The following is a 101098-nucleotide window of genomic DNA, read 5'->3' on the forward strand; positions in this document are numbered from 1 at the left end:
GTCCTGTCAATAACATGGGCTGAAAGGCCACTCGGAAAGGAAGAATTCATTCCCCATTAAAAACATCTTTAAAAAGCCCGATTACAGTTTGCATCCACACTCTGAGACAATGAGCAGTATTTGAGACATTGTTTATAGTCCTACGGTGTGAAGAAACTAAAATTAAAGTCTGACAATAATTACCATTTCATTTGAAGGAAAAGGTGAGAAGCTGGCATCCTTCAAAAAAAAGCATTATAAAAAGGTAATGGCAGCATTATGCTGTGTAGCTGTTTTGTCTCCTCGGGACGGTCTGAGGCACTTCACAAAATAAACGGCATCATGATGAAAAGTTAGGTGGGAATAAAACATCTCATGATGGTCAGACGTTGAAACTTGGGCTCAAATTGTCCGTCCAAATGGATAAGGACCTTAAAAGCGTACTGCCCCTTTAGCTACAAAGTGGGCAATAACAATAAAGTCAGCGTTTCTGATTGGCCATCACAAAGTACCGATGTCAGATGTTTAAAGTGTAATTTACAAAGCATAACCCCGCCCCCAGACAGCTTTTGGAAAATGCCACTAAAGTGGACGGTTGCAAGAGACACTGCTAACTGTGAGGGTAAAGCTGTGGTCAGGACGAGGGAAAGTGACATTTTTTTTTTTTTTTTTGAGGTGGCTGTTTTCTCACCCTCATCACCACCGGGGGGGTTGTGGGAAGCTTTGTGGAGCCCAATGTGGCCGAGCGTTACCAGTTCAAGGCGCTGACTCAGCAGTGCCCAAAGCACGTGACACCTTTTTTTTGGGGGGGGGGGTGTCATGAGATAATTTTTGATGCCGATGTGATAAAAAGATTTAACATTTCCTTATTTGTGGTACCAATATCAAAGTATCACTTTACAAGATAGTCCATGTTGGCTTCACTTTTTTCTAGTACTTACTAGAAAAACTTTATTCTCATACCCATTATATTCTAGATTACTTTAATTCTGTGTATTTTCAAGTCAACAAACTGTCCAAAACACAGCAGTTCACCTTCGAACAGCTTTGAGGATCAACTAGAAGCCTCCCTCCTTTGGCTTCTAGTGATTTCTGGATCCAGTTTAAAACTTTTAGCTCTTATTTAAGAGTCTGGATGGTATGGCGTCACCTTGCTTGTCTGAACATTTACACCAACATGCTTACTCTTGGTAGAGCGATAAGATTCAGAAATCAGCTACTTCTAGACATTCCCAGGTCCAGACTTGATATCAGAAGTAAACGAGTCGTCTGTATGGTGGTCTCAAAGCCGTGGACCAGCCAGTCAATCATTTTAAATCCCTGCTTAAAACCCAAATGTTTTCACTCCCTTTTAATTCCAGCCCTGCAGCCACCATTTTTTTTTTTATCTGATCTGATTTTAGCTGTATTTTAATGTATTTTATTTGTTTCTTCATTACTAAAGCTATGCACATTAGTCCTCATAAAGCACCTTGGTCAATGAAACATTGCTTTTTAAATGTGTTCCTTGAATAAACATTGATTGATCAAAGGCATTTTGTTTTTTGTTCTGAGGTTGATTTTTTTTTGCACCAACACACGTCCCTCTCTGGAAAAGAAGACCCATCTCCTTCCTGAACAATACGATGTCTGGACATTACCGTGATGTTTATGCTGTTTACAATGGTGTGACCAGATGAACGTGATGCAATCTGGCATCTGCAAAAAGGGTGTAAACGTCCAAAAGTCTCTTCCTCAGAGCTTTGGAAATGTATTTTCGTTTTTTCATGACGTCATCCTCTGAGATGTTGGTCATCATAGCGTCGGATCGGCTCAAATCCACGATGTGAGTCTCCCGTTCCACCAGATCCCAAAGGCGAACTATTGGATTGAGATCTGGAGACCATTGGAGGTTCATTGGAGTACAGTGTACTGATTTTCCTGTTCAGGAAACCATTTTGAGGTTATTTCACCTTTGTGATGTGCATTATTTTCCTGTTGGAAGTAGCCGTCAGAAGACGGGTACACTGTGGGTATTCGGTGATCAACATTACTCAATTTAGTTCAGTTATATAACAAACATTTAAAGGTACTTAACTAAACAAACAGGTCCAATTTATGTAGGAGTACAATATAGTCAATTCAATCAGTTGTTATTCAATAAATTCCGATTCTAGCTATAAGAGATTGGAGTCAAGTTCAGTTTATTATGCCAGATGGTGAAAAATGTTCTTTCTAAGGAGCCTCACCATGTTGCATCAAGGCATTGACCTTTCAGCAATCCCTCCTCCTGAATGAACAGTGAGCGACTACCAATCGGTACTTTTGCACTAAATTAATAAGGTATATATTTTTCACAACCCATTTGCAACATCGTTCTTGTTTACCAGTGTGATCTGGCATCATCGCTTCGGTCTCATGAGAGGAAAGCAAAGGGGGTGGGGGGGGGAATATCACTCTGACTGAAGACCACATGGATGTGCCTCATTGTATCCACAGAACAGACACACAGAGGCTGATGAATCTTTCCCCTGAAGAGAACCACCCCCCCACCCCACCAGCACCTAATCACGAGGGAACCGAGGAGGCACTCCGGGGGTCAGGGTGTGGAGTGCAGGGTGGGAACATGGCTCAGGATTCCTCTGGGAACACCAAAGTGCAACAAGTCCATAGCATGCAGTACTGATCCGATAGAGGGCTGTGAGAAAATCAAAGGATTTACAGTATCATTAGAGAAAGCTTACATTAGAGTTGACTGAAGTGATGCCAGGAAAGTGGTTTATTTGGACGGTTATGTTTTAAAAAGCTACTACTGCTGGCACTGGTCTGACTCTGGGACTGCTTAGATCATTGAAGGAATAGACAAATGTCTTTTAGCTTTTGTAAATATGAAGGAAATAACGTGTTTTATGCATAAATTAGGTGTTTTGGGATAAATAAAAAAACACTCATTTCATGGAAAAGGTCTGTGCTAAATGTAGCTAAGTTGTCACAGCTGAATAGCTATGTCCTTTTCTCCATATAAAACTAGTGTACTATAAAATAGTAAGCACAGATTTTTAAATTGTTGCTGTAGTGCTTTTAGTTCTGCTACACTTTTAAAGCATTCTGGCATTAGCGTATACCTCTAATAGAAACATTTTGCGATCTTTAAACTGCATATAATGTGTCTGCCTTCTTGTATGTACAGATCTTTGGTCTTAAAGTGGTAAACAAGGCTTGGTTGCTGTTTTTTCTGTTATTTACTCCTTTTTTTGAAGGGCACTTTTTCAAAAAACTATGCTTGAGGTGAAATACTCCCTCATGTTCAGTTGCTCTGATGTTTCCAATGTCATAAGACCGGAGAAATTCCTGAAACATCCACTCTGTCCAGATTGATGAGAAACTGTGCACCGAAGGGGACGAATAAATGAAAAGTTCACAACTGCATCCCCCTTTGGATACCCCACTTCATAGTTAGAGTGGAAATTTCACCAATAAAAAATTGTATTGTAGCATGTTCAAACAATGTGCAATCTCTTGCAAAAGTATTCAACCCCCTTTCTTTTTACCTGTTATGTTACATTCTAACCTGTAATTTAGTTTGTTTTTTTCGTCTTATTTTATGTGATGGATCTGCACAAAATAATCTAAATTGGTGAAGTGAAATAAGAAAAATGCATATTAAAAAAAAGATTGTAAAACATTTTTTAAAATGCAAACTGACATGTTTCATATGCATCCAACACCTTTTCTATGACGCCGCTAAATATTTTCAGTGCAACAGTAACCAACTACCTTCAAAAGTCCCGTAATCAGTGAAATGAAGTCCACCGGTGTGCGTTCTAAGCGTTACATGAGCTCTTAGTATAAACACAACCTTTTTTTTTTTTTTTTTTTTTTAAAGGCTCCAGAGGCTGAAGCACCACTAAGCAGGAGTCATCACACCATGAGGACCACGGAGCTCTACTGGCAAGTCAGGGACAAAGTTGTTGAGAAGTACAAGTCAGGGCGGGGTTAAAAAAAAATATCAAAATTGTTTTATTTTCCTGGAGCACCATCAAATTCATCATTTTCAAATGGAAAGCACATGACAGGACAACCAGCCTGCTAAGAGAGGTGTGGTCTGGAAAAAAAAACTTTCACCAGCAGGGACTAGGAAACTGGTCTGAGTCGAAGGAAAGACGGATGGAGCTAAATTCAGGGATAATCGTGAGCAAAACCTGTCAGTCTCCCTGTGATTTGAGACTGGGACGGAGCTTCACCTTTCAGTAGGACAATGAACCCAAAGCATACTGCTAAAACAACACTGCAGTAGTTTAAGAGGAAACATTTGAACGTGTTGGAATGGTCTAGTCAAAGTCCAGACCTCAATTCAATTGAGAACCTGTGGCTAGACTGGAAGATGGCTGTTCACAAGTGAAAGACACCAACATGAAGGAGCTGGAGCAGTTTAGCCTTGAGGAACGGACAAAATGTACTGACTTTACCGCCGGGGGGGTGAACAGTTATGCAAGCTGAAGTTTGATGGGGTTTTGTCCTATTTGTTGTTTGCTTTAGAATAAAAAACATAATACATCTTTTTTTTTGGGCTTGGCCATGCCTCAGGAATGTGCTGGCACGCTGGTGGAAGAGTGGGGATTTATCTGTAGTGTCAGCCCGTATCTGGCCTGTTGATCCACAACCCAGTGGACTGAAACAAACACTGGACCGAGGACTGACCGGGGAAGGAGCGTGTTCACAAAACCTCACACAGCCACAGCGGTCGACTGTCTACCCAGACAGAGATTAACTCTGTGCGCTGAAGCAATTTTTTTTGTTAAATTATGTTTTCATTGTAAAAGTTTTGGCCAATTTACAGATTTTCTTATGTTTTTTTTTTTTTTTTTTGTCATATTAACAACCAAAGAACTATTTGTATCGCACGAGGATAACCTGAGTAAATACATTATACTGTCTTCTAATAATGATTCCTTTGTTAAAAGTTATCCAGACCAACTCAGCCTTCTGAAAATGAATTGCCCTCTAAACCTAGAACGGCCTCAGTGGCAACAAATGCTACCAAACGTTTGCAAAACCTGAAAACTAGTACGAGAATTTTCAATCAGATTTAAATCCAATCTTTTTACTTCAGCACTGCAAAACCTTTATTAGTTTATTTGTTTTCTAAGCTATTAGTTGGTGGACTTGCTGGTATAGTTCAGATCATTATCTGACTGCCTAACTCAAGCACGCTTAGACATTGGGGTCAAAAGCAGATAGTTTGAGGTTCTCCGATTCTCTGGTAGAGTCCAGGATTCACGGGTCCACCAATTATTACCAGTCATCCTGGTGGTGAAGCAACAAAGCATCTCCAGACCATCACACTACCGCCGCCATGTCTGGCTGTACAGGCTTCGTCCTTTTTCGTAGCCTAAATGCAATGCGACACGCATCTATCAAAAGGTTTGTTCATCATCTTGTCAGTCCCTAGAATATTTTCACAAAAGTATTGATGTTAAGCAGCCTGTGTTTGGTTAATGTAAGAAGGGCATTTGTGGGTTTTTTTTTTTTCTTAGCAGGGGTTTTTACCTTTGATCTCTCCCATGAATCACATTTTTATTGGGTCTCTCTCATGATGCATCGAGAGGACTGGAAAACCTTATGAAAGCGAGGCCTTCAAGGATTTAGATGGTCTGACCTATTTATTTGAGGGAAGGCTCATCATTGTCCCATGTTTTCTCTTTTAGTTTACCTTGATTCTAACTACCCGGAGCCTTAGAAAATGCTTTGAAACAACTTGTAGACTGACTCTGCTTCTAATCTGCTCTTGAATTTCTTCAGATCAAGACAGGATGTGTTGCTTTTTGAGATGTTTTAGTCTGCTGCGCGCTGTCAGACAGGTTTATTTAATTGATTTCTTGATTACAAACGTCTGGCAGGTAGTCAAGGCTGTGTGAGGCTTGTAAAACTGAACACCTCTTGTCATGGTTATGTTTTAACAAGAGACAATTGATTTTTAGCTTAGAGCCTAGTTGTTTTGGACAGCTATAATAAAAAAAAACATGCATTTTGTGTTTATTCAGATTAACAGGCATTTGTCTGATGATCTGAAACATTTAAGTGTGGCTAAGAATCAAAGACAGGAAGAAAAAAAAATGTAAGGGGGAAAAATAATGTGTTCCTTCTCCAAGGCTTCTATAATGCAACTCTGGATGCTTCAGAGCTAAAAAGATCTTTCGTCCTGATATGATCTGTTCAGTTTTTAACCCTCTCAGCTGAATGAGGATTTAATGAGTGCAAAAAGGCTTGTATGGAGTGTGGGCCTGGCTGTGTGCGCGCTCCATTGTGTCCCACCAATATACTGAGGAGCAGAACGACAGCGCCCACCCTCCTCTCCTGCTCACATGACTGTGATTAGAGCCAAGAAGGTGGAGGAAGAGGAGGACGGTAGAAGAGACAGGGGCCAACTGGGAGCTACATCCATGAATCGCTCAGATTCTATCCTGGAGTCAACCTTGCTTTGCCACATCCGCCTCTTTGGGGTAACTACACTTTACATTTCTTGTTATGTTCACCTTTTAGAAACTAGCTCTGCACCGAGCGCTGGTTAGTTGACGGACGACCTCAATCAGGAGTATCATTTCCTAACTTTTCCTTATTAGAAAGAATAGTTAATATCTTTAGGAATCCTATTAAGCTAAAGCGTTTAGTGGCTCTTAAGAGCATAAGTGTGTCGTTCAGAGATGATTTGTATTAAACCTGCGCTGTTGCAGCTATTGCCTTTACGCCTTGCATATTCCAAAATATTAAATAAATACAAAAGAATACTATTAATGAAATAATCTAGGTATATAAAATCCTACAGCCAGGGCAGGAGGGATGGATGAACGAGAAATTCGAATTTTTAAAATGATTTTCATTCAACAAAGATGTTTATTTCTGGTGGGAATTTGACTGGCTTCTCTCGATAGATCGTTAAACCGTCTAGAAGGAGTATTCGTTTGGAAACAATGTTTTTCTATTTACATTTTATTTTTAAAAATAGAATCTCATGAACTTTACCCTTACTTACCATTTAAAAAAGGCTTCATTGCCCTCACAGCAATCAAAGCCGTCTTATAACTGCCCAACAGGTTTTTTTTCACAGTTTATTTTTATATATATATAATTTACCTTTGATGATGAGCTCCAAGTCTTTTCAGCCGGACCACTTCCTTGCCGTCACCTTTATCTTTAGCTCCCTCCACAGATCAGATCAGATTCACTTTGGTACTCCGGCTGTGCCACTCCTGTTAATATGAGCATCAAGGCTTTAATATTACTTCCAGTCAGAAGAACAAAACTTCTGCCAGGGGTGTGGATAATTTGGGGGCTTCGTAGTATGAACTAAAACGGCATTCCATTCTTAATCCATAGGGTTTAATGTGATCAGCCCACCCTTTGCCGCTATGATTTTCACCTCTTCTAGGAAGATGAAGAAGTGTGTTCACTGGAATCTTTGACCATTCTTTTAAAAGCGCCTCTGTGAGGTCAGACGCTGATGTTGGATGGGAAGTCCTGGCTCTCAGTTTCCACTGTAATTAATCACAAAGGCGGTCTGAAGGGTTGAGGCCAGAACACTGTGTAGGCTGGTTGTTCTTCCACACCAAACTCACCTAACCATGTGTTACGGACATTGCTTTATCCATTGGATAAGATTCAGGAGCTTGAAGTGGTATAAAGCATCTTTATACGCCTAAGCATTACGAGTTCCTCATCCACTGGATTGTAAGACAGAGAATAATGGGCCTTTCAGACAGGACGTGGCATGGGCTGTGCAACGGCACCAAAGCACAAAGCTTTGCGAGCTCCGCACACGCCGCGCTCAAAGTTCAACTATCTTCCACTTTGACCTTGACGTAAACACGCTCGGCCAATAGAAACTGGGCCATGCGACTGTCAGCCGGAAAGACCAGGAAGCAAAATGGGGAAGAGTTCCCTGAATTGTATGAAATAAGTTTGAGATCGTATATCTGTGGAAACGCAGCACTGCAAAAACAGAACTAAAAATAAGTCTAAAATCTTCTTGAAATTGGTGCATTTATCCTTGATTTTAGCAGGTAAATAAGATAATTTGCCAATGGAATGAGATTTTTACACTTAAAATAGGAACAACTCATCTCTGTCATCTTATTTCAAATGCAGTATATCTAATTATCTTATTTTAGGGGTGAAAATACTCACTTCATTGGCAGATCATCTTATTTACCTGCTAAAATCAAGGATAAATGCATTATTTCAAGAAAATTTGACTTATTTTTAGTTCTGTTTTTGCAGTGAGCTCTATAAGAAGCTCCCTGGACCTGAGGGTTTTGTGCACCAACAGCCTCCTCTTCCATGCTGCTCTTTTTCTCCTAACTAGCAGAGCTTGCTTCTTAGCATGGGACAAATGCATATTTGCTGCTGACAACAAAACAAATGAGCGGCAACCCAGCGGCGACTAGCCAGCACAGAGGTAGTGCAGCAGTGAGCAAGCATGGTGCTATACTGTACCCAGCAGCAATTGCAGCTCACACCACGTCCTTTTTGTTTCTGGAAGGCCCATAAGTCTCTACTGCTACAGAGTCCAGTGGCCGTGTGCTTTAAACTACTGCATGTGACACTTTGCATTGCACTTGTAAGGTTTAGATATTAAAACACATCTCTTTGCACAATTCTCGAGTAACTTTGGTCCAATTTTCCTTAATTCTATAATTTTTTAAACTCTGCTGGATGGGTAAAAAACACCATTCCTTTGCTGAATCACCTTTCCCTTTAGTTACAGTCTTTTGACATATTTCTCTTCTAGCTTTTCACATCTAGTAACCGAACCTTTTGCCCATTTTCTTTACAAATGACTTGGACTAAGACAACTTTATTGTGATTTTGTATGCACAAAGTGCGTCCAGAACGAAATTTCGTTTGCATACAGCTTGAAAGATCACAGTAAATTGCAGTAAATTTCAGGATAAAGATCCAGCAGCGGTTTATGTAAACAATGTAAAAAAAAATGAGCTCAGCCAGATTGGATGGAGAGCATCTGTGAGCATTAATGTTTAACTGTTGTCAGAGATTCATAATTAGATTTAGGTCTAAGCCATTCCAACACACAAACATGCTTTGATCTAAACCATTCTATCTTAGCTCTGGCTGTAAGTCTGAGGTCATTGTCTTGCTGAAACAGGTTTTTCTGTCAGGAGCAGCCTTTATTCACCTCCATCCATCTCCTGGTCAACTCTGACCAGCTCTCTTGATCTCTCTCCCTGCAGCATTATGCTGCCGCCACCATAGTCACTGTTGGGATGGTGTTTTCAGGATGATAAGCAGTGTTAGTTTCCTACCAAACATGTTGTGTCTGTCCGTCACGTTATATCCCGATAAAGTACAATGGTGGTTGTAACATGACAAGAAAAGAACAATGTATGTGATTTTTGAAATTTATGCCAGTTTTTTTAATTTTTCTCCCAGTATCAGGTATGAGGCCGCAACAGTGGTGCATGCTGGGAGTGACGGTACTGCTGCTGCTGTGTGAGATAGCCGTCAGTCAGCTGTGCAAGTCTCTCATCACCATGGTGGACGGCTTCCACACACTTTTCATCCTCATGCACATGGCTCTCCCTCAGACTGAGGACATCATAAGACCTCGCATCTCCTCGCTGGATTCTTCTCCATCCTCTCCACGCGACTCCTTCTCTTTAGGGGGATTTTCTCGTTCTTTACATTCAGAACCACCGGCTGAGCTTCCAGATCAATCTGACGCCAAGCAGCCCGACCACGATCCAGCTTCAGTGGTTAACTCGCATCACAAAGGTTTCTCCTCAGTAACTCCGAGCTGCAGTTTGTCCTTCCCCAAAAGCAGGATCCATGTCGTGGGTGTTTTCATTTCCTCCCTCCTCCTGGTGTCTCTGTGTGTCTCCTACTTCTTGGAAATCATTGGTTTCATAGTGAAGCCCCACCCGGTTCAGCACCCCCTGCTGCCAGTGGTGGTCGGAGCTGGGAGTCTGCTCCATAAGATGCTCCTGTTTGTTCTGGACTGGGATGAGATGCTGGATAAAAAGGCAGAAAGCTGCAGGCATGCTGAGACTGAACCTCCCCTTGAAATAAACCACAAAGGTAAACACCAGCACGCATTATGAAAGTTAAACAACATAAAAACGACATAGATTAAAATGTGGGCTTTTTCATTAAACAAAGAATAAAGTAAGAATCCTTAGAACCACGAACTTTAAAGTAATCCATTGGGCTTTTGTGCTTGAAGGTTTTATACTTTTTCTCAAATAAAAAAACTGAATAGTTTAGAAAGCATAATGTGTGTATTAAGCCCTCTGCAGTGCCCCTACTTGCTGCATTTATAGCTGCAAGTGTTTTCAGGGTATGTTTCTACCAGCTTTGCACATCTAGAAAATTTACATTTTATCCATGTCTTCATATTCAGTCAAACTGGATGGACATAATTTTTCACGTTTTGCCACAGGAGTATTGTTTTATCTATGAGATTCTTTTGAAGTCCTGGCTGTACGTTTAAGGTTGTTGATGGGAGGAGACCCTCTGTCCCAGCTTCAAGTGTCCGGCAGCCTCTAACAGGTTTTCCTCCCTGGATTTCCCCTGTTTTTTCCTGTTCCCCATCCTAGAGAAAGCGTCCCCACAGTATGATGCTGCCAACACCATGTTCCACTATTGTCATTGTTCATTTAGGACGATGTGCAGTTTTAGTGTTCTGCCACATGTAGACCAAAATATTTAATTTCTGTGTCATCTAACCAGACTGCTTCTTTCACATGCCTGCTGTGTTCACTATACAAGGACGATGGCAAACTGGAAACTGGACTTCTTAATGTCTCTCTTTCAACATTGTCTCTGTTTTTTTTTTTTTTTTTGTTGCAACTCTTTCATAAAAGCCAGGTTTGTTTCCATCTAAAAGCTGCTTAGACAGACCATCCCATCGGATCTGCTTCTCTGCAGCTCCTCCAGAGTTACCATCAACTCTTGGTCGTTTCTCTGATTTACATATTCCAGGCGTGGCCTGTCCGTTTAGCTGGATGACCACGTGTTGGTAGGTTTGTAGTTGTGCCGCACTCTGCTTTTAGGGGAGGGACCCTGTGAGATATATAAAACTCATTTTATAAACCCCGCTTTAAATTTCTAAACACACAGTTGTGCTCTACTTCAATGACTTTGGACTTGTTGTTGGTTTCACTGGATATTATGTCAAGTTATAACCACCATTGTATTTTATGTAGAGAGCCAAAGTAAAGGGGGAAGGATAAATGTAGACTCCACTTTATTTATTTATTATTATTATTTTAATAATCCTTTCCCTTTGTATGTAAATAGGGCACAAAATTGTACAAAATTTGCACAAAATTTGTATGTAAATAGGGCACAAAATTGTGCCCTATTTATTTTTTATTTTTTTGGTCTATTTCATAAAATCCCATTAAAACACATTTGATTTTATGGTTGTGTAGCTGGGGCATGTGCTGGTTTTATTTAGATTAAATTAAAGAGACTAGTGGGAGGAGAGTTTTTCTTTTGTTACATTCACCAGGGTTTGTGGAGTGTGTGTTTTTGTTGGGAGGCACCAAGGTGTATTCTTTAGCAGTTCTTCCCCAATGCAGTCTAATTAATTTAATTGGGTTTTTAATTATTCTCCCAGCTATCAGGATTCCAGACCAGCATAGGTTCCTACTTTTAAAGCAAGTCCTTTTTGTGCAATAAGAGAAATTGAGCTTGGTTCCCTGGACACTGTAAACTTAATAAATTGTATTTAATTTGCATCCGTGCCTCTGTTAGTCCTCACAAATTATTTTGTGATCTGAAACAAAAGGGTTGAAGGTTTAGAGACCGTAACTGAGGTCACAATCGCAATGGGACAAAGTGCAGACATAAATAAACGGGTATTAATACGTTTGCTACGCACTGATTAAAGTTCATACTAGCAATTTGAAATAAACATCACACAATTATCATGCAAAAATAACATTTATTTTATTATGTAATTAAAAATCTTACCCCAAAGGACAAAGAGAGTTTCCTGATGGCGCTTATCTGTGTGTATTCAGCTGCAACACAGATAAGACCCCAGCTTGTTTTTCATTCCTCTGCTCCGATCCCACAGTCTGCGCTGAAGAGGAGTCTCGAAGCCAGGAGGAAGAGGAGCTCTCTGTCCGATCCAAAGGTCAGATTGCAGCACACAACTGTCTCCACAGTGGGGCGCTTGTCCTCTGCAATCCAGGATCTCCCAACCTCCCTGAACATGGGTGTGAAACTGAGCTACAGCTGCTGGAAATCGGTGAAGAGAGCAGTGGCGCACATTTAAAGAGAGAGAGTCCAAGGCGCCACCCCTGCATCCGACATCCTGGTAACAGCGCTTAGCCAATTAAAGTTTCCATCCAAAATGCTCATGGACATTCTTATTTGCCATTTCTGTATGCTCCAGTTTCAGACATTCAAAACACTTCTGAGCCCTCTTCAGTGAGCAGGTCATCGTCTGGATGGGGCTGCCGCTGGTCCCTCTGCCTCCTGTCCTTCGTCTTTGTCATTCAGGGACTCTTCACTTCCCTCCTGGCTCTGATCAACAGCCTGGTGACGGTGCTGGTCGTGCCCCAGCTGCTGCACAGCTCTGAAGCCTGCCGCGTCCTGGTTTATCTGGACCCTGGCCTGTCCCTGCTGGCTGTCGCTATGCTGATTGCAACATCTCTACCGCAGGTCACTCTATGAGTTTTTACTTCCTCCTTATCAACAGTGCCGGCCACGTTTGTTAAAAATGTTTATTTCTTAACTTGGGATTGTTTCTCCACTACTTTTGGAGCTGCTTTATCTTCACTTGTTCAATAACAGGAGAGTCCCTTATTTATATGAAGGAAATCTTTAATGAAGGTAAAGTACTTGTTTTCAATATTTCTCAATATTGGGCACTGCAGGATTCTGGCTCCTCTTTCATGCTCTCCTCTCCCTCAGCTCAGTCCACAGGATTTTTGCAGGATTGTAGTTTAGAGGGCTGTGATTTCCATAGAAAAGGCTTAATTTTTTGTCTTCTGAACCAGTTGAATTGATGAGACTCTTCATAGACACAATAATAACCCATTATCAGTTTACTGGTCGAGATCAAGAGATTTTTGTTTAAAACGTCCCAGCATTTCAAACAGTTCACGATCCCATTCTTCTTTAAAGCAGCACCTTGTAAAATATGACCCAAGTATTTGCTTACTTTTAGACATATTAAGTAATATTTCGGGTCCATGTACAGCATTTGGTGCATATCAACGCTCTGCGCGGCTTGCTCTTCTAAAAAAAAAACTTGCCTATGTAACCGAATGGCAGCCGAATGGCTCCCAATCTAAGCTCCTCTTAAACACTAGGACTAACCTTATATGCTTGTGCTTTTCTCATCCTTTCTCAGTCAACGTTTGTCATGGCCATGGTTATTATTACAAAATACAGCATATATTGTCCACAAACCTGTATGTCAGCTCTTCTCTGTTGAAGTTCCTGCAGCCTTTCATAATTAGACGACTGAGCCTGTGGTCTGCTCAGTGTTCCTCTTCCATGGCTCCTGGAGCTCCCCCTCCCTCTCCCTCTCCCCCTGGCTCTGCCTTGTCCTCTCCCTGTTTCAATGGAAGACTCGGATAATCCAGAGTGGTTGAATGCAGCGTTGTCTTTACAAGTAACTTGCTGACTTCTTAATCTGCTATCAGATTCCACAACACGGAGGGGGACTGTTTCTTTTTGCGACAGTGCAGTGTTTCCGGTGGCCACCAGGGGAGCTAAACCTGGTCTAGCACCCCTGGGTGCTAAAAGATACACAGTCCTGCTTTAACAATGTTCCCCGAACCTGCAGGCCCACAAAATCACGAAAAATGAATCGTGGTCTGGTCAGCCTCTCCCGATAGTGATTTCTGCAGTGTATTTGCACTCCAGCATCTTTAGGCTTCTCCAGAAAAGGACACACCTTTCCTGAGACTTCCTTGTACAGATCTTAGCTAAAAAGAAGAAAAAAAACTCAGGGTTAACCCAGACAACCCTGCCACCGAGCAGAGTTGTTTCAAAGAGTAATTTGTTGTCATAATTTGACTCAGGATAACAGCTTCCAAGCTTTCTGAAACGGAAAAGCCAACATATGCAGGAATTTACCCCAGAACTTATTCTGGATATCCACTAAACCAGCTTTGTGAAATGGGGCCCAGGGAAACAGAGTCTGAAAGAAACTGATCATGTTAAAAATGATAACCTATTGCTCTCTTTATTTTAAAAGAATTGTTCGGGGTGCCAATAACCGTGCCATCTTTTTTTGTTAAAAACTAATATTTACTGACATTTTCCAAATTAATGTCGATTTTAATACAGAATATAGATTATAGAAAACTGATATTTCAAATGGATATATTTGAATAAAGGTTGGATTTTGCCAAATCTATTAATGTTAGAGTACGCTGCAGCAATAAAAAAAAGTTTACTTTTAATGCTTTTTTTTTTCATCTTTATCAGGGCGCCAACAAATGAGGCCGGCACTGTTGAAATCACATCACTTGTCTGTTGTAGTCCTGTAACTAATTACACCTTCTGCACTAGCTGTTGCTGGTGTTTCTGTAATGCATCCCTGCAGGTGTACAGATACGGCATGCTGCTTCTTCAGGCCTCGCCTCCACACATGCGTGTCTCTGATGTTGGGAGGAGGATTGCCAGTGTCCCAGGGGTGCAGGCCGTGCACGACCTCCACATCTGGCAGTTGACTGAATCGCTCACAGTGGCCTCCGTCCATGTGCACTGCCACGCTGGGTTTCCACTAAGCAGGTGAAGTCAGGTCCTGCTTTGATATTCTCCACCGCCGACGTATGTATGAAGCAATATGAACAGGCTGGGCTTTGTTTCCTTCATTAAATATTGATGAGTTGAGATCTAAAACGTTTTTAGGCCGGTTCAAGACCGTAAAGATCCTGGCTTGGTGTATTTCACTGCAAAAACAGATCTAAAAACAAGTAAAATGTTCTTAAAGTTGGTCTATTTGTCCTTGATTTGAGCCAGTAAATAAGATTATCTGCCAATGGAAAGAGTATCTTTGCCCCTAAAATAAGATAATTAGACATCCTGCACTTGAAATAAGATGATGGAGATGAATTGTTCCTATTTTAAGTGGAAAAATCTCATTCCATTGACAAATCATCTTATTTACCTGCTCAAATCAAGGACTAATGCACTCATTTCAAGATTTGACTTATTTTTAGTTCTGTTTTTGCAGTGTTCTAGATATGTTTTTTATTAATTTTGTTACAACTATAAAATAGCTCATGATAGTGAGATTTTTTTAATGGGAGACATGCCTCTAAAACAACAGGGTGATTGTTTGAAAAGCAATGGTTCTTGTCTTCCATTGATTGTAATTATCCACTGCTCTATAAAAGAGCAAGCAACCATTAACCAGTCCAAAACAAAGCAAATGTGAAGGATTTAACAGACTGCAAGACGATATTTAGAGGAAGAAGCAACTGCTGGACGTTCATAGCTTTACTTTTCTTGCTGCATTGTGTATATCTAATATATTTTCTGTCCAGGTGTGCTGATCTGATGTCAGGTGTCACCAAGGTGCTGCAGAGTGTGGGTGTGAGCTGCTCCACTGTTCAGCCAGAGTTTATATCCTCCTCTTCCTCGTTTAGAGGAGATGGAGCCTCCACCTTCATCCAGAAGGAGGACCCCTCCTCTCTTCCTCTCCCACCCTGCAGCCTGGCCTGTGCGAAGGCCTGTGCTTCCAAGATGTGCTGCTCCCTTCTGGAGGAGAAGGAGGAGGAGACCCGTAGCACTCAGAAACCACCAGGAGAAGAAACAAATGAGGAACCTCCGACTCTGATCATCGAGAACACGTTCCTCTAACTCTGTTTTTAACTGATGTGAAGGTGGAGACAGCAAAACAGTGCCAAATAAATCCCTCTATGAAGTTCATTATATTAACAGATACTTTCCCAAAGAATTTTTATGTTTTTTGTTTCTTGTTTCAGTATTTGGACTGGAAAAGTTTTATTTTTCTAAATGCATACATCAATGTTTAATAAATAACAGTATTTATTAGTTAATGTTAATTTGATGCATGTTGCGTGAGACAAACTAAATAATTGGAAAGGATAGGACGGGTCTCCAGATAAAATTAACAATCATTGAATTCATTTTAGTTTCTTTGAACGAACTACAGAAATGCCTGTGGAAATTCTCAGTTATCCGGGTTTTCGCAACAGCAAACAAGCCTCCATGTCCTTAAAAACGGCAGCGCACCAACTGCAGGTTGCTCAAGTGCAAGTCATCGAAACTGACAAAGACTCCTGGATAGATGTTGAAACGTTTTCAGAAAGAACTGAAAGAAAGTCCGGTTGCCTCCGATTTAAGCCTGTTTCTGTTATGTGCAGACATGTGTTTGAATAAAATTAACCCCCCCACCTGTTTTATTTTATTTTATAAACATTATTGCCAACCTCCTCATCAAAATATTGTCAGTTTTAAACTTTTTCTTTGAGTAAATTACATGTGATCAAAATGACAGAAATCCTGTTGCTTGTGCAGGAATTCTACAAACACAGACAAGAATGGCTGCTTTACATGCAGAGCAATGGTCTCTTAACAATAATAATAATACATTTTATTTATAATATAGCACTCTGAGAAGGTTGAGAAAGTATCCAGTTCTGATCCCCACAGACTGCCACTGTTGGTACCTGAGCAAGACCCTCAGCCCCAGATTAGAATAGCTGCCCACTACTCCCTAAAGCAGGGGTCGGGAACGTATGGCTCGCGAGCCAGTTATGGCTCTTTTGATAATTTCATCTGGCTCGCAGATAAAACAAAATATCACCGCTATTGTTTTCATCCGTGTTTTTCGCGCATGCGTGCCGGACTGGAAGACAGAAGGCGGGCGCAAACAAAGTTTCTCGACGTATTTTTCTTCTTTAGATAACGTATCACAAGATCGTTTTAAGAGTAAGTTGATGGTTGATATCGCGACATTGGCACCAGAAACCCCCGCAACCCCATGAGGGATTAAGCGGGTCAGAAAATGGATGGATGTTCACGGACACAGACCGCTCATCAGCAGAGAGGAAGACCCGCCCGGTAGGTTAAAAAAAATTGTTCACAAAGGATTATTTAGGTGTTTTTGTCTTATTAAAATGGGTGAAGGTGTCGGCAACGTTGCAGCGGAAACACAGAAGTACTAGCGCGTGTGAACCAGGGCGTAATGCAGCCGCCGGGAGAAGCAGAGCCGCAGACTGCAGCAGGCTGCTGCAGTCTGCGGCTCCGCTTCTCCCGGCCCCGTGTAGCGATCGCCACCTCCCCTCCGCCGCTATTTCAGTAGAACAATGACCAGTGCAAAATGAAGTTGTATTTACCGGAGATGAAGTGTAGACTGCACATTCTGTCAGGGTGTGATGGCTCCCCCAGTCGACTGGGATCGTGTGCCTGGGTCCTTCTTCATTGAAAATATCCATTTCTTTTGTCTTTCTTCGTCCTTCGGTAAACGAAAGAAACGTACATCCAACGAATTGGAATGCCTCTGTGTGCAACCGGGAGCACAACAAGTCGTAGGCACTGTTTACATTTCGAAAATAAACTAACTAAAAGCACGCTCTAATTCACCCGTTTTGTAATGATAGAATGCGAGAACAGTCCTGTGTTTGCTTACAAGCGGGACCCGGAAGTAGCGCGGACATCGTGACGCGTGACGTCACATGTGACGTCACGCGTGAACTACCCTATTGGCTCTCACTGAAATAAATTTCCAGATTTTTTGCTTTCATGGCTCTCTGAGTCAAAAAGGTTCCCGACCCCTGCCCTAAAGGATGGCTTAAATGCAGAAGACAAATTTTGTTGGAATATACAACTGCAATGAGAAAGATTTCTTTCTTAGATAGATGGACTATATTGATAAAGGTATTGGTTCATCCCTTCATGCTATTGATTTTAGATGTTCCAGTGAAAGGAACTTAATGCTTCAGCAGACCAAGGCCATTTCATGGTCTCAACATTTTAGGAACAGTTTGGGAACTGGATTAAAATTATTCGGGTCCAACATCAGTGTCTGACCCCATAAATACACTTCTGGAAGAATGGTCAAAGATTCTCCAAAACATAATCTTTAACCTTGTACATTAAATTATCAAGCATCGCCTATGTTTGTTAATGTAACATTGATTGATTGTTTCATTGAGAGATTCATTGATTAATCCATTAATTGATGAAGTAATTAGGCTCTGTATGTTAAAAGTTAATACTGACCAACATTAAAAGTCTTATACAGCCGGCGGAGCTTGTTCTGTTTTCAGATCTTGTCAACTATCTGATGGTGTAGCATCTCCTTGGAAAAGAACGTCTCAAAAGCTTTGACCCTCTTCGATAAAGACCAAATTAAGATTTTTAAACTAAATTTGGCATCTTAAAAGCAAGATATAAATAAATTGTGGTCAACTTAAACATTTCATGTAAAAGGGTAATTAACAGAGTTGGGTAGAGTAGCCAAAGAATTTTTACTCAAGTAAAAGTAAAAAGTTATCAGCCAAGAAATTTCTCAACAGTAAAAAAAAAAGCATTCAGTAAGAATGCTACTCAAGTACTGAGTATCTAATCATAGCAGCTGATTAAATCATATTTAAAAAATTATGTAATGGACAGACAAAAGTATAATGTTATGTGCAAATTCTGTTATTTTAAAGACAAAAGAAACACTTTTCTAAATAATTTTTTTCAACATTAAACTTGAAAGCAATACTTACAGCAGTTAATGTATATGCAGTATGTTAGAACAGTGCAAAGTACCACCATTTACAATATCTACTGTTTACAGATGAAGGATAGCATTAAAATAACAAAGCTTGTGTACAAATAAGAAGTCTCACTTTAACATAAACTCTAGGTTTCTTCTCTCTGGTGCAATTTTGGTTAACAAAAAAGAAAGTTTGTTCTTCATTCATGAAGTTACTCACAGTAGGTAGAGTCGCCAGAAATTTTACTCAAGTAAGAGTATTAACATAACTCAAGAAAAAGGTACAGTGCAATAAAACTACTCCTAAAAGTACATTTTGCTCAAAAAGTTACTCAAGTAAATGTAACTGAGTAAATGTAACTAGTTACTATCCACCTCTGGTCATTAAATTAACTTCCTCCATCTTATTGGTTAAGTGGTGGTCAGGACCTCATGAAGGGATCATGAAGGAGCAGGCGTGGGGTCCTCAGAGTAGTCTTTAGAAATTAAATAAAGTTCAAGGTTAAACGTGTATTTCTGCTTTATAAACAAATAAAAACTACTTGGTTGATGATGCTGTTTGTGTTTTCATCATACTGCTGTTTATTTGACTTAGTTGTAGTGCTGGTATTCTCAATTGATAGTCGGCATGATGGGGGTCTTCCAGTGTTATTGTGTTATTATATGAAACAAACACACCATCTCTTATCCCTACAGATCTCTGCCATTCATGAAAGGGCAACCCATGGCCCCCTTTCATTTCAGATTCCCAAACACATATGGGCAAAGTTTTCTGGCAATGTTGGATAAACAAGGCACCTGTTCATACTCCGAGGAACCTTATCTGGGCGCCTTGCTGTTAATAACACCTGTCTCCTCTCAACGTTACATGGAGATGGCTCCAATGAGTTAGTGGGTTTTACCAACACCTGTATATGCTCAATTCTGTTCAATTTGCAGCATTTCTTGTTCTTGTTTAAAAAAAAGATTCATATATCACTGACATAACAACCCTCGAATCAAAGGGGGCTTCATTCTCCCATTGGACTTTCTTCGTTTTCCTAAAACAGTCATGAAGGCTGGCATCAAAAGAGCCTGTTTCCAGTTCCCCAACGAGATTTTAGAAACTTCTCCTGCTACTTCTCTCAAGGTATAAAGCTCATTTTAAAGGTAATCTTGAGCTGATGTCTGATTAAGCGTTTGACTTCCAGAAGAGGAACAGACTATACATACGAGTTAAATTAGAGATAGGGCCACACACCAAAAGAGGGTCGAGGATTTGGGAATGTGAAGATCAACAACGACTCATTAGACAGTAAATTGTGCAATTAAATGCTTAAAATTTTACATGTTCATATTAAACAAGAAGGTGGTTGAGCCTGAATTTATGCTGGATTTTCTTGACTCAACGAGTCAAAATTGTACATGGAAGCTCAAATACAGTTTGTTGAACACCTATTAAGTTGCAATGGATCCACACAATCTTTGTAGCCTTAAACAAGCTCCTGGTATAAATCTGAGGGATACTTGACCAAGTCACATTGCAAAAGCAGGAAGAGTTTATCTAAATTGTTTGTTTTGATGGTATGGCTCTTGCCTTTCAAGCAACATTTAGGTCTGAATGTGCAGATTCTTAATCATCCAAATCATGGCAACTACAATGGGTTTAAATCATCCCGATTTAAAACACTTATTGGTCTTAAATTGCAATAGTCAAACCAATCTTTACCCTTCTTTGGAAACGAGGAAATGACCTCTTTTCTCCAGGAGGGGGCTATCTTGTTCTTCATAAGTACCCAGTTAAAAGTGTGTTGCAAAATTGTAGATTCTTCATCCCTTTATAAAATCATGAAGGAAACCCATGGTTTAAGATGTTGTATGGTTGGTTTCTTCAATTTGTTTAATGGAGATCTACTTTAAAAGTTGTTTGCTTTGGGTAAATCAATCTTTCTAAAAAAAACAAATCCTCAATTTTCACCTGATAGCTGGTAAAATTAATTTTGATGATATAGTTCAACGCATTTTTTTGAATCGCTACTCTATGTCTAATCTTATTAATTAATTTCTATGATGTTCGCTGTTGTTGAAATCCCTTGAAAGTTTTACTTCATATTGTTTTCCACCTACTGAAGATATTATATTCTGATCAACAGGTATTTGGTTGAAACTCATGTCCAGCTGTCTGCTCAAAAGAAACACTGATTGCATAGAGTACATCAACATTGGGTTGAAATCCATAAAGCAGGCTAACAACAGAATTCTATAATGGCCCCCGACCTCAGCTCTTTTGAAAAGTAATGGAGTATGCTTAAAATTCAGAGCCATCACATTGAATAAACCACTTTAAATCAGCTCTACCATTTCTGCTGAGAGGATTTATCAAATTTCCTGTCAGAATTATAGCAGAGTGGCTACAAAATACATGTACTTTTTCTGTAACTTTCTAAAAAAAAAAAGAAAAAAGCATTAGTGTTGCGGTATGTATAATATTGATCCCATCTGGATTTAAATATACATATTCAAAACAATAAATTTAAACTTGTGTTACCAAAGACCTTCACTGATACTGCATGTGTAATCATCGAGATTCAGATATTGATGTATTAAAGCATATTTTGCTTACATTATCTAATTTTGACCTAATACTTTTAGTCTGTTTGTACATTTGTTTTATTCATATTTGTTTTAACTTTGTTAATGACAATGCTTTTTGGTTGTTAACAGCAAAGTAAGGAATCTTATATAATGTAATATATACATCTCATAGTCTAGAAGGAAAACATCAGTGTGAAAAACGCTGTTCTGTCTCCTGTCCCTGGATCTTGCTTACGTCTATCTAATCAGCATTATGCACCTTTTGGTACAAGGCAAGACAACCTATGAGTTTTTAAAGTACAAATTTCAATCTGTTTCTGCATGTAAAGCGTAGATAAATCTAACAAACACTGGTTTCCGGGTTTGTCTTTGCTAAAAATGTAATTACATCCATCTCTGACAAAACACAGCCACCACGGTTCTTGTTTTCGCTTAGATTCAACAACATTTCACCTGTGAGGAGCTGAGGCTCCACCCCGTAATGTCGGCCAACCAATCACAGGGCGGCTGCTTTCCATGACACAGAAAAGAGCCGAAAACATTGCCTTTTTCAGGTTTATTAGACAGGAATGCGATCTAAGATGTACAGCATGTCGTCGTATTAAGTGTGGATTATTAGTCAAGCGCTTAAAAGAAATGTAGATGAATCTTCTGGCGAAACCGTGACCGAAACATCTGTATGAACTGAGCAGTATTAATACAACTGATGACGCAAGTAAGAAGTGCCCGGATGAGCCTCGGTGGTCCGGGGTGCGGGCTTCAAACCCGTAGCTGCTTAGCGGCAGAGTGGTTCAATTCCACCTTTCGGGCGGACACTGCAGGAAAAGTTGTCCGTCCTGTGTCTATTCTTGTCAGGAAATACACATTTATGTAACAACTATGGTTTGCGCTTCAGAATAAAAGCTCAATTTGATTTTATGGTTGTTCCACTACTTCCTGTTTTCAGACGGCAGCAAGTTTTGCTATGTTGATGATAAGTAATATTAAGGTTGCACACTTGGGAGTAAAAGTTAATTTCCCTGAATGTTTTACCTTCATATTTTTCATCAACCTTTCACTCCTAAGCTTTCTGTCTCCATGTATTAACTCATTTTCCAAGTGCATTGGTGGAAACACCGGTCTAGTTTTAACCCTTCAACCCTAGCCTTTTAACAATCCCTTCAGAAGATATACTATCATGTTCTAAAAGGTTATGATTTCCATAATGTAAATTACCCAATTTGAGCATTTACGACGAGGGAAAATAATTTTGGTGTTGTTTTGCTTCACTAAAAAATAAGGGGAGAGAAACACACATTCAGGATGTAACAGGTAAAGGAATATCAATGATATTTGCTATTTCAGGATTGGAGTTTATAATCACATAAAATTTTATAAAAACAATTATCAGTCTTGTGATTCCAACAGTAATTTGTTTATTAAGCTATACCTATTAATCTAGTTGTTTTTAAAAAGTATTTTTGTTGTCACATGGACATGGGGCGAGAAAACAGCTTGGGATAACAACTGATCAGTCAGTGTTTCTGCTATTCTTGACATCTTTATTCTTTTTATGTTATACGTGATATTTAAATATCGATCTCCAAGAATATTTTTGTGTGGAGGACACAAAATAAAGTGGACCACAGCAGTTCATTAACTGAACACGTTTATAATAAAAAGCAAAAGTATACATTTTTTTCTCTTGCTCTTTTACTGTATAATTTTGTCAAACTGCTCTGCTTTACCTTCATCTGTTATACAGGATATAAACTACATCCTTTACCCATTTGTATAGATTATTATTGGATATTATTATTTAGATATTTGAAGAAAAAAAACTTTACTACTATTTTCACATTATATCATTTCAGGTTACATGGCTTGAATAAAGTGCTTAATTGAAATTGTAGATGAGTCTTCTCGCGAAACCGTGACCGAAACATCTGCATGAACTGAGTCCTATTAATACAACTGATGAGGCAGGTAAGAAGTGCCCGGATGAGCCTCGGTGGTCCGGGGTGCGGGCTTCAAACCCGTAGCTGCTTAGCGGCAGAGTGGCTCAATTCCACCTTTCGGGCGAACATTGCAGGAAAAGTTGTTCGTCCTGTGTCTATTCTTGTCAGGAAATTCTCATTTATGTCACAACCATGGTTTGCGCTTCAGAATAAAAGCTCAATTTCATTTTATTATCGTTGTTCTACTACTTCCTGTTTTCAGACGGCAGTAAGTTTTGCTATGTTGATGATAAGTAATATTAAGGTTGCAGACTTGGGAGTAAAAGTTAATTTCCCTGAATATTTTACCTTCATATTTTACATAAATCTTTCACACCTAAGCTTTCTGTCTCCATGTATTAACTCATGTTCCAAGTTTATTGGTGGAAACACCGGCCTAGTTTTAACCCTTCAACCCTAGCCTTTTAACAATCCCTTCAGAAGATATGCTATCATGTTCTAAAAGTATATGATGTCCATAATGTAAATTACCCAATTTGAGCATTTACAACGAGGGAAAATAATTTTTGTCATGTTTTCCTTCACTAAAAATAAGGAGAGAGAAACACACATTCAGGATGTAACAGGTAAAGGAATATCAATGACATTTGCTATTTCAGGATTGCCGTTTATAATCACATAAAATTTAACAAAAACAATTATCATTCTTATGATTCCAATGGTATTTTTTAAGCTATACCTATTCATTTAGTTGTTTTTAAAAAGTGTTTTTATGTCACATAGACATGGGGGGAGAAAACAGCTTGGAATAAGAATTATTTCTGTTTCTGCTATTCATGACATCTTTATTCTTTTTATGTAATACACGATGTTTAAATATTGATCTTTAAGAATATTTTTGTGTGGTGGACACAAAATAAAGTGGACCACAACAGTTAATTAACTGAAGACATTTATAATTAATAGCAAAAGTATACATTTTTTTCTCTTGCTCCTTTACTGTATAATTTTGTCAAACTGCTCTGCTTCACCTTCACCTGTTATACAGGATATAAACTACATCCTTTACCCATTTGTATAGATTATTATTGGATATTATTGTTTAGATATTTGAAGAAAAAAATCTTTACTACTATTTTCACATTACATCATTTCAGGTTATGTGGGTTGAATAAAAGTGCTTAATTGAAATTGTAGATGAGTCTTCTTGCGAAACCGTGTCCGAAACATCTGCATGAACTGAGCCCTATTAATACAACTGATGACACAGGTAAGAAGTGCCCGGATGAACCTCGGTGGTCCGGGGTGCGGGCTTCAAACCCGTAGCTGCTTAGCGGCAGAGTGGTTCAATTCCACCTTTCGGGCGGACACTGCAGGAAAAGTTGTCCGTCCTGTGTCTATTCTTGTCAGGAAATACACATTTATGTAACAACTATGGTTTGCGCTTCAGAATAAAAGCTCAATTTGATTTTATGGTTGTTCCACTACTTCCTGTTTTCAGACGGCAGCAAGTTTTGCTATGTTGATGATAAGTAATATTAAGGTTGCACACTTGGGAGTAAAAGTTAATTTCCCTGAATGTTTTACCTTCATATTTTTCATCAACCTTTCACTCCTAAGCTTTCTGTCTCCATGTATTAACTCATTTTCCAAGTGCATTGGTGGAAACACCGGTCTAGTTTTAACCCTTCAACCCTAGCCTTTTAACAATCCCTTCAGAAGATATACTATCATGTTCTAAAAGGTTATGATTTCCATAATGTAAATTACCCAATTTGAGCATTTACGACGAGGGAAAATAATTTTGGTGTTGTTTTGCTTCACTAAAAAATAAGGGGAGAGAAACACACATTCAGGATGTAACAGGTAAAGGAATATCAATGATATTTGCTATTTCAGGATTGGAGTTTATAATCACATAAAATTTTATAAAAACAATTATCAGTCTTGTGATTCCAACAGTAATTTGTTTATTAAGCTATACCTATTAATCTAGTTGTTTTTAAAAAGTATTTTTGTTGTCACATGGACATGGGGCGAGAAAACAGCTTGGGATAACAACTGATCAGTCAGTGTTTCTGCTATTCTTGACATCTTTATTCTTTTTATGTTATACGTGATATTTAAATATCGATCTCCAAGAATATTTTTGTGTGGAGGACACAAAATAAAGTGGACCACAGCAGTTCATTAACTGAACACGTTTATAATAAAAAGCAAAAGTATACATTTTTTTCTCTTGCTCTTTTACTGTATAATTTTGTCAAACTGCTCTGCTTTACCTTCATCTGTTATACAGGATATAAACTACATCCTTTACCCATTTGTATAGATTATTATTGGATATTATTATTTAGATATTTGAAGAAAAAAAACTTTACTACTATTTTCACATTATATCATTTCAGGTTACATGGCTTGAATAAAGTGCTTAATTGAAATTGTAGATGAGTCTTCTCGCGAAACCGTGACCGAAACATCTGCATGAACTGAGTCCTATTAATACAACTGATGAGGCAGGTAAGAAGTGCCCGGATGAGCCTCGGTGGTCCGGGGTGCGGGCTTCAAACCCTGTAGCTGCTTAGCGGCAGAGTGGCTCAATTCCACCTTTCGGGCGAACATTGCAGGAAAAGTTGTTCGTCCTGTGTCTATTCTTGTCAGGAAATTCACATTTATGTCACAACCATGGTTTGCGCTTCAGAATAAAAGCTCAATTTCATTTTATTATCGTTGTTCTACTACTTCCTGTTTTCAGACGGCAGTAAGTTTTGCTATGTTGATGATAAGTAATATTAAGGTTGCAGACTTGGGAGTAAAAGTTAATTTCCCTGAATATTTTACCTTCATATTTTACATAAATCTTTCACACCTAAGCTTTCTGTCTCCATGTATTAACTCATGTTCCAAGTTTATTGGTGGAAACACCGGCCTAGTTTTAACCCTTCAACCCTAGCCTTTTAACAATCCCTTCAGAAGATATGCTATCATGTTCTAAAAGTATATGATGTCCATAATGTAAATTACCCAATTTGAGCATTTACAACGAGGGAAAATAATTTTTGTCATGTTTTCCTTCACTAAAAATAAGGAGAGAGAAACACACATTCAGGATGTAACAGGTAAAGGAATATCAATGACATTTGCTATTTCAGGATTGCCGTTTATAATCACATAAAATTTAACAAAAACAATTATCATTCTTATGATTCCAATGGTATTTTTTAAGCTATACCTATTCATTTAGTTGTTTTTAAAAAGTGTTTTTATGTCACATAGACATGGGGGGAGAAAACAGCTTGGAATAAGAATTATTTCTGTTTCTGCTATTCATGACATCTTTATTCTTTTTATGTAATACACGATGTTTAAATATTGATCTTTAAGAATATTTTTGTGTGGTGGACACAAAATAAAGTGGACCACAACAGTTAATTAACTGAAGACATTTATAATTAATAGCAAAAGTATACATTTTTTTCTCTTGCTCCTTTACTGTATAATTTTGTCAAACTGCTCTGCTTCACCTTCACCTGTTATACAGGATATAAACTACATCCTTTACCCATTTGTATAGATTATTATTGGATATTATTGTTTAGATATTTGAAGAAAAAAATCTTTACTACTATTTTCACATTACATCATTTCAGGTTATGTGGGTTGAATAAAAGTGCTTAATTGAAATTGTAGATGAGTCTTCTTGCGAAACCGTGTCCGAAACATCTGCATGAACTGAGCCCTATTAATACAACTGATGACACAGGTAAAAAGTGCCCGGATGAACCTCGGTGGTCCGGGGTGCGGGCTTCAAACCCGTAGCTGCTTAGCGGCAGAGTGGTTCAATTCCACCTTTCGGGCGGACACTGCAGGAAAAGTTGTCCGTCCTGTGTCTATTCTTGTCAGGAAATACACATTTATGTAACAACTATGGTTTGCGCTTCAGAATAAAAGCTCAATTTGATTTTATGGTTGTTCCACTACTTCCTGTTTTCAGACGGCAGCAAGTTTTGCTATGTTGATGATAAGTAATATTAAGGTTGCACACTTGGGAGTAAAAGTTAATTTCCCTGAATGTTTTACCTTCATATTTTTCATCAACCTTTCACTCCTAAGCTTTCTGTCTCCATGTATTAACTCATTTTCCAAGTGCATTGGTGGAAACACCGGTCTAGTTTTAACCCTTCAACCCTAGCCTTTTAACAATCCCTTCAGAAGATATACTATCATGTTCTAAAAGGTTATGATTTCCATAATGTAAATTACCCAATTTGAGCATTTACGACGAGGGAAAATAATTTTGGTGTTGTTTTGCTTCACTAAAAAATAAGGGGAGAGAAACACACATTCAGGATGTAACAGGTAAAGGAATATCAATGATATTTGCTATTTCAGGATTGGAGTTTATAATCACATAAAATTTTATAAAAACAATTATCAGTCTTGTGATTCCAACAGTAATTTGTTTATTAAGCTATACCTATTAATCTAGTTGTTTTTAAAAAGTATTTTTGTTGTCACATGGACATGGGGCGAGAAAACAGCTTGGGATAACAACTGATCAGTCAGTGTTTCTGCTATTCTTGACATCTTTATTCTTTTTATGTTATACGTGATATTTAAATATCGATCTCCAAGAATATTTTTGTGTGGAGGACACAAAATAAAGTGGACCACAGCAGTTCATTAACTGAACACGTTTATAATAAAAAGCAAAAGTATACATTTTTTTCTCTTGCTCTTTTACTGTATAATTTTGTCAAACTGCTCTGCTTTACCTTCATCTGTTATACAGGATATAAACTACATCCTTTACCCATTTGTATAGATTATTATTGGATATTATTATTTAGATATTTGAAGAAAAAAAACTTTACTACTATTTTCACATTATATCATTTCAGGTTACATGGCTTGAATAAAGTGCTTAATTGAAATTGTAGATGAGTCTTCTCGCGAAACCGTGACCGAAACATCTGCATGAACTGAGTCCTATTAATACAACTGATGAGGCAGGTAAGAAGTGCCCGGATGAGCCTCGGTGGTCCGGGGTGCGGGCTTCAAACCCGTAGCTGCTTAGCGGCAGAGTGGCTCAATTCCACCTTTCGGGCGAACATTGCAGGAAAAGTTGTTCGTCCTGTGTCTATTCTTGTCAGGAAATTCACATTTATGTCACAACCATGGTTTGCGCTTCAGAATAAAAGCTCAATTTCATTTTATTATCGTTGTTCTACTACTTCCTGTTTTCAGACGGCAGTAAGTTTTGCTATGTTGATGATAAGTAATATTAAGGTTGCAGACTTGGGAGTAAAAGTTAATTTCCCTGAATATTTTACCTTCATATTTTACATAAATCTTTCACACCTAAGCTTTCTGTCTCCATGTATTAACTCATGTTCCAAGTTTATTGGTGGAAACACCGGCCTAGTTTTAACCCTTCAACCCTAGCCTTTTAACAATCCCTTCAGAAGATATGCTATCATGTTCTAAAAGTATATGATGTCCATAATGTAAATTACCCAATTTGAGCATTTACAACGAGGGAAAATAATTTTTGTCATGTTTTCCTTCACTAAAAATAAGGAGAGAGAAACACACATTCAGGATGTAACAGGTAAAGGAATATCAATGACATTTGCTATTTCAGGATTGCCGTTTATAATCACATAAAATTTAACAAAAACAATTATCATTCTTATGATTCCAATGGTATTTTTTAAGCTATACCTATTCATTTAGTTGTTTTTAAAAAGTGTTTTTATGTCACATAGACATGGGGGGAGAAAACAGCTTGGAATAAGAATTATTTCTGTTTCTGCTATTCATGACATCTTTATTCTTTTTATGTAATACACGATGTTTAAATATTGATCTTTAAGAATATTTTTGTGTGGTGGACACAAAATAAAGTGGACCACAACAGTTAATTAACTGAAGACATTTATAATTAATAGCAAAAGTATACATTTTTTTCTCTTGCTCCTTTACTGTATAATTTTGTCAAACTGCTCTGCTTCACCTTCACCTGTTATACAGGATATAAACTACATCCTTTACCCATTTGTATAGATTATTATTGGATATTATTGTTTAGATATTTGAAGAAAAAAATCTTTACTACTATTTTCACATTACATCATTTCAGGTTATGTGGGTTGAATAAAAGTGCTTAATTGAAATTGTAGATGAGTCTTCTTGCGAAACCGTGTCCGAAACATCTGCATGAACTGAGCCCTATTAATACAACTGATGACACAGGTAAAAAGTGCCCGGATGAACCTCGGTGGTCCGGGGTGCGGGCTTCAAACCCGTAGCTGCTTAGCGGCAGAGTGGTTCAATTCCACCTTTCGGGCGGACACTGCAGGAAAAGTTGTCCGTCCTGTGTCTATTCTTGTCAGGAAATACACATTTATGTAACAACTATGGTTTGCGCTTCAGAATAAAAGCTCAATTTGATTTTATGGTTGTTCCACTACTTCCTGTTTTCAGACGGCAGCAAGTTTTGCTATGTTGATGATAAGTAATATTAAGGTTGCACACTTGGGAGTAAAAGTTAATTTCCCTGAATGTTTTACCTTCATATTTTTCATCAACCTTTCACTCCTAAGCTTTCTGTCTCCATGTATTAACTCATTTTCCAAGTGCATTGGTGGAAACACCGGTCTAGTTTTAACCCTTCAACCCTAGCCTTTTAACAATCCCTTCAGAAGATATACTATCATGTTCTAAAAGGTTATGATTTCCATAATGTAAATTACCCAATTTGAGCATTTACGACGAGGGAAAATAATTTTGGTGTTGTTTTGCTTCACTAAAAAATAAGGGGAGAGAAACACACATTCAGGATGTAACAGGTAAAGGAATATCAATGATATTTGCTATTTCAGGATTGGAGTTTATAATCACATAAAATTTTATAAAAACAATTATCAGTCTTGTGATTCCAACAGTAATTTGTTTATTAAGCTATACCTATTAATCTAGTTGTTTTTAAAAAGTATTTTTGTTGTCACATGGACATGGGGCGAGAAAACAGCTTGGGATAACAACTGATCAGTCAGTGTTTCTGCTATTCTTGACATCTTTATTCTTTTTATGTTATACGTGATATTTAAATATCGATCTCCAAGAATATTTTTGTGTGGAGGACACAAAATAAAGTGGACCACAGCAGTTCATTAACTGAACACGTTTATAATAAAAAGCAAAAGTATACATTTTTTTCTCTTGCTCTTTTACTGTATAATTTTGTCAAACTGCTCTGCTTTACCTTCATCTGTTATACAGGATATAAACTACATCCTTTACCCATTTGTATAGATTATTATTGGATATTATTATTTAGATATTTGAAGAAAAAAAACTTTACTACTATTTTCACATTATATCATTTCAGGTTACATGGCTTGAATAAAGTGCTTAATTGAAATTGTAGATGAGTCTTCTCGCGAAACCGTGACCGAAACATCTGCATGAACTGAGTCCTATTAATACAACTGATGAGGCAGGTAAGAAGTGCCCGGATGAGCCTCGGTGGTCCGGGGTGCGGGCTTCAAACCCGTAGCTGCTTAGCGGCAGAGTGGCTCAATTCCACCTTTCGGGCGAACATTGCAGGAAAAGTTGTTCGTCCTGTGTCTATTCTTGTCAGGAAATTCTACATTTATGTCACAACCATGGTTTGCGCTTCAGAATAAAAGCTCAATTTCATTTTATTATCGTTGTTCTACTACTTCCTGTTTTCAGACGGCAGTAAGTTTTGCTATGTTGATGATAAGTAATATTAAGGTTGCAGACTTGGGAGTAAAAGTTAATTTCCCTGAATATTTTACCTTCATATTTTACATAAATCTTTCACACCTAAGCTTTCTGTCTCCATGTATTAACTCATGTTCCAAGTTTATTGGTGGAAACACCGGCCTAGTTTTAACCCTTCAACCCTAGCCTTTTAACAATCCCTTCAGAAGATATGCTATCATGTTCTAAAAGTATATGATGTCCATAATGTAAATTACCCAATTTGAGCATTTACAACGAGGGAAAATAATTTTTGTCATGTTTTCCTTCACTAAAAATAAGGAGAGAGAAACACACATTCAGGATGTAACAGGTAAAGGAATATCAATGACATTTGCTATTTCAGGATTGCCGTTTATAATCACATAAAATTTAACAAAAACAATTATCATTCTTATGATTCCAATGGTATTTTTTAAGCTATACCTATTCATTTAGTTGTTTTTAAAAAGTGTTTTTATGTCACATAGACATGGGGGGAGAAAACAGCTTGGAATAAGAATTATTTCTGTTTCTGCTATTCATGACATCTTTATTCTTTTTATGTAATACACGATGTTTAAATATTGATCTTTAAGAATATTTTTGTGTGGTGGACACAAAATAAAGTGGACCACAACAGTTAATTAACTGAAGACATTTATAATTAATAGCAAAAGTATACATTTTTTTCTCTTGCTCCTTTACTGTATAATTTTGTCAAACTGCTCTGCTTCACCTTCACCTGTTATACAGGATATAAACTACATCCTTTACCCATTTGTATAGATTATTATTGGATATTATTGTTTAGATATTTGAAGAAAAAAATCTTTACTACTATTTTCACATTACATCATTTCAGGTTATGTGGGTTGAATAAAAGTGCTTAATTGAAATTGTAGATGAGTCTTCTTGCGAAACCGTGTCCGAAACATCTGCATGAACTGAGCCCTATTAATACAACTGATGACACAGGTAAAAAGTGCCCGGATGAACCTCGGTGGTCCGGGGTGCGGGCTTCAAACCCGTAGCTGCTTAGCGGCAGAGTGGTTCAATTCCACCTTTCGGGCGGACACTGCAGGAAAAGTTGTCCGTCCTGTGTCTATTCTTGTCAGGAAATACACATTTATGTAACAACTATGGTTTGCGCTTCAGAATAAAAGCTCAATTTGATTTTATGGTTGTTCCACTACTTCCTGTTTTCAGACGGCAGCAAGTTTTGCTATGTTGATGATAAGTAATATTAAGGTTGCACACTTGGGAGTAAAAGTTAATTTCCCTGAATGTTTTACCTTCATATTTTTCATCAACCTTTCACTCCTAAGCTTTCTGTCTCCATGTATTAACTCATTTTCCAAGTGCATTGGTGGAAACACCGGTCTAGTTTTAACCCTTCAACCCTAGCCTTTTAACAATCCCTTCAGAAGATATACTATCATGTTCTAAAAGGTTATGATTTCCATAATGTAAATTACCCAATTTGAGCATTTACGACGAGGGAAAATAATTTTGGTGTTGTTTTGCTTCACTAAAAAATAAGGGGAGAGAAACACACATTCAGGATGTAACAGGTAAAGGAATATCAATGATATTTGCTATTTCAGGATTGGAGTTTATAATCACATAAAATTTTATAAAAACAATTATCAGTCTTGTGATTCCAACAGTAATTTGTTTATTAAGCTATACCTATTAATCTAGTTGTTTTTAAAAAGTATTTTTGTTGTCACATGGACATGGGGCGAGAAAACAGCTTGGGATAACAACTGATCAGTCAGTGTTTCTGCTATTCTTGACATCTTTATTCTTTTTATGTTATACGTGATATTTAAATATCGATCTCCAAGAATATTTTTGTGTGGAGGACACAAAATAAAGTGGACCACAGCAGTTCATTAACTGAACACGTTTATAATAAAAAGCAAAAGTATACATTTTTTTCTCTTGCTCTTTTACTGTATAATTTTGTCAAACTGCTCTGCTTTACCTTCATCTGTTATACAGGATATAAACTACATCCTTTACCCATTTGTATAGATTATTATTGGATATTATTATTTAGATATTTGAAGAAAAAAAACTTTACTACTATTTTCACATTATATCATTTCAGGTTACATGGCTTGAATAAAGTGCTTAATTGAAATTGTAGATGAGTCTTCTCGCGAAACCGTGACCGAAACATCTGCATGAACTGAGTCCTATTAATACAACTGATGAGGCAGGTAAGAAGTGCCCGGATGAGCCTCGGTGGTCCGGGGTGCGGGCTTCAAACCCGTAGCTGCTTAGCGGCAGAGTGGCTCAATTCCACCTTTCGGGCGAACATTGCAGGAAAAGTTGTTCGTCCTGTGTCTATTCTTGTCAGGAAATTCTCATTTATGTCACAACCATGGTTTGCGCTTCAGAATAAAAGCTCAATTTCATTTTATTATCGTTGTTCTACTACTTCCTGTTTTCAGACGGCAGTAAGTTTTGCTATGTTGATGATAAGTAATATTAAGGTTGCAGACTTGGGAGTAAAAGTTAATTTCCCTGAATATTTTACCTTCATATTTTACATAAATCTTTCACACCTAAGCTTTCTGTCTCCATGTATTAACTCATGTTCCAAGTTTATTGGTGGAAACACCGGCCTAGTTTTAACCCTTCAACCCTAGCCTTTTAACAATCCCTTCAGAAGATATGCTATCATGTTCTAAAAGTATATGATGTCCATAATGTAAATTACCCAATTTGAGCATTTACAACGAGGGAAAATAATTTTTGTCATGTTTTCCTTCACTAAAAATAAGGAGAGAGAAACACACATTCAGGATGTAACAGGTAAAGGAATATCAATGACATTTGCTATTTCAGGATTGCCGTTTATAATCACATAAAATTTAACAAAAACAATTATCATTCTTATGATTCCAATGGTATTTTTTAAGCTATACCTATTCATTTAGTTGTTTTTAAAAAGTGTTTTTATGTCACATAGACATGGGGGGAGAAAACAGCTTGGAATAAGAATTATTTCTGTTTCTGCTATTCATGACATCTTTATTCTTTTTATGTAATACACGATGTTTAAATATTGATCTTTAAGAATATTTTTGTGTGGTGGACACAAAATAAAGTGGACCACAACAGTTAATTAACTGAAGACATTTATAATTAATAGCAAAAGTATACATTTTTTTCTCTTGCTCCTTTACTGTATAATTTTGTCAAACTGCTCTGCTTCACCTTCACCTGTTATACAGGATATAAACTACATCCTTTACCCATTTGTATAGATTATTATTGGATATTATTGTTTAGATATTTGAAGAAAAAAATCTTTACTACTATTTTCACATTACATCATTTCAGGTTATGTGGGTTGAATAAAAGTGCTTAATTGAAATTGTAGATGAGTCTTCTTGCGAAACCGTGTCCGAAACATCTGCATGAACTGAGCCCTATTAATACAACTGATGACACAGGTAAAAAGTGCCCGGATGAACCTCGGTGGTCCGGGGTGCGGGCTTCAAACCCGTAGCTGCTTAGCGGCAGAGTGGTTCAATTCCACCTTTCGGGCGGACACTGCAGGAAAAGTTGTCCGTCCTGTGTCTATTCTTGTCAGGAAATACACATTTATGTAACAACTATGGTTTGCGCTTCAGAATAAAAGCTCAATTTGATTTTATGGTTGTTCCACTACTTCCTGTTTTCAGACGGCAGCAAGTTTTGCTATGTTGATGATAAGTAATATTAAGGTTGCACACTTGGGAGTAAAAGTTAATTTCCCTGAATGTTTTACCTTCATATTTTTCATCAACCTTTCACTCCTAAGCTTTCTGTCTCCATGTATTAACTCATTTTCCAAGTGCATTGGTGGAAACACCGGTCTAGTTTTAACCCTTCAACCCTAGCCTTTTAACAATCCCTTCAGAAGATATACTATCATGTTCTAAAAGGTTATGATTTCCATAATGTAAATTACCCAATTTGAGCATTTACGACGAGGGAAAATAATTTTGGTGTTGTTTTGCTTCACTAAAAAATAAGGGGAGAGAAACACACATTCAGGATGTAACAGGTAAAGGAATATCAATGATATTTGCTATTTCAGGATTGGAGTTTATAATCACATAAAATTTTATAAAAACAATTATCAGTCTTGTGATTCCAACAGTAATTTGTTTATTAAGCTATACCTATTAATCTAGTTGTTTTTAAAAAGTATTTTTGTTGTCACATGGACATGGGGCGAGAAAACAGCTTGGGATAACAACTGATCAGTCAGTGTTTCTGCTATTCTTGACATCTTTATTCTTTTTATGTTATACGTGATATTTAAATATCGATCTCCAAGAATATTTTTGTGTGGAGGACACAAAATAAAGTGGACCACAGCAGTTCATTAACTGAACACGTTTATAATAAAAAGCAAAAGTATACATTTTTTTCTCTTGCTCTTTTACTGTATAATTTTGTCAAACTGCTCTGCTTTACCTTCATCTGTTATACAGGATATAAACTACATCCTTTACCCATTTGTATAGATTATTATTGGATATTATTATTTAGATATTTGAAGAAAAAAAACTTTACTACTATTTTCACATTATATCATTTCAGGTTACATGGCTTGAATAAAGTGCTTAATTGAAATTGTAGATGAGTCTTCTCGCGAAACCGTGACCGAAACATCTGCATGAACTGAGTCCTATTAATACAACTGATGAGGCAGGTAAGAAGTGCCCGGATGAGCCTCGGTGGTCCGGGGTGCGGGCTTCAAACCCGTAGCTGCTTAGCGGCAGAGTGGCTCAATTCCACCTTTCGGGCGAACATTGCAGGAAAAGTTGTTCGTCCTGTGTCTATTCTTGTCAGGAAATTCACATTTATGTCACAACCATGGTTTGCGCTTCAGAATAAAAGCTCAATTTCATTTTATTATCGTTGTTCTACTACTTCCTGTTTTCAGACGGCAGTAAGTTTTGCTATGTTGATGATAAGTAATATTAAGGTTGCAGACTTGGGAGTAAAAGTTAATTTCCCTGAATATTTTACCTTCATATTTTACATAAATCTTTCACACCTAAGCTTTCTGTCTCCATGTATTAACTCATGTTCCAAGTTTATTGGTGGAAACACCGGCCTAGTTTTAACCCTTCAACCCTAGCCTTTTAACAATCCCTTCAGAAGATATGCTATCATGTTCTAAAAGTATATGATGTCCATAATGTAAATTACCCAATTTGAGCATTTACAACGAGGGAAAATAATTTTTGTCATGTTTTCCTTCACTAAAAATAAGGAGAGAGAAACACACATTCAGGATGTAACAGGTAAAGGAATATCAATGACATTTGCTATTTCAGGATTGCCGTTTATAATCACATAAAATTTAACAAAAACAATTATCATTCTTATGATTCCAATGGTATTTTTTAAGCTATACCTATTCATTTAGTTGTTTTTAAAAAGTGTTTTTATGTCACATAGACATGGGGGGAGAAAACAGCTTGGAATAAGAATTATTTCTGTTTCTGCTATTCATGACATCTTTATTCTTTTTATGTAATACACGATGTTTAAATATTGATCTTTAAGAATATTTTTGTGTGGTGGACACAAAATAAAGTGGACCACAACAGTTAATTAACTGAAGACATTTATAATTAATAGCAAAAGTATACATTTTTTTCTCTTGCTCCTTTACTGTATAATTTTGTCAAACTGCTCTGCTTCACCTTCACCTGTTATACAGGATATAAACTACATCCTTTACCCATTTGTATAGATTATTATTGGATATTATTGTTTAGATATTTGAAGAAAAAAAATCTTTACTACTATTTTCACATTACATCATTTCAGGTTATGTGGGTTGAATAAAAGTGCTTAATTGAAATTGTAGATGAGTCTTCTTGCGAAACCGTGTCCGAAACATCTGCATGAACTGAGCCCTATTAATACAACTGATGACACAGGTAAAAAGTGCCCGGATGAACCTCGGTGGTCCGGGGTGCGGGCTTCAAACCCGTAGCTGCTTAGCGGCAGAGTGGTTCAATTCCACCTTTCGGGCGGACACTGCAGGAAAAGTTGTCCGTCCTGTGTCTATTCTTGTCAGGAAATACACATTTATGTAACAACTATGGTTTGCGCTTCAGAATAAAAGCTCAATTTGATTTTATGGTTGTTCCACTACTTCCTGTTTTCAGACGGCAGCAAGTTTTGCTATGTTGATGATAAGTAATATTAAGGTTGCACACTTGGGAGTAAAAGTTAATTTCCCTGAATGTTTTACCTTCATATTTTTCATCAACCTTTCACTCCTAAGCTTTCTGTCTCCATGTATTAACTCATTTTCCAAGTGCATTGGTGGAAACACCGGTCTAGTTTTAACCCTTCAACCCTAGCCTTTTAACAATCCCTTCAGAAGATATACTATCATGTTCTAAAAGGTTATGATTTCCATAATGTAAATTACCCAATTTGAGCATTTACGACGAGGGAAAATAATTTTGGTGTTGTTTTGCTTCACTAAAAAATAAGGGGAGAGAAACACACATTCAGGATGTAACAGGTAAAGGAATATCAATGATATTTGCTATTTCAGGATTGGAGTTTATAATCACATAAAATTTTATAAAAACAATTATCAGTCTTGTGATTCCAACAGTAATTTGTTTATTAAGCTATACCTATTAATCTAGTTGTTTTTAAAAAGTATTTTTGTTGTCACATGGACATGGGGCGAGAAAACAGCTTGGGATAACAACTGATCAGTCAGTGTTTCTGCTATTCTTGACATCTTTATTCTTTTTATGTTATACGTGATATTTAAATATCGATCTCCAAGAATATTTTTGTGTGGAGGACACAAAATAAAGTGGACCACAGCAGTTCATTAACTGAACACGTTTATAATAAAAAGCAAAAGTATACATTTTTTTCTCTTGCTCTTTTACTGTATAATTTTGTCAAACTGCTCTGCTTTACCTTCATCTGTTATACAGGATATAAACTACATCCTTTACCCATTTGTATAGATTATTATTGGATATTATTATTTAGATATTTGAAGAAAAAAAACTTTACTACTATTTTCACATTATATCATTTCAGGTTACATGGCTTGAATAAAGTGCTTAATTGAAATTGTAGATGAGTCTTCTCGCGAAACCGTGACCGAAACATCTGCATGAACTGAGTCCTATTAATACAACTGATGAGGCAGGTAAGAAGTGCCCGGATGAGCCTCGGTGGTCCGGGGTGCGGGCTTCAAACCCGTAGCTGCTTAGCGGCAGAGTGGCTCAATTCCACCTTTCGGGCGAACATTGCAGGAAAAGTTGTTCGTCCTGTGTCTATTCTTGTCAGGAAATACACATTTATGTCACAACCATGGTTTGCGCTTCAGAATAAAAGCTCAATTTCATTTTATTATCGTTGTTCTACTACTTCCTGTTTTCAGACGGCAGTAAGTGTTGCTATGTTGATGATAATATTAAGGTTCCAGACTTGAAATTAAAAGTTAATTTCCCTGAATGTTTTACCTTCGTGTTTTTCATAAACCTTTCACATCTAATCTTACTGTCTCCATGTATTAACTCATGTTCCACGTGCAATGGTGGAAACACCGGCCTAGTTTTAACCCTTCAACCCTAGCCTTTTAACAATCCCTTCAGAAGATATACTATCATGTTCTAAAAGTATATGATGTCCATAATGTAAATTACCCAATATGAGCATTTACAACAAGGTAAAAATAATTTTGGTGATGTTTTCCTTCACAAAAAAATAAGGAGAGAGAAACACACATTCAGGACGTAACAGGTAAAGGAATATCAATGACATTTGCTATTTCAGGATTGGAGTTTATAATCACATAAAATTTTATAAAAACAATTATCAGTCTTGTGATTCCAACAGTAATTTGTTTATTAAGCTATACCAATAATCTAGTTGTTTTTAAAAAGTATTTTTGTTGTCACATGGACATGGGGCGAGAAAACAGCTTGAAAAAAGAATTATTTCTGTGTTTCTGCTATTCATGACATCTTTATTCTTTTTATGTTATACGTGATATTTAAATATCGATCTCCAAGAATATTTTTGTGTGGAGGACACAAAATAAAGTGGACAACAGCAGTTCATTAACTGAAGACGTTTATAATAAAAAGCAAAAGTATACATTTTTTTCTCTTGCTCCTTTACTGTATAATTTTGTCAAACTGCTCTGCTTCACCTTCACCTGTTATACAGGATATAAACTACATCCTTTACCCATTTGTATAGATTATTATTGGATATTATTATTTAGATATTTGAAAAAAAAAATCTTTACTACTTTTTTCACATTACATCATTTCAGGTTATATGGCTTGAATAAAAGTGCTTAATTGAATTTGTAGATGAGTCTTCTTGCGAAACCGTGACCGAAACATCTGTGTGAACTGAGCAGTATTAATACAACTGATGACGGAGGTAAAAAGTGCCCGAATGAGCCTCGGTGGTCCGGGGTGCGGGCTTCAAACCCGTAGCTGCTTAGCGGCAGAGTGGTTCAATTCCACCTTTCGGGTGGACATTGCAGGAAAAGTTGTCCGTCCTGTGTCTATTCTTGTCAGGAAATACACATTTATGTAACAACTATGGTTTGCGCTTCAGAATAAAAGCTCAAGTTGATTTTATGGTTGTTCCACTACTTCCTGTTTTCAGACGGCAGTAGTGTTGCTATGTTGATGATAAGTAATATTAAGGTTGCAGACTTGGCAGTAAAAGTTAATTTCCCTGAATGTTTTACCTTCATATTTTTCATAAACCTTTCACTCCTAAGCTTTCTGTCTCCATGTATTAACTCATGTTCCAAGTTTATTGGTGGAAACACCGGCCTAGTTTTAACCCTTCAACCCTAGCCTTTTTACAATATCTTCAGAAGATATACTATCATGTTCTAAAAGGTTATGATTTCCATAATGTAAATTACCCAATTTGAGCATTTACAACGAGGGAAAATCATTTTGGCGATGTTTTCCTTACCTAAAAAATAAGGAGAGAGAAACACACATTCAGGACGTAACAGGTAAAGGAATATCAAGGATATTTGCTATTTCAGGTTTGCCATTTATAATCACATAAAATTGAATAAAAAACAATTATCATTCTTATGATTCCAATGGTATTTTTTTAAGCTATACCTATTCATTTAGTTGTTTTTAAAAGTGTTTTTATGTCACATGGACATGGGGGGGGGGGGAGAAAACAGCTTGGAATAAGAATTATTTCTGTTTCTGCTATTCATGACATCTTTATTCTTTTTATGTAATACACGATGTTTAAATATTGATCTTTAAGAATATTTTTGTGTGGTGGACACAAAATAAAGTGGACCACAACAGTTAATTAACTGAAGACATTTATAATTAATAGCAAAAGTATACATTTTTTTCTCTTGCTCCTTTACTGTATAATTTTGTCAAACTGCTCTGCTTCACCTTCACCTGTTATACAGGATATAAACTACATCCTTTACCCATTTGTATAGATTATTATTGGATATTATTGTTTAGATATTTGAAGAAAAAAATCTTTACTACTATTTTCACATTACATCATTTTAGGTTATGTGGGTTGAATAAAAGTGCTTAATTGAAATTGTAGATGAGTCTTCTTGCGAAACCGTGACCGAAACATCTGCATGAACTGAGCAGTATTAATACAACTGATGACGGAGGTAAAAAGTGCCCGAATGAGCCTCGGTGGTCCGGGGTGCGGGCTTCAAACCCGTAGCTGCTTAGCGGCAGAGTGGTTCAATTCCACCTTTCGGGCGGACATTGCAGGAAAAGTTGTTCGTCCTGTGTCTATTCTTGTCAGGAACTACAAATTTATGTCACAACAATGGTTTGCGCTTCAGAATAAAAGCTCAAGGTTGATTTTATGGTTGTTCTACTACTTACTGTTTTCAGACGGCAGTAAGTGTTGCTATGTTGATGATAATATTAAGGTTCCAGACTTGAAATTAAAAGTTAATTTCCCTGAATGTTTTACCTTCGTGTTTTTCATAAACCTTTCACATCTAATCTTACTGTCTCCATGTATTAACTCATGTTCCACGTGCAATGGTGAAAACACCGGCCTAGTTTTAACCCTTCAACCATAGCCTTTTAACAATCCCTTCAGAAGATATACTATCATGTTCTAAAAGTATATGATGTCCATAATGTAAATTACCCAATATGAGCATTTACAACAAGGTAAAAATAATTTTGGTGATGTTTTCCTTCACAAAAAAATAAGGAGAGAGAAACACACATTCAGGACGTAACAGGTAAAAGAATATCAATGACATTTGCTATTTCAGGATTGGAGTTTATAATCACATAAAATTTAATAAAAACAATTATCATTCTTATGATTCCAATGGTATTTTTTTAACAGTAATTTGTTTATTAAGCTATACCTATTAATCTAGTTGTTTTTAAAAAGTGTTTTTATGTCACATAGACATGGGGGGAGAAAACAGCTTGGGATAACAACTGATCAGTCAGTGTTTCTGCTATTCTTGACATCTTTATTCTTTTTATGTTATACGTGATATATTAAATATCGATCTCCAAGAATATTTTTGTGTGGAGGACACAAAATAAAGTGGACCACAGCAGTTCATTAACTGAACACGTTTATAATAAAAAGCAAAAGTATACATTTTTTTCTCTTGCTCTTTTACTGTATAATTTTGTCAAACTGCTCTGCTTCACCTTCACCTGTTATACAGGATAAAAAACTACACCCTTTACCCATTTGTATAGATTATTATTGGATATTATTATTTAGATACTTCAAGAAAAAAAACTTTACTACTATTTTCACATTACATCATTTCAGGTTATGTGGGTTGAATAAAAGTGCTTAATTGAAATTGTAGGAGTCTTCTCGCGAAACCGTGACCGAAACATCTGCATGAACTGAGCCCTATTAATACAACTGATGAGGCAGGTAAGAAGTGCCCGGATGAGCCTCGGTGGTCCGTGGTGCGGGCTTCAAACCCGTAGCTGCTTAGCGGCAGAGTGGCTCAATTCCACCTTTCGGGCGGACATTGCAGGAATAGTTGTCCGTCCTGTGTCTATTCTTGTCAGGAAATACACATTTATGTCACAACCATGGTTTGCGCTTCAGAATAAAAGCTCAAGTTGATTTTATTATGGTTGTTCTACTACTTCCTGTTTTCAGACGGCAGTAAGTTTTGCTATGTTGATGATAAGTAATATTAAGGTTGCAGACTTGACAGTAAAAGCTAATTTCCCTGAATGATTTACCTTCATCTTTTACATAAATCTTTCACACCTAAGCTGTCTGTCTCCATGTATTAATTCATGTTCCAAGTGCATTGGTGGAAACACCGGTCCAGTTTTAACCCTTCAACTCTAGTCTTTAAACAATCCCTTCAGAAGATATACTATCATGTTCTAAAAGGTTATGATGTCCATAATGTAAATTACCCAATTTGAGCATTTACGACGAGGGAAAATAACTTTTGTCATGTTTTCCTTCACTAAAAAATAAGGAGAGAGAAACACACATTCAAGATGTAACAGGTAAAGGAATATCAATGATATTTGCTATTTCAGGATTGCCGTTTATAATCACATAAAATTTAACAAAAACAATTATCATTCTTATGATTCCAATGGTATTTTTTTAAGCTATACCTATTCATTTAGTTGTTTTTAAAAGTGTTTTTATGTCACATAGACATGGGGGGGAGAAAACAGCTTGGAATAAGAATTATTTCTGTTTCTGCTATTCGTGACATCTTTATTCTTTTTATGTAATACATGATGTTTAAATATCGATCTTTAAGAATATTTTTGTGTGGTGGACACAAAATAAAGTGGACCACAACAGTTGATTAACTGAAGACATTTATAATTAAAAGCAAAAGTATACATTTTTTTTCTCTTGCTCCTTTATTGTATAATTTTGTCAAACTGCTCTGCTTCACCTTCACCTGTTATACAGGATATAAACTACATCCTTTACCCATTTGTATAGATTATTATTGGATATTATTATTTAGATATTTGAAGAAAAAAAAACTTTACTACTTTTTCACATTACATCATTTCAGGTTATATGGCTTGAATAAAAGTGCTTAATTGAATTTGTAGATGAGTCTTCTCGCGAAACCGTGACCGAAACATCTGCATGAACTGAGCCCTATTAATACAACTGATGACACAGGTAAAAAGTGCCCGGATGAGCCTCGGTGGTCCGGGGTGCGGGCTTCAAACCCGTAGCTGCTTAGCGGCAGAGTGGTTCAATTCCATCTTTCGAGCGGACATTGCAGGAGAAGCTGTCCGTCCTGTGTCTTTGTCAGGAAATACACATTTATGTCACAACAAATTTTAAGTTTAAGAAAATGTTACGTACCACGAATAAATGGGATAGATTTCTGACAGGCAGTCAGTCAACAAAGGGTTATTGTAATATATGATCTCTTGTTTTTATTTTATCTAATGTTTTGTTTCATTTTTCTATTCTTTTCGTTGTTTCCCAATGAGAGCAACAGTGACATTTAACTGACAGTAGGTGGCAGCACTGCAGTTAGCGCCTTCTGCCACTCATCCGTAGAAGAAGAAGAGTCACTCAGCGTAGCGGTGCATGGTGTCCTTGCTAGCTTGAATGTTGCAATAAAACTAAATAAAAACTGTCCCTGTGGGAAGAGGAACTGTCTGTTTTGCAACCTCCCGGTAAGACCCTTTAAATTATTCACCTTGTGACGTATTTAGACTTTTATTTTTGTAGTGGAATAACCGGTGTTTGTGTCTTTTATGCTAGCTGCCGGCTAACTGGTGTCCTTATGAAATGTACCTGATTGTGTTTATCTGGTTTTCGCTTAGTAACTATATCTGAGTCATTTACATATAGTTACAGCATTCAGAAAGAAATAAGGTTCATTGTTGGTCCTGACAGAGCTGTAGAGTCACACTAACAACGTTTTGCTAACAATCAGTTGGTGGATCTGTTAACAATAGTTCATACAGTTGCATGTGGATAATTTGAAATATCATAAAATTTAACTGGTGATATTTTTCACTCGTAAAATGAAAAAAAAAAAAGATCAGTTTCTCTGATGACTTCAGTGCATATCTGACCAGAAACTTTCTACAGTCCTGCCCTCAAGCGACCTGGACTCTGGTACCTTGACTCTTATATTAAGACAATTTTGAATGAAACAATTCATATGAATCAACTTCTTGGTTCAAATCTATGTCATTCAGAGCTATTTCTCTTATAATGTGATCATAGCTCTAAGGGCTATCCACCCCTGCTGAGAATGATGTTACAGACACACTACTGGTTACACAGGTTTCTGATCTGATGTAAAAGTTTAGACATCCATGTAAATTGCAAAATTCTGTAACTAAATTTACTGCACTGCTGTCTGATTTTTTTACTTGAAAATGAGCCCATTGGCTGCCAAGGAGTGGTGATGTAGTTGGCCATTACAATCGACTTGTTTTAAAATAAAAAAATAAAAATGGAAGATCATGTCACCTAGCACATGTCTGCATAAAATGGGTAATATGGGCATTCTGACCCGGTATCTGCCTCACCAAACATTTCATTATGGGATCGCGTAATGACAATACATTTTCTTTAGTTGTCGCAAACTATACTAAACGGGACTGACGGAAGAGTCGAGGCTTGGACTTTTTGTTTAAGATGACCGCTGTGATGGCGCTGCAGTTTCCTTTGATGATGATCTTTTAAATTATCTGCAGCTTCTTCGTTGTCTGCTTGAATTTTCCTCTGTTTCGGTTTTGACGTTGCTTGAATCCTGCAGCTATAAGATGCCACAGCAGTACTCTGAATGGATATTTAAAGCAAAGAAGATTCCATTTATTTTCTACTCAGTATAAAAAGGCACACTGCTGATAAAGTATCCCACATTAATGGCCGTTTGATCATTAATGATCATAACGTCACATTTGTAACATAATTCTCTTCATAATCTTAAAGATTATTCTTGTGAATTACTATTCCCAGTAAAATAAATGTTGTGGATTTAAATTGTCTCCCTTCTCTCTTACAGATTGAACTGTGAAAAGGAAACTTATCCGTCATGCCCCTTCATAAATACCCCCCTAAATTGTGGGATGCTTTGAGACTAAAGCAGGGCATCTACGCCCGTCTCCCTAAACACTATCTGAAGTCCCTTGAACAAAAAGAGCCCACACCGGTTCACTGGAGGCCCCTCGGGGTCCAGCACAGAGCAAACCCCAAGACTGGGCTGAAGGAGCGCGTGCAGGACGTCCCGATCCCCATCTACTATCCCCCACAGTCCCAGGATGGCCTGTGGGGTGGAGAGGGCTGGATAACTGGCTACAGATATGCCAACAATGACAAGGTAAGGCTGCAGGGAGAAATGTTCCTGCCGTGGATGCCGCTGCCAGTCTTGAGTTGCACCGTGTATCTGAAGTTCACTGAAACCCGTTTTTTGTTCAGATGTCCAACCGTCTGAAGAAAACCTGGAAACCACAGCTGCTTAAGAGAGAGTTCTACAGCGAGATCCTGGACCACAAGTTCTCCATCACAGTGACACCTCGCACTCTGGACCTGATCGACGCTGCCTTTGGCTTTGACTTTTATATCCTGAAAGTATGTTTAGTGCGGGGCCCTGTTCAAGTCTGTGAAAGTCTTTTTCATATTAATATGTCTCCCTGACTTTAGTGTCCACCACTTTTTTTAGACACCAAAAGAGGACCTGAACTCTAAACTGGGGATGGACCTGAAGAGAGCAATGCTGCTCCGCCTGGCACGCAGAGACAAGGAGCTTTACCCCGACGACCCGGCCAAAAGAGAGACCATCTACAACAGATACAAGGTTGGTCACCATGAATTTTGAGACTTTCCTTTTTCCTTTAAGCTCCTGGAGAGACATCAAGGCCTGTTTTGTGTTTTCTGTCAGCAGCAATTTGAGATCCCAGAGGAGGAGGCTGAGTGGGTGGGTCTGACTCTGGAGGAGGCCGTGGAGAAACAGAGGCTGCTGGAGCACAAGGTAACAAGCCATGTTGTCTTTCTGTTACAGTGAGGACATTTTATTAAATGTTTAATCAACTCAAAACAGTTTGAGGTAATGAGCTGCAAACATTCGCATAGGTAATAAGAAAACTGAGTAAGAAATTCAACTACAGCACGAAGGAAGTCATTTGTTTTTGGGGATACAGCACTGAATTTTAATATAAGTTCAAGAGTACCATACAACAAACCTCTGGCGCACAACTACAGCCTCATTGAAACTGAAATGCTTTGCTAAAAATGCAACTAAGCACATAATATGGACTCCTTTTACCTTATAGTTTTCATGGCGCTGATTTAATTCACATTCATCCAATTATTTGCTATAAGCTACCTGGAACAAAAAAAACATTCATTCAGTTAGACTATTAATAAAAACTATCAAAATGGGAAATATCCTATTTTAAATTATGGACAGGAAGTCACTCTTGGGAGTTTCTGTTATAAATGGGGCAAAATGTTTTGTGTATCCTGGGATGCTCCTCAGCTTTAAAGTGCAGTAAAACAACACTGTTGATGTTCTGTGATCGTCTCTTAACTCACTCTCTGTGATAAAACTGATTTAGATTTTAGTGACTGAAAGGCTAAAGCTCGTGTAAAGGAGTGAGAACATCATGATGAGGAAAAGCTAAGTTGGCTGACATGGTTAAACGGACAGATATTGTTTTTGCAATATTAAGCACAGATGTTGCAATAGCATGTTTTCCTAATAGGTTTATCGCTAGAAAAGAGGGGAACCGAATCATTTTAAAACACGTTTTAAGTTTAAATTAAGCTGTTTTTCTTTTACTTTTGAAAAGGTTGCAGCATCAGGAACTTTAACGGACTGATAATTGGAATATTAAACGTATTAACTGGCGAGATTAGACCCTCCATTCAGCGTTTTGAGCAGATTACTCTAAAAGGTTTTCATTTACTGCGTCTTGAAAAAGCAGAGTAAGGTATTTTATTCTCTATTTTGCTTTTACATGTCTGCAGCCTGTTGATTATGTTTTTGTTCTAATTCCGGTGTTTCAGGAGCCGGATCCTCAGTTTAAGGTCTTGGTGGAGAAGCTTGTGCAGGAGCTCGAAATGAAGAAGCTTATGGAGCCACATGTTACAGAGAAGAAGTGATCATCTGAACTGGACGGAGACAGAAGCCCAAAGCGGGTTTAACTATCCAGATTCCTCAGACGGGGATTAAGAGTTTGCGTCATAATGCTTCAGCAGTGAAAGCATACTGAAGAGACGTTCAATCAAGTTGAAGTATAACAAATGGAAAAGTCCTGAGGGAAAATGAAACACTTCAGGAACCAGTGGGAAGAGACATGGTGTAAATACTCCCAACCAGCAGAGATCTATGACCACATATGTATAATATCTTATTGAATAAAGTCTTTCTTTTTTTTTTACTAGAATCTGTTTAAGCACATTTTTGTTGTATTTATCCATAAATAAATTCTCTGTAGCCATTCATCGGATGTTCTGGTGGATTCCAGAGGCCAGCAATGTAAGGAAATTTGATGATGATGAAGAAGAAAAGAGGGCTGTTTGCCTTCTCAGAAAAATGTATGTTTCATATTGTCTGAATAGATAATATGAAACTGAGCTCAGCTTAGCTTTGAATAGACCTTACAGACATCTGGAAATGATTAGGAAACCATAGCCTGACCCCAGAGCTGAGAAATTCATTAAAATACACTGTTACATACAACCTAAACTAGATGTTTTTTTTTGTTTTTTTTATCAGGGGCAGGAAAGCTGATTAGAGTTGGTGGGAAGTTGGATGGAGCTAAAATCAGGATCATACTGGAAGAAAATCCAAAACACTCAAAACTGAGGTGGAGGTTGTCTTCCAGCAGAACAGGAACCCAAAACATACCGACAGAGCTGCAATGAAACAATTAAGATCAAAACCCATTTATACTTTGAATTTGCTCAAAGTTTAGAACCAGGTCTAATTATGAATCTGGCCAGATGTGAAAGCTGATGTTCACAGACGCTCTCCGTCCAGTCAGACTGAGCTTGAGTGACTTTGAAAAGAAGAACTAAAACGTTCAGTTTCTACGAAGCTATTAGAAATACCTCCAAAAGATTTGCAGCAGTGATTGTTACAAAAAGTAGTTGTGCAAATTCCAGATTGATGTGAGACTGAATAGAAATGCTCTACTGCATTTTAGATCACTTGTGAAAATACTGTTAAAAAAATGCACTGCAGAAATAGAAATAGGACACATTTTCTTCAAATTACAGCATTTTTCCTTAATTTGAGCAGGTAAATAAGATTATTTGCCAATGGAATACAAATGTTGCACTTAAAATAGGAACAATTCATTTCCACCATCTTATTTCAAGTGCGGTATATCTAATTATACTATTTTAGGGGTCAAAATACTCATTCCATTGGCAAATAATCTTATTTACCTGCTCAAATCAAGGAAAAATACACTGATTTCAAGAAAATTCTACTTATTTTTAGTTCTCTTTTTGCAGTGTGTAATCTCCACCTCAAAATCATGCACCACTCTGCCTTGGTCTGTCACATAAAACAATCTTAAGTCAGTGATTGTGACAAAATGTTAAACAAAACAAGGTGTATAATTTTTTTTACAAGGCACTCACTGCATGCTAAAGCAATTTAAAGTAGTTAAATTAACTTTGGTGAGCTCATCCACCATTAAAATAAAAAGAAATTTGAGTCTTCAGAAGCAAAATGCCTCCCAGTTTACGCTCTTTGTCCACCAGAGGGAGCCAATGTGCTGTAACTAATAAAAGTTTAACCTGAAGAGAAGAAGCGAGATGGGTCGTTATAGACCCTGAAACCCGTTTATGAAATTAAATAAAAGAATATATAATCTGGGATTAACAATAATAATAACATTTTATTTTGAAGAAGCACCTTTCAGAACACCCAAGAACATTGTACAGAACAAGCTGATTCATTACCTAATGAATTAAGCTATATCACACACCTGCCTGGAAACAACACAAGGTGTCACAACCTGCAGGATTTCTGGCCTGAGGCTTAGTTGGTTATCAGGTAACAGAGCTGCCCCTTATAGCAGCTGGGATGAAAAGCACATCTGCCTAGGTAAGGAATCAGGGATTAGCCAAAGGCCTTATTTAAGCCTTCAGTGTGAGTAGTGACAGACATAAAAAGAGCGCTGACTGTGAAAACCACTGCAGGCTTCTTTCTCTTCGCCCAGTTTCACTTTCAGCTCTGTAGTGACAGTTGCTGCTGCATCTCTGCGGTTGCACATCCGCCTCCAGCGCTGAGATGAGGTGAGGTGAGGTAAGGCGACGTGGTGAGTCCCTGCTGGCCTGGGGACTCCCGTGGGTGTTGTAACCATGCAACAGGATGCAGAGTGGGTACCTGGCACCTGTAAGCATGAAGCTGCAGTCCTTATATAGATAGGCGGTGGCTGGAATTACCCCTGTCACTCTGCAAATGTAAAATAAGTAAACAAGCCTTGAAACTGAAGCTCAATGAGCTTATTTGGTGAATTTGAGTCAGTCCCCCCCCCCCCGTCTTTTATTGGCTGTCTGTGCACTTTGTGTTTCCGTCATTTCATACTGGCTTTACTGTTATTATAGTAGACAGTAAAAAAAACAGTCCCCAATAAAATATTTACAGATATTAATACTCATTTTCATGGCTCGCACTAGTCTAAAATTATTTTATTCAACTAAATGTAATAATCAATCTCTGGCATTTACAATAAGGCAAGTGCTTAACGAGATGTGATCACCTGAAACAGTGGGTGTGGTCACACTGACATTATGTCATTTGAGTCATGCAAGTGGAAGGTAATCACTGAAGTAAAAATAATTTAAGTGTCCTGATTTGCTGTTCTTTAAATATCTGAACCTTTAGTTTGAATACTTTCCATAACTCATGACTCATGACCCCCTGCGCTCATTATTCCCCTAGATTATCCAAAAACAAAACAAGCTCTTCAGGTAAATCGAAATAGAGCCACATCTTTCTATTTACCCAAACCTGAAGCCATAAAAGGTATTTGATCCAGTGAGAAGAGGGGTTTATATAAATAGTATGTTTTGTGGTTTAAAACTAGAAAAGCCATGGGAAAAAGAAAGTACACCACCTTTCAATTTTAGGCTTTTACATGTCAGGAGACAACACTTTGGCCATTATCAGCTTCTGGAATCAATACACTCCTAAACACTTTTTTATGTCAGAATGTTAACCTTTTCCAGACTCAACTTTCTTGAAACATTGATCCTCTTAAAACAATTTAAAAATATTAACACAAAGGTTAATTATGAATTTATGGTAGATATGTGAACCTGGGGAAAAAAATTATTATTTTGGAGAAAATGATAAGTCCCATTTTCTTTTTCCAAACTCGCCCAGATCTAAAAATTGGCTAAATCACATTCCATACATAATGTTGGAAATCTGTGCTAAATCTAATCACAAGCCTAGAAAATAAGCAACATGTTCCATAAAATAAAATCAGGCCAAAATTGAACATTTGTGTGTTGAAAAACCAAGTTGCACCCGTGCTGCATGTATAGGATTTAAGAGCAATTTATTAAGATTGATTTATTCCACTGAAAATCCATTAGTCAAGTCAGATCTTATGTTTTACTTATGCCACTGTGACTTCTGTTTTGCAGAATTTGTGTTGGAGCAGTGACGGATCCCTGAAAACATGCAATATGTAGGGACTTGTTTCTCTATAATTGTCCATTCTTTGTCCAAAAGAATTGTGTTGAACCTTTAGATACTTTTCATCTTGTCTTTTGCACTTAGCAATGTGGTACCCGTTGCTATAAGTACCACAAAATATTGCTAATAAAAGGTCAGACTCATCCAATATAGGTCTTAAATAGTTGGTTGAACGTATCTTACCTCATAAGACACCTTATCTTTGATTAACTTCAAGATTAAAAATAGGTTGCTTTTTTGCCACATCAGAAAATACGAAACTGTCCAAGTAACACATTGTATTAATCATGGATGACACAAGCGTTAGGCCTGGCCTACTGTCAGTAGAAAAAGGCTTAGGTTTTAGAGCAAAGTGCAGTTCCGACATTAAAAGTATTTATTACTGTCTTTATTGTTCTCGGTTCACATTTCAAACCGTAACCATTTGATACCAGCACAGGGGATATCCCTCACAAAGCGTTATTATGTAGTACCAGTCATTATCAATAAAGTTTATGGGTTTTATTGCTTTGCTTTATGGTGGACTGGCTTCATTCACCAGTCACTTCTGAGAATCCATCCATATAACAACATTTTCTCTGTTTCAGAACAACACAATCCCTATTTGATGTTTGCTGAGTGTTGCACCTTTTGTTGCTTGCAAGGCCTAGAGAAACTTGGCCTGCCTGACGTGGATCAGTAACCACTGGTTCTCGTACTCATTTCACTGTCATCCACTTAAAGTTTCCATCCTGACAGTAGTCAATACATTATGCATTCAGAAACAGGAACAAAAAAAAAGAGATCTATATGAGAGCTGCGGCCTGTAGAAACTCTGACCAATTCCTGCTGTTTGGTCCAGATGGCAGGGATTGGTCAGTGGATTGGTCTTACCCACGTTCCCCGCTGTCCCTCGAGTTCTTGGGGTGTGACCTTATTTGTTGGTTGTCCCACATGCCAATCATTCTGACGCACTCATGTAACGCCTATAGACCAGTTCACGCGTGACATCACGAGCTACGTCCGCGCTACATCCGGGTCCCGCGGGTAGGCATAAACAGTACTGTTCTCGTCTACTACCATGACAAAACGGGTGATTTAGAGCGTGCTTTTAGTTAGTTTATTTTTGGAATCTAAACAATGCCTACGACTTGTTGTGCTCCCGGTTGCACACAGAGGCATTCCAAATCGTCGGATGTACGTTGCTTTAGTTTACCGAAGGACGAAGAAAGAAGAAAGAAATGGATAATTTCAATGAAAAGGATGCAGGCAGACACTCCCAATCGACTTTGGGAGCCATCATACCGCGACAGAATTTGCAGTCTACACTTTATCTCCGGTAAATACAACTTAATTTTGCACTGGTCATTGTTCTACTTAAATAATTATATAAATAAAAAAATAGGATATATACTTAAGTCAAGACGTAAACGTTTGTTTCGTAATAATATACGTACATGTACAATGTATGCAAACCCTCTGGCATGAGTCTGTGAAAAAGATTTAATAAGACAAAAACACCAAAATAATCCGTAGTGAACAATGTTTTTTTTTTTAACTTACCGGTGGTGGGTCTTCCACTCTGCTGAGACCCGGTCTGTGTCCGACTCCGCTTTCTGCTGTTACACAAACATGTCTGAACATCCATCCATTTTCTGACCCGCTTAATCCCTCATGGGGTTGCGGGGGTTGCTGGAGCCTTTTTCCCGATATAAAATAATTGTAGCCGTCCAGTGATTTCATCGCTTTCGTGCTCTCTCGTCTGTACTGGCCTGCTGTGTTTATAAGGCAGCTGTATATGTCGCTGTACAGAACCCTTGGCCAGCATTTCACAGACTCGCTCCGTCCCTTCAGGCTTTTGCTGTATAAATCTGGCAATCTGATACCATCAACCATCAACTTACTCGTAAAACGATCTTGTGATACGTTATCTAAAGAAGAAAAATACGTCGAGAACTCGTCGCTTCCTTTGTTTGCGTCCACCATTGTGTTCGCCTTTTGCCTACCAGTCCGGCACGCATGCGCGAAAAACCCGGATCAAGACAATAACAATGAACTGGTCTATGGGTGTGCACGTTCCTTGCTAGTTTCTGCATGCTGGTTGCGCATGCACATTTCCAGTGTCTATGTATCTTGTCATAAAACTTAATTTTGCAATACTTCATTAACTAGTATTTAACTCATCAGTAGATAATACATTTTCTTTTAATACCACTAGGGAGCATGAAAACCACCACTTGTACCAGAACTAAAAGTTTGACAACACTTGGTCTATACAACTATAGCAGTTGCTATAGTTGTATAGACTGCTAACTACATAGCAAAGATACTAAAGTAAAGCCCAAGAGCTGTTAATATAGCATATAGACTAAAAAAGGTGCCCAAACTCAAAACTTTAAGTGAAAATCTGTTTTATCAGCAAAAATAGATGTATTGGTCTTCTCTACTTTCTGTTTTTTTAAATATTAGCCTACTGTCTGGTGTCTTTTATGTCGGAAGAAAAGGCTAGTAATGGGGAATTCCTAAAGTGTTCTTATTCTTTTTTCTAGCAAAGTCTATCTGAACTGTACTATAAAACGGCCCATTTAAAACCAATAAATCACCATTGAAAACCTACTTCCTATACTTAGCAGAGGGAATGGCCATGGCATAGAGTCAACGGGGTGCATGGACATGTTCGGGCAGGTTTTAGCATCCAGGTTTGGTGGTATCATTTCTCGGGAAATGAGTTTTACCCTGCTCCTTGTAGACCAGGTTTATAAGGTTTCGCAAACTGGCCCGGTGTGGAGTTTCCCAGGGCTGTAAGATAAGTACATTCAGTTTAAATCAACAGTGACGAGAGCTTCAAGCCAACATCTGCTCTAATGAATAGATGAGGTAACCGGGCACGCAGATGGACAACTGGCATATTTAAAATAAATCTATAGGAATTAGTCACTTAATTATATTAAACTATTTGTTTGTGAAAAGAAAGAAAAAACTTTTTACAGTATAAAGCTATGTGTAAAACTGTGTAGCATGATGTCCCTTACAGATTTCTTCTGTTTTAGAAGAAGGTGCTGGGTTTGAGTCCAACCCTGGGTATTTCTGCATGGAGTTTGCATGTTCTCCCTGTGCATGCGTGGGTTCTCTCCGGGTACTCCAGCTTCCTCCCACAGTCCAAAAACATGACTGTTAGGTTAATTGGCTTCTCTAAATTGTCCTTAGGTGTGAGTGTGTGTGAATGGTTGTTTGTCCTGTTTGTCTCTTGTGTTGCCCTGTGACAGACTGGCGACCTGTCCAGGGTGTACCCCGCCTCTCGCCCAGTGAACGCTGGAGATAGGCACCAGCAACCCCCGCGACCCCATGAGGGATTAAGTGGGTTAGAAAATGGATGGATGGATAGTTACACTTAAATGTTTTAAGATTATTCAACCAATCTTACAATCAGACAAATATAACCTGATTAAACACAACATATAGTTTTTTCAAATGATAATTTAAGAAGAGAAAAAGCTATCCAAACTAACCTTGTCCTATGTGAAAAATCCAAACTTAGCAACTGGTTGTTTCGCCATTGGCAACAGAAACCAAACATCTGTGATAACAAGTAAATAGACTTTTACATCATGGAAGCGTTTTGACCCGCTGTTTGTTTTTTTTTGTTTTTGTTTTTTTGTTTTTTTTGCAGAATTGGTTTAATTGAACCAGATTGGAGGGTTTTCAAGCATGAACAGCTTGTATAAGTCATCTCTATTTACATAGAGTTTGACTAGGCCACTCCAATACTTTTTTATTTTATTTGATTTTTTTTAGCTATTTAGAGGTGAACTTTTCTGCTGTACTTTAGATCATTATGCCGCTGCATCACACAAGCGCACTCGAGCTACAGGTCACAAGCTAATGGCCGGACTGTGGTTCAGGGTTTTCCACTAAAGAGCGTAATTTATGGTTCCATCAATTACAGCAAGTCCTGAAGCAGCAAAGCATTTACAGATATTCACACCAACGTCACCGTGTTTGATTGTTGGTATGATGCTCCAATTCTGAAATGCTTTTGTTGGTTTTGTGCCAGAAAAAGTTTCCCTTTGGTCAGATTCTTCTACTAAATATTTTCACAGAAGTATTTGGTAAATAACAGAGAAGATATGCTCCTGGATCATATTTTGGTATATGGTTCACCACCACTAGTCCATGTTTTCTCAATTTCTCTCACAAGCCTTCAAAAGGCTCTATTTACCCCATCCAGACCAATATACATTTGTTTCTCATCTGTTCTTGAATTTCTTTAGATCAGCAGACCTGTTGCTTTTTTTTTTTCTTTTTATGGGATTTTTCGCGGCTCTAGTGGCTCGCTTTTTATGAAAGTAGGCTGACAGGAAGGGGGGTGGAAGAGGGGGAGAGACATGCGGCAAAGGACCACGGGTCGGATTCTAACCCGGGTCGACCACGTCGAGGACTAAGGCCTCCGTATATGGGTCACGCTACCTGCTGCGCCACGAGTGTGCCCAAGACCTGTTGCTTTTTGAGACCTTTTAGCCTACTTCATGTTGACAGACAGGTGCAATTTAAATGATTTCTTGATTCTACAGATCAGGCTGTAATCACGCCACCCTACCCATAGAAAATAGTTTATCCCGATTAATTCATATTTCAATAAGTGGGGCCATTACCCTTTTTTTCCACTTAGAGAGCTAAACTAATTTATTTAACAATCTGAATATATAAGTGTGATAAAAGTGAAAGAATAAAAAAAAAAGAAAAAATATGAATGGTGTCTCACATTTTTTTACAGAACTGGAAAAACAGATGGCTCAAAAGCAGTCGTCTTTGGGTAACATCAAAATTCTTAATCAAAATATGCAATCTTGGGGGGAAAAAAAGCATTTGGATGAATTAAACACTGATTTCCCTGTGTATCTAAATGTTAAAGTTTCCCCAGCACCAAGGGGCCTTACAGAGACCCATATGAGTCAGCAACGAATGAATCAACTCAACCAGGAAAGCAGAAATAGCATTTTCACAGCCTCAAAGCAATATGTGGTCACACCCACATACCCGGGTGAACAAAGCACTATTAGTTACGAGGTTTCGGTGTCTGAACAAATCCTACCCCACACATTTCTACTTTTTAAGAAAAGTTATTAAGTATTTCTTTAAAAAAAAAAAAAAAAAAAAAAAATGGTGACATTTTAAAAATGGGAAGCTGAGGGTCAAAAAATGGTCATTCCAATCCCAAGATTCACTGTTTGAGGGGAAAAAGAAGGTTAGGAGGAAGATTTGTTGGGGCAGAAGTTAAGAAACACAAAATTAATAAGTTCCTGCATTTGATCTTATCACACCGGTCTGTTAAATTCAAGGCAACAACACAGAAATCACACTTACATTTATATATTTATTTCACATATTTACACGAGAGCAAGGGGGCGGAGTAGGACATGAGACAAGAGGTAAATTCAGCTCACGGGAGCGAAACTATGGCACAATGGGAACTGACACAAACAGGGCTAAAAATAGACGGAGGAGTGGTTTCTATTATGTTTAGGTGGATTATTAAAAACACAGTGCGACAGACACGTCTAAAGAGAGCAGTAAAAGACAAGTTTAAGACTTTGACATGTGAAATTCTGTGATCAAGATTTAGCAGGAAGTTTTTTTCCGAAAGCCACAAAGAGGCAAACCAAACATTCTGGCTGTTAATACATGATTTACTACGGAGCAATTACTGAAACTGTTTGCAGGTTAAAACAAGAAGCTCTGAAGTCCTTTAGTCTGACTTAAAAGTCTTGAAATGTAATGCTTGCAGCACTTACAGGATGGATTTAGGTATGTTAACGTGTTCTGAGTTGGATTAGCCTTGACCAGCAAGGCTTTAACATAAAATTAAAAGATGTGTGGTAACTAAAATATAAACAGAGCCGACATGATGAAACTAAAACCAGTTACACAGCGCAGGCAGCTGGAGCAAATAATGCATCTTGCTTCTTTGTGGTATGGGGAAAAAAAACTGCCCTCATCTGATCCATACACGTGGAAACCAGTACCAGTCTGAGATCCAAAAACAACGCCAGAGGAGAAAAGGGTGCTGAGCCGACCTCATAGCTCTTCCTCTGTTTTCACTTGCATGATGGTCTCCTGCTGTTCTGATTGTGCGATCTGATTCTCGTTGAAAAGCATATTAAACTGGATGTCGTTAAATTGGGAAATGTCAGGTGGGTAGTTTGTGTTGATGTTCGTATTCAGATATTGTACGAGGTTCGGATCGCTCAGATAGCACATCAACTCATTGAAGAGAGCCTGCTCGTCCTCGGCGGCGGGGTCCATCGTGACCGTTTCTACAGGAGCCACAATGGGGTGTTGGCTCTCATCTGATGGCATCACGTCTTGTGTCATCATGGGGAAGTTAAAGGTCTGCTCTGGAGCTGGTGCAGACTCTGCAGAAGAACATTACAAAAGGTTACACTACAGACAAAAATACATCTCCAACTAAACAGTTGTCTGATAAAATGTTTCCATGCAGAAAATATGGCATGATTTCTCATTTTGACATGATTCTTGGATTGATATTGGTGTTGAAACCAACGATACAGAGGCAAAGGTCCTGTGTTCCTACAGGTCATATTTTGACAAATTTTTATTCTGGAACTAAGTTGCTGCAATCTAGACTAAATTCTGATGTTCTGAGTTTACAGTCAGAAATACAACAATGAAGAGCTCAATATCATATATGGCTGCTGTATCTTCCAAAACAAATTGGGTGCAACATATTGCTATCACCAAAACAATTGTTGCACATTTAAATACAAAAAAGCTAATGGGAAACACAAAATGGTATATAAAGAGACGTTCAGATATTTAAAAAAGTTTAGATTTTTAGATTTACCAAACAAGATGGCTGTTTGTTATATGTATTTTGTACCAACATTTAGAGCACTGAAAGTTATCGGACAGTGACAGTTACAGCAACCGAGGAGAAAACTGAGGTAAGAGCTGAGGTGAGCGACGATGAGCTAAGTGGATTACCGAACATTGCTTTATTATTTATTTTTTAACCTTTCAGCTTCTCTCTGCCATGGAGCATATTGTATTTGGAAATTTTTGCAGCCTTTGGGAAACTTTGACACCAAGTTGGAATATTTTAAAAATAGAAAATACTGTATGCAGACAGCTATTACTGTTAGCATGCTAGCTGTGCTAACAATGCTAATTGCTAACAAAATTTAGTAAATCAAGTTTTGACTGTCTCCATAACTGTCTCCATCAGTAGTTGTTGACATGATTTCATTAAAAACAGTAAACATATGTTAAACTGAGCTGGTGTTACTTCTTTTATGTACGTACATAGTATGAATCTGCTTATAAATAACTGTTAGCTTGGCTGTTGCCAAGTAATTTTTAATGTAGCTGCTTTTCAGACCCTTTTATAAACTGAGCTGAGTAACTTAACTTTTAAAAGCTGTGGGGATTATTTATATTGGCTATGCAACAATATAAAAAAAACATCTAAACTAGTAGCATGCGAAATGTATTGCTACAATAAAATATTTAAATTAGGACATTAGGATAGGACTGAAACTGGAGCACATAAACTAGTAGCATATTTTCTAAACAAATATATGAACATTATCTTAATTTTTCACTTCATTAAAGCAACACTGTAAGTGTAAGTGTTTGACCTAAGTGTTAGATGAACTTGAGATATATTAAATGTTTCACATCAACATACAGCACTTGGCCTGTATCGATGCTCTGTGCGGGTTGCCCTTCTCAAAAACTAACCTATGTAACTTGGGTGAGTCGGTTTCGTCGCTGAATTGCCAGTAACAACAAAACAAAACAGATATAACACTTGCCTGATCACATGATATATTTTTCATTCTCTGATGTCGGATTTAATCTAGAGACGTGAATGTGACTTTTCTTTACGAGTAACCTCATGACTTAACCCTAACCTTTAAATACCGTTTGATATAACTCGTCCCTGTAATGCCTGCCTGACATGTCACATGAATTGTTTACAGGGACAGTTTCCTACTTCTTCATTCAGATTTCTGTACAGTTCAGCAAGCTGATGGGGCAGTTCATGCCATAGTCACATGTGATTCATGCATCATATGAACCGTAGGAGGAGAGCACGGTTATGCTGATTTTGGCGAATATGTTGTTTCAAAGCATGATTGACCTTTTGGTACAGCTTTCAGTGGCAATGTTAAAATAAAAAACAACCTCCTTAATTAAAAAAAAAAAAAAAAACACCCTGTCATGAACAATATGTCAACAGTGAGAGCAACTCATTCATTTTGGTTTCTCTGGAGGTCAAGTCGGCAAACAAACAAGAAAAGTGTCTTTTGTCATGTGTGGGAGGTGTAAAATAATAAAGACATGTTGTTGACAGGGTTCTTGTGTCGTGCCACCTGGCTCTAAGTCCCAGCTGAATGCAATGAACATGAATTAGTCATTGGCTGAATTGAGTGTAAACAGCCATGCCGATTATTTGAGAACCGAATGTAAACCTGATGACATGATTTACTTTTTAAGCTTTTAGCTTCTTCGTGTGATAAAGCAGATGACCAATTAAGCCACTGTGCACCATATTTCCCTTTTTGATGCTTAAAAATTAAATTTTCCCCACTTAATTGAACTGATAACACTGCCTGTTAGTAAAATAATCCTAATTTATATTTTTTGTTTATTCTCCCAAAAGAAAAAAAAAAAAAATCAGCTGATCGTTGAGTCACTCAGTTCTGACAGGTATTAATTAGTCATTTCACTACTTCGCCTTTTCATCCTTTGCCTTTTTAGGTCGTTGAGTGTTTAGTGTTGAATACTAATTCAAAGCAGTACTGTATTATCTAGTAATCTATCCATCCATCTACTGCAAGAAAATGTGGTCATATGATATGGACAAAGAATGTCTATGAACAAGTGATTGTTTTTACAGCGTCTCAAAAGGTGTTAAGATTTAGAAATCTCAATTTTAAGCCTTCAAATCATTAAAAAGTCCAGATTTTTTCAAAACTATATCTTAAATTACACTTAGGTGCATCATGACATGTATACATTTGTTCACTTTGATCATTTTGTTTAATGAGCAAGTAAGTTTATGTATGGACTTATTGTGTATTTAGATCAAAACATTCTTGTGACCTTATCCATGGTTTAAGTGTTCATTTAACACGGTTAGGCCTGAAAGCAGAGATTATAATGGATACCCAAAACGTTAAGGTTATAAGATTTGCTGTAAGTTTTAAAAAGGCTTTGAATTTTAGTAAACTACATATAAAAACACCAAATTATGTCTACATTTCTTAAATTATTATGTGAGATAAATACTATCTGGTTAACCATGATGTTTTTATACATCATGGTGGAGAATAACAGCATTAAAAACTGTCCTAAAAGGACTTTGGTTTGATCAAGATAAAAAATACTAGACAAATTGTTTTGTTTTGTTTTTTCATAAAAAGAAGTGTCTGCTTTAATTATTATTACTGCTTTAAATTTTTACACACACTACGTCTGGCGCTCCTATTTTTGTCTCTCACATAGTCTGGTCATTTTCAGATGAGGCAACTAATCATGGCCCGTCTTCCCCTCGTTGACGGTTTTGAGGATGTGGTTGCGTGAATTTGCTGAAGCTGTAAAACGAACAAAAATAACGGGGGATTTCTTTTGTTGACAGTTAGGGCGCATCATGGTCCGGTTTCTGTTATTTAACAAAAAAATGCAGAACTGCAGTAGGTTGTGAATGGTTCCAACATTTAAAACCCTTACACACTCAGTTTGCTCAGCTTTAACGGAGTCATTGTCAATCTTAGTCGCTCCTGAAAAATAAACAGATTGAAAGCAGAACTCTCACCTGTCACACTGATGTCCCTTTTTATTGTGGCTCTCTTCCGTTTCACTTCATAGGGATCTGAAACATAAGGCAGCAACTCTTGAATTAACCCGATGCGGTTCTAGAACCTGCTCTACCTGTTTTCTGGTTAAAGTTTGACCAACAAACTGTAACCTGACTGACCGGGGTTGTGTGGCAGGTACGTGAAGGGCACAGGTTCGCTCTCCATCTGGTCCGAGACGCGGCGCAGGACGACTCCGACCTCGACCTCCTCCGTGATGTCTTGGTCCTGGTAGGGGGGGGTTTTGAACACGATGGCTATCTGCCGGTGGACGTCTGTCTGAGCAAACTCCCCATTTGCCTTCCACGAACCTTGCCTGAAGATGATCTCTATGTCATCTGGGGATTAGTGAAAAGAAAAAATAAATAAACTGTAAAACACTGCTTGAATCCCAGCAACAATAGTAGACTTAATCCCGTGATATTTTGTGCTTCAAAGTAAATAACTGATTATATTTTCAGTAGCAGAAAACATAAACAGGCCTGTGTAGATATAGTACCATCTCTGTTATGCAGAACTAGATTTCTGTTTTGAATCTACAGTTGGCAAGCTCACTCAGCACGTAAATGAAGGAGCAGCCTGGCTCCCTGAGCAGATAGCCCAACTAATTAATCTGCCAATATCGGCTTGATATCGCTGTGTTGGTCCATTCTGAGCAAAAAGCCAATAAGGATAATATTAAGCGCAACAGGAACATTTATTCTCAACGTTTGCTTAAATCTAACCCCAACCCTCTGGCAAGTCTGTGTGCAGGTTGTAAAGGCTTGTTGTGGTGAAAATGGATAAATTAATAAAGGACTCGCAATTTCAACGTTTACTTTACTCTATATATCAGAATACCAACGGTATAATAGGTTAAACAATGATAAAACAATACTAGATTTTAGCAGCAATAGAAATAGTTGCATTTGTTTCTGTTGGTAAGAATAGTAAACAGATCATGTCAAACTTCTATGTAATTTTTTTTTACCATGATATTGTACAAAAAAAAAACAAGGTATGGTTATTTTACTGTCAGGATCTCTAACCAACCTGTTAATTTACAGCCATAACTAATTTGCAGTGTTTGTCCTTCACTGGGCTTTTGGTTACATAAAAGCATAATAGATACTAAAAAAGGGGTAAAACACAGATACAAAACAAAGTAAAGCTAAAACACTCGTTAAGACTTAACAATAAAAAAGTCATTGTTAATAAAACAATACCAAAAGAATTATGGGGATTTTTTTAAACTATATAGTTGATCCATGTTAATATTGAATTTATTTCAGTTTATTTTCCTACTACAACCCAAAATTACAATGGTTCTTGCCTCGAGGCACTTTATGTACAGGTCTAATTCATGTGCAGGTATACAGAATCCACGTCATTTTAGATCAATAAAACTTTATAACAATCCAATCCAACCATATAGTTGCATTCAGGTCCAACTACACACAGTGTGATTTGATCCTAATTGTAATATAGCACTATCAAAGTCAGTCAACCCTTTAATGCCGGTAGATAAGTTATCTAAAAGGTGTCCGGCTGATTGCACTGAAATTTACTCTTCGGTTTGGTTATATTTTAAGCACAGGCTCATAACCTGGCATCCAAGTCCACAGCATTTGGCTCCAGGCAGAAATAAATCTTTGAACTTTCTTAATTGTTCATGTGAAACTGTATCAAGCGGCGTGTAAAAGAACGTATCTCTACATGTAGAAAGGTCTGTGAATTATTTATTCTATGCATGTTTACTATCCCCGTCTTATTTTTTTAATAGGTCCATTCTGTGGTGTTGGCTTTTTTTTTCTTTATATGTATATAATAAGTTGAAATTTAATTTGAAAGTGAAAAAAAAAAAGTCTCTGTCACCTTTCTGCACTTTGTCACACAGCATGTAGACCTCCGTCTTGCCCCTGCAGGACCCTCTGTTCAGGTTCAATTGGCAGATCTTCAGCTCCGACGTAGTCGTGGCCTCTTCACGAAACCACACAACACAAAGGGTGAGTTCAATTCATCGTAGCACGTGCTGGAAAGGAGTCATCAGGAAGTGTTTGGCGATCCCTTACTCTTGTCATAAATCGGTTTGGAGACGACTGGGAAGAGAGAGTCCTTCCTGCCGTCATCCCACTCGAGCGTGCACTCGAAACACAAACGCACTGCGTTCATGTCCATGTCCTCAATGCCCTTAGTGTGAGCATCTGAGGGAGACAGGGGGGGGGACGGTAAGCATAGTGTCTGTTTAGCGATTCAGAACTGTTTAAAAAAAAATTGAGAAAATGTAATTATATATTTAAGGGTGTGCAGCTCACTCTTAAAAGGGTCGATATTTTGGCTTCTCCTCTTCTGAAGTGAGGCTTCCAGCTCTTTCCTCCTCACACACTGGATGCCGAGATTGGCAAAGCTGCACATTTAAACAAGTAAGTTGTAAAAACACAGGGAATTAATGCTTTGTGTGCAATCAGAAGGACTAATAAGGAAATTATTCAGCACAAAGCGGGCTTATGGATGTTCACCTGTGACGCCGGGTGGTATGAGGGTTAAAGCAGACCACACAGACCCCTGAGCCGGCTGTACAGTCTTTACCCACGAGGCAGTGGGGGTGAGGCCGGTGGGGAATGTCTTTGGTGACCAGAGAAACCCTAACTGTGACCTTCTTTATGTGGTCAATTGGACCCTGAATCTGAAAGAGAGAAGGACAGAAGAAAATGGTGAGTGCTGAGAACAAAGATGAGCTGTTAGAACCAGACAAGTACAGCGCTGGCCACATTTATTGGTACCCTGGTGAAGAAAGGTGTGTATAAAGCTATAAAATAAAATCCTCTTTTATTGAACTCTGAAAAAAAAAACAAAAAAAACCTAAAAATCCAACCTTTAGTCGGAGTACAAATGCCGCTATGGGAGATGGTCGGTCGAGATTAGACTACAGTGACATTTTAAAGTATCTAATTTTGTGTTTTTACATTAATCAGAGTACTTCTAATTAGGCCACAAATTTCTGGTTGGTGTCCAAACTTTTTTGCCACATGAGGGAAAATTGTCAGGATGAAAGTCCTCGCTTGGCCACAAGAATTATTTTTCAATCAGAAATGCAGAAACAGTTTAGCCAGCGTGAGGTCCCATATTTATTGTGCAGTTGGCAGATAAGAGAGGTAAACAGCAACCTCTAAAGAGACCTGCAGGGAGGGGCTGCACCTGGGCATCGCTGACTCTCCATAACAACCATTAGACTAGGGCTGGTATCATCTGGTATCATCTAGGATGAGCCCATTTGATGCAATTCTCAATACATAGCTCAGCTTGATTTGACTCCAATATCGATATTTATTACAAATTAATGCTCAAAGTCATTCAATCAACAAAACCAGCCCAATATTATATTTGTGTTTTATTTATTTATTGAACACTGATATATTAACAGGAAAATAAAGTGCTTTAGGTTCAACGCATTTAACGTATCACTGAAGCCAAAAATGTGCCCAAACATCTGATTTTCCACAAATGCATCTCACTTGTACTTCCTCGCTGTGAACAGTAATGGCGCGCTGTAATAACGCCCCCTAGGGGTTGGGAGGTATGCCGATATTGAAAACCAGAATATCGATATTAAATAGTTTTTAAAAACATCGATATTAATCTTTGTATCGATTTTTATGCACAGCCCTACATTAGACACTATGCAAGAAAAATAAGACTTTTCTGCCCCACCATCAAACAGGTAAGCGTGTATGATATGCAAAAACACATTTGTTTAAAATTGCGTTTGGCTGTTCTAGTTAAACTGTTCTACTGTTTTTAATGTTCTTTTTTGTTTCTACATTGTATCCCTACTTGCTTTTATTCTGTTTTATTTTCCTATATTTTAATCATGTAAAGCACTTTGCATTGTCTCTGTACTGAATTGTGCTATATAAATAAATTTGCCTTGCTTTGCCTTGCATGAGTTTTTTTTTTTTTTTTTTTTTTGCGTAATAAACACTCCAGCTTGGAAAAAGGTACAAAGGATGAATATATATAAAAGCACGTTCTGCCCACTGTTCACTACAGTAGATAATCTGTAATGCTATAGGACCATTTACCTCCTGAAGACCCAGGGAACCTTGTTAGAGCACTGGGTCAATTCAATTCAGTTCAGTTTGTTTATAACGCGCCAATTCACAAAATGTCATCATCAAGGCTCTTTTAAAAATCTGTTATAAAGAGAAATTGGTTAAAATGTTTCATATTGAAGGAAACTCAGCAGAATGGATCGAGTCACTGATCTGCAGCATTTTCTCCTCCTGCATGAGCATGAAGCGACAGTAGACAATCGCTAGCATTGCATTGTCTTTGCAGCAATCCCTCATACCGAGCATGCAAAGTCTTGAGCTCTTTGAAGAAAAAAAAAAGTTCCTTCATAAAACCCTGGTGGTAAAGTGAAAATGGGTCATCACTTGCAAGTCATCAACCCTAAACACAGAAATAGTTTAGAGACAAACGAAACCTTCCTCCATGGCCACTAAGTCCCCAGAACCTAAATCCTATAGAAGACCAAAGGGTTTAGCTGAAGAGAAAAGATCAAAAGAGGAGCCAGGACTGGATGATGGTCAAAGATCACTCCATCTCTATGCTCCATCCTTGTGAAGCATTTTACGAGAAAATTAGGCGCTGTCCCATTGGCAGAAACCGGGTTCTACAAGGTATGGACAGCACCAGGGATTTTATTTAAAAAAAAGACAAATGACAAAAAAAAAAAAAATCTACATAAATTACTTCTTTAATCTGGGATCACCACTGAACTAATAAACTCTAATTACAGGTTAGATTTTTCATAACTGTTCATTGCCATATAGCAAAAAAAAAATGCATTCAGCGAGACCAAACGGTTAATTTGTTGATTACATTTAAAAAAAACATCCCACAGTACAGATACCCTTAGAGTAAATTCTCCTTGGAAAGAGATTCATTATTAAGAGGCCTTGTTATTTTTCCAGCTATTATCAGAATAACCTGTTGATCTAGTTTAGATGCAGTTCTGCATATTTAAGCCTCTCCCATTTCTCCTTTTGAAAGCGGCTCTTCTTTCATCGCTCTCTCTCACAGTCCATCTTTCTCTGCTGTCGTTTCTAAAGCTGCGTTCTTCTACGTGCTGAGTGGGCATGTGAGAGTGTGTGGGTGAGAGGGTGTCAAAGTGTTTTTTGTTTTTTTTTAAAGAAACAAAGGGGATAAACCCTGAGTGTCTGACCACAGTGGGGCTGGGATTTGCGGGGACTTTCTAATCGATGATTATCGACCACATCCTCACAACTCCGCCCCCATTTCCAGGGGCTCACAACAGAGAGCAACAGTTGTTGTTATCCTTCCTAACCATCTCTGGGGGGGGGCTTGTAAACTCCCCATATAAGTTGCAAAACCAAAATTAAACGAGTACCTCTATTGTGGGCTGCGTCTTGTTGTTATCGGTGCTGGACGCCCCCAGGATGCTGCCAGCCGAGCGCCCTTCACACTCGTAGCGAAACCTCATTCCCCTGTCCTTGGGCTCCTCCACCACCACCAACCCGGGCTTTTCCATGAGCTGCTCCAGCATGTTAGTGTTGCTTTGAAGGCCTTGTGAAGGAACGGAGCCTTTGGCGGTCAGCGAGCAGGACGGGCCCCGACCTCGACCTAGGTGGGAAGGATGACCAGATGCCATCTCTCGCAGCGGGGCGGGGCTAGGCTGAGGGGAAAAATGAAGAAGAGTTAAAGATTTCGACATGGAGAAACATTTAAACCTTCTTTTTGTTCATCACAGAGGCTTTAGTTGGCAACTCGTTTGCTACAAGAAAGGACATTTTAACAAACATGTCTTATGTTGATTTTTTTTTTTTTTAATGCAAGGCCACCAAAAGTCTGCGCACAAAATAAAATCTTCTCAAAGAGGACTCTGTTGGGTACAAAACCAAAAGAAGAAAAACTACTGTATTAAAAAAAACTGGACAATTGTGTTGCATTTTTTATTTGAAAACACGTAAAATCTTTGTGGACTGTGAGTACTTTCAACGTGAAGATTTTGGCTTGCAAGGAAAACAGTTTGATGAACTGTTGCTTCACACCCAGCAGAAATTCGTGGGCAATTACAGAGCTCTGGTTTGACTTGCTGGTACCGATTTCTCTTTAACAACTGTACCAAACTCTGTTTAACGGGTTTTTTTCAAGCCTTCTCGTGGTGATCGATCAGTAATTATCCATGTTAGGGACAAAGGCGATGTTAGGCCGTGTGTGAAAGAGTCCTCACTGTAAAACAGGGTTTTACTATTTCAAAACAAAGACAAACTGATGTCAAAGTTGACATTTTCCTTCAGCGTCTTATACTATCAATTAGCACTGTTAGTATTACTAAAACGATAGTTTTTGTGATTTATAAAATGTTGCCAACATCTGTAGACCCCATTCAGCCTTCCTGTTATCTGCTGAAATCCGAAATCCTTGCTCTCTCCCTTTCCTGGGCATCTTTAGATATTTCATCTACTTCAAAAAATGCAACTCTTCATCTGACTTCACCGGATTTGCTGAGAAGGCAGATTATATATATATATATATATATATATATATATATATATATATATATATATATATATATATATATATATATATATATATATATATATATATATATATATATATATATATATATATATATATATATATATATATATACAGTTATGTTTTGACATCTCGCAAAGATGGAAGCAGTTGATATAAAATAGCTGTGAATCATAAACCAAAAATATCACGTGATTTTTTTCACTAAAATCCTGATCTTATCACAAAAAACTCCTGTCCCCAAAAGAGATCTTTAATCTCTTTGAACCTCCCACATGTTCTCACTATTTCAGACTACATAAGCGATACAAGTGTAATCTGATTACATTTACGCAAATGTACAAGAAAAAAAAATGTGCGGCATAACTTTGAATCAGTAAGCATCTTCTTACCCCTCAGACGTGAATTACCGCAGCAGCTAATACAAGCTCCATCTCCACACGTACACCATCAGTTTCACTGCGTTCAAACTCAGAAAACAATATCTACATACAGCTTAAAAAACACCAGAGACTGAGTTGTGCATCAGTGGCGTTCCACAGCAGGCTGCTTGTTTATTCCATCCTACATGTGCTTTCTATCACCGAACACCGTTAAGCATGTGCTCCCCCTGACTCCTCCCAGCACATCTGATGTGTATTTTTTTCCGTTACACCACAGACAAACCAAGCTTTTCCGGTCCCACTCGCACTCATTTCGTTTCATTTTTGCTGTTCCCCCCCAACCCCCCCCTTTTCTCTCTCTTCCCTTATTGATATCTGCAAAGCTGAGGATCCTCTCCAGAGTGAAGCCCTAACCCTACAGAGAGCTTCACCAAACTCTACTGACCCAACAACCAACCTTGATGGAACAAAGAGCTGAAGGAGTAGCCCTTAATCAGCCCGGGAGCTCATTAAAGCGTCGCCTCAGAGATCAGGGTTGGCGCTCCTCGGCAGACGTGAGATCATCTCTCACGACATCCTACAGAGCGTCTGCCCATCGCAGTGCAGCTTGGAGGCCCCAGCTCGCTGTAAAACACTCACTAACATGCAAACAAAAGAAACGAGGGCCGACATAGAAGTAACAGGAAGTTTGACGTTTGAACCACCAATAGCAGGAGGAGATGCTGAGCAGGGAAGAGAAAAAAAAAAGCAACCTTTAACCCTCGGTGGGTTTGGCTTATTAACAGCCAGACTGCAAACAGGAGTCAGATTACACATTTTCCAAGATGACGTGCTCCTTTCTCTGCAGAGAGGCACGCTGTGAGGGTGCGCCTCAGACTGAGAGCTGCGTTCACTCACACCAAAATGCCCACATGGATCCACCGAACACAGACGGTGAAACCACTTTACATAAGCTTCCCTTCAGTTTGGCTTGTCTGTGCAGGCTGCAGCATCACCACAGCCTTATCAGATTACCACATCTCTGATCTGGCCGCTGCCTGGAAATCACGTGCCTTCTGCTAAGAGTCTGACCTGTAAGTGCTGCCCAGCAGCTGCTCGGGGGGGGGGAACAACAGAAACTTGCAAGCCTAATCAACCGGCTTTTCAGTGCTTTCTCAACCCGCAGTCCGGAAAACAGCAGCAGCCGCCACAGGAAAAAAAAAAAAAGGAAGATGACCAGAAGCAACCGGGGCTGAATCATGTACTGTTGCAATCATATAACGCTTGATAATAAAAAGATAAACGTATTAGCATCCTCACATTGTGTGTGTGTCAGGTTATCCAAAATCAGCATTATACCTCAAATAACAGAGAAACAAGAACTCAAATAGGATTATTCAAATATTAATGCCCATAATTGACAGTCAGGTGTATAGAACTCTGACGGCATAGATTACATTTAACATTTCATTATTAGTTTCAGGGTATAAACTAAGAAAAAGGGTCTAGATCATAAAACCATTTCCCATGGTCTGTGGAGCTTTATTTGCATGGGTTCAATGGATTAAATTTCCCCAATCAAATTTAGCTGACTACCTCCTGTGTCATCATAATAGTGGTTTTTCCCAGAATTCGGCTACAGATATTTTTATCTAAGCATTACTTAGGCAAAATGTCTTTATTTGCATTTACGCAATTATTCATGCTTTGTGCTACAATCCACTTTAGAAAAGCACATTTCATATTACAAGTAAAAAAAAAAAAACTAGTACAGGAGTAAAAGATAATTGGTTATGTGTAAGAAAACTTAATAACTAATGTACAAGAGAGTTGCAACTTTTGCAAGCAATTTAGCATCGTGAATATTTTTCAAGCCCACGTTTTTAGCCTTTTTTATTTTCAGACAAAAGCAAAACAAACCCTCTTTGTAAGCAGAAAACATGAGGTAGAAAATAGGGGTAGGAAACAGACCAGGACACATGAAGGAAAGTGTTTTGTGCTAAAACAACCAAATCATTACTCACTGCGGTGCCTCTGGATACCAGCACTGGTCTGGATGAAGACTGGGGGGGATAGCTGTTCTGGGTATGAAAGCTCTGGCAGTAAGGGTCCAGAGGAGGAGGCGGCGGGCCGGGAAGGGGATTGATCATTTCTGAAATTAGGTCTGTGTGCAAAACAAAGACAAAGTAATAAATGCCGAGCTACTTCAGTCTGAGAAATGAAGGCTGCGTTTTATCTAATCATATTGGAAGAATGTAAACAACATGCTACAGTGAAATGTCTGCATGCTAATTCATATTTATATCACGGAAAAAAGCTGTTTTTTTACTAGAAGTGTATTTAATAATTTAGCTTTTCCACATTTTATGACATTACAACCACAAACTTCAATGCTTTTTATTGTTTTTTGCGTTTGATTCTCATATCTAGACACTGACATTTTCGCCTGTTCTTGTTTGCAAAACAGCGTTACTCAAACTTAATAGAGAGGCCCTGAGAGCATCAGTGTGGAAGTTGTGCTGCCACATAATCTGAATGTAGGCCCGGACTTTGACTAGGCCACACTAAGACATGAATAGGCTTTGATCTAAATATTTCAGCTCTGACCGCATGTTCAGTGTCATCGTCCTGCTGGAAGGTGAAACTCCTTTTGCAGCCTCTAACTTGCTTTCTCTCTGCATACCAATCAACCCCCCCAAACATTATGCAGCCTCCGCCATATGTGGAAAATATATGACAACAGCCGACGCGGTATCGGTGGTGTCAGGATCCTGTAGAGGGTTGCTTTTTTTTTAATGCCACATGTGAGCACTTTGCATGCGGGGCAAAAAGTTAAATTGTGGTCTCAGGTTGGGTGACACGCTGCACTCTGATTGGATGTGGCCCATCATGTCTAACGTGTGTCAAAGTGGCTTCCTGCATCCCAAGATGCAGAAAAGTAAACAAAGCAAAGATCTGAACCCTAAACAATAAATCCCGGACCTGATAACTCATACATTTCATATTTTATGTGAAAATCTGAAGGGGGGGCCTATATGGATTGTGGTGACATGTGTTTCTTAAGGTTTTAAATTGTGGTTGCAATAAATAAAGCGTCAAAATATGCAAATTAAGGAGGCCGAGGAAGTATTCTCACACATTCTCTGCTCTGCTTGCACGTATATTAGACAAAACGATGGACGCGCGCATATTTGTTTTTAACTTGCAGGTTTCATGCAACTCGCTTAAGTAATTAAACACTGTTTACTCCGAGTGTAGGCTGAGGTCAAGTCAGGACACAACACAACGATCTGCCATGCCTCTGTGGATCTAGAGGGTTAAACCATAAAAAAAAATAGAACTCACCGAGATCTCTATTGGCAGAAATACTTAGACTGGGTGTTGGCTCCTGTGCTGTGACAAATAATATACATTTTTTTATTAGTAATCCCACGTCTGAGGAAGACAACGATTAGATAAGCCTAAGCAGGAAAGAAACATCAGAAGTACCTTTAAAGAAGTCCATGTCTCTCATCTCATGCGAGGAGGTAGTGAAGACCTTGATGTCGGCCACGGTGCGTGCGTGGGAGTCGCGTCTCCAACCCGGATGAGTCCAGCCGCTGTTCCGCTCCTGCTGTCCGCCCAGGAAACCCGTCAGCGTCGACCTTCAGTCCGGTCGCCTGGCCCTGAGCGTGTGTCGGAGCTCTGAAGAGGTGCCGATCCGCCTTGAAGACATGCGTGAAACGCTGGGAGAGGCGAAGTTTTGCTCCGGCTCCGCGTTTCCGCAGCGGCTCTGATTGGCCGCTGCGCCGCGCGGAAATCCCCCGAGCCTCGCGTCACCTCTCCCGCGGGAACCCCCTCCTCCTCTCCGCCTCCTCCTCCTCCTGCAGCCGGAGAGAGCGGCAGCGGAGTTTGACAAAAATGTTACGCTCCAGTTGATTTGGATATTTTGGCGTCTTCGGCACAACGGAGACGTGTTTTTTTTTTTTTTTTTAACTTTACAAGGTCATCTGAGCTCGGCGCTCTTTGCCTTCGGGTTGAACCTCGCTTATCGCTTCTCATGCAAAACTATTTGAAAACCAAATCAGCTCCACATGGACACTTATGTTTATTACAACAGCAGGGCTGAGCCAAGACTTTCACATTTCTCCTGGTTGCATCAGCCCCTGATCCCGCTTGTTATCCCCGCTTCCTTGAAACCAAAAGAAAACTCGCAGTGGCTCATTTTCCTCACCAATAACCTCTCTGCACGTTTAGCAATCCTCTCCTCCCCCCTTCAAAGATGACGGGTTTAACACATTTTTTTTTTTTTTTTTTTTTTTTTTGCGGAAGCAGTCGTTTGCAGGAGCAGCAGCGACACCTGCTGGTCGCGAAGAGAGAATGGACGATTTAAAGGAAAAGGAAAACGAAAGCTGGCGTTTAGAGGAAGCAGTGACTCAGCAGATGCTCCCAAAAATCAACAGTTCTAGGAACGCATCTGATTTAATACGCAAAAGGTTTCACGCAGTTATCTTAAAAAAAATACGCTCCTATAAGAAACTGGCTACAAAAAAAAGGCTTTTAAATGTTTTATAAACCTGGATCCTGCAAAAAACAATCAGACATAAGGATAAGGGTCAAAATCCAAGTAAAGATGTACCAGAAACTGTCAAAAATGTTTTAGTTAAGCTTTTCTGCATTTTCACTGTTATGTATACACAACAAAGGCCTGCATTTCTGCCAGCCTAACCTCTCTTTATACCTGCAGCAAACACAATTTACAACAGCCATCATTTCTTAAAAAAAAAAAAAAAAGATTGGGTGCACAAGATTCAATATATGAATTTTCTATAATCCATACATGCTCAGTTATTCAGACACCACCCCTGTTATGAAAGCAACCTGCCTATACTTAATTAGCAAGGGTCAGGCATTGTTTTGTTTCCTGACCCAGACTTTTTGAACATGATCCGCACATTTTCAATACGGCAGAGTTTGAAGCTTAACACTGGCCTGCTTTAATCATTCAACCTCTTGTTTTGATGTGTTTTGGATTATTATCCTCTTGTAACACCAAACTGGAGCCAAGTTTCCATCACAAGGCTGACGATTTGAGGTCAAGTCCTTTATTTTATATACCAGTAGCAGGAAAAAAACAAAAAAAGACCCTCAGCATGACCCTACCGTCATCCTGTTCAAGTTTCAAAACCCTCTCCTTAAGTTTTCAAAAATATTTCTTGACATTGAAGCTAAATAGCCCAATCTTTACTTCCTGGATGACCCTTAATGGATCCTGGGTTCTTGAACATCTCAACTAATACCGTTATTTCAGAGGGTGCCAGTTTGGGTCAGATGGCTGAAACCTGGACACAACAGGAGAATAATCCCAGATCTGGTTTTGGAATAAAAGAGGCAGACATTAAGCTTCAGTTTTAAACTTCCCAATGCCTGATCAAAGTAACGAGAGCAGTTTAAATTAACTTTATCAATTCTGCCAGGAAGAATGGAAACATGGAGCCAGAAATATGCCAGTAACCTGCGGTCAAGGTGCAACTGGGGTGTAGTTATACATATCAGGTAGTCTGAATAATGTGACCCAGGGTGGATCAGAAAAAATGCAATTTGAATAAAAAGTCCAAACTAACTTGTTTTTTTATAAGTTCTTCCAGTTTGGAAAAATAAGGAAGAATATACACTTGGGCATAAACTCACTGTAACAGTGCTCATCAGTTCATGTTTAAGCAATATGTACATTTTAGGGATTTCTTTGCACACTATAAAGGTTGACCGTGACGGCTAAACCTGTGTCAAGATCTACTAGCTTTAACTTTATACTGCTTTTAATTCCCAAATTGATAGCTCAGTATAAATACAGCCAATGTATCTAAATATGTAATATTTTATTTGTAAACTGTTAGCTGTCAACTTTAGGCTGCAGGGAACTAAATGCTGGTGACCATCGCTCTGCAGACAAACCAGAAATGTAAGAGATGACATATTAGAGAGGATTGAAACCTGGACGTTTAAAATACAAATTATATTTTCTCCAAGCTCATTGGAAACTAATAAGGCAATTCCATGCAAAAAAAATATTGGTCTTAAGACAGAAATTAGAACTAAAATCTGAAAAAAAAGGAGCATTGCATGACATTTTAAATCACACTTAAGTTTGTACTTTAAACATGACTGCTCAAAAATTTAATATGCACCAACATTGAACCCTTTTTTTGATTTACAGCACTGAAAAAAATAATAAAAATAACAAGAGACACTGTAATTTTGTTAGCACACATCTGATGTCTCCTGTGATTTGGAGGTTAATGAAAATAATCAGACATCCAGCTGAAACATCAGGCCTCCAGATCATTGGTTTCTGAACAGTTTGGACAAAAATTATTAACAGGAGTCTGTACAGTTTAAAGGTGATGCAAAAGGATGCTTCAGTTACTGAAAAACAAGAATAAGTCATCGATTTTATCAATATTTCATATTAATACCAACAAGGCTGTTATTTTTCCTCCTTTCTGTTCAGGTCTAGGACATTAACCATTATTAAAATTGAGTGTAGTAGTCATTGTGTTGTGCGTAGTGCGCCCTGCAGGGTCGTCCGTCGCGTCTCCGGTCGCCACGTCTCTTCCTCCAATGTGGCTCCGGGACCTTTCCAGTTTCCTCCAGCACTACACACACAAAGTTTCTAGGAAACCCGAAACGCCGTGCTCACATGGAATGAAAAGAAAAATTCACAAGGAATCGACACAAAGAACAAAAGTTGCACTTGGCCTCTTTCTTCACGGTTTAAAAAAAAAAAAAAGAAAAAAAAAAAAGAAATGAAAATGGAGAATATTTGCCAACTGTTCCCCTTCCAACATCTAGCCGAAGACATCGTTACCCTCTGAAAAGAAATCTTACAGAATACAGAACGTCACGTTTTGTTTTACTTCACTTGAACTGCAAAACGAGAGGGCGGGGAAGGGAGGTGGAACAGAAATAAGAATTTACCGAGTCTACACTGAATATGTCTCTCTGTGGATCCACAAAGAGATCAGAGGGAACAGTTAAACTTCAACTTTTGTTTTCTTTTTTTTTTTTTAAGTTACGGCGTCCATAATGGCTAAACGACCACTCCCCCCTCCTGCACTAACTTCCACAAGTCCTCTCCACCCCAGCAGTCGGAGCCGTGGGCGCGGATGAGCGAGGGGGTCGGGGTGTTTAATCGTTCTTTTTCTCCCCCTCTGGTTTGTCTGTGACAGCGGGAGTGGTGGTCTCTGCTGTGCTGTTTGGGGTGTTATCCACGCCGCTGGTGCCAAATTCATTGACTCTGTTGGGATCGACCCGGTAGATCCAGCGCTGGTAAAGGTAGATGAAGAACACCACATCTGCAAGGGAGGGTACAGCTCATTAGGTCATCACTTCAGAAAACATTATTAAACATTTAAAAACTATACTAAAAGTATACAGAAAATTCGTTTTCGGGCTTTTTTCTTCTCATTATGCAAAGTTAAAAAGGTGACCGTTAATATTTAAACTACAGCGTTACAGAACCTTACAAACGTATGAATGGCCCTTGATGTCTTCTACATGTTAACTTCACTGTTTCATTGTGATTTTATGAGACTGAGCGACAGAGAGAGGTGAATAATTGTGAAATTAAAGAAAAATGTCATGTTCTGTGAAGTCTTCACAGGTTTGTTGGAGAACATTAGAGAACAAGCAGCATCATGAAGACCAAGAAGCACAGGAAACAGGTCGGGGAGGATGATGTGGAGAAGTATAAAGAACAATTAGGTTTTAAAACAAAATCCCAAGCTTTCAACATCCCACAGAGCTCTGTTCAATCCTCCATCTAAACATGGAAAAGTGGAAATCTATCAAGACGTTGTGATCTCCATAAACTCATTGCCTGGAAAGCATTAATCAGAGAAGCAGCCAAGAGGCCCATGGTAACTCAGGAGGAGCTGCAGAGATCTGTAGCTCAGGTAGGAGAATAACATAGTTAACATGTAATAGAAGTGTTTCTAATCAAAGGAGACCAAAATAAAAAATAAAAATTTGGCCTAAATGCAGAACATGAGTAGCAAAAATACTGAACAGCACCCTGAACACACTATTGCCCACTGAGCAACATGGTGAGGGCAGCAGGTTTTTCTACAGCAGGACATAAAGCCAAAGCTACATTGTAATGGTTTAGTCTGAAGAATATCCACGGTTCAAAGTCCAGAGCCAGATCTGATCGACTTTCTGCGCCAAAGCTTGAAAACTGATGTTCTCCAACCAATGTGACGCAGCTGAAAGTATTTTACAAAGTACAACAGGCAAAACATTCAGTCTCTACGTGTGCAAAGCTGGCTGAGAGACTTTCCAAAAACATGCAGCGGTAACAGCAACAGGTGCTTCTGAAAAGTATTGATTCAGGTGGGCTGAACACAAATCCACACCACACCCTTTGAGACTTCAAAAAAGAAAATAATCCATTCTTTTGCTTGTTTTTTCTATTATATCAAAACTCAAGTCACATCCTCATGAAAATGTTATGGTACATGATGGATGCTGAATATATTTAAAAGGGATTCTTCTCAAGTTAATGAGAACTATAGTTCTCATTAGAAGGTTTACAGAAAGTAAGTTTTTGTTAAAAAACTTAATTTCTTTCTCAATTTTTAATTTTTTCCCTTCTATGGACCTCCTCTAGTTTCAATCTAAGAATCCAAATGTGGAAAAACACATAAGCTCCACATGTTGCATTTACAATCAGCAAAATTTACAAAACATTTAAATCCATAAAGATGACCATTTAAACACATCCATTATTTCAATATAAAATAATGAGCCGAGTGAAATCAGCTCTCTTCCAGACAAACTTATAGCAAGTACAAAAATAAACTGCCTACATTAAAGCAGCTATATATAGTTGCCACTAGGTGGCGATAGAGGATTAGTTACAGTAGAAACTGAGCCGGCCCTCTAAGCATTGTTGTAATTTGGTCAATAAGTCTGAATCATATAATAGTTTTGATAAAAAAAATTTGGTCTATAATAAAGTTATTTGAGCAAAACTTCTTCCAACCAAACATGAATCCCTCTGGTTTAACTGGCCCCCACCGTGTTGAGCAATGGGTAAAAATAGAACATCTCTTTCATCATCTTTTTTACTTTCCCTGATTGATTTAACAGCTGGTGTAGATTCTGTCATTCAGGACATGGTGATCATAAGTGCTTCAGCAGACGCCGACAGGACTACTTCTCTTGCTTCTTGAAGATGTTTCATCTTAGTCTTCAAAAAAAGTCGAGTTGCCGTCTACTTCAGCCCTTAGGAATGTCAACACTCACCATCTCTGAGGCATCCTATCCTGTACATCATGGGCATCTTGATCACAAAGGCAAACAGGTCATCAATAAAGGTATTGAGAGCCTTGTAGGTAAGCATCCTCCACGGGAGGTGAGCCACAGATTTCATTTTGTAGTTGATGAATAGCTGTGGTGTCATTGTAATAAAACCTATAAAGCAAAGCAGAAAAAGAAAGCAGTGTTTTATATAAACAACCATCAGGCAGGTTGTCAGAGGGTACTTCAATGTATAATAATACAATTTACAGTTTAAGGGAGGCAATAAAATATCTAAATAAAAAAAATAAAAATCACAGAATCTGCCATAAGATGTTTCAAGATCACATTTAAACAATACAAGGTAGCACAGCAAGTTCAGTAAGTGCTCAAAAAGGCCTCCGATAATCTGAAACAAAGTCACAAAAAGGCAGATTTACAACAGCTTTGAACTTCTTGCTGCTGATTTTTGACAAAATTAAGAAAAAGACCTACTTACAGTGTCTGTATATGTTCATCTACAACTACTAAAATTACAATCTGTCAGGATACACACTTCAATGCGACCCTTTATTTTGTTCCTTCCCATTTCACTAATTGTTAATGAAATTACATATCTAAAAAGGGAAGGGGGGCAACATTTCAAGCCCAAGTTATCCTAAATTTTGATTATATTTTTTACATAGTTCAACTCAGATGCTCTATATAGTAGAGAGCAAACTGTAAAAAAGATGTAATAAAGGTCACAAAAGCAGCAGGCAGACTTACCAAAGGTTAGCAAGAAGCCATAGAGCATGCTGAGTACCCAGGAGTACCAGCCTTTGTGCTCTACGTACAATAAACTGTAGATGGCATAGCAGCCGAACAGAGGATAGAGCAGCCATGACAGGTACCTGAAGGCCATCTGTTAACAGAACAACACAGAAGAGAGTTTAATACAACTGTGTGCTCCTTACACGTATACAACACAAACTAGGCTAGCATACACACTTTATACTAATGTAAATTACACAATATCAACGTATTTAAAAGCCCTGCTCATGTCTTTTATCAGAGATCAACATTGGCGTTGCCAGACTTAACAGCTTTGCCTTTTTGATCAATTTTATTGGCTCATTTATGTACCAAGTGACTCTGGAAGCAAAAGGAAAATAATAAAGGACAGAAACATTTCATCAAATCAACATAACATTAAAACATTCATTTAATTCAGTGATTCGATATAAAAACTGAAACTAAGTTATTAATAAATACAGAGTTACTTTTATCTCTAACAGCAATGATTATAACAGCAAATCAAAGCCTGGAGTTCAGTTTATGGGAAATTTAGAGCATTTATACCAATAACAAGTTTTTTATTAAAGAATTATGAGCCTACTGAAACGTATGACCGTGTTTTGTAAATTATATTCGGTCAGTAAGTAAGTTGGGGATTGCTCTGTATGAATTACTTCATGAAGTTTCTTTAATAGCAGCCTTCACCTCATCCACATCGTTGGCTCTGTCGTTTCTCATCTTTCTGATTTAATAGGAATGTAACAGCCGTAGACATGATCCATACGTGTGGTGGCCCTTGAAGCGCTGACTGCAACCCCAATCCACACCTTATGAATGCCCTTTTATCTCCTAGGGATCCTCATCTCCGTTTTCAAACTTTTTCGTTCCACTCAACTTTCCATAAATATGCTACAATAAAACCCACCGAGCCTTTAAAGCTTTATGGCTCCTGATCTTCCTTGTAGACGGTGTCAATGACTTCTTGCTAGATAACTGTCAAGTCAGCAACATTGCCCATGTTTCTATAGGTTATAACATATCTCTATTAAAAATCTATTTAATTTTAATGTAACCTTAAATAATATTCTAAATGTATTCTTCTTTTTACTATAACCATGAAAATGAACAGAAATAAATGCCTGAAATGTACATGAGTTTCTCTTTCTAAATTTAATTCATTAAAATGAATAAACTTTGTAATCATCTTCTAAATTAAAAAGATTCATGTAGCACGTTTTCCATCTTTTAGTCAAGATAAAGTTCTCTAAAATGTGAAAGGTGCTCTATTTATACATAACCAGAGGGCGGACTCTATAACATGGTGCAAACTTACGTCATCGTAGATTTTGGTTGAAGACTCCACATATGTGGACTTATCTTTGAATACCAGTCTTGGAAGGATTCCTGCAATTTTGTTCTCTCTGTCCAACTAGAGGGAAGAAAATAAAAATCAAAACGGTGGTTTACATATAAAAATGTTTCTTTTTTTTTTTTTTTAAATGTGACCCTTCAATTGTTTTATGTGCATCTCTGAATCTTTGAACAACCTAAAGATCATAGCTATGATTTGTGTATTCTGCTTAAAGTACACACAACTTTTTAGATGGAACTTTTTACATAAAATAATCAACTTGGTTCACAAAGTGGTTTTTGTCACCAAAAAACATACGGCCAGTTTGGTTCTAATTTAACTTCTTTTCCTAAAATACCCAGATTTTATAAGACAATTTACTCATTGTTCTGCGTGAAACTGTGTTTTTTTAACTTACCCTGACATCCATAACCTTGGTGATTTTCCACAGGTCAATAAGAAGACCGATGAAGACGCTGACTTGGACCACGAAGTTGGTTTCATTGTCCAAAATGTACAGCAGCACAACAAGAGACTGAAACACCCCGAATATAATGGAGCGCACCGACAGCCCCTCCAGAGACTGTCTGCTGTTCCAAAACTGGATATCTAATGCGGAGGAAAGAAAAAGACGAGGCTGATGAGGTGAAGCTAAGTGGGGATACGGTCTTTAAACTCACTGTTTTCAACAAAAAAACATTAATGACAAAAATGTCTGCCAACTCACCATTCTTAAAAGCAAGAAACTCAAAGATGCTGTGGACAATAGAGACGACGATGGTGAGTCCCAGCAGGTACGGGTTGGTTTCCAAAAGGGCAACCTGTGCAATGAAAAATAAAAAATAAAAAATACACTTTGGTGTTAAGTTATAGGAGTTAAATTGATTGCAGATTCTTCTCTGTTAAAAACAGCAACAGGTTATTAAAAGGATCTATTTAGCTGGGAGATAATAAAATTACACAATGACTGGAAAAAACTAGGTTCTGAATGATTTATAGTAAAATGTGATAATTCTTTAATACAGAAACCAAAATGACGAAGCATTATTTATTTTTCTATTATACAGAGGATGCAATCCTTATACTACTATTAAAACACTTCTGAATACAAACTTTAAAACAAACCATGTGGGGGGAAAAACCCTAAGCTTATTTTTTTATTTATAACAACAAATTATTATTCTTTGTCTGATTCTTATCTTGATTAAAACTATTTTTATAAATATTAAGGAGCTTGTTAGTTTGAAAACAGGACAAATAACCTTGACAGAGTCTTGGTCTTCGTCAGATTGCTCGTAGGTGTCCTCAGGTAGGAAATTCCAAGGTGAGCGCGCGTTCTGGGCCGCGTAGAGCTGCCAGCGCCAGAGGGACAGCGGGCAGTAGCCGAGCCTCAGCGGGAGTTTGGTCAGGGTGTCGTTGATAGGATAGTAGTCCTTCTGAAGGTTCCAGTAATCATTGAAGTACACAATGGGGTAGTAGTCGCCACTGACTGCATCAAACTTAACATCTGGTACCAGACACAGAAGAATAGGAGTGTCAGATGGTAAAAAAAAAACAACAACTCAGGAATCCGTTACAAGTGAAACATTAAAAAACAGGATGTGAAACTCACATTGGTCTAGAGGGGGTGGGACAGAGCCTTTCACCCAGGCTGTGTGATCATCCACCATATTAATGGTGAGGTTAGGGTGCCAGTGTGAGATAATCTCCACTGGACCGTGGCTCTCCGCCCGCTGTGAGGAAATACAGGAGAAACATTTTGATGCAGCAACAGCCAACAACACATAAAGATAAAGTTACATAAAAAAAGAGGCAAAAGTTTAAACATGCCGTTTTACTTAGGTAATCCGACTAGAAGAATTACAAATGTGTTGATGGTCTTCTGCTAACGTCATTTGGTCTGGAAAATATTTCTGGTGATAAAACTCTTTGCTTTCCCCCCCAAAGCTCAATCATCATCATGGTCATCATGGTCAATCATCAATATCATGGTTGATACATTAGACCAAATAATTTTCCTCATGTATTTATTTGTCTGTTTTAAATTGTACATTCAAAAAAATACTGACTTTGTTGAAGAGATGGAGTTCTCAGAAATATTTGCATCAAAAATGATACATTTGGAGTTATAGCATTAAAGCAATTGGTACTTGTGACTTCTGTTACAAATGAATTAAAATTCAAGTTGCTAAAGTCAAATTACTCAGTAAAGTTTTTAGGAATTTGTCCGGTCCCTTTTATGGTTCTGTGGTAGATGTCTTTGTTTTAACCATTTGATTTCAAGATTATTTTCTAATAAATACTGTATTTTTCAAACCATAAGGATTATAAGGCATATTAAATATTCTTCCCAAGTGTGTAATATCACTTCGCTCCTCCGTGTACACACATACGACCTGAAAGGGAGAGCTATCCGTCTCTGTCGGGAGGACAGAGTAGTTGGACTACACTGCCCCGTTTTTAACATAAGGTCAAAATAAACGTAACTTTTATATTGAATTAACTCACTTGGTTTATTGTTGCTAGTGCCTACTCTGGGTGCGGGCTGCCTTACATGAATGCACTTCTAGTTTAAACATTACAGGCAGTCTTGTAGACAGCTAAGGGGTCCGATCAGGTAGTGACACAGTGTACCGTAACGCTCCAAATATCCATTGAGTCGTACTTACACATTTTAACAGATATATGAGCATATTGTACCATATAAAATTGGTCAGAAAGTACAACAAGGACGATAATCATACTCACGTCAATTTTTGAGAAAATTCAAGAATTTTAAGTGCGCCTTGTAGTTTGAAAAAAATACTTTAACTTATTATCCTGACAGTACTGTCAGTTCACCTTTATCATTTCTGGATCTGCTTCCGTCTCTCCTGTGAGCAGATTCTTGGTTTTCAGAAACTTTCTTCTCTTGTATTTATTGAGCACTGAGGGATAGAAAACACACCCATAACGTTAGAATACCGTTAAAAGTTATCAAAGATTATAGAATTGTCATAAAAAGCTTGGTTGTGAATTCCTGGTCCTTACTTCTCGTTGAATGAACTGTTGCCAGTCTGCGGTACTGCCCCTTGCGTTTCGGGTCAGGGTGGAACCCACTTTTAGTGAAGTAGACATGAATGTAAAGGGAGCCGTTCTGCTGTATCTTCTGCAATCAACCACCAAACAGGAAATCATTTAGAGTCAAAGACGCAAACACACATTTGTCAAAGTCACACGTCCACTGTCCATCCCTCCTTCCCCGGCATCCTCAGACAGCCCTACCTCTGGGATGTCCAACTCTTTATATTGCTGGTAACAGCCGTCTCCGGTCTCCCCTGTGCTCCAGTCTCCATACACCAGGTCCCTGTGGAACCAGAACAGGGCATCTGTGTTGTTGAAGTCAGAGAACACCTCCTCCTGGGACACGTACACGTACAGGTCCTGCAGGCACGGTGAGAAAAGAAAGGTGTTTATCACATTACAGCATCAGGAGAGATCCAGCCAGTTAGGCTGAGAGCGTGGTAACGCTCGCGTAAGGTCTGTTTAGGAATGAAGATGGTCAAGCTTTAAAATTTTTAACATCTTATATGTACAGTACCATGCAAAACTATTCATATCTGGTAAAATCTAACTAAGATTTAACAAGAGAAGATTAGATATATGAACATAAAATATATATATATAAAAAAAATCCTAAAACATGTTTTAAGAATACATTTTTTTAAAACCAACAAATAAAGACAAATTCTTGAAAACTTAAAAAAAAATTATATTGATATTTATATTTATAAATGTGGCGGGACAACAGCATCACAACGTAAAGAGTAAACATGCAAACAGGAAGACAAAGAGGAAAAGCATCACACCATGAGGGTGTCTTTGGGGAAGAGGTTCCTGCTGGGTACTCTGGGGGCCCCTGCTGGTGTGTTCGGATCGGGAGTGGACGGCCCTCTGCGGAACCAACTACTGATTGCCCAAATTATGAAGATTCTGGGGAAACAAGCGACACCGAAACAGAGAAAAGGTGATTTAGTTGATGTAAATATGACGGCAGTAATCATAGAAAATGAAGACAAATTTCTCATTTCTGTTTTACTGTGGTACACTCAGATTAAAATCTATATTTCATTTCAAGAAATTACTTCTAAGGGAGTTCTAATTCTGGTACAAAAGGGAATAAGTGTTAACGAGATGATTGCATTGAAGTGACTGGAAATTATAATCTTAAAATGTTTTTTGTTTACAATCAAATTGCTGGACCCTAATAAGTGTTGCATTTATCTGTAAACAAGTTATACCTCACATAAGTATAACCACCAAATAACCACTGCCTGTTCATAAGCAATACAGGGGGGGACAAAATGCCACTAAAGTCTAAAAACAGAAAAAAATAAGTACGCCTTTGAGGTTCATTCTTACAGATTTAAAAACACCAAAAAGATCCTGAACACCCCAGAGTAAATTAAAATAATCAATCCTTAACTATGAGAAAATGTTCAGCTAGTAGTTTGTTAAATCTAATTTTTTAGTGCTGCTTTTTAAGTGAAATTACCAAATTAAGATAGAAGGATCACTAATGCGCATTCAAAGGGAGAACATTATAACCAATTAGAAAAGAAAAAAAAATATTTCTGGTAAATTAAATGAGCATAAAATAAGATATATTGGACCTTTTCCCACTGTTTAAGTCCTTCTGTGTTTTTTGTGCTCGTCTTTATGCAGCAATTTACAATGAAAAGATGATGACTCAGACAAGGGAAGCAGAGAGAGCGACTGAAGAGTCTGTACAAAGATCTGGAACAGAGTGAACGAAGAGCTGAGTGACCAGCATGTAATTCTCCACCTACTTGGATCTTTCATTTGGATGGTGACTCCATTATAATTGTAAATACATTACCTTTTATTAATCATTACATCTACAGCATAGGCTTTTATCTGTGGGCTGCTTTCAGCTGGTGAAGTGAGTGATTCGGCCTGAATTAGAAATAAGTAAAAGTCACCTAAAGAGGACGCCTTTGATGACCTGCCAGGCATTAGGTGCTTGTTGTTGCTGCTGCTGCTGCTGAGGATCCTGGGCATTTTCAGCCGTCTGCACAGTCTGGCCTTCTCCTGCTGCAGCCGTTCCATTGCTGCTTACCTACGAACACAAACATTAAAATGATGTGAAGTGTGGCCAAAAAAGGCTTGTTGATGATACAACAGAGGGTAGATCTATTATATGAAGATCAGTATCAACGGCAAAGATTGTGACGCACGGACTAGACATTACTGCGGTAGGACCTAGACTTGCACTACAATTGGCAAAAAAGTCACAAAAGTAGAACTTTGTAAAGTGCCTTGAGATGACATGTTTCATGATTTTGCGCTATATAAATAAAATTGAATTTTGTCCAAACATTACTATACAATTTTAAATAATGACCTAATCCCTAATGTATTTTGTTAAGTTTTAGAGTCAGTATTCCATTGAATCCAAAAACAACAATGAAATACTCTTAATTTGATGTAATTTCCATAATAAGTGGACAGATGGACGCCTGGACAGATGGAGCAATGGGTGGACATATGGATGGACAGGAAGACGGGAAAGGGAACTAACTACGGCAATAAATTTAGATTTTTCTATAGTTTTATATTTTCTATTCTTACACGAGAAGCTAAAGGCAAGCAGCTAAAGACAAAAGACATGATAGGAAACTTACTTACTTAGCATCTAAAAATTTACTTTGAAATAAAACTTCATTTAGCAGCCAAAAACCTGATACAAGGTAAACAAAACTTTCACATTTTTTTCTCTTCTTGAGCTGTAAAGAAACCAATTCATAATAATAATTGATCATTCTAATTAAGGAGGTAAGTAAGACTATTGTAGTAAATGATTTTACTCTCTTCGACTTGAATGAAAATCACCTCCAAAATGATGGTCATAATTTTCTGATAACTCAGAAACTGTAAAGCTTTAGTAGGATGGGCCAAAGGTAAATGACCTACATGCCCTGCCCATCTGAAAATCATAGTGCCTGAAAATGATCACTTGGATCAGTAAAACCGGTTATTATTGGTCACTTCACCCCACGCCGCAGCGTGCCAATGTAACACCCCCTCCTCTGGGGAGGCCATATTCTATTCAAGGGTCACAATAGAGTAGCACATGCCAGGTCATGAGACTCGTCTACTATCTAAACATCTAATCTGCCCCGTTGTTATGAACACAAGGGAGACCAGCGGCTGGCCTCGTTGAACAGACAGCACTGGAGGGTAAAAATGTTCTCCGTTTCCACGGGTTATGTTTGTAGCTTTCAGAGGCAGCAAAGAAATGGGACGATCTGTAGTATCCAGCTGGCTTCTCAACATTATAAACCTCACAGTTCAAGTCTATGAAGTGGACAAAAATAGGGCTTTTCATCCCAGCCGCCACATCCTGCCACGTAAACTTAAAACAAACCTAATTATCCGGGACATGAACTTGCTGTTTCCCGGGCTGAGCGTATAGGAAACCCAAAAATACACTCAACAATAGAAAAATGTTCCCTCTCCATCTTAAGATAATAATTTACACCTTCTGAACAAAGATTAATTATTGACTAGGCCGTGTAGGTAAATGCTTCACAATAGCTTTTACAACCCTGTCTGCTATTAAGAGGAAAAACTTCAGATATCGGTTCAAAAGAAGCAAAATGTTCCTTCCGCAATTCTGCCAACACTTTGCTGGTGAAGATTCTCAGTCATCCAGGTAATAGTCAGCTTTCTGGATACGAAGCGAAACGTCTTCAAACTTCGGAAAAAAGTCCAGTTGTTTTTTTGTTTTTTTTTTACTTTTTTGGAACGTCCAACACTTTGTGACAACAATGCTATTAAATCCAGTTTGCAAAGTTATTCCTGTGCCATGCAACCGATGCACCCAAGCTTCCTATAGTTACATTCATGTGTAACAAAAGAAAGGCCGATGCTTGAACTCATGTGCTGAGATCATGGCCATTACAGCTAAAGCAGACCACACATGTAATTAAATCTGACCAAGGGGCCACTGACTGACTCCCTCTCAGATTATTCTCTCAGAAATCTTTACAGATTAACCACAGGACACGCCAAGAGCCCAGAAACCAAGCACTCTATAATTAATAGTGAATGCATATTTAGACAGTAACTTCACTGCCAAAGAGGCAGACGGTTTCTGCCACATGGCTTCACATGAAACTAGGGCTGGACGCTACGGCCAAAACTTATATCACGATATGTTTCCTCATTTCCGTCAATACAATTACGATATCGATATATACAAAATAAAAGCCTCAGAAAGACTGCAAAGAATGCCCACAACAGATGCCTGGACAATTATGACAATTGTTTTGCCATGTTTATAAAACTCCTCAAATATAACATTTTAGAAATATTTGCTTTAAAAAAATAAAACATAAAATTACATAAAAGCCAGAATGTCAGTGACAAATGCTGTAATCATAGATTGTGATGGATACTGAAATAGTGAAAATGTCACCTTTATCAGGGATGGGTACCTTTCACATTTGATCCGATACCTGTACTTAAGGGTACCTATTTTCAGTACTTTTGTGTGTTTATGTAGTAATAAATGTCAGTTTATTAATAAAATCTCTAAATTTTTCAATTTAACATATTTATCAATATATGAACATGTTTGACTCAACAAAGGAACCTTTACAAACAATTTATTAATTTTAATACATTGCCTGAATCCACAGCACATAAACCTTTTTTAACCAAAACAACAGTTATCAGAGAGCGAACGAGGGGAATGCGGGATTAAAGCCGTCTGTGAATAAAATTCAGGGAATTGTTTTAGCGCAAGTTTCAGAGAAGAAAAACTAGATTTTATCAATGAGGGAACAGATGCTTTCCTCTCTGCTCTGACTGCAGGCGGGTTACAGGATAAGGCTGCTGCAGCTGTCTGAGAGACGGGGCTTGGAGAAGTGCTTCTTCAAGTCCTCGCCGCTCTCCTGAGACAATAACTCCAGGACGATTGTTACTTTGTCGGGAAGTCACTGATAACAGAAAAAGGTCACTAGATTTTTCAATAGTTGCTTTTTTTAATAAAGGTCGCTAAATATGGCGGGAAATTTGCTAAATTGGCAGCAGTGACCTTACCTGACTCTAGCCAGATGGATTTCGCTCCGCCTAGCTCCACTCATCCATCTGGGACATCTCCCTAGGAATTGCCTTTATTGAAGGCTGGGCCTTATCAAAAATCCTTGCATATGATTGGATAAGCCACTTGTCTGTCATCTTTTTTGACGTGCTATTTCAACCACTCACACCGAAGCCAACCCGTGACGCAGGAAAAAACAAAACTTTTTTTTTTTAATGTGTTTGCGGCTCTAGTAGCACGGGTTTTATTGACAGTGAGTTGACAGGAAGAGGGGGGAAGACAGGCGGCAAAGCACCGCGGGTCGGAGTCGATCCCGGGCCGACCGTGTCGAGGACTAAAGGCCTCCTAACATGGTTAGCGCTAACTGCTAACCGCTCCACCACGGGCGCGCCCCGGAAAACAGAACTTGCCAAATCCGGTCGGGTGAAGGGCGAAAACATGGTTTCCACCAACAAAAGCCTTCAGAGCCGTTCTCTGATGTTCTTTTAATGAAACAATATTAGGTAGATTGGACAACACGGAAGAAATAGCAGCATCAATGTTAACGCTTGCTTCCTCGATGCGAGCCGCCATTGTTGTCTGAATCAAAACAGTCTCACGTCATGGTCGCTTCTCCACTACATCACATCTATGAAACTCCAGCCCTGCGTCCTGATTGGCTGGACAATAAAATTGGTTGAAGGAATCACTCTCTATGGGAGAGGTCCCAGATGAATGTGAGTGAAGCTAGGCGGAGCGATATCAATCTGGCGCTTCCTTATATTAGAGCAGGGGTGTCAAACATACGGCCCGCGGGCCGGATTCGGCCCGCCGAACAATTTAGTCCGGCCCTGTGGCTAAATGCATTATCATTATAAAAAAAAAATAAATAAATAAATAAATAAAAAAATTCCCCCCCCCAGTGTCCTGTCTGGCAATGTGGCAATAAGATGCCACAAAGAGCTCATCAGATTTGACTTTCACAAGTGCACAAGATAAAAGGAAGAGAATGATAAAACAATTATTGAAAAAAGCATGTACTTTGTTTAATTGAAAATATGCAGTTCCAATATTGTCCACGAGGGGCGCTGTGTTTTAATTAGCAGATTAAGCTTCAGGTGTGGAAAAATTCAAATAATTTCTTAATTTTTACCTGTTTGATGTATTTTGTCATGCAGGACAGTGTTTTTAAGTTCCAAAAAATGTGAATAAATGTTTTTCAACATGGTACAATCACTGTGATCAGTTCTTATGCATAATGCACTTAAGTAAATGTTTAACTGAGTAAAAGTTTTGTTGAAATTGTACATACTTTTCTTAAAAACTCTGAGATTATTCAAAATATATTGTGTAAAAGTGAAATTAACTTAATATGAAAATCAACAAGTCCACATTTATTATTTCTATTTAATCTTGAAATGAGTTAACTCGTGTGGCCCTCTTGAGATCAGATTAAGCTGAATGCGGCCCCTAAACCAAAATGAGTTTGACACCCCTGTATTAGAGGTATTCCCGCCGCTGTTTGTCGGCTCACCAGTATTGTAGTGAGCAGCGTCTGCAGCGCATTTTGGAAAGTGGAGCCATACTTTTGGGCGCTTTCTGTCAGCCATGCTTTGCTTACTGGACCAGTGGCTACTGACGTCATCCCGCACTTGTGCATTCAATGCTGTGTTCATGTTAGGCATGGAAAATCCCCCACTCTGCAGATCTCTGTCTCACAGTGATGTGTTTAGGTACTGAAACATGGTACCGTTTATATAAATCAATACCCAGTGATACCGGTACCTATAAAAGTATTGAATTCTGTACCCATCCCTAGCCTTTATTGATTAAATTTATATCGCGATATATATATTGATATTGAATTATTGTCCATCCCTACATGAAACCAGAGCGAAGCATCTTTTTTGTGGTAGACAAAACCCAGGTGGCGTGTAGAACTGATCAACATTCAAATTCATAAAACATGCTGTCAAAATAATCCCTAAAGACACTACCTGGATTCCCAAACACACTTAACTGAAACGGTGGTTTAATCCAAAGAGTTTTTACAAGTTTAGAAGCATAAGGAGATCCCCTTGAATCTGTTGCACAAGTTGAGAATTGTGCATTTAGTAAAATTTAAATACATAAGGTTCTAAATGTTACATTAAAAACAATACTGTAATAAAACAACCTAAAGGACCGAGGTAAAAGTTATACCAGGTTTTAAAACAACTTAACGACAATCTACGTTCTTGGGCTTCTACGCTTGTGACGGCTTCTTACTTTATCTCATTTCAATCTACTGGTGAAGTGTGATGCTGTGAATTTCTGTGGGCTTCAGACCGAAGCAAATTGGAGACTAGTGGTTTAAAATGCAGATTCACAAAGACCTTCAGTAACATGTTAAGAGCAGTTTTGTTCAGAAAATAGCTGTCGTTAAGCAACACACTAAACTCAATTAGCAGAGGTAACAAATGTGAGACTATGGGCCTTTTAGCAGCTAGATAAGCAGGTTTTGTCAAGCATATATCTTCTTGGGTTTTTTAGTCACCGTTGAATATCTTTGGCTCTTTAGTGTCTCTTACTGACTCTTTTTCCATTTCCTGTGTTTAGCTCAGTTTATTTTAGATCATTTTGTGCCTGTTTAGGTACATTTCAGGCTTCAATTAGGAAAACAATTTTCTGAATTGCTATTTTATCTTTATGTGAGAAAGTCGCTTCTTCACAGTTCATGCTTTTTCACACAAGCATATTTAAGTTGTTTTGTGTTGTTTGTGCCAGAAGTTCAAGAATTAGAAAGAGGGTTCATAATAGATCTCCTTAAGCACCTTTACAAACCTCTTTATGAGTAATGACAGTTTTGGAAACAATTAATATTGATGACCAATCATGTCAAGACTTGTGGACTTTTACTGGAATAAATTTCCACTTGAGTTGTAGTCCATTTTTCACATATAAGTGCAATTATTTAATGTAAACGCTCTTAATCACACAGCTCAAATCTATTTAGAAAAGTTTGACAATACAAATATGTGGCATAAACAGTGTTTAGGTAGCACAGCATCTAAAACTAGCTATGTTTACTGAAAGCTTTACCTGTAAACTAAAAAAAAATGCACAGCCATGTCTTATTGTCCTTTTGATTTCTTGGGCAATTTAGTCTTAAAGATTCAGATATAATTTTTTTTTCCTCTAGGAAATAGAACTCCATAAATGTCCACAACGCTTGCAGTTTCAAATGCTAGTGACATAGCCGAGACTAATTGTCTCTGACTCAACATGAATCAAGCTAGTTTGATACATTTGAAGGTCAGTGGGATTTCTTTTTATTATTATTTTTAAGTCAGCCAAATAGTCTGAATGATGTTTTCAAGCACCTATATACAACAGCATCAACCCACTAAAAACATGGACACAGGCTCATTTAGCCCACAAAGGTCTGAATCCCATCAAAATATGGTAACAATTTTATATCATAATTTGAGAATTTAACTATAAAGCTTATGTTTAAAAAAAAGAATGTAAGATAAATGCGTTTTGGTTTTGTAGTAGTTAAAATAGGGGGACATACTCCACAATAACGAACATGACCATTTGGCTATCGTAAGGATCATCACACTTTAATTATCATTTACTCAACTCTGCTTCCTGACTGTATGGTAAAAATATTCTGTAATTAAGCACTGTAAGGCACAGGTGTCAAACTCAAGGCCCGCGGGCCAAATCTGGCCCTTCAAGGTAAATTATCCGGCCCTCGAGAGCAAAAAAAAAGGCATATATCCTTTTATAGTGTATAAAGTGGCTAAAGCTGTGCCTCCTGTAAGTGTAACTTACCCCAATATCAACTTTTTTTGCAGATAAACTGTATAAACTGGGCCTAAGAGTGCTACTTTTATGTTACTGTGCATTTTTTATACTACTGTGGGAACTGGAGTGAAATTCTGAAATGAAAAGTATCGTCTCTACACATGCAATCGGCCCTTTTAATGACTTCATGATGCCAAAGTGGCCCCATATAGAAATTAGTTTGACACCTCTGCTGTAAGGTATTGGTACATTTGTGTCAAGGTAAACAGGGTCAGAAATGACCCCGGAATTTAAGCTTTCTTTGGCTACCTTAACATAAAAACCACATGCATGATCTGATCTCTGTATCATCTCGTTTATTGTAATACTCTTTCAGAACATCTGAATAGTTTATTTTGTCTTAAAACAGTTCAACATTTTGTTATTACTATTTTTATTTTTATTTTTTTTTGTGGCTCTTTTCCACAGACATGACGCTGATGTACTGTAGATACCAAGAAAAAAGGACTGGATGTGCCCTTGAGTGGATTTTTCCCCAACCCAAAAACGCTCTGTAAAATAATGTGTACCTATTGCCGGCTAAATGAGTTAGAGCTTCGTGAAGCTGTCCAGGTACCACAAACTGCCGAACCGAAGCTGTGTCCCTACTTTTCCCGTTCTGTTGGGAGACTGCGTAGGAACCTTGTTAGGCATTTTTTTTTTTTTTGGCTAAGCTACATCTGGTTCTTCCACCCGATCGGTTTTAATACACGGCGTTTATGTCGGGCGAGCGGTCAGCGCTGAGATTGAGCTGAGAACGAGCATGGGAAAAGATTTCACCGCAGGCTGAAATGAGTGGGAGCACACTGGCCCAGTTAATCAAGCCATGCTGCGCTGATTAGGTTCAGGCCTTGTGATAGCTAACTGTCACGCTGCGGTTGTCAGCTGGTTAAACACCAACACAGTCACTCCAACATACAGTCGGAGTTATTTTTTAAAGTTTGTACGCAGGTGAGTTCTTCACTGCCACCTTCGCTCCGTATCTCGACTCGTTAACAGTCCCGGTTTCACAACACACCGTACGCGGCGACGGGAGGTCGTTTTAAAACCAACCGGCATTGGCAACGTCACTGAGGCTCGCGCAGCGACCGTTGACACGGTTAAATGTTAGGACGCTCGGGTGCTACGTTCAACCCGTCGAGCCGACCCGAACTGTCCGAACAAGGCGGGTAAAACCCCGCTGTAAGGCTGTCATTCATTTTACCTCTCCGTTGCTCACGGCAGGTTTAGTTGATTCGCTCCCCTGCGTCGCCATCTTTCCTCGTCTCTATCGCGCAAATACCACACTTGCAGGCTGGAAAACGGCACCTAGTCTCGCGAGACGTCAGTTGTACCGTCATCGGAGTGATGTACGGTCTTGTGGGAGTGATATCATCGCCGTCTTGCAATGTGACAACGTCTATCGAGTGGCAAAAATGTTTTTTTTGTTTTGGTTTTTTTTACACAGACCTAAAAAAAAATAAATAAATAAATAATTATTTTCCCATGTTTGCCTCATTTAGACAATCCTTGTTTTGGTAACTAGATAGATAGACTTGTATAGCGCTTTCATTTGTCCGACGACCACAAAACGCTTTATACTACGTGTCAGTCATTCACCCACACATTCACACCCTGATGGTGGTGAGGAGGGTGACCCGATCTCGAATGACCAAATATGGGACAGTAGAATGAGTGCGAGGGACAATGCGGGACACATAACCAACACACTATGATGACATCATACAGTTTAACAAAGTTCGCACATTACAATAACCAGTCTCTGCTCTCCCTGTTGTTGCACGACAATTAGTTATCACAGCTCACGACTTTATAAAAAGTCATTAACGTTTAATAAAACTGTTACATTTTATCCTTTGACTGGCGACCCACCTGTTCAGCCAGCCCTCCCTTACGTTGAGCCGCGTTTCCCCGTCTAATACGGCTTGACGTCAAAAAAAAAAAAGCAAATCGATGGATGGATGGGATCTTAGTTTAATACAATTGTTCTGTTTATCAGGAAAAAAGTCAACTAGCTTTTAAAGATGAACACTTTAATTAGAAAAGTGTTATTAAGCTTTTGTGTAAAGTTAAATATTGTTGAATATGATCTTGGCTTTAGTACCTTGTCTGTCTGGCATGTGATTTTGGGCTGGAGTAAAATGAGACCATAGATCGTCAGGCTTTTTTGAGCTGTTTCCTGTGCAACTCACTTGTACAGTGTTGCTTCACCGTGCTCCCCTCCGTGAAAAATAAAAAAAATAACTTCATAAAAAGCTCTCACCCAGTTAGAAACCGTGTTACAGTCTGTTGTTGCTGCAGTTTGTTTTTTTTTTTGTTTGTTTGTTTATTTGTTTTGTTGTTTATACGTAGTTTCCGTAATAATCTGTATGCATCGAAATCTTTGTCATTTTATTTTATGACTGTCCTGGAGCGCAGCTGCGCATGAGGCGGATGATGCTGCATATTGATCGACAGCCGACGCAGCTCTACGTTCTCTGTTTCAGAAAAACGCGAGTGAATATTCATTTTATTTTTTCCGAATCTGACCCAGTTAAATGCGTGACATTGTTTCAGTTTGCGGGACAACGGTGAAAAATGCGGGACCGTTCCACCCATGACATTTGGTCATTCATCATGGAGAGCTAGTACCCACAGCTGCAGACTGGCAGAGGCGACTTGGGTTGCTTTTTCCTATAAAAAACAAAACATGAAATCGTAATTTGAACTGATTTATCCTTACTCGGGTTCTTTGACTGGTGTCCTAAAACATTCAACTGTGCCTGAAAAGCAACAAACCTGTAAGGAGATAAATGCTTTTTCATGGGAAACACAATCCAAACCAGACAAATCAAGTATCGGGGGCTGCAAACAGAACATAAGGTTCACTCCTAGTAGATAGTAAAACAGATAAACCAAACTGACTGATCATGTGTATTTTATTAGTTTGCGTTATCCTTTGGCACATTTTGTCACCAGCACCTTATGTTAATTACTACTGAACTTTATTGAGAAGACAGAAATAGTGTTTTTACACTTGCTCAAATTAAAACAGCATGTTTAATGTGTTTATGCATAACGAAAGCAAGCGTAACATCAATGCAACATTGTCCAACGCTGAGTGACATAACTGTTACAAAGGAACCTGCAGCTGCACTAGTGTGGCTGGTTGACTTTTGCTGCTGGGCAGAGTGGTGACACGTGACAAAGCAGCCATGTTTTGTTTAGAAGGAAAATATTGTGGTCTTTAAAAAGAAAAACAGTGTCAGAACAAGAAACAAGAGCTTTCACTCAATAAAATTGATAATCATGGACGCCTTACCTGCACAGGCTTATTTTAAAATGCAAATATCTCCTTCCTGCAGCTTGTTTAACCTCCTAAAGTTGCTGATGCAACCTGGGGTGACCCTTTTTACCGGAAAATTATGGTTAGGGGGAAATTTAGACTCAATGGACTGTTACAGTTGACATGACAGTTAAAGCAATGTACATTCCTTAAACATTAGGACTGTAATTATGTACAGTTACACAAAATTCAACACAAATTACAAAGGAAAAAATTAAAAAAAATTACACTGACTTTAAAAACAGAATAAAGTCTGAGAACAACTTAAATACATTAAGATCTAACTAGTATTTGATGACTCCTCTATGTTACGACTTCACATGGACCGTCACTTCGGTCATGCTGCGATGAAAAAAGCTTCCAGCTAAAGTGCCTTTTGATCATGCCTTCCACAAAAGAACAAACAGAAACCACTGTTTCAATAAATCAGTCCTACGTCATATCTGTAGAAGAGGATCTGAGATGAAAGCAAATGACCATGACAAAAAGAAAATAAACAACAACAACCAGAATAGTTTTATATCTCATCTAAACCGTAATCCTCTTCAGGGAAGTCTCCGACAATCACGCTCAGCGGCTTCACAAATGCCCCGTATTTTTCCTGACACTCAAAGTACTGCTTCCCCTGAACGCTGCAGATACGGAAGGGAAAAAGATATGTTAGATTTAAATTAGCAAAACATTTGAACATTTCTGTACATTAATGGGGGTCATCTTACGTTCCATTGTGTTTTCCCAGTGGCTCGTCGTACTTCACACCTACCCAATAACCTGGCTTGAACTCTGTTGTACCTGCAACAATACATATTCATTTAGACAATGCACATGAAACTAAATTCACCTTAAACTTTTCTAAAAACAAAAATGTTATTCCCAATTGCCGTAATTCCCAATGCTGTTAAAAGTGTACTTTATACAAAAATCATTCCGTTTCCTTTTTGATATCTTTCCTCTCATTCCTTGAGCTAACAATCTCATAACATGCCTTCAAAAATACAGATTTCCATTTTGAATTGTGGAGGAAGGGAGGGATGGAAGGAAGGACAAAAGGAAGAAGAGATAAAAGAAGAAATAAGGGTAGAGGAAGGAAAAAGAAAGGAAAAATAGATAAATAAAAGGCATATAAGGAAGGAAATATGGAAGAATGAATGGACAGAAGAAAGGAAGGATTCAAGGAAGAGAAAGGGGAAGGTAATAGGAGAGGAAGGAAGGAATACTGAAGTTGGACTTGCAGAGCTAAATTTTTATGACCGCGTATGTGGTGTCACTAAAAACTGCTTGGTGGCAAGAAGTCTTTACATTAAACTGTTTTTATATGCGACACTGATCTTAACACACTGAGCTGCTCCAAGCAGGTGGTCGCAGCATCTCTGTTCGCACTGACAGGTGTGCGATGGAAGCCTCCTGGAAAAGAATTGGCTCTTGGTGCTCAGCTAGCTAATCGCACATTTTAGAGAGCCTTTATTCAATTACACAGCTGCATCCACAACCGGCTGAATAACATGTAGCATACCTGGAAGGTATGGGGTAAATTAGCATAAAAAGCCACCAACCCCAACACTTACGCTGAAAGTTGTCAAAAATTATGCTGAAATTAGACCGTGATCGTAACAGTGCTACGTGTTAAGCTAACAGTACGACACGGATGTTTGGATCAGCCGCCCAGACAATAGAGCTTTAAGCTGTTTTTAGCTTCACGGATAGGCAAGTGGCAGGGTTCTGTCACGGTCTGGGCTCTTCGAGCTGCAACACGCACTGCTTCCCTGTGTGAATGCATACTGAAACAGCAAAACGACACAAAAACATGTGTTCAGTCTTTGTTGTCTATAAGTTAATGTTTCAATACATTTTTATGTGATACAAGAGCAGTTTTTAGTTTTCACAAGCCTAGAGCGCCCTCTTCCAGCTATAACGGTAATGTTTTCTGCTTGGTTCATGTTGGTCTATATGAATAACCATTTAAAATTGAGATAAGTCGCACCTGACTATAAGTCGCAGGATCGGCCAAACTATGAAAAAAAGTGCGACTTATAGTCTGAAAAATTTGGTAACAAATCTCCATCGGATGTGGACATCAAGGGCAGAGAGTGGATCCAGATGGCAATTATAATAGATCTGCAAGCCAATAATGAATGCAACACAATTGAATTATAGGTGTTGTGTCCGCTAGCCTAATGCTATTAGCTTCCAGATAACATTCATTCTGCCCAGATACGCAACTATGGTTCGTTTCAAAAATACGGTTTGCTTCGTTTCGCTCCACCATCATTCGATAGTGCTATGAGTGTTATTACCGTATTAATATGGAACATTAATGTCGGTTTAAAGGTGTTTTTGTATAACTTTAGGATTAACCCATATAGCGACCGATCGCTACAGCAACCCCTAGCTTCCCGGAGGTATAATCGCATTAATGAAATCAAGCGTTCTAAAGTTTACTGATCTTTACTGAGCATATCATTCTATAAAATTTTATTTTATTAAATGATGTTTTGTTTACCTTAGGATTTGCATTGTGAATGAGTTGAAACACACACTAAATGTTTTTCTACATTAGTTAATTTAACCTCATTCCACATTCTTTAAGATGAACTTTGGTTCTCTAACTTAGATCTGCAGTGAACCAGATTTCATTCAATCATTCTAAAGATGATCAACCATTTTATTTTGTCCTTTTCTTTTGTGTGTACATGGTTCCTTTGATTCTTCATTTGCTTAGTAGTTTTAGTTAAGTTTCACTAGCCTAGTGTTAAATCAGATAAACAGCATTCTATAGTGATGTTCATTTTAGTTCTGTTAATAAATTCTTGAACTTGAAGAGAAGTTTTCACTCATTTATTCTATGTGTGCAGAGTTTGCTGTTAAAAGATCGCCAGTGCTCGAATCATTCCTTTCAACTATTGTCCTAATATCAGCTGTTAGGTATTGTCTGATGAATATCAGCCTAACAGACAGAGAGTTATTTATTAAACATTAAATAACTTAAAACAGTGTGTAATAGCACAACATAGGCATACGGCGCATACTGTATTAAAGAAGTCCTTTGTGATATTGCAGATGCTGATATTGCAATGACAATTGCAATTGGATACAATGTGCAGCTTCAACTAAAACAGCACACTAATACACCCTGCGAGTTATGTTTCGATCCATCTACTGTTCCAGCTCCACAACCAATAAGGATCGTTTCATCCGCCCTCATGACTAGCGCCTCCATCATACAGCTGAATTACGGTACTTCACATCTTTCTTTTGGGGAGAAAAACTTCTAAAACAAAATCTACAACCAAGGTTTACAAAAACAAAAACCAAATTGAGCTTAACCCCACTTACCAACATACATAACCGTGCCAAGTTTTGTCGGCTGACCAGGGACCTCCACTTTACAGCGACTGCCGACAGAAATGTCCTCAGCTGCAGCCTTCTGTTGCTCTATCCGAGTTGTGAGCTTAGCTTTCTTCTCAGCAGCTTCTTCCTCGTTGTAGGGTCCCAACTGCTGCTTCTTTAAGAATGACCTCAAAGTCTCTAAAAGAAAGACAATTACATATTGTGCTATGAGCAATTACGATCAAAGCCATGAACAGTTTATTCCAGAGCAGGGGTCACCAACATGGTGAGCCCCCCCAAGGACCACATGTGGTGCCCTCAAGCCTGTTCATAAAATAGCAAGACCCTCAAGTGAGCTTTATTTTAAATGCTATTTTATTCAGTTGCTCTTCCTTTTTAATCATACATGTATTTACATAGATTTAATAGCATTAAAACATGTTTATATTACATGAAGTTAAGGTGAGCTCTGATCCTTTAGTTCAAAAGGTCAATACCGGTAGCCATTTGTATGACACAGTACCAATGAAGTAGCTCTGAGTTTCAAAAAGGTTGGTGATCCTGCTCCAGAGTCACTTAAATAAACATTTTTAATGAGTGATGTCCAAATCAGACTCCATCTTGACTAAATTTAATCAAAGGCAACTTTTATTTTCTTGGAACTAAATAAGTTTGCAAATATCCTTGATATTCAAATTGTCATTTAGAAAAAGAACTAGCTGTCGGCGAATTACGACATTTTTGTAAGATTTATTAAGTAATCGTCATGCACATTACATTTATATTTAACCTCAAGACAGAGCAGAAAAGTGTGTGAGGTTCGCACCTGTCCGTTGATCATAGGCATCATCTGAGAGCTCAAACTTCTCCACGCTGGAATCGTTGAAAAGCTCGTTTGCCTTTCCTCCACTTCTATCAATAACCTGGCCAAGAAACGACGAGACACAAACTTCAGGCAAACATGATGATACACGTCCCAGGAACTTCTACTTTAACTTATGAACAAAAGAGTTTATTTCAATTTATTTTTTTGCATTATATTGTGATTAACTGCAGATGTTTCAAATATCCTTCCATCTTGGCAAGAAATTTGGCACTGAAAGTTTATTACATTTTAATGCAAGTTTGATAAATAAATAAAAGTTTCAGTTTTCAGCAATTTCTTGTTTTTAATGGATCATTTGCACATACAAAGATAATCTGCCAAATGTAGTTGAGATAAAATGAAATCACACCCTAGAATACTATTTTGTTTATAAGACAGAGTATTATGGTCACATGGAGAGAAAGGAAAAAGTACCTACATTTTACTGCTCTACTGTTTAAAGATTACAGTCAAACTTATGAAAATAAATGGTTGAAATGTTGGAAAAAAGTCAAATGATCCTATACTTCACTGATTAAATGATTATCTGCATTTCAGGTCATGTTAATATTGTACCTACATGTATTCTGCATTCATCATCCACAGGGTAGGAACCAAATAAAGCCTCATCGTTATCTATTTTCTGTAAGAAAATATTGGTGGCGCTAAAAATCTCCAAGTCCATGCAGGAGGCAGGTACACCCACATTCATCTCCAGTAGCCCCTTTGTACAAGAGAATAGGCACATACAACCATTAGAAGGCAAAACTAGATAATCTCCTTTAAATACAGGGGATATAGGTGTTATACATGTGCATTACCTTCAGTTCTGCTATAGTGATTCCTCTGTTTAACTTCCGGCGGTTTTCAAAGGTGGAGAGGGTGCTTGTGATGCGAATATTCACAAAGGGTTTGGAAACCACCATCACTTCGCCGTCCATCATGCTGTCTGTTTGGACCCACTTAAAGCATGGTGATTACAAAACAAATATCAACAGATCATCCAACAGAAGTAGGAAAATTTAAAAAAAAAAATGTATATATATATATATATATATATATATATATATATATATATATATATATATATATATATAGATATATAGAGAGAGAGAGAGAGAGAGAGAGAGAGAGAGAGAGAGAGAGAGAGAGAGAGAGAGAGAGAGAGAGAGATTTTTTTTTACAATACTTGTAATTATGCAGATGAGTCCGTAGTTAACACACAATGCTTGCAGACCTCAACAAGTTCGTTTTTCTGATTTACTGGAAACACTACCCCAACAAGAGAGAGGTCAGTTCAAACAAGAGGATTGTTAATCCTCCTTGACTTTTTGCTTTGTAGTTTTTATCATTTCATTCCTAAATTATGGGGCAAGAAATTAAGTTGTCTGCTACAGGAACCATTGCCTTCATGACTTTTAAAAATGCTTAAGTACAAAGAAAAATGAACCAACATATTACTACAAAATTGTATTTACCGGTACCAAAGTTGGAAGAGGAAGCATGGTTAAGCATAGGTACAAAATTCAGAGACATAGCTTTTTTTAAATATAGAAAATGCGCAGAAAAGTCCGTTGTTGTTTTGTTTTTTTAAATCAGTGCAGCCTATGCCTGAAATAAATAAAACCATTATAACGAAGGGAGCTGCAATTAAGAGTAAACTGCGTCATTTTTGGGGATCCTTATTCTGCATATTTTCCTCTTACTTGATTTGGAAAAAGATTATTAACGTACAATAATGTAATTAGCATTTTTAAGAATATATTTTACAAAGTTGGAATGATTTTCACTTAAGTGTATCTTTGTTTTGCAACAAACTAACAAACTAAAACTGCCCGAACAACAGTAATTCCAAGGATTGTAGTGCCAAATTTCAGTTCAGCCAAATATTTCAACGCAAACAAACTGGCTTTTTTTTTTTCTTTATTTCTGATTAAATTTCCTCGGTGTAGTTTCTTATTTTCGCTCTCATTTTAAACACGACCTTAGCAACACACTGGGTTAGCTAGCTGACTGGTCAGCAGCAGTGGTCACGTTGGACCATGCAGACACAGTTTTACACATTTACTCACAATGCTGTGTCTTTTCCTCAATGGTATAAACACGTCTTGTGGCGAGATCAACGATGTACGGTTAGAGAATGTCAAACTACCGTTATAAATTACAACAGTAAAACAAAAATGGTGAACGTAGCCTCGCTTTGTATTTACGCCAGAAAACTCAAACTCCAATTCCTGCTACGCCCTGCTCTGGAAGGTTCTACCCGCCTCGGCTAAAACACACCAATCATGTTACAGATGGCACGAGCTCAACCAATAGAATCACGAATATGCGACATTGTGAGGCGGGACTATCCACTCAACACATGATCAAAACCAACCAATCAAAAGATAGAACTGAAAATGACCGTTTGTCAGGACAACCGCTAGAAGGCGCAAAAGGTCCGTTTAAAAACGTTTTACAGGCCTCAGCTCTGGTGGCCAGTATTACAAATGGTGAAAAAAAGTAATAATTAAACAGAGGAAAACAGGCGAGGCAGTTAGTTCTTGACCGCTCTCCAGCATCCCAACTGTCTTTCTGACCACGTTAATATTTCACGTTTAAGAAAAACAACATTTCGTTAATGCATTACTCAGACAGACAGGTATAACATATCCTCAAGTCAAGTCAACAACTGGCTGTTTAATCTTGTTAAAACGGTCAGCAGAGTAATTGGTTTTCAACAGCGCCCCCTGTCTGACATTTGGATCAGATAAATTGTGAAAAGGGCCAAAAGAGCATCCTCTTCAAGAGGGTGCCCCTACTCCTTAGC

At 38.2% G+C, this 101098-nt stretch overlaps 5 protein-coding genes and 18 non-coding genes across 27 annotated transcripts; 20 read left to right on the top strand and 3 right to left on the bottom strand.

Annotated features, from left to right (window-relative positions):
* The first annotated feature begins 6316 nt into the window (after nucleotides 1-6316).
* LOC105939139 (zinc/cadmium resistance protein) lies at nucleotides 6317-16363 on the top strand. 2 transcript variants are annotated; one of them, XM_021307874.2, is made up of 6 exons: nucleotides 6317-6461; nucleotides 9406-10050; nucleotides 12056-12298; nucleotides 12383-12645; nucleotides 14543-14730; nucleotides 15489-16363. In XM_021307874.2, the coding sequence occupies exons 2-6, from the start codon at nucleotides 9414-9416 to the stop codon at nucleotides 15802-15804; spliced, it is 1647 nt and encodes a 548-aa protein (XP_021163549.2). In that variant the 5' UTR covers nucleotides 6317-6461; nucleotides 9406-9413; the 3' UTR covers nucleotides 15805-16363. The 2 variants fall into 2 exon arrangements, with proteins under 2 accessions (XP_021163549.2, XP_012736651.2); XM_012881197.3 differs by having other exon boundaries at nucleotides 6320-6461; nucleotides 12377-12645.
* A 5611-nt stretch (nucleotides 16364-21974) lies between these two features.
* Nucleotides 21975-22061, top strand: trnastop-uca. The gene has a single exon. It is a non-coding gene; the product is annotated as a tRNA-Sec (tRNA).
* A 1163-nt stretch (nucleotides 22062-23224) lies between these two features.
* trnastop-uca lies at nucleotides 23225-23311 on the top strand. The gene has a single exon. It is a non-coding gene; the product is annotated as a tRNA-Sec (tRNA).
* A 1155-nt stretch (nucleotides 23312-24466) lies between these two features.
* On the top strand, nucleotides 24467-24553 carry trnastop-uca. Its single transcript has one exon. It is a non-coding gene; the product is annotated as a tRNA-Sec (tRNA).
* A 1163-nt stretch (nucleotides 24554-25716) lies between these two features.
* Nucleotides 25717-25804, top strand: trnastop-uca. The gene has a single exon. It is a non-coding gene; the product is annotated as a tRNA-Sec (tRNA).
* A 1155-nt stretch (nucleotides 25805-26959) lies between these two features.
* Nucleotides 26960-27046, top strand: trnastop-uca. Its single transcript has one exon. It is a non-coding gene; the product is annotated as a tRNA-Sec (tRNA).
* Nucleotides 27047-28209: 1163 nt separating this feature from the next.
* On the top strand, nucleotides 28210-28296 carry trnastop-uca. The gene has a single exon. It is a non-coding gene; the product is annotated as a tRNA-Sec (tRNA).
* A 1155-nt stretch (nucleotides 28297-29451) lies between these two features.
* Nucleotides 29452-29538, top strand: trnastop-uca. The gene has a single exon. It is a non-coding gene; the product is annotated as a tRNA-Sec (tRNA).
* Nucleotides 29539-30701: 1163 nt separating this feature from the next.
* trnastop-uca lies at nucleotides 30702-30788 on the top strand. The gene has a single exon. It is a non-coding gene; the product is annotated as a tRNA-Sec (tRNA).
* A 1156-nt stretch (nucleotides 30789-31944) lies between these two features.
* trnastop-uca lies at nucleotides 31945-32031 on the top strand. The gene has a single exon. It is a non-coding gene; the product is annotated as a tRNA-Sec (tRNA).
* A 1163-nt stretch (nucleotides 32032-33194) lies between these two features.
* trnastop-uca lies at nucleotides 33195-33281 on the top strand. Its single transcript has one exon. It is a non-coding gene; the product is annotated as a tRNA-Sec (tRNA).
* A 1155-nt stretch (nucleotides 33282-34436) lies between these two features.
* trnastop-uca lies at nucleotides 34437-34523 on the top strand. The gene has a single exon. It is a non-coding gene; the product is annotated as a tRNA-Sec (tRNA).
* A 1163-nt stretch (nucleotides 34524-35686) lies between these two features.
* trnastop-uca lies at nucleotides 35687-35773 on the top strand. Its single transcript has one exon. It is a non-coding gene; the product is annotated as a tRNA-Sec (tRNA).
* Nucleotides 35774-36929: 1156 nt separating this feature from the next.
* trnastop-uca lies at nucleotides 36930-37016 on the top strand. The gene has a single exon. It is a non-coding gene; the product is annotated as a tRNA-Sec (tRNA).
* Nucleotides 37017-38179: 1163 nt separating this feature from the next.
* trnastop-uca lies at nucleotides 38180-38266 on the top strand. The gene has a single exon. It is a non-coding gene; the product is annotated as a tRNA-Sec (tRNA).
* Nucleotides 38267-39426: 1160 nt separating this feature from the next.
* trnastop-uca lies at nucleotides 39427-39513 on the top strand. Its single transcript has one exon. It is a non-coding gene; the product is annotated as a tRNA-Sec (tRNA).
* A 1159-nt stretch (nucleotides 39514-40672) lies between these two features.
* On the top strand, nucleotides 40673-40759 carry trnastop-uca. The gene has a single exon. It is a non-coding gene; the product is annotated as a tRNA-Sec (tRNA).
* Nucleotides 40760-41934: 1175 nt separating this feature from the next.
* Nucleotides 41935-42021, top strand: trnastop-uca. The gene has a single exon. It is a non-coding gene; the product is annotated as a tRNA-Sec (tRNA).
* A 1158-nt stretch (nucleotides 42022-43179) lies between these two features.
* On the top strand, nucleotides 43180-43266 carry trnastop-uca. The gene has a single exon. It is a non-coding gene; the product is annotated as a tRNA-Sec (tRNA).
* A 287-nt stretch (nucleotides 43267-43553) lies between these two features.
* On the top strand, nucleotides 43554-47408 carry mrpl28 (mitochondrial ribosomal protein L28). Of its 2 annotated transcripts, none has more exons than XM_021307896.2 (6): nucleotides 43554-43679; nucleotides 45026-45340; nucleotides 45439-45591; nucleotides 45683-45817; nucleotides 45902-45991; nucleotides 47029-47408. In XM_021307896.2, the coding sequence occupies exons 2-6, from the start codon at nucleotides 45056-45058 to the stop codon at nucleotides 47122-47124; spliced, it is 759 nt and encodes a 252-aa protein (XP_021163571.1). In that variant the 5' UTR covers nucleotides 43554-43679; nucleotides 45026-45055; the 3' UTR covers nucleotides 47125-47408. The 2 variants fall into 2 exon arrangements, with proteins under 2 accessions (XP_021163571.1, XP_012736683.1); XM_012881229.3 differs by having other exon boundaries at nucleotides 45905-45991.
* Nucleotides 47409-56016: 8608 nt separating this feature from the next.
* relb (v-rel avian reticuloendotheliosis viral oncogene homolog B) lies at nucleotides 56017-71707 on the bottom strand. Of its 3 annotated transcripts, XM_012881192.3 has the most exons (11): nucleotides 70935-71707; nucleotides 70791-70838; nucleotides 69470-69609; nucleotides 65933-66217; nucleotides 63039-63205; nucleotides 62835-62926; nucleotides 62592-62723; nucleotides 62395-62499; nucleotides 60663-60878; nucleotides 60501-60557; nucleotides 56017-57075 (listed from the first exon to the last, which is right to left on the bottom strand). In XM_012881192.3, exons 1-11 carry the CDS (start codon nucleotides 70957-70959, stop codon nucleotides 56738-56740), a joined length of 1605 nt encoding a protein of 534 aa, XP_012736646.2. In that variant the 5' UTR covers nucleotides 70960-71707; the 3' UTR covers nucleotides 56017-56737. The 3 variants fall into 3 exon arrangements, with proteins under 3 accessions (XP_012736646.2, XP_012736647.2, XP_021163569.2); XM_012881193.3 differs by lacking the exons at nucleotides 69470-69609; nucleotides 70791-70838; nucleotides 70935-71707 and adding an exon at nucleotides 67924-68275; XM_021307894.2 differs by lacking the exons at nucleotides 69470-69609; nucleotides 70791-70838; nucleotides 70935-71707 and adding an exon at nucleotides 67476-67795.
* A 360-nt stretch (nucleotides 71708-72067) lies between these two features.
* On the bottom strand, nucleotides 72068-92111 carry clptm1 (CLPTM1 regulator of GABA type A receptor forward trafficking). The gene is made up of 14 exons (XM_012881190.3): nucleotides 91974-92111; nucleotides 83835-83971; nucleotides 82701-82824; nucleotides 82117-82275; nucleotides 81883-82000; nucleotides 81694-81779; nucleotides 80465-80585; nucleotides 80115-80359; nucleotides 79580-79673; nucleotides 79271-79461; nucleotides 78835-78930; nucleotides 77493-77628; nucleotides 76731-76898; nucleotides 72068-74779 (listed from the first exon to the last, which is right to left on the bottom strand). The coding sequence occupies exons 1-14, from the start codon at nucleotides 92022-92024 to the stop codon at nucleotides 74613-74615; spliced, it is 1893 nt and encodes a 630-aa protein (XP_012736644.2). The 5' UTR covers nucleotides 92025-92111; the 3' UTR covers nucleotides 72068-74612.
* A 1558-nt stretch (nucleotides 92112-93669) lies between these two features.
* On the bottom strand, nucleotides 93670-100542 carry tbcb (tubulin folding cofactor B). The gene is made up of 7 exons (XM_012881195.3): nucleotides 100359-100542; nucleotides 99108-99248; nucleotides 98867-99010; nucleotides 98248-98344; nucleotides 97428-97619; nucleotides 94814-94886; nucleotides 93670-94726 (listed from the first exon to the last, which is right to left on the bottom strand). Exons 2-7 carry the CDS (start codon nucleotides 99228-99230, stop codon nucleotides 94612-94614), a joined length of 744 nt encoding a protein of 247 aa, XP_012736649.2. The 5' UTR covers nucleotides 99231-99248; nucleotides 100359-100542; the 3' UTR covers nucleotides 93670-94611.
* Nucleotides 100543-101098: the final 556 nt, after the last annotated feature.

The sequence above is a fragment of the Fundulus heteroclitus genome, chromosome 18 (genome assembly GCF_011125445.2).
Source record: "Fundulus heteroclitus isolate FHET01 chromosome 18, MU-UCD_Fhet_4.1, whole genome shotgun sequence".
Taxonomy (NCBI): domain Eukaryota; kingdom Metazoa; phylum Chordata; class Actinopteri; order Cyprinodontiformes; family Fundulidae; genus Fundulus; species Fundulus heteroclitus.

Bases quoted from the DNA above. Each gene is read 5' to 3' on its own strand.
- mrpl28 (XM_021307896.2), top strand. From the start codon at position 45,056: ATGCCCCTTCATAAATACCCCCCTAAATTGTGGGATGCTTTGAGACTA. The intron at 45,341-45,438 runs GTAAGGCTGCAG...TTTTTTGTTCAG, and splicing joins GATATGCCAACAATGACAAG to ATGTCCAACCGTCTGAAGAA. The intron at 45,592-45,682 runs GTATGTTTAGTG...CACTTTTTTTAG, and splicing joins TTGACTTTTATATCCTGAAA to ACACCAAAAGAGGACCTGAA.
- clptm1 (XM_012881190.3), bottom strand. From the start codon at position 92,024: ATGGCGACGCAGGGGAGCGAATCAACTAAACCTGCCGTGAGCAACGGA. The intron at 82,001-82,116 runs GTAGGGCTGTCT...GGTTGATTGCAG, and splicing joins AAGAGTTGGACATCCCAGAG to AAGATACAGCAGAACGGCTC. The intron at 80,360-80,464 runs GTGAGTTTCACA...GTCTGGTACCAG, and splicing joins CCCACCCCCTCTAGACCAAT to ATGTTAAGTTTGATGCAGTC.
- LOC105939139 (XM_012881197.3), top strand. From the start codon at position 9,414: ATGAGGCCGCAACAGTGGTGCATGCTGGGAGTGACGGTACTGCTGCTG. The intron at 12,299-12,376 runs GTAACAGCGCTT...TGTATGCTCCAG, and splicing joins CCCCTGCATCCGACATCCTG to TTTCAGACATTCAAAACACT. The intron at 14,731-15,488 runs GTGAAGTCAGGT...TTTTCTGTCCAG, and splicing joins GCTGGGTTTCCACTAAGCAG to GTGTGCTGATCTGATGTCAG.
- relb (XM_012881192.3), bottom strand. From the start codon at position 70,959: ATGAGAGACATGGACTTCTTTAAAG. The intron at 62,724-62,834 runs GTGAGCTGCACA...TGTCTCCCTCAG, and splicing joins AAATATCGACCCTTTTAAGA to ATGCTCACACTAAGGGCATT. The intron at 57,076-60,500 runs GTGAGAGTTCTG...GTTCTTCTGCAG, and splicing joins AAGGGACATCAGTGTGACAG to AGTCTGCACCAGCTCCAGAG.
- tbcb (XM_012881195.3), bottom strand. From the start codon at position 99,230: ATGATGGACGGCGAAGTGATGGTGGTTTCCAAACCCTTTGTGAATATT. The intron at 97,620-98,247 runs GTGCGAACCTCA...TCTTTCTTTTAG, and splicing joins TGCCTATGATCAACGGACAG to AGACTTTGAGGTCATTCTTA. The intron at 94,727-94,813 runs GTAAGATGACCC...CCGTATCTGCAG, and splicing joins CTGGGAAAACACAATGGAAC to CGTTCAGGGGAAGCAGTACT.